At 44.7% G+C, this 144179-nt stretch overlaps 1 protein-coding gene across 1 annotated transcript; it reads right to left on the bottom strand.

Annotated features, from left to right (window-relative positions):
* Positions 1-47080: 47080 nt before the first annotated feature.
* On the bottom strand, positions 47081-139821 carry ISL2 (ISL LIM homeobox 2). Its single transcript, XM_078684646.1, has 6 exons — positions 138970-139821; positions 137161-137350; positions 129896-130164; positions 114528-114811; positions 67467-67634; positions 47081-47912 (listed from the first exon to the last, which is right to left on the bottom strand). Exons 1-6 carry the CDS (start codon positions 139025-139027, stop codon positions 47796-47798), a joined length of 1086 nt encoding a protein of 361 aa, XP_078540772.1. The 5' UTR covers positions 139028-139821; the 3' UTR covers positions 47081-47795.
* Positions 139822-144179: the final 4358 nt, after the last annotated feature.

The raw sequence follows: 144179 nt of genomic DNA, 5'->3' as shown, positions 1-144179 counted from the left end.
ATATGTAGTCCAAATGATATTTGTCATGTAAATAATATAGACTGTGGTTTACAAATTGACAAAGTACTATATTTCATTAACGTGTACTAAAAATGTGTAAATGGTGAACTCTCACTCTATGGAGTTTACCTCTAATCATTCTTTAGTATCATTTATATGTGTGTATAACTAATGAGAAGTAATCAAATATTAAGATTTAACCTAATTATGATGGTGAATTTTACTGAAATTGATCTTTGTGTGTGCACCAAAATGACAAAAGAAAATAGATGTTATACATTCCTAATTAATGATGCATCCCTGAAACTTTCAGAGATTGTATTTCACACATATACTAAAACAAATTTCTACATTTATCGTTTGAAATATATTTGCATGTTAGTGCATTCGAAACATATGTTATTTGTAATCGTACTAAGTGATTTCAAGTGCATCAGAGTTATACTAGAATCATGACATCTTTATATTCCCTATGAATGTATGTTTAATGATCATATATATATTAATTTATATAACCTCAAATAATGTGGGCCTGACTGTATACGTGAAGTCTCTTGACCGGCTGAATCTACTGCTTGTGAGAGAATTTCTCAATATAACCAATAACGTGAAACAGTGTTATCTTTTCTAAGTTCTCATGTACTGTACAAGACACCTTGCTATATTTTTTTACAGTCCAGAACAGCTGCCAGGGAAACTGTCCTCTTGAACTCACTTTGGTTTTCTTGCTAAAGGGGCATTGTCCCGACATTTCACATACTGGATTGCTTAAGGACTGTGTAATTGTCCTACCTATTTAGCTACATTTTGGGCCTCCTTTATGTCACCTTACACTCATCTTATACAAAGTGACCAATGAACTGAGTGGTCTGATCAGATGAGGTGACTCCAGGAGGTGTCATCTCTTAACTTTAAGAATATAATATTGCCTGCTCATGTTGAAAAGTGATCTGTAATGTCAATTTCTTTAACAATAAAAAAAGATTTAAAAAAAAAAAAGAATATAATATTGCCCGATTGGACTGACAGAAAGCGAGCTGATGGTGACGGATGGATGCTAGCTATTCTCTTACTTTCTGAGCTCTACTGAGGCAAACGAATCCTGTGGTGGAGACTTGCTGAACTTTCCTGGCACTCTTGACTTGCCCGATGCAGACTCATTGAAAGACTGTTTATATCAGACCCCGCTCGGCACAAAACGAGGTCCATCAGAGGACCAAGAAAGTGGTACAAAATATAAGGTAGAAGAAAAAAAAGAAATTCATGGGTCAAGAAACACTACAACAAAAACATACAGATCCTTCCTCTCCTGAAGAGTAGGAGGCAGTTCCAGCATCAATGAAGCAGTACACAATATCTGTAGAGTCCAAACACAAGATTATTGAGAATGCTGTATAGGCTGCAATAAAAGCCTGAAATGAGATCCTTCTCCAAAAATGCCAGAGTATCTATGGACAGTATTATGAATACTCTGGATGCTATTGTAGAAGAAGACATCAAAGGACATTAAGTGCAAAGTCAGGGTTTCTCAGAATTGTTCCGCATTTATGAGACAATCTAGCCTTACCGGAGGTCAAAGAGGATTCCAATGCAGAAGCTATCTTCAGTACGCAACCTATACAATTTAATCTTTGTTTAGAGAGTTTCAATGTTTAACAGAACAGAATCAGAATGGCTCAGATCTAACACCTACTATACTCGTCATCATGAAACAACAGGTGCATTTTCTCCCGGATGTTTCTTATGATCTACTGGGAGTTGCTGCTTCATTCCCTAGAGATGTAATAGCAGCCAGAAGGGACCTATTGATGCGTTCAAGTAAAACAGATGCATCCCAGAAGGAGTAATTGATTCATCTTCCCTTCACTAAAGCCAGGCTTTTTGGTCCACAACCTGAGGAACTCCTCAAGAAGTCAGTAAAAGAGCAGACGTTGCAGCCAGTGTATTCATCCTTTAAAAGAAGCAGAACACCATACAATAGAGTGTTTGCACCTGGTTCATCATCTAGAGGAACCATTCAAGGAAGAGGTTGTGGCTGGGGGACCTCTGTCTCAGACAAATCCGAGTCCCAGTTGACCCAACCAGCTTCTTCAATAGTCCCTGCAAAGTTCTGACTATGCCGAGAGAATCAAGAGACCAGTGGAGGTCAAAGTGTTTTCAAGACAACTGGGAAAAAGGACCCTGGAAATTTTCTCTTCAGGGTTATCAGGTGAAATTTGCACAGGACCCTCAAAAGGTTTTTCTTCTTACCCCATTGCCTCCAGACTGAGAATGACAAGCAGCAGTACTAGAAGGAGATCAGTCTCTTTTGAACAAGGCAGCCATAGTACTAGTACCAGAAGATCAGAGAGGTAGTCAATCATTTTGCTGGTACGGAAGTTATCAGGAGGGTTCAGACCAGCTCTAGACTTAAAGAATGTCAATACATTCATTCCACACCAGCCATTCAAGATGAGAACTTTGGCAAGTATTGTTCCCTTCGTGAAGCAAGGGCACTTCGTGGATTCAGTAGATTTGTTAGATGCCTATTTGAACAAGCCATTGGACAAATCATCTCGGAGATTACTAAGATTATGAGTGCAGGAACATCATTATAAGTTTCAGGTCCTGGCATTTGGTTTGGCAACAGCATCAAGAGTGTTCACAAAGCTATTGGCCCCAGTGGTAGGTAGACTACATTCTTTTGGAATCTCGCTCTTCACTTACTTGGATGACTGGTTGATTGTGTCTCCTTTTTCTAAGGTTTCAGAGGATGTAGCAATAGTGTCCAAGGTCCTGAAGAGAACGGCGTTCTGATAAACCACTCCACATCGCATCTCATACCAATGTAATCAATACAATTTACGGGAGCCCTGTTCAATTTGAAGGTGACAAGAGCATTTTTGCCGGAATTCAGAAGGGTGAAACTCATATCCCATCTAGAGGACCTCCTCTCCAAGCAAAGGGCAATAGCAAGGGAGTGGTTATCTGTACAAGGGGTATAATTTCCACCGTGTCTTTGGTCCCATGGACTCTTTTACGCATGTACGCTTTAGTAAGGCATCTACTAGAGCATTAGAATCCAGCATCACAAAATTGATGAAGCTCATGATTTAGATAACTCCTCAAATCATAGTCATGCTACAATGGTGGCTCAGTGTGCACAATCTAACCAGGGGTTATCCTTTTCAGCTTTGCTTGCCAAGATAATCAACACATGCCATTGGGCAGGTTGGGGAGCATCTCTGGAGTCACTGCAAATTCAGGGGAAGTGGGGTCCTCAGAAACTTTACATGTCATCAAATTGAAAGAGTGTAAGGCAGTCACGCTAGCATTAACTAATTTCTCTGAAATTCTAGATGGGGAACATGCAGTCAGAATCAGGATAGAAAACATGGTGACTGATCCTTAGTAAACCACCAAGGGGAAACAGGCTCCTTAGAGTTATTTCATGTTGCACAGGAGATAGGGATTTAGGCACAGAACAATCTAACCAATCTCAGTGCAGTCTACCTCCCGGGAAACAAAATGTTCGAGCAGACCATATGAGTCAGTCATTTCCAATTTCGTATTTTTGGTGCCTTCTCCAAAGGTGTTCGAGACACTAACTCAGAAGTTCAGAATCCCTGGATTGCATCTGTGTGTGCAAGAAAAGAATGCTCTTCTTGTTAGAAATGGGCGTCTCTAGTTGGCAAGGGTTTCCACCTTTGTCCAAATAGGGACCCTTCTTCCTAGTCAGGATAAGGGAGTTACATTCCTAAATTAACCATTGCTCACCCCTTTGGTAGCTTGGCACAAGCAGTCAGGCATATCTTAGATGCAGTGTGTAAAGCATTTGCACATAACCAACAGTAATACAGTGTAAGCACCACAAAAGGACAGCACACAAGTTTAGAAAAATATCCAATATTTTTATATACTTAAGACAAGACCAAAAACAATACAAATCCACAATACAGTACTTAGAAATCTTCAGTTATCAAAATATGCTTGAAAAACAGTTCCTTGATGTTGATAGCTCTGTCCGGGACTATGACAGCATCGTGAACAAACAAATCCAAAAAGTTCTGACCGACCGCGGCGTCGCGGGTCAGTTACGGTGTCGGGAAGATCCGCAAACAGTACCTTTAGAGATGCAGGGCATCAGCAACCTCTCGTTGAGCTTCCGAAAGCACGGCATCAGCAGGAGTCGGTTCCGGAGGTCCGTGCAGGAGTCATCGGGCCCTCGAGCGTTGCAGATCGAACTTCTCTTTGTTGAAGTCAGGAGCACTGGCGTCTGCAGGCATCGGGTGCTGCGGAGTGAAGTGCAGTGGTGCGGCGTGTGGTGCCCTCAGGTCACGGTGCGAGCAGCGGCTCGGTGGTGGCGTCAGATGGCGCCGTTGGTGAGACCAGGGTCACGGTGCGAGGTGAATGCGGTGCTCGTTGCGGTGCTTTCAGGTCGCGGTGCAAGCAACGTCGTCGTCGTTGCTGAAGCGCGGTCGTCGGCTGACGAACTGTAGTCAATGGTGCTGGCGTCGGTAGGTCAAGGCTGCGGTGCGGGATGAGGGTGGTGTGTCGTGTTATGTTATGTTATGTTATGTTATTTTGTGGCTTTTATAGCGCACGGCTACACAGAGAGTCCCGGCGCTTTATTAACATCCTGAAAGCAAACATAACACACAAAGAATAAAGAAGGGAACAGAAGAAAATTTAAAATCTACGAGGCAAACAGCCAGGTTTTTAGGCCCTTTCTAAAGGATAGCATGTTGGAGTTGCTTCGTAACGCGAAGGGCAAAGAGTTCCAAAGCTGAGGAGCCCGAAGCATAAAGGAGCTGCCTCCCAGTCGGGCCCTCCTCACACGAGGAACAATGGCGAGAATCTGCGATTCTGATCTCAAAGATCGCGACGGACAGTATTGCTTAAACCTCCTCTGCAGATATTTAGCCCCGGTGGAATAAAAGGCCTTATGGGCAAGAGTCAAGGTTTTAAAAACTATCCGCTGTCGGATAGGCAGCCAGTGAAGTGCCTGTAACAGGCCAGACACATGCGCTCGCCTGTGCAGACCAAAAATGGCGCGGGCCGCCGCATTTTGGACCGCCACATTTTGGACCACCTGCATCCGCTGCAGGAGGTATTCGGGCAGGCCAAGATATAAGATGTTAGCATAGTCCAATCTTGACCCAATCAAGGCCTGCACCGTGATCCTCCTGTGATCCTCTGAAAGCAGCGGAAAAAACTTCCGCAGCATGCGGAGAAGTCCAAAGCATGTGCCTGTAAGGGTGAGAATCTGAGATCTGAGGGTCAGGCCGTTGTCAATTTTGACCCCCAGATTCTTCGCAACCTGCGAAGATTGGCTCGGGGGAGACATGTCCGCCGTCCACCACATCTGCCAGTCCGGGTCGGATTGACAGCCGAAGAAGAGTATCTCCGACTTATCAGAGTTGCACTTGAGGCTGTTCAGTTGGAGCCATTTAAAAACAGCCCCAAAGGCACTCACGGATATTCTCTCCGTCAAAATCCTCCCCTTTCCGGCAGGTGAAGAGCAGCTGGGTGTCATCCGCGTAGGATACGATCTGGGCACCATAGGACTCCGCCAGAGCCGCCAAAGGGGTCATAAAGATGTTAAACAGAGTCGGGCTCAATACCGAGCCCTGCGGGACTCCGACTCCCAGTGGCGGCATCTCGGCGGAAGCCGAGGAAACCCAGACCAACTGTCGGCGACCAGCTAGAAAAGATGCAAACCATCTAAACACCGTCCCCCTCAGACCGATCTCATGAAGTCTGATGAGGAGACCCTCATGGGGGACGGTGTCGAAGGCCGCCGACAGATCGAGCATGATCAACATCGCTCTACCACCCAGATCTAGCATCTCCTTGATGGCCTCAGAAACCTCCAGCAACGCCGTCTCCGTACTCAGATTAGGGCGAAAGCCCGACTGAGTGGAGTGAAGCAGGTCGTTGGATTCCAAAAAGTTGGAAAGCACTCTGTGAACATCCTTCTCCAGGGTCTTGGCTAAAGCCGGAAGAAGAGAAATCGGCCCATAATTAGCCAAGACCTCAGGAGCTAGACCGGGCTTCTTAATCAAAGGGATGACCATGGCCCGCTTCCATGCCGGAGGGACCTCACCTAGGCTAAGGGAACGATTCAGGAGAGGGTTGACCAGCGGGTTAACTACCTCCGCCATCCTCGCCAAAAATTTGGCCGGGCATGGATCGAGCGGTGACCCAGATTTGAGATTGGCCAGCAGAGCCAAAGAAGAGGCCATGGATAAAGGCGGGAAGTCTGACAGGACAGGTCCCGAAGAAATCGAAGGAACAGAGCCAACAACGGGGCCAGGCAGGACAGCCGCCGGCCGCGGTGGAAACGACTCCTGTATCGTCTTGATCTTCGCGGTAAAGAAACAAGCCAGATCCGAGGCCCACTTCTGAATGGGAACGGACTGGGCCACGTTCGACCGTGGGGTGATGTATTCCCTAACGATCGAGAAGATCTCTTTACAGGAGTTCGAGGCATCCTCGATCCTCCTGGCAAAATAGTTTTTCTTCTCGACCAGAATCGCTCGATGGTAAGCTTTGACCATAGTTCTATATTCGAGCTTGGCTTCTGGATTGTACTGGGCTCGCCAAGTCCTTTCAGCCACCTTGCACTGCCTGCGAGAAGCAAGCAGTGCACCCGTAAACCACGGGGCAGAAACCCGCTTAGATAATAATCGAGGAGGCCTAACCGGGGCCAGGTCATTTAGCCTCTCCTCAAGCCAGTCCTGCAAGGATTCCAGGTCACTATCCAGATCTCCCATCAGCGGGCACGGATGGTCATGCAGTGCTTTAGACAACAGTTCAGGAGTCACCTGGTGCAGCGCCCTTGTCTCTGAACCAAGCTGCTTAGGGGCATTGCTCCGGGGTCTCTCATTAACCGGTATATAGAACTGTACCAGGCGATGGTCAGTCCAGAGCACCGGCAGAAATGCTGTCACCTCTATGGGGGAAGAGGAAAAGACCTGGTCCAAGATATGGCCTTTGTCGTGCGTAGGTTCAAAAAGAAAAGGGGCTAAGCCCAAGGGGGTCGTGATATCCGCTAGTTTAATCACGTCTGAGTCCTGGGCATCATCCATGTAAAAGTTAAAGTCGCCAGCCAGAATGCAATGGTCAGCTCTCATGGCCATCGATGCCATAGCAGACTGAAGTTCATCAAAGAACGAGCCTGCTGGACCCGGGGGTCTATAGACTAACAAACCTTTCACTGACTGATGCGGCGCCAAAGCTAAAGAGAAGGCAAGGGACTCACACCCTTTAATGACCTCAGTGGGAATAATAGAGCACGCAACAGAGTTATTCACCACGATGGCAACACCCCCCCCCTTCCTACCTGCCGGTCCTGCCTATAGATGCTATAATCTGACGGGATAGCCGAGGCAATATCCGGGTTGGAGGAAGCTCCCAGCCAGGTCTCTGTGAGCATCAGACACATCGGTTTTTCCAGGGTCAGGAGGTCTGAGAGCTCCTGAGCGTGCCTACGCACAGATCTGGTGTTCAATAGCATACACAGATGCTTCACCGAAACCACCTTCCGATGGGGAGGTGGCCGTGGACCAGCGTCTTTCGACCAACCACACCCAGGGCATATGCTCTTACCTCTATAACGCCCGGGGAAAACCTTAAAACAGCCATCAGTCACCGTATTAAGCGACCGAAGTTGCGCAGAGGTATAACTCACCATAGTTGTAACGATGTAAACCCGTCGCCCCTAGTCCAGATCGACCGCCTCCCGGACCGCCTCCGGGATGCTGACGGGTGCAGACGGGCAGGACTCTGGCACGACTCAGGCGCAGGGAAGGCGCGACCGCTACGCGTCACCGCTATGCGGGGAAGCGAGCTTTAAATAGTAGTCCCTGTGGACATCCGGAGCACTACACTGCTCACTAATGCACTTCGTGGCATTCACCCCACTCCAAGATGGCGGCCGTTCCTAGCCCACCACCCAGAACCGGGAACCGGACCCGCCAAATGCGGTGAAAAACTATTAAAGTGCAGGTAAGGGGCCCTAGAAGCTGTCCAGTAAAAGCAGGGTTTAAGAAACCTAAAATAAATTAAATCGAAAAACGGGAGGCTTTAAAAAGAGGAGCGCGATCAAACAGCGCCCAGCGTGATTGCAGTCTTCAGGTGTCTTCAGGTGTTATCAAAAGGAATAATCCCTCAAGTGCTCACCTTAAATAGTAGTCCCTGTGGACATCCGGAGCACTACACTGCTCACTAATGCACTTCGTGGCATTCACCCCACTCCAAGATGGCGGCCGTTCCTAGCCCACCACCCAGAACCGGGAACCGGACCCGCCAAATGCGGTGAAAAACTATTAAAGTGCAGGTAAGGGGCCCTAGAAGCTGTCCAGTAAAAGCAGGGTTTAAGAAACCTAAAATAAATTAAATCGAAAAACGGGAGGCTTTAAAAAGAGGAGCGCGATCAAACAGCGTCCAGCGTGATTGCAGTCTTCAGGTGTCTTCAGGTGTTATCAAAAGGGATAATCCCTCGAGTGCTCACCTTAAATAGTAGTCCCTGTGGAAATCCGGAGCACTACACTGCTCACTAATGCACTTCGTGGCATTCACCCCACTCCAAGATGGCGGCCGTTCCTAGCCCACCACCCAGAACCGGGAACCGGACCCGCCAAATGCGGTGAAAAACTATTAAAGTGCAGGTAAGGGGCCCTAGAAGCTGTCCAGTAAAAGCAGGGTTTAAGAAACCTAAAATAAATTAAATCGAAAAACGGGAGGCTTTAAAAAGAGGAGCGCGATCAAACAGCGCCCAGCGTGATTGCAGTCTTCAGGTGTCTTCAGGTCTTATCAAAAAGTCTAACTTTACGAGCGGTGCCCTCAAACCACGGTGCAAGCAGCAGCGTAGATTTCATGATGGAGCATCGTCGTCGTGAAGCGAGGTGGTGCAGAGTGCGGTGTCCACAGGTCGAGGTGCGAGCAGCGGTTTGGTGGTAGCGTCAGCAGGCGTCGGTGAGACCATGTTCGCGGTGCAGCGTTGCGGCGGTGCCCTCTGCGGTGCCGTCAGGACACGGAGTTGGCAGCGTCGTCGTCTATGTTGTGGGTTGCTTTTTCTTCTGTTGCAGCACAAAACACACAGTTCCCAGTGCTAAGGGCAGAAGAGCTTGTAGTCTTTGCTGTTCCTGAGACTTCTTGAGCAGGGGGCAAGCTCTACCCTTAAGCCCTTGGAGAAACTCACAAAAGTAGATAGCAGACAGTTCAGTCCAGTCCTTTCACTGCCCAAGACATAAGCAACCACTGCAGGCCACAGCAAAGTGGTAGTTCCTCCTCACAACTTCTCCAACTCTTCCTCTTGGCAGTTTTCTTGGTCCAGAAGAGTTCTAAGGTTCAGGGGTTTGGGCCTCAATATTCATACCACAAAATCCTTTGATCTCTGAAGGCAGAGAGTGTCTGTATTTGGCCAAAACCAGTTCTGCCCTCTCTGGTGTGGCTTCCTAGCAGGAGGTGGAGCCAGAATTGTCAGAGGCAGAATAGGCCCATTCAGGTGCAAGGGAATCTCCTCCTCTACTCTAAATGCAGCCCAGGTCTATTCAGCACTTTCCTGACCCACCTACACTATCCGGAGCCACTCCTACTCCCCAGGCCCTGTCATCAAAACCCATACAGTCAATCCACAAACCCAGCAGAGGCACACTGGATGGTTAGGTAAGAAAATACCTACTTTCTAAAAGTGGTATTTTCAAACACAGAATGTAAAAATCACTTTTACTAAAAGATGCATCTTTAGATTCTGAGTCCAGGAATACTAAACTTGGTTTTCCTACCTAGTTCCCAGGGCCAGTTATGTTTATAAGATGTTATAAACAAACTTCCCATTCTGTTCTATGGGGAACAGGTAGACTTGCAATAATGAAAAACTAAATAGGCTGTAATTCACTATCAGGACATGCACACACACCAGGGCATGTCCTACCTTTCACATACACTGCACCCTGCCCACAGGGGTACCTTGGGCCAACCTTAGGGGTGACTGACATGTAAGAAAAGGGAAGGTTAGGACCTGGCAAGTGTGTGCACTTGCCAAGTCGACATGGCAGTCCCAGACTGCACACAGGCTCTGCAATGGAGGACCTGAGTTACATTTACGGGCTGTTTGTGTGGGTGGCACAATCCAGTGCTGCAACCCACTAACAGCGTTTGATTTACAGGCCCTGGCACACTCAGTACACTTTACTAGGGACAGCCTCATAGATCAAAACAGGCCAATCATGGAACCACCGATCCATAACACATTTTACCACAGAGGCACTTGCATTTTACCACCGGTCAGCAGTGAGAAAAGTGCGTAGAAACACTACGCCAGCAAAAACAGATTCAAAACCGGGAGGTCAGAAAGCAAAAACTCAGGGGAAACATGCCAAAAGATGCCAAGTCTAACACTTCTGCACTTTTGCTCTCTAGAACAGTCCGATCAGGCTTGGGCATTGGATGCTCTATCAATAGAATGGCCTCAGGGACCTCTGTATGCTTTCCCTCCGATTCCTCTCCTCAGGGTTATCCAGAAGATTTGTGAGGATCATGCCTGAATATTGTTGGTAGCCCTGTTGGCCTTGCAGAAATTGCTTTACCTATCTCCACAGGCTACAAATCTCCCCTCCTTGGTTATTTCCAATTGAGCCATCTCCATTGAGAAGCTCAATGCTAGATCAAGCAACATTGTGAGGCCACACCTGGGGGTATGACACTTTAGAGGTTAACTGTCATGTCTCAGGGTTGATCTGTGGATGTAGCAGTAAACAGTCAGCAGTCTAGACGTCCAGCAACATTAAAAATGTATAGCCAGCATTGAGATTCTTTCTTCAAATGGTGCAAGGTAAAAGGTTTTGGTCTGGCTTCATGGAATCCGGCAAGAGTGCTGGACTTTTGAGAGATGGATTCCTCCTTGGTCTAGCAGTTGTCACTATTAAAAGTCAGTGGGCTCAGACTGTTCAGCCATAATCAATCTGGTAGGTAGGCCCCTAAGGAGTTTCTCACTTGAAAGAACAATATTACACTCCAAATACCCTTTTGGCATCCACCCTTAGTGTTAAAAGCTCTTCAGTCTCCATCTTTCAAACCTCTAGAAATAGTGGATCTCAAGTTGTTGCCATCCAAAACACTGTTGTTGGTGGTATGGGGACTTTGTGTTGCGTTGTTCATGCTGACGAACGTTTGTAGGTTGGGAAATGCTTGTCAATAGGTTGGAAAGGAGAGCATGGATATGTGGGCACCGCCGTAAAAACAAATGAAAGTGAGAATAACTGCCTGGCAAACACTGGCGTCGAGAGTGAGCTGGTGTTAGCCACGTGGTGTCATGTCCACAGATCGGTTTCGGTATCTATCTGTTCTGGGTGCAGGATTTGTAAGTTAGGTGCTTTGTTGAGATCTGAATCTTTTTTGTGCTTTTTTGCAAAGTGATTTTAAGACAAGACCCATCCTTCCTAACTAAGGTCCAGCTACAATTCATGTTTCTCAAGATCTAGTGCTCGCTTCTTTTCACTCCTATCCAAACTCCTCAGGAGAATTGAAGTTGCATACACTCACCATTTAAATCAGAAGAACAGCTTCATTCAAGAAAGTGGACTCATTGTTTAAAACCATCTTCCACCACACTGAGTAGGCGGCTGAAGGCAACCATTATCAGTACTTATGAAACAGAGGGGGAAGTCCTGTCAGAGACGTATCGGGGAGATCCACGTGAGGAGTATCTACGTCATGTTTTTTTGTACAGTAGCGTCAATGAAGGACATTTGTGTAGCAGCCACATTGTCTACCCCTCACACATTCATGACTAGCTATATACTGCAGTTGGGGATAAGTCAGACTTTGGGTGAAGGTACTAGGATCATCTTTTTAATACTACAAATGCTTAAGCAATAAATGTTTAGAATTAATTCATTATGGAGTGATGCAGGGAAGACAGGGGAGGAGGTAATGAGCTGGTTACTTATCGGTAATCCTCATTACTCCGACTCCTGATCTTCCTCACCACAGTAGGGGTACAAACAGCAAGTAATGTTCTAGGCTTGATTAGTCACAGGGCAACCCACTATTATATTTCACAGCAGTATATAGTGTGCAGCCATTTTTTTAGTTCGTTTTGCTTACAAAGATCGGAAAACGGGAGTTAACTGCAACAGTAAGGACTGTTGTTAGGGGGAACTGGAGTCGGAGAAACGAAGGTTACTGGTAAGTAACTGAGTAATTAGCTTCAATCACTTTAGTATTTAATGTTTTCTAAATGTTGGACAAGCAATTGATTCCTCAAGTTGTAAGATGTTTATCTCCAAACTAGACATAGTCAGATGAGAGATAATAAGGTGGGAAAGATCATCAGCTCCTTTTGCTACAGCCTTCCAAAGTACATTAGAAAATTCCAAAGTGTCATTAAAACCTCTTAAGGAATCCATAAATAATCATTTAAATTTAATTTATTGTATTCACTTAAATTGAATATTTATTTAAAAATGAAGTTAAAAGTGCTGTTGCTTTTTTTATTTAGTTCTACATATAAAAGAAATATATAAAGATACTTTACATTAATATCTATCATAAATATATTTTAATTACTTTTTTTAGTGTAACTTTCTACATTTTCCTTGTATTTTACCATGTCGCGATCTCTGTCCCGACTTTGGAGTCTCCCTATAGTACAGTATAGGGGAGATTATATTTTGTTATTAAACTAAAAAATAAGATTGCAAATATGTTTGTGATAAGTATTAATGTAAATTAATTTTATAAATGTGTTTTAAATATAGGGTTAAATAAAAAAGGGTACAGAACTATTACGTTAATTTTGAAATAAATATTGAATATAAATATAATACATTTAATTTAAATTATTTTTCAGAAGTTGAATTTCAGAAGTTGAAATTAAAAAATACACTTCCACTGAAAGTAAAACAAAAAAATATTATGTATTAATAATTATTAAAAGTGTTGTGTAGGCCTTACTAAAAGAAATTTAATTATATTTGAATAAAACGTATTATGTTAATTTTCACATGCAAAAAGGTTAGTAAAACATTTTAGAAGTGAAGTAAAATCATTTAACATTAAACTATATTTATTTTTTATTTTTTACGTTTTTAAATAATTAAATTTCATTCATGGGGTTTTATTTTAAGTCTCTAACACCATTATTTTCTATGAGAGGGGTTGCAATATCAGTGTTTGTCCATGATTGATGCTAGACTTACTCCAGCTCTGAGCTGGTATTTTATTACTGTTCTGTGTACCATTTTACCTGTAGTAACTATAGAACTGCAGTTTGTGAACAGCTATGGGATTGTGAGTGAGTTGACATCCATCTATTAACAGCTCCCGTGCTTCCTTGAACCCCAACTTACTCCTCCTCTAAACCCTACTCTTCATTTCCCATTTTTCAGCCACTCCTTTGTGTCCCTCCCACATTTACTACAAAAACATAAATATATATATATATATATATATCCAACCAAACGAGTCGCTGTAGAACCCTGCCGCTCTTCAAAGGCGGGCCTCGGATGGGATAGCGAGTCCCAATGTACACAACCAAAAACCTTCTCCAGTTTGAGAAAAGAAATCCGGGCCACTTAGAAATGCAAGCGTATTTATTTAATGGCTTTCTCGACGCGTTTCGCAGGTGAAACCTGCTTTTTCACGAGACAGAAACCAAACACGAAGTGCTCATTATATACAGTCACATGTTGTTCAATTCACATACATGGAAGACAGACTAGTCGGTATATCTGCGGGCTGAGTTCGCTACTGACAGACCTCATCAGGCAACAAAATTAAAAGCTGCAAAAAACGTTAAGTTAACACGCAAGATGCAATATAAATTAAATCGTTCAACCTGAAAGAATGAATAATTAACATTACAGGGAATATGTAGATTATCAACAAAAGTTTGTACTTTAGATTGAGGTATATGTGGTACATGGCTAATTCTAAGTATATTACTACCCAATACAGCCCCAGTGGGCTTATCTTTCAAGGTTTGTACAGTACCACATCAAACTGTCCCATTAATCGGTCAGCTTTTCTTTCAGTCAAGCCCAAGTGGGCATAAATTGCTCATATTCCCAATTCAAGTAGTCCATTCAGACAGTCTTATGTGATCAGGTGCTCCCAAAGGTCGAACAGATTCCCAAATATGATCACCAACAGACTCTGTAAACCAGAAATTAAAGAAACATGAGATCAGTGACTGTTTTAAATGTGATAAAATGATAAAATAAGTGCTTAGTTAAAAAACAGCAGGTATATATACACAGTCAAACTCGCAAGCTAACCCAGATGCACACTAAGTTCTTCATGCAGATTATGACCCTTCGGTTGGGTCGTCCTGTATTTAATAATCAATCTTGATTCGAGTCTCCTCATCTCCTTAATACGATCTCCCCCTCTTTCCCTCATGGGAACAGTCTCAAGTACACAGAAGGACAGCATATTTGCATTGCCTTTATGGTATATCGCAAAGTGTCTTGCGATAGGATATTGTTTATCTCCATTTGTTATCGCCCGCATGTGCTCAAGCACTCTTTTCTTGGCCTGGTGCTTGGAACTGCCAATGTAAGTTAACTGGCAGGGGCATTGGAGGGCATATACAACATGGTCAGTCAGGCATGTTACGTGTTTGGTGATTTTGAATTTGTTAGTGTCTTTGGACAGCTGTATTTCTTTTATGTTTTTACTGTTGCGACAGGCTTTACACCTGCCACAAATATAAAAACCTTGCACTGGATTTCTCTGCTTCACAGTCTTGGGTAAAAGAGTGCAGCATATATATATCAAAGTCAAAGTCAAATGATCTTTATTCGGATTGTAAAACATCCATAAAAGTACACATAAAATCCAGCAAAGATAAAAACACAGATAGCATCCCACTTGATTACAAATTCATAACGATATACAATTTTATCATATGCAAAAATACAATCATTAGTGCAAAATATGCAATGTGCAATAGGCAATGTGCAAAATATGCATAGTGCAAGTGTATATATACACACAGAGACTTAGCAGTCAGGGCAGATATCTCAACACATATATGTATAAGAGAAGCAGTGGTGTAAACTCCGTACCTAAGTTTATGAATAGCATTTTGTAGTACTAAAAAACATGCCACAAAATGCAGTTTGTGAATAGCCCCCTTAGTCTTCGAGATTGTACCTGGGAGGGGAAATGGCCTTTAAAATGCGGGCTGAGCCACACATGCCATATCCCTGCAAGCGCCACCACGCTTGCCTTACCCACGCTTATGCCTTAAGCACGCATACTCGTGTTTAAAGGCATATGCAGTCTAGATGCTGGAATTGGCAGGCCCAGGAACAGGAAGGATCGGAGGAAGATTTGGTGAGGAAAGTGGGGCTGGGGCCATACTTTAGGGGTATGGGTGGTAATTTGTTAAGGGTTGGGGGTCAGGTTGCTTTCAGGGCTTGGGGGTTGGGGATATTTTTAGGGCTCAAGTAGTATTTAGGGCTATGGGAGGGTCATTGTAGTTTTTAGGACTTGGGGGTCGATTGTTTTTTAGGTCTCAAAGGGGGGTTATTTTTCAGGGCCCAGGGAAGTTTTTAGGACTCAGGGGGTCGGGTAGTTTTTAGGACTCGGTAGGGGTGGTTTTTAGAGCTCACTGGGTCAGGTTCGATTTTACATCTCGTGGGGGCAGGGTAGTTGTTAGGGCTCAGGTGGGATGGGGTAGTTTTTAGGGCTATGGGGGAAGGATCGGGTGTGAATTTTACCACACACATCCCTTTACCAGTCATACCTTTACCACAAGATTGTGTGGTAAAGGAATGCATTGTTCAGATGCATTCGTGGTTAGGGCGGCGCTTTAGAGGCACGCATGATATAGTCATGCGTGCCTCTATCATACAACCACTTGGGAGGTCAGATAAAAATAGATTAAATAATAATGGAAAAAGGACCTACCCCTGCTTCAGACCATTCTCAACCAGAATCTTCTTCGTGAGATCCTGGTCCTATTAACATCTGCCGGGACACAATTATTGCTATGAAAAACCTGCAAGATACTGAGAAAGTCAGAGGGAACTTTAAGGTTGAATAGCTTTCTCCATTGCACATTTCCATCTACTCAGTCGAAAGTGGCTCTGAAGCCAACAAAGCAGCGAAAATGTTTACCTGCTACTGCTATGGACCTTAGCCAACACCCAGAGAGAAAAGAATGATCTATAGTTGCATGGATTTCCACAAGCCCACCCTGCTGTCTGGGAATAATCCCCTCACATGTTGACCAGCTTTCAAGATATTTCAATACCATTCTGAAGATATTAGCAATGGTATCTAATACATATATCAATTTATAACTGGCCTGATCATTACCTTCTTTGTTTTAACCCGGTTTAATAACAGTCTTTCTTCATGAGTCTAGTATCTCAGCACTCAATGGAAGAAAGGACTAACCCCCAGATGCATCAAGCACCCATTCTGCGAATTCTAATTTGCCAAAAATACCGAATCGCAAATAGGAATTCGCAGAATGGGATGCATTAAAAATTGCGATAAAAAAATGCGATTCGCAATCGGCCGCAATCGCCATATGCGAATTTCCTAAAATCGCAGAAAAATCACAGAATCTCCTTTCTTCCTACCCGAAATTGCGATTTCGCAATTACCGAAATCGCAAATTGCGAGATCGCAAAAACGGGAAGTCGCATTTTGAGCACAATGATGACATCACAACCAGGAAGTAGCCAGTTCCCTCACTCATTCTGAACACAGAGCTGGAGAGAGGAAGAGGCACAGCAGTGAGCTCCATCAGACTGACCCTGCAGCCCCACTACAGGACATACATCAAACTCCAGAATGTCCCAGGATGCAGCAGGAGCCAGTGCAACTGGCAGGAAGCGAAAAATAAAATTTTCAGAACAGGAGCTGGAGTTCCTGATCCAGGGAGTCAGCAGGGACCATGATCGCCTCTTTGGGAAGGAATCCAGGAAGGTGCCTGAAGCAGACAAGAGGCGCATTTGGCAGCGCATCAGGGCGAAGGTGAACTCTGTGGGAGTGAACCAGCGCTCAATTGATGAACTAAAGAAGAGGTGGTATGACCTCAGAGGCCGTGCAAAAGAACGCATAGCAGAGAGGGTGGGGGAGCAACTTGCCACAGGAGGAGAGCCCACAGTTGCGGCCAACACTCCACTTGAGGACCTTATGGAGGATACCATAAACACAGCAGCCTGCCTGGGGGTCACTCGGCTGGACACCTCCCGACCCACACAACAATCCCAAGGTAAGAGCCATGCAACTGCGACCCCGTCCCCTAACAAAGCCCATGCCCCCAGAGCTAGACATTTGATAACCCCAGTAATGCAAGCCATGCACATCAGAAACGCCATAATGCATTGTGGGACCTGTAGTGTGACAATAGTTCCCTGATAGCCACACACAGCCAGACCTGTCAAGTGAAATATATCCCTAAAGCCAGTCAGGAAATGCAAGCCTGCATGCATGTTGCAACATCCCATGTGCAAGATACATATCATTAATCATGCACCCATTTACATCACAGGTGCTACAGAACAACCCAGCACAGACAGCGAGGCACTCTAAATTGAGGAGTACCGTGAGGACACCGAGGGAGAGAGCCATCCTGCCCCACGACCTGGACCATCACAACCACCAGCACCAGTACCACCACTTCCCCATGCTGACAGGGTCACCCCTGCAGCCACAGGAGGACAGCAACCACCCCATGTGACACCCATGGCAGTGTTACAGGCCACACCACCACCCAGGAGGCAGACACGGCGCACAGCCACTGTGCGTTCGCAGTCCAGCGGACTGATGAGGCAGCAGCGCAACGTGGCAACACGCGCTGGCAGGGGGGAACATGTCCAAGATCCATGGCTGGGTATAGAACGCCGGATGCTAGCTGTCCACCAAAAGCAGGCACGGCACATGGCAGCCATGCAGCTGCAGCTTTATAAGACTGCGCGCAACGTGAGCCAGCTCATGGAAAGCGTGCAGGTGCTGATGGCTGCAGTCAGGGAGAACAGCCAAATCATGGTGTCACAGCAGGACATCACATGCCGCTGCCACCGCCAGCTGCTGACCCGGCTGTCAGCATATACCAGATCAAACCACCTGATCGGTAATGCGACCTCCCAACTTTCACGCCGTTCCCTGGCGATGCAAATTCAGATGGTGCAATGCTGCCAGGATGTTGCTAGGGTGTTGGAACAGGTCACAACCGCGGTCCAGAATCAGCAGGCATGTGGCCATGGCCATGCAAGGGGGGGATGATGCCAGTGAGGGCACATCCAGTCTGAGCAGCCTGTCCGTGCCGGTGGTTACCGAACGCAGCCGCAGCACCATGCCCAGTGCAGCATCACGGGCCAATACTGGCGAGGAGAATGTGGAGAGGCGACTGGGTGCGTCCGGCCGGAGGCGCCAGTGATTGCATATACTCTAGCAGCAGTGCCATGCTGACATGACAAGCACGCCTGCTTCGCTATCATGGGGCTGTATGAGGAAACACAGTTTTCATGTATTGTGAAAAAAAAATTTCAAGAAATATTTTAATCCAAAAAATAATAAGAATTTATTTCAAACGTAAATCCGACTCATGTCATTATTTCATTTGGCATGCATGAGTGCAGTGTTGTGTGAGGGGTATTGGTGCCCTAGAAATAGTTCATTCTGATGTTGTTGCGGCGCCTGTGTCCTTCTGCAGGATTCTCCCCGCGTGCATGATGCACATGTGCAGGTGGGCGGTTGTCCCCCTCCGACTCACTGCCAGAGATCTCCACAGGTATCCTCCGCTTGGTAGCAATATTGTGGAGTATGGCACACAGTGCCACGATGCGGCAGCAGACCTCATGCTGGTATTTGAGGGCCCCACCAGTCTTATGTAGGATGCGGAATCGGCTCTTTAACAGCCCAAATGTCCGTTCAATGCAATTTCTAGTGCGAATGTGTGCAGCATTGTAACGCCGTTCCTGTGGTGTGGCAGGGTTGAGGTATGGGGTGAGGAGGTACTCACAGAGGCCGGAGGCGCTGTCACCTGAATGAAAGGAGCAGAGGGTCAGTGCCTGTTATGCGCAGCTACATGGTCTCGACGTACTGTATGTGGGCATGTGTACTTACCTAGGAGGTGTCCTTCGCCAAAGTCACCCCTGGCCAAGGCGGATGTGTATGCCACTGTGCCGGAAGATGAAGGAATCAAGCGTGCTCCCCGGGTATTGGCCCACTATGTCAGTGATGATTGTCTTTGCATTGCAGACCATCTGGATGTTCAGTGAGTGGGAGGACTTGCGGTTCAGGTACATGTACTCTGTCTCAGCGGGTGGGCAGTTGTGGATGTGGGTACAGTCAATGCATCCAATTACATGGGGAAATTGTGCAATGTTGTAGAAGGCAAGCTTTGTTTTATTTAAGTCCTGTTGGGTGGTTGGGAAGGTTATAAAGTGGTGTATCCGGGTCAGCATGGCGTCCAGGAAACATCGTAGGCAGCGTGACATGGTGCTCTGGGAGATCCCCCCTGCATATGCAACTATCCCCTGGAAGCTTCCGGAGGCCAGGAGGTGCAGGCAGCACAGGACCTGGACATGGGTGGGCACGGCATTGGACCTCCATGTTGGGTGCTGCATGAGGGGGTCAAGGTCTCTGATGAGCTTGTGAATCATTGCCCCATTTAGCCTGTATTTGGAGTATATTTCCTCTTCAGTTTGGCCCAGGAGTGTTATCCGCAGCCGGAAGATGCGCTCCTGAATCCTGTGTTGGTTCCGGGCTGCACCCTGGAGCCTCAGCCGCCTTGCCACGATGTATAGACCTGGCATTGTGAATGTACTCATGCTACTACTGTGTCTCCCGAAGTGTGTTTGTTTTGCTCCGCCCATTGTTCCTGTTTGATTATTTATTTAGTTTTTCCCAATTGAACTTCATGGTTACCACCTGGTTTGACTTCTCCTTAAATTGCGACTCGCATTAAGCGATTTTGTTTTTTTTTCCGCTATTTGCGGTTTGATGAATTGTATTTGCGACTTATTTGCGAATTCGCAAATTAATTCGCAGAATTAGTGGAAAATCGCTTTTACAGATTCGCTAAGGGGGGGCCACATTGATTCTGCGAATTTATGTTTGCGAATTTGCAATTTGGTTGGTTTTTGCTTCATGAATTGCGGAAGCAGAAATTGCGATCGCAATTGCTGTTTCACAGCTATTGCGATCACAATTTCGGTTGATGAATCTATGCCTAAGAGTAGAAGCCCACCAAAGGCGGATTAGTACCAAAAATTGTCGCCAGTAGATTATCTAGGCCTCACTCCTGAGACATTTTTATGGACCTAATTATGTGTGATCCTTTTTTCATAAAGAGAATGACATAAAACCATTTATCTTGTGGGACCACATATTGCAAAGAGGCAGGAGTTTGCCTATTGAATAACTAACAAAATTGTATAGTTACCTAGCTAATTGCCTTAAGCATTTTAGATCTATTAAACAGGAAGTAATTGTGTTTTTTAGTTTTGAATACGAGCCATGTACCTTCTTTTATCTTCTAAATAGGTGCTGCGAACATGAATAGATCCCTTTTGAGATAGATGTTGACGCATAGCGTTATGTTTCCGGCTACTAATGAAGCACGCAGCATTGAACCAGCCTGGAACTATTTTGATAATTTATTATATTTTTAGCTGTTAAAATCCTTTTTCAGACTAGTTAGATTTGAGGCATTTTACTAACTTCTTGATTGGAAAGTCATACCACCACATCAAAGATCAGTGCAGAACTAGGCCAATCTTTATCGACCTTAATCTTGAATTTTGCTAAGATGTTCTTCTTAGAAATAGAGGGCCCGATACACAGAACTAACTTGAGACAAAATCCTAAACTTACCACCATTTAGGTATTCACAGAAGGCACTTACTCCTTTTGGTATTCACAGAAGGCACTTACTCACTTCGGCATTCACAGAAGTTAGTAGTCCTAACTTTAGGACTCCTAAATGCCTTCTGTGAATACCGAAAGTCTGAAAGTTAGGATTTTTCTCAGTTTAGGAGTAGTAAAGTTAGGACTCCTAACTTTAGGACACCTAAATACCTTCAGTGAATACCGAAAGTCTTAAAATTGGGATTTTTTTCAGTTTAGTAAAGTTAGGACTCCTAACTTTAGGACTCCTAAATGCCTTCTGTGAATACCGAAAGTCTTAAAATTGGGATTTTTCTCAGTTTAGGAGTAGTAAAGTTAGGACTCCTAACTTTAGGACTCCTAAATGCCTTCTGTGAATACCGAAAGTCTTAAAATTGGAATTTTTCTCAGTTTAGGAGTAGTAAAGTTAGGACTCCTAACTTTACTACTACTAAACTGAGAAAAATGATGAAGCATGTCATCAACTATGTTGATGAGTGAGGGTTTTATTTTCAAACAATGAATGTTTTCTTTCACATTTTTTATGTCATTCCTGTGTTAAAAGCAGCATCATACGAAACAATGTGCTGATGTTCTGTCCAGGAATTGTTACCTAGGACATTGTGAATTTCTTACATATCACTCCTTTGTTGTTTTTGAGTATATTGATTGGGGAATAGGAGTGTCCTGTATCCCTACCTATCTTGTTGTTATTGATGTATTAGGCAGCGCACAGCTGTGAGGGTTTTGTTTGATATCCCTAGTGATTGCCTTTATTTTCTATTTTAACATGGAGGACTTTGAACAATCTTATACTAGAGAAGAGGTAGATGCTTTATTATCTGATCCAGCATTGTTTGCTGATCCAATTGTGGCCCAGACTATCTCATTAACAACTGAATGGGAAAAACTGGGCGAACAGAAGAGAAGTCGCATTCGTGCGATTTTACATGGGACTATTCTTAAAGAATATCTCAATAATAATACAGCGCCAAAAGGGTTATTAGTAACTAATGCCCCTAGAATTTTCTTAGAAGATGCCCAATTCAGAAAAGAATGGGCCCAAATTGCTTGGCACTGTACCCGTGATTGGGCAGTGCTAATTATGAAAACAGCATTACGACTTTCTGAGGCCCTTCTTATTGAGATACAGCAAACAGAGACACATTTTAAAGCCACCCTGACGGGTCATAAGAAAAAATTGGATGAGCTGAACAAGGAAGTCAATGAATATAAAGATAATCTGGCGCAATCCAAAGCGCAAAAATTACAAAAAGACCTTAAGTGCTGGTCCTATGCCAAAATATACCCATATTCAAGTCTGGATTTTGTACCTCCAAATAAAGCGGAACAATATTAGGCGAATGAGGGTGACAGTGACTCTTCTTTTTCTAGTACTTCCAGTAAAGATAGCTCAGGAAGTAAAAAGAGGGGCAGATGGAGTGGCAGGAATAACTATAAGAACACACCAATGTGGTACCCTTATCAACAAACGGGAGGCAATTTCCACCCAAGCACCTTTCAGCATCCGCCGTTTCCTCCCATGATGGGGTGGAATCCACCATTTGTACGCCAACCCCAATATCCCCCAAACATGTTCCCACAACCTTTTTTAGGCAGGGGCCGGAGGGGGAGGGGCCAGAGAAGAGGAGGAAACCAGGTACACTGGGACCAATCAGAGGCAGTGGGGGACAACACCCGGAACAAAATCCAGGAAGCTCGAGCCGGTCCGAGCAACCTACGAGCTTGATCACCAACTTATCCTCAGTAGTTTTGAATAGTGATGAGGCATCGGTACTAGAAAAGGGCCTAGGCTTTGCATCCACTGCTCGTCTGGACCGTTTTAAACTTCATTGTGAGTTGGCTGACTTTTTTCGAAAGCTGAGATTGAAGAGCTTTTTTGCGAGAAGGGGAAGACACACAATTACCATCCAGTGACACAGGTTACAGGTTAAAATCGACCTTTACACCGACATCCCAGATGGTCCCAGCAGGGATTCTAGCCTTTGAACAAGCTGTCTATAATGAGGTGGATGCTATAGCTGAACCCAGCCTCTTTAAAAACATGACGGCCAATGAATTTAAGGCAGTTGAATCGCTACGAAACAACACCCAGATTATCATTAAGAGTGCTGGCAAAGGGGGAGGGATTGTTATCCAGGATGAAACAGCATATGATGCGGAATGTAGACGGCTTCTTAGCAATATCACCAACTACATTCGCCTTAACGAGGATCCAACGCAAGCACTCCGGGATGACATCCTAGAGCTGGTAAATACTGCTGAAAGGGATGGTTTCATCTCAAAACAAGAGGCAGATTTTCTGACCACAAATGAGGGCAAAAGCCGGGCCGAAGAGGCTGAAATGCCAGAAACCGGTCCCCGGTAGCTTGTCTCCTTTCTGGTGAAGAATTGGCTTTGTAGTTTGGTCTGCCCTGTTCCCATGATGCACTGGGCCAGGGACAGACTAATTTGCATATAGCCAGGTTCTGAGCTGGGATGGGGCAGTGAGATAAATAACGGTGATGGATCAAGCCCTGATCTTTGGACTGGGTAAGAGTGGTCTGCTTAATTCAGACACTCTGTTCATCACCACCCCCTTTTCTGTATCGTTTTTGGCCACTATAGGTGTGGCAGGGTATACTCAGACATGAGTCCCTTTCTCACTGCTCCATCAGGATTCAAGCAAGCCGGGCCGAAGAGGCTGAAATGCCAGAAACCGGTCCCCGGTAGCTTGTCTCCTTTCTGGTGAAGAATTGGCTTGGTAGTTTGGTCTGCCCTGTTCCCATGATGCACTGGGCCAGGGACAGACTAATTTGCATATAGCCAGGTTCTGAGCTGGGATGGGGCAGTGAGATAAATAACGGTGATGGATCAAGCCCTGATCTTTGGACTGGGTAAGAGTGGTCTGCTTAATTCAGACACTCTGTTCATCACCACCCCCCCCCTTTTCTGTATCGTTTTAGTAACATTAGACATTGAAAGTCTATACACCTGCATACCGCAGGAGGCCACTATCAAAGTATTAGAAGAAACCTTGGCACGAACAAATTGGGATTACACCACCTCCCAGTCTTTTGTGATTGACTGCGCCACACTGGCCTTACAACGCATTTTTTTTAATATCAGGGCGAAATCTACCTCCAGGCCACAGGAACATCGATGGGTAGTACCTTTGCCCCTAGTGTGGCGGGGTTATATGTGTACGATTTTGAGTGTAAATACATCCTGGCAACGTCAAATGCATTTGTGTCAAATGTGACCATGTGGCAGAGGTACATCGACGATGTGCTGGTCATTTGGCATGGTACAGAAACTCCATTAATTGCGTTCCTGGATTAGATCAATACATGTGACCCACATCTTAAGTTTACTCATGAATATGACAAAGAAAAAATAATCCTCCTGGATGTTACCATTTCAAGAGTAGACAACGGATTAAAAACCAAAATGTATCACAAGCCCACAGCCAAAAATAACCTGCTTCGGTTTTCCAGTTTCCATCCACACCCATTGAGGGAAAATGTACCCTTTGGGCAGTATTTACGTCTTCGACGTGATTGTAGTGAATTGACCGACTACAAGGATCAAGCGAAGGAACTGACGAACAAATTACATCATAGAGGCTACCCAAAGAACTTGTTAAGAAAAAGTGACAAAAGAGCTAAAAATCAAAACAGGGAAGCCCTTTTGGAAGATAATGCAAAAGAACCAACAAATGAAGTACCACTAACGTGTGTTACCACTTACAACCCGATTTCTATTCTTGTTAGTAAGTGTATTAACAAACATTGGAAAATTTTGACCAGCACGCAACATGCCTGGGAGAAATCCTTGTTTTCTTACAAGAGAGCGAAAAGTCTCAAGGACTCCTTTGTGCACACTCGACCAAGAACTCAGGCTTTCGAATACACCCGGACAGTACTGAATACTTGGGGACTTCGCCTGGTCGTGGGTCATTTCCCATGTGGTGGGTGTAGTGTTTGCCACCTGACTACTAACACCAAGTACCTCAATCTGGAACCAGGAAAACAGTGGCAGCAGCAGAGTCACACCAATTGCAACTCCAGCATTGTCGTGTATTTAATCATCTGCCCTTGTGAATTGAAATATGTCGGCATGACTACTAGGCATGTCAAACAGCGCATATGCAAACACCGAAGTAATGTAAGCTGTAGAAAGAACACAACAAAGCTGCCATCTCATTTTTTACAACCTAATCATACACCGAATGATATGAGGTGGACGATTATAGAACAGTTAAACGGGCACAATGGTTCACAGAATGCATTGTTTGAGAAGGAACAACAATGGATATATTGCCTTGCATCACATCGCTCAGGATTGAATGATGATATCCCTTGGGGCTCAATAATGAATAAATAAGAATGCTAAGAACACAAAGTTTCGTTATAACCCTTCGGATAAAATTCATTTGCAAATGCAAATCTCTGTAGTCATTAGTAAGAGAAGTTGGTAGTGAAAATTATCACAGTTTTTCCAGTTTTTCTAGTCTTGAATGCTCAGGCTACCCCCCTTTTTTATGCATACATTTATGCTCCCCAGGTACACTTTTTCCATTTTTATTATCTATTGATTACTATATACCATTTGTTAATAGGGTAATATTGGGCTCTATTTTGTTCCAATCACGATCAGAGTGGCTTTAACAATGATGTTCTATATCCAAAAGAATATGCCTGAGAAAGAATAGTGTATGCTTTAATCTGTTTGCATGTTAAGCTTACCGGATCAAGGCTAAACAGTAAGGGTTCTGAAATCGGTACGTATTAATATAAGTTGCTAATTTACAACCTAAATATAAATAATATCACGGGTAAAGAAAATTAACATCATCCCCTTATTTTTGTATTTGTTGTTTCACTGTCTGTGAACACTGAAACATCTGTCTAAAAACCCATATGCGCAACTATGTTTCTAGATAGTGTGCGCATGACTTCTGAATAAAGTTTTAGTATTCAATGGGGTAGAAAGGTATTTTCCCTTTCTCAGTGTCGTTGGTTTGGCTATGATTTACAACAAGGGGTGGTGATGGACAGAGTCTCTGAATTAAGCAGAGTACTTTCACCCAGTCAAGAGATCAGGGCTAGATCCAACACCGTTTTTTAGCTCATTGCACCATCCCAGTTTCAGAACCTGGCTGTATGCAAATTAGTCTGTCCCTGGCCCAGTGCATCATGGGAACAGGGCAGACCAGACTACAAAAGCCAATTCTTACACTGGGAAGGAAACAAGCTTCCGGGGACCGGTTTCTGGCATTACAGCCGTCTTCGGCCCGGCTTGCTTGAATCCTGATGGTGCAATGAGCAAGGGACTCACATCTGAGTATACCCTTCCACGCTTAGGGTGGACAAAATTATTTACAACAAGGGGTGGTGATGGACAGAGTCTCTGAATTAAGCAGAGTACTTTCACCCAGTCAAGAGATCAGGGCTAGATCCAACACCGTTTTTTAGCTCATTGCACCATCCCAGTTTCAGAACCTGGCTGTATGCAAATTAGTCTGTCCCTGGCCCAGTGCATCATGGGAACAGGGCAGACCAGACTACAAAAGCCAATTCTTACACTGGGAAGGAAACAAGCTTCCGGGGACCGGTTTCTGGCATTACAGCCGTCTTCGGCCCGGCTTGCTTGAATCCTGATGGTGCAATGAGCAAGGGACTCACATCTGAATATACCCTTCCACGCTTAGGGTGGACAAAATTATTTACAACAAGGGGTGGTGATGGACAGAGTCTCTGAATTAAGCAGAGTACTTTCACCCAGTCAAGAGATCAGGGCTAGATCCAACACCGTTTTTTAGCTCATTGCACCATCCCAGTTTCAGAACCTGGCTGTATGCAAATTAGTCTGTCCCTGGCCCAGTGCATCATGGGAACAGGGCAGACCAGACTACAAGAGCCAATTCTTACACTGGGAAGGAAACAAGCTTCCGGGGACCGGTTTCTGGCATTACAGCCGTCTTCGGCCCGGCTTGCTTGAATCCTGATGGTGCAATGAGCAAGGGACTCACATCTGAGTATACCCTTCCACGCTTAGGGTGGACAAAATTATTTACAACAAGGGGTGGTGATGGACAGAGTCTCTGAATTAAGCAGAGTACTTTCACCCAGTCAAGAGATCAGGGCTAGATCCAACACCGTTTTTTAGCTCATTGCACCATCCCAGTTTCAGAACCTGGCTGTATGCAAATTAGTCTGTCCCTGGCCCAGTGCATCATGGGAACAGGGCAGACCAGACTACAAGAGCCAATTCTTACACTGGGAAGGAAACAAGCTTCCGGGGACCGGTTTCTGGCATTACAGCCGTCTTCGGCCCGGCTTGCTTGAATCCTGATGGTGCAATGAGCAAGGGACTCACATCTGAGTATACCCTTCCACGCTTAGGGTGGACAAAATTATTTACAACAAGGGGTGGTGATGGACAGAGTCTCTGAATTAAGCAGAGTACTTTCACCCAGTCAAGAGATCAGGGCTAGATCCAACACCGTTTTTTAGCTCATTGCACCATCCCAGTTTCAGAACCTGGCTGTATGCAAATTAGTCTGTCCCTGGCCCAGTGCATCATGGGAACAGGGCAGACCAGACTACAAAAGCCAATTCTTACACTAGGAAGGAATCGGTACGTATTAATATAAGTTGCTAATTTACAACCTAAATATAAATAATATCACGGGTAAAGAAAATTAACATCATCCCCTTATTTTTGTATTTGTTGTTTCACTGTCTGTGAACACTGAAACATCTGTCTAAAAACCCATATGCGCAACTATGTTTCTAGATAGTGTGCGCATGACTTCTGAATAAAGTTTTAGTATTCAATGGGGTAGAAAGGTATTTTCCCTTTCTCAGTGTCGTTGGTTTGGCTATGGGCGTGTATTGGGACATTACGCACGCCATCACGCCACACGTGACAACGATCACGTGACACAACCGCCAGGCTTTTTTGCTTCCGCGTCCGTAATGGTGTTTACCTTTCGGACTGCGGATGTGAGCAAAATAGGTTCTAAGTGGGGTGCCGGCAAGGAAGAAGTAAGTACCCACTCTGCAGCAACCTTCCATTTTTAGTTATCGCTGCCGGCAACTCAGTTTAGTGTGGGTGGAGATTAAATGATTCGTGCCAGAACCCCGTCCTTTTGGGACTTTAAGGGTTTCTTTTGGTTTAAGACTATGGCGCTATGAATAAATAGATTGTAGTACATCTGGTGACAACCATTGACAGAGCCTGAGCCTGGGCCTCATTCGAAAATGGTCAAAAGCTTAAAAAGTTTAAAGTATGTGTTTTAAAATAAACGTGGGCTAGCATTTCCTCATTATTGCTAGCATGGACCGTAGTTCAAAATTTGATCGTGTGAGTCTAAGAGGGGGGTGTTCTATATTTCTCACAGAATATCCTTTCCGTGAAGAATACCCCTGCTGCAAAGTCCAGGGTGCAATTTCCCTGTTTTACAAAAGTAAGTTACCTCTCGTGTTAATTTTAGTCCTATTTTCAGAAAGTCCTCCATTTTCAAATCAAATGTTAAAAGGAAATATCATTAAAAAGGGTCATTTTTCTCCCCACCCGTAAACCCCACCCTCCCTTGTTCATGCAGACAATGTTTAGGCTACAGAATTGGGGACTGAGCACTATATCTTATCTCTTGGTGGGAGGTAAAAGATAGAGGTGGAGTTGAATTTATTTAGAGATTACTTTACAAAATACAAGATATCAGAATATGTCTTAAATTTGACTATAGAAGTTGTAGATTGGACTGAGTCTGATTAAACATTTTGTGGCAATTTACACTTAACGAAGGTTTGTTTAAACGACACAGGAATTTCAGTAATTTGGGTGAGAATACAACTGTGGTATATTATGTTTGAAGTTCATGTATACCTGTTGATTCAGATCTGTTTGATTGTGAATTTTTTCTTAAAAATTGGTAGGGTCTGGGAGTTCCAAGACTATACTACAACCAGGTAAAACCGTGAGTTTAACACCACTACACAGACATTCCCAAGGTTAGGGTGCGTATACCGCCTGGGAATTTCATAATCACTTTTGGTCCTGATGAAAGCTTGGCTAAAGTAGCAATCCAAAGCAGAAACATGTCGACCTTTTAATTCACAAAGGACATATTTGACTCAAATTGATGGTCAATGATGTCCGATTCATTATTTTTAACAATGAGGTTCTGACTCTTTATTAAAATTCTTTTTGGAGGACAGTCCGTCATTTTTTAAATCACACACTTCTAATCACTTCACCTGTATGTTTGAAATCTGCTCCGCTGTAACACAGACGTGGTAGCATACCAAGGAGATACTTGGTCTCCTTGGTATAAACCCCTATGATGAAGCATGTCATCAACTATGTTGATGAGTGAGGGTTTGAATGTTTTCTTTCACATTTTTTATGTCATTCCTGTGTTAAAAGCAGCATCATACGAAACAATGTGCTGATGTTCTGTCCAGGAATTGTTACCTAGGACATTGTGAATTTCTTATATATCACTCCTTTGTTGTTTTTGAGTATATTGATTGGGGAATAGGAGTGTAATGTATCCCTACCTCTCTTGTTGTTATTGATGAAACGCATAACAACCCATGACTTGAATAAAGAGATCTGAGCAGGCAAATGTACAAGGGCTAATGAGTAATCGTTAACTGTGTCTACAGTAAAGTCTTGCCTGCTCAGAGACAAAACACGCAAAATAACCTCAGACAGCATGGCATGAAGAGGATCAAGGAGTCTGTCCTCATACTGAGCTGCAAACCTACACCAAAGGCCAGAGTAGGTAAACTTTGAGGATGGGCAGTGAGCAGACAAAATCATATCCACCATCTCTTTCTGAAGGTCAAAGTCAGTTGATTCTCAATCCTGAGGCATGGAGGTGTAGATTGTGGTGGTTTGGGTTCCGAACTATGGGCCATATTATCAAGAAAGGGCTATACATTATCACTGCTTTTATCGGCAGGAAACTGCCGCTAAAGTGGCGATAATGGGCTTGATAATATGCCCTTGTGAATTTCCATAGAAGCCCAGGTTAACACCAGAACCTAGGCTTCTATGGGAATTCACAAGGGCATGTTATCAAGCCCATTATCACCGCTTTAGCGGCAGTTTCCTGCCGATAAAAGCAGTGATAATGCATCGCCCTTTCTTGATAATATGGCCCCATGTCCTCTTCTTGGGATAACAGGTTTTCCCGACAAGGCAGTTGAAGTGGAGGGCAGAGGCTTAGATCTAGTTGGTCAGGGTACCAGAATATATGTGTTACAATAGGGGTACAGCAAGATAAGCTGGGCTTCATCCCTGTTATTCTTCTTAATGACCCATCGAAAAGAGGCGGGGGTTCCACCAAGTGCAGAACATGTCTCCCAGATAGCCCTGAGGAGGGAACATCTCTTTGTGGTCACGACCTCTGTCACCACTTTTCCCTTTGGAGCCATGAAAAGGTGAAACAGGATGCTGGATAGACTGAGTGTTCCACTGTCAGTGGAGTAACCTTGGAACTTTCAGGACTGCTGGCGGAACTGGAGAGTGGAGGAAAGTAACTTCAGGGTGTGAGCCACAGCACTGCCATCTTTACAGAGCTCCAGAGCCAAATCCACTTTCCTGCCAAAGAGCCTGGCTCAATCGAATGGCATGTCCATTGATGATGCCTGAACTGACCAGGGATGAACTCGGTACCACACATCCAAACATGTCGTCTGGAATGATGCTTGATGCAACTGGAATGGCTGACATAGTCTGTAGTGTCTAGGGTAGCCCTCAGGGCGTACTTGGCTGTCATCTGGCTGTCATTGACTCTATAGACAAAGATAGTGAGCAATATCTCACTGGCCATATCTCAGAGCCCATGAGCGTAGTGATCCCAAGAGACACACAGCATTCAAGGACCAGAGAACCAAACCGGCAGAACAGAAAACTCTTTTACCTAAGGCAACAAACCTTTTGCACTCCCTATAAGCAGGAACAGTAGGGAAATAATTATGGTTCACCTTACTTGCCATTGCCTGCATGACAAGACTCTTTGAGTTGGATTTGCATCAGAAAGCGTGGATCACCAGGAGCAGCACTGCGGCGCCAAGCAATTGGTTGACTCACAGGTGGAACATAAAAATGTGTTGACCTCACTGCCACAAGAGCCTTGTAGAGGATGTGTTAAGTGGCAGTAAGGGCTCAGACGTTGATGGCCAAGGCTGCAAAATCACAATCAACAGGTTCCCCTTAGTCTCCACTTTTGGAAACTGTAAATTCAAGATCACCACAGCCTTGCATATGACCACAGTAAGGGATGCACTCTCTTCAGCAAGCGGGCCCAAGGGGGAATCCAGTTCTGTTTCATGTAAAGTGCCCAGCCCACTGTCATTCTGAAGGGTATGGTAGAGTCTAGCATCAGTATAAAAAGTAGGGAGTAAATTATCCACCTACTCATCGTCATCTTCATTGAGGGGAACATATCTGAGCCCCTGGACTGCACCGAAGTCAGTGCAAAAATGGTTTCCGATTCCGATTCCGATTTCCAAAGGTACTGGCTTTAAAGGGAACTGTAGCGGAATCCTCCCAAGCCATGGGCTGTTATAGGTATTTTGTCGTCAGATATGGGCCGAGATGTCACACTGGAGTCCGGAGGCACGAGAACCTATCGGAGGATTTTCTCCTGAAACCAGCATTCTTCCATAAGACTTACGATAGAGTGTTCACGGGAGCTGCACCAATTCGCTCCCACCGAACATCAGAAGAATCACCTATGCTCCACGATTCAAAAAAGAGACCAATTCCTTTCTGATGGGTAAATTTCTCCCATGACGAACAATGTGGTGAACATAACAATACTATAACCAGCTTGGATATAGAAGAACTCAGGAATGGTCTTATCTTAAATCTAATGTACGACACGACAATCTGACTGTAATCTATTGACTTATGTTACTCCTCATTGCAATTGTTTTATGTATGGATAAATATATGCCAATGTTAATGGAATACACAGACGTGCTCTGCCAATATAGAAGGTATTTGAAATGTAAAGTGCTCTGACACCCAAATCCTGGGTCTGGTTCAAACTATAGAAAACACTAAATAAATAAAATAGTCAGACTAGAGTCTGGAAAGGGTGCCTCTTAATGTGAGGCTGGTGCCGAGAAGGCTTTACTGGTGGAGCCTGTGGCAAAGCTGTCTAGGTGGAGTCTGGCTTCAGTGGGCCAGGCTGAAGCTGAACAGGGCCAGTTGACATCAGGGGGGCACCGGTGGGAGTGCAACTGGAGGCCCAGATGGTCCATGGACCTGAAGGTAAGCCAGAGGGACCTAGAACTGTCCACGCCAACTGCAGCATCTTCTCCTTTAACCCCTTGCATGCTTCGTGGGCTGTCCGACGTCACTATGGGCGTGTGCGGAGAACAAATCCAAATCCAAATCCCGCCCACTATTTAAATCGCCCGCACAGCCCGAAAATGTGCACAGCATGCAAGGGGTTAAGGCTTCAATGAGCCAGAATGCAGGAGTTATTGCTGAAAGTCTGGTGATTCAAGAGGTGAACAAAACACACATAGAAGAATCCAGCAAAATAATGGATTAGAGTACTTCTTCAGTACCATAGCAATGGTTTTGCTTGGAGGAAGTAGTTTGTTTTAATTGTAATCTTTCCTCCCTCGACTCATAAAGGTCATCACAGAGAGGGAGATGGGGGTTCCTTGAACAGCCTACTCGCTGCAGAATGCAGCTACAATTGAGGATCAATACAATACACTAGTCCAATCTTCTACACCCAGAGGGAACAACTGGACCGTTGCAAAGCAGAAAGGAGCAGAGGAATTAAATGGATGAACTCTTGAGACAGCTGGTGTAGCTGGCGAGGAAGCAGCCGTTGCATCTGCAGATAGGCGCTATTGCATGTGCTTTGGATTGGGGAATTGTATTCAACAGATTGTGTACATATAAACACCATCAGCTTCTTTATCACAATACTAGCCAGAGAACAACCAAAAAATCCCCGAGTCCGAAGATTATCCTAAAATGTAACCTTAGCTTACAGGGAGGTGAACGTTCTGCTTATGAATTAACGTGTAACAAGCACTTACTAATTCATTAGGTTTCGCATTGCCCAACTCTCTCCCCAAAATCCAGGTAATGGCAAATACATTTGTTTTGAGTTTTGGAAAGGTTAAGTGTGTAACACACTTGTTACATACGTTCACTTGTGCTTGTTCTTCTCTCCTCTGAGTCTCCTTAAACTTTATTTTATTCAAAATAATTAACACAAGTGCCTTGACAACACCATACCATGATTGCCCACAATATGCCAGGGATTACCACTATTGTGCCAGGGCCAGCGTGTTACCAGGAATTACCCTGTTAGGCCAAGGCCAGCATGTTGCCAGAGATTACCACCATTACTACAGGGGCAGTATTTGACCGTAAATCATCACCTTTGTGACAGTCAGCCTGATGCAAGGGATCGCTGTCCCAGGGCCAACAGTTTACCAGAAACTACCACCATTGTCCCAGGGCCAGCATTTTACCAAACTACTGTGCCAGTGCCAACATGCTGACAGGGATTACCAACACAGTGCTAGGGCCAGATTTTACTTGAAATTACCACCATAGTGCCAGGAGCCGCATGTTGTGAGAGATAACCTCCATTGTACTATGGCTGGCATGCTGCCAGGGATTTCCAGCATTTGGCCAGGTCAGCATGCTGCCAGAAATTATCATTGTGCCAGGGCTTGCCACCATTACGCCAGGGCCAGCGTGTTGCCAGAGAATATCATCAATGTGTCACAACCAGCAATTTACCCAAAATTGCCACCATTATGCCAGGATCACAACGTTGTCAGGGAGTACCTCCTTTGTGCCAGTTCCCAGGGATTATCACCACAGAACGCAGGCCAGCATGTTGAGAGGAATTATCATCCTGGTGCAGTGGCTAGCATGTGTAATCTCACTATAGGAGTTCTATAAGAAGGAATTATTACCATCCGCAGTACCACTCCATATAATCAGAACTCACAAAAAGGTAGCCGGATGGTGTATCTACACTACTCAACAGATATATCTGTTATATTCTCCCTGTCCTCAGCTTATGTCTCGTGCTGAGCTCGTGCTACCCGATCTTATGACATAGCCAGTGTTCGATCCTAACGGTGTTTGTTGCCCGTTTGGTCCCGATCTTGCTGGTTGGGTTTTCCACGCTTCCTCCTGAATAAATACATAACCAACGTGACATCGCTGTGCAGCCTCATCATCATTTACAACATTTTGGCAACATCGTATCACAGACGAAGGCGAAAGCGACATCGTGTCACAGACGAAGGCGAAAGCGGAAATTGTCGAATGACAGCGTGAAGCGTGAAAAGAAGAAAATTCGACCACAGGAAAGCACCTGCGATCTCATGGGAAGGATCGCTTTTGAAAAGAAAAGTACCGTAAGCCTCATCGGAAGGTATGCTTTAAAATAACTCACCGGGAAACCAAGTAACAGTCTGGGAAGCGTGACGGAGCCATAACTGTAGACCCCCAGCCCGTCAACGCAAGCAACAGCGCCCCGGCGTCATTACGTTTCAAGGGGGAATTGTTTTTTAAACGGAAAGGCAACATCGGTGAGCCCCACCATTGGGTGGAAAAGTTCAAAGGGAAATGCACTCGAGGAAGTGAAGTGCACTTAACACTATTACCAGCATCGTTTAAAACGGCTGACTTTCGAAACGCAGACTGCAGTGACACACTCACTTTAAAATAGCTTCGCTACACGGTGTGTCACACAACAGACTATCTGACAACAGTAACACACACACTTTTATTGGCGCACTATGAACATTATCGTCCTACAACAGTGATACACTCTTTTGTAAAGAAGTTCACATTCTGATTTATGTTTTCTTTTGATCCTCTTTACTAAACTGTTCATATTGTTGTTAGATTAAGCTAAGGTATTCACAATGAATATCAGCAATACTATCCAAGCCCCTGTCCCTTTCCTAAGTGCCCCGGATGAGCCGTCCATGGAATGGGATGATTGGTGTGAGGCATTCGAGAACTACATTATAGCTTTGGATGGCACAAAGTTTTCTGCCATTAGGAAAAAGGCTTTACTACTGGGTGCTTTAGGAAAGGAGGGGCAGAGAATTTTTAAGTATTTACCGAGCCCGCCCTTAGACATTGATGATGTTTATAAAGATGCTTTGTTCAGGTTGTATACAAGATTTGCTAAGCAGGAAAATGTAGTAATGCGCAGACATAAATTTTACACTGCTCCTCAAAGAGAAAATGAAACAATTGATGAATTCGTCTCTAGGCTAAGGGAACTTTCTATGAAGTGTCAATTTGGCAATATACAGGATGAAATGATCCGTGATCAGTTAATTGTACAATGCCTTAGCAAGAAAACACAAAAAAATTGTGGGCAGCCAAAAACCCCACTCTCACAGAGGCGATTACAATTGCTAAGGTTGCCGAAGAAAGTGACAGATGTATGAAAGAGCTTAAGAGAATACAACATGGGCACACCAATAGTCAGGAAATTGCAACTTTGCAAACAGATGTTTCAGAAGGCATTGGTTTAATACAAGGCAGACAGACAAATAAAGGGGGGAGGGCCACAACCTCGATTAATAAAAGTGGGCAAGTAAACAGATTTAGACAGACCACACGTTCATGTAACAGATGTGGTAGCCCTTTTCACCTAGCTGATTCAAAGAATTGTACAGCTTTGTCTAGGGATTGCTTGAAATGTGGGAAAAAAAGGACACTACGCACGTATGTGTAGAACCAATAATTCCAAAAAGATTGCTATGGTTGAGAGTGAAACCACAGATGATGAGGCGGAGGTAATGATGATTACATCTGCTGGGAGCCAAGAGATAACAGAAGGGATTGTTTTGTCTCGGCCCAAAGCAGATTTTGAATTGAATGGGAGTGTAGTAAACCTAATGGTAGATACTGGGTCACTATACACAATTATTCCAAAGAGTTTGTATGATTCTTCGTGCACTAAATCTAATCTAATCAAATCTGACATCACACTGAGAGGCTATCAAGGGGTGAGCATTGGTGTTCTTGGGTTCTTCGAGGCCAATATTAAGTTTAAAGGGAGAACTACTCAAGGGAAGGTTTACGTATCCCCACACGGCCCTGCAATATTGGGATGGCTACATCAGTACGAGTTAAACATAAGAGTAAACCCGAGAGCAGATCCACCTGTGATGTGTGTAGATGGTGAAAACGAATGCAATGGTGTTCATGGAAATTTAGAGACCATTCTCAAAAGGCATGAGAACATCTTCAGTGAGAAACTAGGGGAAGCTGTTGGTTACCAACATATTATAAAAACTAAGAGGAGTGTTGCACCTGTAAAACACACCGCGAGAAATATACCTTTGTCCGCCAGAGATGAAGTCAGAAAGATTATCAAACAAATGTTGGATGATGACATAATTGAACCCGTAGAGGCCACGCAGTGGTTGAGTCCAGTAGTTATCACACAGAAACCGGACAAGTCTTTGCGTTTCTGTGTGGACATGAGAAGTCTGAATAAAGCTGTGATAATGGATAATTTCCCACTTCCCAATATAAACGAAATTGTTCTGGGTTTGGGTGGAGGAAAAGTTTTTTCTAAGTTGGATCTTCGCAGCGCATACCACCAGGTAAAGCTTCACCCGGACTCAAAGCAGTTCACGTCGTTCATCACTCCGGAAGGGACATACCAATTCAAAAGACTTCCTTTTGGTCTTTGCTCTGCAGCAAGTGCATTCCAGAGAATTATCACCGATGTCCTCAAAGACATTGAAAGAGTAGTATTTTTCCAAGACGATATCCTGATTCATGGTCTAAACATTGATGATCATAATGTTATTCTGGATAAGGTTCTTACCGCTCTTTCAAGGGCTGGATTGACGTTATGTAAGGGAAAATGTGTATTTGCTGTTAGGGAAGTAGATTATTTGGGGTATCACGTATCTGACCTTGGGATACAGCCTAAAAAAGATCTTGTAAGCGCAATATGTAATGTGACTGAACCTGATGATAAAGACAAGCTAAGGTCTTTTATGGGCATGGTGGAGTACTATGCAAAGTTCGTTAAAAATTTTGCAGAGAAAGTAGAACCTTTGCGCATCATCATGAGGAAAGGAAAAATGTTTACTTGGGGTGCAGAGCAGAGAAATGCTTTTTTAATAATCAAACAAAATATCTTGGATGCTAATATTCTCTCAAGTTTTAAACAGTCATTTCACACCATTTTCACTGTGGACGCCAGCTCTGTTGGGATCGGAGCGGTTCTGACACAAAAAGGTGGTGGTAAACAGAACACTGTTGCGTTTGCTTCGCGTTCCCTGACTGAGACTGAAAGGAATTACTCAGTCATAGAGCGTGAAGCATTGGCGGCTGCATGGGCAACTCGATATTTCCGTGTGTATTTATGGGGGATCACATTCACACTCAGAACTGACCACAAGCCACTGTTGAAGGTTCTAGCCCCCGGGGGTATTAGAAATTGCTCAGGGAGGTTAGCGAGACTAGCAGTCAGTGTCCAAGAGTTTACATGCAATGTGGAATATTTACCTGGTTGGTGCAACAGTGTTGCGGACTGCTTATCGAGGTTACCTGACACTAAAGTGCAGCCTAAAGAGATGGTGACCGAGAGTGTAGTCGCGTTTTTAGATGATCTAGAGAGTGATTTACCCTGTTCCATATCTAAGGAGTGGATGGAAGAGATGAAAAAAAGATCTAGGCATGGAAGGTCTGATTAAGATGTGCAAGGAAGGGGTGTCGAGGCAGAGTACAGTCTCATCTGCCCTTAGGCCTTATGTTCAATTACAGGATGAAATCTCTTTACAGGGGGAGTTCATTCTTGTGCGAGGTGAGAAATACATACCACCTGTGTCCCTTAGACCCCGTATCATTGCCTTGGCGCATGAGGGCTACCTAGGACAAACCCTTACTGGCAAACGCATCAAGGCTGACTTTTGGTGGCCGGGAGTAGATGCACAAGTCAAGAGTTGGGTTGAACAGTGTCAATCGTGCAAAGAGTCTGAGAAAAGGTTACAGGTTCGTGCAAGTAAGGATACTATGGGGCAGATCGTTTCTGATAATGGTACGTGGCAAAAGGTTTGTATTGATTTCATAGGTCCCTTTCACGACCTGTTGGATTCAGAGAAGTTTGCTTTGGTGTTAGTAGATTCGGCTTCAAGGTGGGTAGAGGTTGCCTTTATGAAAAGCATCACTGCTGAGTCCACTGTCAAAGTACTGGATGAGATTTTTAGACGTGAAGGGATTCCTTCCATAGTATTGACAGATAATGGCACACAACTCACCTCGGCCTTTATGAAGAATTATTTTGCGTTTTTGGGCTTAAAGCACTTGCGCACTTCGCTCTACAACCCGCAAGGGAATGGACTATGCGAGAGGGTGAACAGACTTGTTAAGGGTACTATGCAGCTAGCTTTAGCCTCAGGTCGTTCAGTACAGAAGGAAATTAAAGAAATGTTGTGGGCATACCGCACAACGGTTCACAGCAACATGTCTGTTACACCTTTTGAACTCATGAGGGGGAGGTCAGCGGGTACGAAGCTGATTCCTTCTTGGCTACATGAAAAAGTAGAGAAGGTTGGTCACAACACCCCCAAATATTGTGCTTCCACTAACATAGCTGAAGGGGACTTAGTAAAAGTGAAACCTGGCGGAAATCAGAGTATGTTCAACAAATTTAGAGGGCCTTACCAAGTGAAGTCGGCGGTTGGTAACTACGTAAAGTTACAGAATGGACAAACTTGGAATCTCCGCAGGGTAGCACTTTACCAGAAAAGGGTCAAGCCAACCACTCAAATGCCGGTCGCTAAAAAGGTTGTTCCTGAAGAGACCTGCAGACCTCTTCGCAAAAGGGTTGCTCCTGCCTATTTAAAAGATTTTGTGTAAAATTTTTGTAAGGAAGGGTGTAGGGTTACATGATCCTATGTAAAACTCTGTATTCAAAGCTATATCATTATTTATAAGTATTAGTATATATATATTCTTGCTTAATTTGTTTCAGTACACTTTCTTTGTCCATTGTTTAAGAAAAGGAGATGTGTTATATTCTCCCTGTCCTCAGCTTATGTCTCGTGCTGAGCTCGTGCTACCCGATCTTATGACATAGCCAGTGTTCGATCCTAACGGTGTTTGTTGCCCGTTTGGTCCCGATCTTGCTGGTTGGGTTTTCCACGCTTCCTCCTGAATAAATACATAACCAACGTGACATCGCTGTGCAGCCTCATCATCATTTACAACAATATCACGTGAGGGTAGAGGGACAGACTCACACACATGTTAAGAAGAGAACTCTCACTCACCCTGAGGTGACATGCTTCATCGTTGGGTTTCCTCTTGCACATTAGGACCGCAAGGTACCCAGTGTGGGCCACAACTCCCCCGCAGGAGAGGAGCTTGAGGTGTTTTTATGTCATCCAATTCAGGTTTTCAGCGAGGGGCAGAGTGCAAAAATCAAAATGTGAGTTTAAAACGATCTCCTGGTTGACAAAGTCAATCCTTTATTCGCGTCCCCAGTGGAACGGTTAAAAACAGCTAAGTGAGAATAGGGGTATGGATGTTCCCTATTAGGATCTGGTCAACTTGTTAGACCAAAAGGTTTGTGGCATTCCTCAGGAACATTCGCTTTGTCACTCTGCTAGAAAACTGTGAGTAAACAATAAAAATTAAGAAAATACCATACTTTACTGGTATGGCATTGATCTGCGGTACCGGTGGGTAGCCAGGTCCACAGTCAATTGGAGACTACTAGTCTACATCCACCATCATAAGTCCTTTAGTAGCTGGTCACAGAACTCTTATTCTCCTATTTCTACCTCAGATATAAAGGCTGAAGGGGCTTCCCCCTGCCAAGAACCTTTTGATCTAACAAGGCAGAAACATGTTGACCAGTTCTTAATAGGGAACATCCATATCCCTATTCTCACTTAGCTGTTATTAACCTATCCACTGGGGACGCGAATAAAGGATTGAGGGGCATATTACCAAGCAATAGAGATAATTTTTGTCTCTAACTTATTTAGAGACAAATATTATCGCCGCAAATCGGCGATTTTTATCGCAGATAAACCTTGCTATTAGCAAGGTTTATCACAAATGCGATAAGAAACGGCCGCAATGCATGAATATCGCTGAAAAGTCAGCGATATTCATGCATTATCGAGCAAATGCTCTTAGCCATGTTATCCACCTCCCATTGGATAACATGGCTAAGAACTGCTCAGGGCAGGTGTTAGCTTTTGGAGATATTCGCGCTTAGCGCGAATATCTCCAAAAGTTGGTAATAGGAGATAGCGATGTTAGCGACTGTTTCCAGTCGCTAACATCTTGGCACGCCCACTTTGCATGTCATTAGTGATAAATATCACTGACATGCAAAGCGGGGCCCAAGATGGTCGCTATCTCCTATTAGCTGTCGCTAACTGGTGTTAGCGACAGCTTGGTAATAGGGAGATAATTTTATCTCCGCTTTCTTGGCTTTTAAAGCCAAAAAAGCGGAGATAAACCCCCTTGATAATATGCCCCTGACTTTGTTAACCAGGAGATCGTTTTAAACTCACATTTTGATTTTTGCACTCTGCCCCTGGCTGAAAACCTGCATTGGATGACATAAAACACCTCACGCTCCTCTCCTGCGGGGGAGTTGTAGCCCACACTGGGTACCTTGCGGTCCCAATGTGCAAGAGGGAACCCAATGATGAAGAATGTCACCTCAGGGTGAGTGAGGGTTCTCGTCTTAACATGTGTGTGCGTCTGTCCCTCTACCCTCACAGGATATATCTGGTGAGTAGTGTAGATACACCTTCTGGTTACCTTTTTTGTGAGTTCTGTGGCTAGCATGAGGCCAGTGATTACACTGATGGTACCAGAGTCAGAATTCTACAACAAGTTATCATTATCATGCCTGTTGACAGGGATTTCTACCATTGGGCCAGTGCCAGCATTTTACCAGAAACCATCTCTATTGTGCCAGAACCAGCATATTGCCAGGGATTATCTCCATTGTGACAAGGCATGTTGTCAGGGACTACCATCCATGTATTAGGGCACCATGCTGTCCGAAGTACCACCATTGGGCCAGGCCAGCATGTTGCAAGAATATACAACCATTGAACCAGGGCAAGTATCTTATCAGGAACTATGAAATTAAATGAAATGAAAAAATAATTTATAAAGCGCGATGGCTACCCAGGGGCGTCCCAGCGCTACAGAGGTTGGGCTAAAGCGGAGTACGCTAGATTTAGACGGAGTTATTCAAGATGGTTTATTAAAAAGATGATTTATTAAAAAGCCAGGTTTTAAGGAGTTTTCAGAAGGTAAGTAGTTTAGGCTCAGATCTGATTGAGAGGGGGAGAGTCTTCCAGATTTTGGCTAGGTTGTAGGAGAACGACCGGCCTCCACACCTGGCTCTTTTTATTCGCGGCACTGTGGTAAGACAAGAGGTCCCAGATCTGAGGAGACGATTGGGATGATAGGCATTTACCAGGGGGAGGTTGATAGCAGGGCCTGTTCCCCAGTAAGAGCGGTGAGCAATACACATGGCCTTGAATTCAATCCTCGATTTCACAGGAAGCCAGTGGAGCTCTCTCAGTCGGGCTTTAACTGAGACTCGTCGTGGGATATCGAGGAGGGTCCTGGCGGCACAGTTTTGGATAATTTGGAGTCTATTGAGCGTGGACTGTGGGGCCCTAAGGTATAGGGCGTTTCCGCAGTCAAGGCGAGATAGAATCAATCCTTGGACCATGATCCGTCGTGAGTGGAACGGGAGAAGAGGGAGGATTTTGCGAAGTAGCCTCAGGAGTCCAAAGCATGTGGCAGCAAGCTTGGTTGCCTGGTGGTTAAAGTTGAGTGTTCTGTCTAGCCAGATGCCGAGACTTTTGATTTGTTCTTTGGGTTCTGGGGGACAGCCTAGGCAAAGGGGCCAGATGGAGTCGATGGATTTGGTGATGGTATTTCCCAAGAGCATAATCTCTGTTTTCTCCCCGTTTAGTTTTAAGCAGGAGGCCGACATCCAGGTGGCGACTGCTTCCAAACATTTGTATAGGCTGTGGTTGGAATTGAGAGGGGGGTCTAACGCCACCACCAGCTGTGTGTCGTCCGCATAGGTGATAATTTTCACTCCAAAGGGGCGGACGACATCAGCCAGATGGCTGAGGTAAACATTAAAAAGGGTGGGGCTCAGGGAGGAGCCCTGGGGCACTCCACAGTTCAGGGGTTTGCTGGAGGAGGTGAAATCTTTCTCAAATACCTGAAAAGATCGATCTGTAAGAAAGGATCTCAGCCAGGTGAGTGCCGTTCCCGAGATTCCTATACTACTGAGGCGGTGGAGAAGAATACTGTGGTTTACAGTGTCGAAGGCGGCACTAAGGTCGAGTAGAACGATGGCCGCTGACCCACCGCTGTCCAGGATGATTCTTGCATCCTCTGTCACTGCAACCAAGGCTGTTTCGGTTCCGTGAAGGGACCGAAAACCCGTCTGTGAGGAATCAAGTATGTCGTTTGATTCCAAGAATTGTGTCAGGACTGAATTGACATACTTCTCGAGTAGTTTGCTGAGCCAGGGTAGTAGGGAGATAGGTCTGTAGTTGGTGGGATTGTTTTGATCGAGGCTAGGTTTCTTTAATAAAGCCTTGACCATTGCTCTCTTCCATAAAGGCGGGACGATGCCGGCATGGAGAGAGGAGTTAAGCAGGTCCCGAATGGTGGGTGAGATCTGACTGGTGATCGGGGTGAGAACCCGCGGAGGGGCCGGATCAGTAGGTGATCCTGATTTGACTTGTTGCATGATGCTTTCTAAATGGGTGAGATCTAAGGGAGGGATACATGTGAGGGAGACTGGTAGTGCTGCCACAGAGCTGGATCTACAGGACCGCTGGGCGAAGGGGTATTTTGAGAGAAAGAGGAATTGATGATTTCTATTTTGCGGTAGAAAAAGTCAGCTAACTCGTCACACTGGACCTGGGTGTTGCTGTGCTCCTTTGGTGTCTCGGGTAGTTGCAAGAGGGATTTTGCTATCCGATAGATCTCCTTGGGCTTGGAGGCTGCCTTGTCAATCTCTTCTTCGAAATATTTGGCCTGCGCTAATTTAATGCTGGATTTGTAGCTTTTGATAGCTGCTTTGTAAGCTATTTTGTCCGCTGGTAAGTAATTGAGACGCCATTTTCTCTCGATTCTTTTGCAGGTGCGTTTGGCCTCTCGGAGATCAGTGGTGTACCATGGGGCGGTCGGGGTCCTTCGCTTAGGGTGGGTACGTTTAAGTGGAAGTACCAGATCTAGAGAGTTGGTGATCCAGCTGTTGTAGTTCTCGTTGCCCTCAATAGGATTGGAGGTTTTGGTGGGTATGGTTAGATCAAGGTTCTCCCGCCATTCTGGCTGGGGGATTTTGGACCAGTTACGTGACTGTTGGACAGTCATGGGTTTGGGTAGGGGGTGGTTGGGGAGGATCCATGTGAGAGGGATAAGGAAGTGATCAGTCCAGGGAAGGGGGGAAGGATTTCCAACGTGTAGGTTCGGGCAGTTGCTGAATATGGGGTCCAAAAGGTGGCCCTTTAGGTGGGTGGGGCCGAGGACTAGCTGCTGTAATTCGAGAGCACCTAGGCTGGAGGATAGTTCTCTGGCGTTTGAGTCGCTAGGGTCGTCAAGGTGGGTGTTGAGGTCACCCAGGAGTGTGAAGTTGGCGGAGCTAAGTGCGAGGTTTGCAGTCGTTGGGGCAAGGTTAGAGAGAAATTGTCCTTTCGACCCGGGTGGGCAGTAAATAAGCATACCTGAAAACGTATTGGTGGGGCTAAGTTTTATAGTGAAGGGGAGGCATTCACTATCTGGAACACGGACAGGAGTGCTAGTGACTTCGTAGCCTATCTTGTGGATCACTGCTAGCCCTCCACCGATTCCAGTTTTACGGTCAAGGCAGAATATTTGGTATCCGTGTGGAAGAGTTTGTACCAAATCAGGTTCCGAGTGTTCATGCAGCCAAGTCTCTGTGAGGAAGAGGATGTCCGGGTTTGCATCCTCTATCAGTAGAGAGATTTCCGTAGTATGCTTGGGAAGGGATCTGCAGTTGAGCAAGAGCATGGAGTATTGTGTGGGTTCCGTTTTTGCGTGGGGTGAGAAATGAAATCCACACTGGTTGCAAGCGAGATGCTGTGCGGATGGGTCCCACGCGTGTAGACAGGGAGGGGCAACTTCCTGCTTAAGTTGGAGGAGGGAGTGGGGACTGTAAATTCTGGCCCGGTAGGGTGACCGGGCAGGGGGGGTGGCCCCTAGCCCGGTCGGCCGCGGACGGGCGCAGACGGGCTTGCCTCTGGCGCGCCTTTGGCGCGCAGGCGGCGCGCCCGCTGCGTGTCCGGGAGAGGCACATTTTATATATGAGAGGGGGGCGTGGCCGCAGGGCCGTGGGCGTGGCCTGTGGGCTGAGGAGGAGGAATGGCGGCGAAGATCACTGTGCCGTGGCAGCCTTAATATCGGCTGCGCGGCGATTTCTGCGAGAGATTAGGGTGGGAGAGTGCCCTAGGTAAGTGCAGTGCAAGTAAAAACAAATTATTTTGTGACAGTTTCAATTTTTAAAATCGGGCGTGCTCCCGGCTTCCGCATCAGGAGTGCTATGCCTCTGGATGCAAGCTTTTCAGTCAGCGCGCTTTAAATAGCCGGTATGAGGGGGCGTGGCCTCAGGGCCGTGGGTGTGGCCTGTGGGCTGAGGAGGAGGAATGGCGGCAAAGATCACTGTGCCGTGGCAGCCTTAATATTAGCTGCGCTGCGATTTCTGCGAGAGATTAGGGTGGGAGAGTGCCCTAGGTAAGTGCAGTGCAAGTAAAAACAAATTATTTTGTGACAGTTTCAATTTTTAAAATCGGGCGTGCTCCCGGCTTCCGCCTCAGGAGTGCTATGCCTCATTGTGCATACTATCATCATTGTGCCAGGGCCAGAGTGTTGCCAGGGATTATCACCATTGTACCAGGGCAGCATTTTACCACTAATTACCACCTTTAGCCAGGGCAGCATTTAACCAGATATTACCAACACTGTGCCATGGCCAAAGTGTTGCCCGGAATTACCACCAATGTTCCAGGGTCTGCATGTTGCTAGGAATCAGCACCATTGTGCTAGGCCTAGCAGGTTGCCAGGGATTATCACCATTCTTCAGGAGTGGAAATTGGCTAGGAATAATCCCCATTGTTGCAGGCAGAGTATGTTGCCTTGTGCACAGAGCCAGATTTTGCCGAGGATTACCGTTGAGCTTTATGCCTAAAATTACCACTGTTGTGCCAGTCTTTTCAAGCTGCAAAGGAATGTCCACCATTGTGCCAGGTTAACATTTCATGGGTGGTGGCAGTTGCTAATAGGGAGGAGGGATGCACTTTTCCGCTCGCATAGCAACGGGTTGCAATGTGGTAGATGCCCCTATCTATCTTAACCCTAATAGGCTTCACCTCAGTGCTGTCGCCACATTGCAGCATTGAGGCAGACCAGGGTGGCTGGCTCTTTCCGAGTCTGACTACAGACATCCGTAGCTGCTCAGAAGACCTTATGCAGTCAATATTTCAAGAAAGTTCACTAGGAGGAAGGAGAGAGAGTGAGAGAGAGAGAGAGAGAGAGCGAGAGAGAGAGAGAGAGAGAGAGAGAGAGAGATTTGGTTCAGCCGCCCCCTCCATATGTTCATGTTTTCTCACGGTTTGTCATTGCTTTGGTAGAGTGCCCATCCAGGCCATGACAATTTGAGGATCGTTATATTGTCCCATATGGGTTTCCATTAGGTTTTGTTGTATGGATGTCAAGTAGTCCTTTTGGCACACTGTAGATGCAACAAGACTGTAGCTTGTAATTAAAAGCCAGTGCAGGTTCTTTATTCAATTTTCTGGCACAGCAATATTTTAAATGCTTATTTGCGGCTTTTAGTTTAGGGAGGGCTTCTGTTTGGGTGCCCTAGCCTTTCATAAAGAGGCAGTGTTCTATACCTTGTGCCCTTGCACGTGTATTTGTTTTACTATTTACTCATGATAACGCGTCGGATTTACTGGATTTTTTGTTGGTAAAAATGTGTGCACATAGGCTTTCTCCACGATGCAACAAATGCACTGACCCTTTTCCACAAGAATCAATTATGTACTATTTTGCAGGGTATGCCTACAACGTTCACCAATTACAACGTCAACCTCATCTTCTGGCACTCTTTCATTATACTCCTCTGTGAGGGTACAGCTGAACTCAGATGGCCTGTTCAGCAAAGGAATAGTACTCCCAGCTTCCACACTGTTGTAATCCATGGGGGTTTCTTTCTAGGACACCTCGGGCAATCCACAGCAAATCACCCTGCTGTTATCAAACACTTCCCATTACGTAGAGGGGGATCCTCTTAATGAGCATAAGGGTAGTTGACCTCCCGACAAAATGAGCCGTCACACATTGCAGCATTAATTATAATGATCCGTTCCTTCTGGAAAGGCAGCTGTACTGTACACGCAGTATTGTCAGGGGAGGAGGCGTGGCCCTGTCACAGTGCACCATGTGACATCATCCAGCCTCCTGTTGGTTGCTGTGAAGAGTGCATGTCCAATTGGCCGTTAGCTACAATGCGGCCAATCTGACATGCGCACATTTGCCCTCTGACTCGGCGCTGTATGAGAGAACTATGTACTGTACTCGGAGGGAGAGCTGGGTTGGCTCGCCCAGCCAATCCCGATGCTGCCTTTAAGCTTTGGGTGGAAATACAGAGCATGAAGGCAGCATTGTGATTGGCTATGTATTTGCCCGTCACAGCTCTTTGTCAGCAGTTGGCACCACACAGAAGGAGGCACAAACTGTACTCGAAAAAGGAGATCAGCGTTTTCAAACCCCCTTGAATTACAGTGGTCAAGTGGCAGGAAAAGTAAATTAATTTTGTAGGTCTATTTCCCCACCACTTTCATATTTTACCAGCCGCCGCTGCCGACTAAACACAGTCAGACTCATTAGCCTTGCTAATGTTTCTTAAGAGTGTCACCTACTTACTCTTAGTCAAAGCTCCACTCAAAAGGTATAATACATGTTTGAGAACACGGCCTGCTGTAGTCAGGTTTTCAGGCAGAAAGCATAGTGAAACAACATCGCTTTGGTTTCCTGTGTGACTGTAAGATGAACTTATTGGTATTTCAGTGTAAGCAGCAAGTAGTGATCAATGTTTTAGGGAAATAGGTCAAACAAGGCACCTCCTTTATCCAGCTCTGACAAGAGACACAGGCAGCATCTTCATTTTTTATTAAGATCAAATATTAATCCCACTGTGAAATGCTGCTCTGACAATAAATAGCAATAACTTACTTTTTGTTTGTTCTCTGAAGGCTCAACCACTCGCTCTTCCACGTACAAGATAATTTATGTAAAAAAACAAAAAACAACATCAATGTTTCCTCAAACAAACCCCTTGGTGTCCTTTTAAATTCCAGCATCATGCTCATCATATCACAGAAAGAGACAGGGACATACAAGATGGTCTGATGCAAAACATGTCACAAGCCAGATGGAGTGGCTGAAGGCAAGGCCTTGTGATGGAGGACAGGATGTTCGCACATTAGTCTGAGATGAGATAGTGATGCCCAGCCACATGTAGGAAGTCCCATGACCAGTCTATATTTTCTCTTTTAAAAAGTATGAACGATCATACTGAGGGATTTCTGGCGGAATGCAGAAAATCCACATTTGTCTTGAAACCATCCTGTCTACAGAGAGCGAGTCTTGATCTGTCCTCCTGTCCGGTAGAACGCACTTCAAATCCCAAGTGCATTTTTTGGCAGACGACACATTTTTTTAAATAAAAAAACACAAAAACTGGAGAGTTTGTAGAGTTGGAATGGCCTGAGGGCACCGGGCTGGGCCTGCTCATGCGGGGTAGACATGCTGATGAGTCCTGGGTCCAATGGAGGTGGAACCCCCCTCGGGTTTGGGCAGGACACCCCTCACGTCTCCACTGGACTGGGCACCATGCTGTTCGGTGTGTCGGGTAACTGGGAGGACAGGGAGGTGATATCACTGCCTGAAGAATTCCCCATGGAGCCGGATTCAGAGAAGGAAACCTATGGGCGAAAGAGGAGAGGCGCATGGTAAATGTACAGAAGGCCTACAGCTTGCATTACTCACATATAAAGCAATCCACTGCCATCTGCCTCCATAGGAAGCCAACCCAACATCAATCATGCCCCCAGACCTCATGCCAATCCCTCCAATACAAGCCACCGGTGTATTACAGATGGTCTGCATCCCTCCCCCTTACTGTATTTCTAACACACACACACACACCATGAGATACCCGTATATTAGCACTGGCTGACATCAGTCCAAATGAAGGCAAGGCCTCATTAAAAGAGTCCCTTCACCTTGCACAACAGAATCTGCAGTTCCATCCCAATCCATACTATCTACTAAAGGGCAGAGCTTCAGGAAGTCTAATCAGCAGCCACTTGCTAACAAAGTCTTCAGTGAATTTCAGCGTTTGGGTCTCCACCATCCAGCCACAGGAATGCAGGCAATAAATACACTTCCACTGTCTGGGGAAGCTGTACTCATCCGCCATCTTGTGCCATGTCAAACCAGAGGAGTCCAAAATGGATTTCGCTTTGCTTTTCGATTAATACTGTGAGCCAAACTTGAGAAGGCATCTGCTCCAGCATTTGAAGAACTTTCTTCCAAGGTTTATGTCCAGCCATTATTTTATGCCTCCAAACTTGGGGAGAGGATGTAGCCTTACGGCTAGAGTGGTCAAAGTCGAAGCTGGGTTCGAGTCTCGGCAAAGACGCTCAACATCCTGTGATTCTGGGCAAATCACTTAATCTCCCCGTGCCTAACAAAAATGAATGTGTCCTCGTGTAACAAAACTGGTGCTATGTAAAGCGCTCTGATACCCGATACCTTCGGGTCTAGTTAGCGCTATATAAAACTCTAAAAAAAAACTTGAGCTGATCAGCTGTGCCTGCTGAAGCAGTGGTCTATCAGCAGCCTAGGACGGCACAGACTGTTCGCCCGCTACTAGCGCCTATCAAAAATACCAAATATAGCACTACCTTCACATGCAAATAATGTAGCTTCTGCCTAGTTAGTGTCTTGCATCCTGTAACTGTGTACTTTGTCAAAACGACTCCTCTACAATCACAAAATCCTGCATGAAAGACGTATCCTAACTTAACATCTCTGATTGCCGCCTCTTCTATAACCTTTCAAAAGGCCCCTATGTCTCTTTTTCACCCTCTGCGTGTCTTTTCTTTCTGGGCGTAACTTTCTCTTAGTCATTTGCATGTGTGCTTTAATCTCTATGACTGTATTTCTCCAAATTGCGCACAACTCATTAAAAGATCACAAGCTCTCCTTTTTGGAAAGCCTTATACCCCTTCAGGCTAACAATACCTAACCCACCTATCAATATACCAGACATCTGCATGAACACACACACCGACCAGTGCAGCCCACCCTATAGAACAATGTTTAGTGCCAGTCTAAGAATGCATACCACCTATCGAACCACTCATTGCTGCCATTCTAAGAGTGCACCTCTAGAGTTGCAGCTTAGTGCCATTCTGAGAGTGCAGAGCACCTATGCAGCACCTATAGAACTGCTTCTCGGTGCGACCCTGCGGGTGCTGACCACATACATACATGCAGAGCACTGATGGGACTGCTGTGGAGCGTCACTCTTTGAGTGCAGGCCTGTTATAGGACGCATGCGTTCATGTGAGTGTAAGTGTACAAGTCACTTAGAGAACTGCTAGCAAGAGTTCAATGAACACAAGCATGGCTTCCCTGCTTAAAGTAATTCTGCAGGTTCCTGTTGCTGCCTGTAGGATTGACGTTTTGTGTTAATCTATGAAACATGTAATTGAAAGGTTTGCGGCTTCTACTGTCATCTTTGAGATTACTTTAAATTCTAAGCGCACAGGCCACTTGGAGATATGCTATCGATGGCTCTGAGAGGCCAGGGTGTATATACAACTGCTGCTGTCATGTCATTCTAAGCCCACGGGCTACCTATGTGACTGCACTTTTATTGCTGCTCTGAGTATATCTCAACTATAGAAATGCTGCTTTGATGCCATGCAAAGAGTATCTTGATCTATTGGAATACCATTCTACAGTACCCATGTGATGCATGCTTTAGTGTCCTTCTAACCATACTGGCCAGCAACAGGGCAGCCGCTTGCATTACATTCAATGGGTGCACACTGCTCCTGTAGGACAGCTGCTGTGACACCATGCCATTCTAAGAGGACAGACCACAGACACGGCTGTGCATTGCCACTCAGAATTCTAAGAGTATGTGTCAATCTATGACTATATACTACACATAGTAGCAAAGCTTTCAGGCCATACGAGGACCATGTGCAGGTACATTCTAAGGGTGCATGTCATTCTGAGACTACATGCCACCTATTGAACCGATGCTTTAATACCATTTTAAGAGTACGGACCAGATATAGGATTGCGGTTATGATATAATTCTAAGAGTGCAGGTCAGATGTAGCACAGCTGCTTTAATGCCATTCTAAGCGCCCAGAAAAGCTGGAGGACTGGTGTTTGATGTCAATTCAATTCTCAATTCAAGAAGTCTTTATTCGATTGATGCATCATAAAAGACATAAAATACAAAATTTACATAGTTAAAACATCTAAAACCATTATTAAATTTACTTATACAGGCTTCTATGAATGAATACAAAATTGACTATACAACAAGGATTACTAATAAGCATAAAATATAATGAACCAGTCATTAACAAGATGCGAGCATATGTTGTTAAGCCACAAGCTACTTGCACTTAATAAACCTTGTTCTAAGCAACCAAGCCCACCCTATATATTTAGCAACCCCCACGACAATTAATGGGGTGGGGTTAGTTTTTAAAATTCTGCTAGCATCAATGGCCGAGCGAGTACCTAAGGATTTACAAACCGGGCTTAACCATTTAGCTCTGGGGGCTATATACAAAGGACAAACAAACAAAAAATGGTTAACATTTTCTATTAGGCCATGACATTTTGGACAATGCCCTGACCCACCAGAACCCCACTTTTTAGTTACCTCCCCTAGCGGTAACGTGCCACATCTGAACTGGTGGAATAGTTTGCGATCCAGGGGCTTTGTTATTATATCCCAATATTGTTCTAGCTTGGATGTATCCTTAAAAACAATAAATTGACTTGTCAGATTGCTAGAACACAAACTCGAATGTCTGTTAGAAACCACCCAGTCCCAATAGTGCATTTTTAGATCTTTTTTGGAGGGAAAAATTGCTGTTTCAGGACCAGACCACAAATTACCCCAGGGCGGATAGGGTAGAGCTCAGATCCTTGAACCAGCCTATGTTTAAAGAACCAGAGCGATCTTTAACCTCCAAACAGGCCTTGGCATAAAAAAGGAGTTCCGGCGTTGTCCATAGACGTCGCCAGAATGCCAAAGGGCGGAATCTTGCTTGATCCTCCACCGGTTGGCACCCGAGATCGTATAAAAGCGGGATCCGCGGAGAGGACTGGGGTAGTCCTATTGCCATCCTGAGGAATTTGTTTTGGGCTATTTTCAAGGGATCCAGTTTACTAAAGCCCCATAGTTCCGCCCCATATAGAACTGAAGGTAAAACTTTTGAGCCATATATCTTAATTAGTGGAGAAATAGGCCGGGTAAAAGAACATTTATGCTCTTTAATCAACGCACCACTTATCTGCAAATGCTTAAGGGCCATTAGCTCAACCTGGTGGGACCAACTGAGGGTCTCACTAAAAGTAACACCCAGGTAAGTGAAAAACTTAGTTTGTTCCAATGGGATACCCCCCATGGTTACCCTTGCACTAATTTGATTGTGCCCTCTTAAAACCATAAATTTGGTCTTGGACACATTTATTTCCAGCTCATGTTCGCTGCAGAATAGCTCAAACCTCGACAGGGCTTGTTGAAGGCCCTGTCTGGTTTTTGAAATCAGGAGCGTATCGTCAGCGAACATGAGCAGGGGAATTTTCATTCCGGCAAGAGTGGGTGCATCCGTGGAATGGTTGTCGAAGAACTTGGTAACCTTGTTAATATATAAGGAAAAAAGGGTAGGGGCCAGCACGCACCCTTGCCTAACGCCTTTGGCCACAGGAAACCTATCAGTCACCTCCCCAGGTTGGCCCCAGCGAACCTGCGCATAGGTGTGTGTATGTAGGTTCACCAATAATCGGACAAGGGAGGGTGGCATGCCCTGATCTAATAGGCATTTCCACAACCCAGCCCTCGGGACGAGATCAAAAGCAGACCTCAAGTCCACGAATGCTGCGTATAAGTTGCCTTTACTCAAGACAACAATCTTCCAATAAAGAAGCATAAAGCGGAAGGCCTGGTCTAGAGTACTCACATGGGCTCTGAAGCCAGCTTGAAGAGGGGTTAAAACATTATGCTCCTCTATCCATTCCTGGATCCTGGTAAGAACAAGGCGGGCTGTGATTTTTTGCACCGCGTCAATAAGACTGATCGGCCGGTAGTTGGATGGGACCGACCGATCACCTTTTTTATAGATAGGCAGGATTTCTGCGCCTGCCCAGGATTCAGGAACCCTAGCACCTGTGGCCAAAGCATTTGCCAACTGGACTAAGTACGGAACACAGAGGTCGCGATCCTGTTGGAATAAATCTGCAGGTATGCAATCAGGGCCAGGTGCCTTTCCCCTTGGAATAGATTTCAAAACAGCTTCAACATCTCTGGCCGTAAACACTAAGGGGTCAGCCGACAATGGCCAGCTTATATTATCCTGCACATCACTGGGGCACCTAAATTGTTCCTCAAAGTAGCGAACCCATTGTTGTTGGTCCACCGAAGCTGGGCTCGGTGTTTGATGTCATTCTAACAGTATGTCCTTTTCAGACTATGCACGACCTAAAGAATTTATGTTTTAACATAATTCTAGGAGTATAGTTCAGATGTAGGACTGTTACTCTAAAGTCATTCTAAGAGCACATGAAACCTATAGGACTGATGTTTAATGTAATTCTTAGAGGGCGATGCTGCACTTTGATGGTTACGGCTCGCAGTAGAGGTATAACCCACAATGCAGATTCCTGCCCGGCGCAGCTCTTAGACACATAAGATTGGCAGTAGCAGCCTAACACTCTGCAGAGCCCTCCGCGATGCTGCTCTTGGATGGTTACAGCTCGTAGTAGACGTATAACCCACAATGCAGATTCCTGCCCAGTGCAGCTCCTAGACACAGAAGATTGGCAGTAGCAGTCTACCACACTGCAGAGCCCTCCGCGATACTGCTCTTGTATGGTTACAGCTCGCAGTAGAGGTATAACCCACAATGCAGATTCCTGCCCGGCGCAGCTCTTAGACACATAAGATTGGCAGTAGCAGTCTACCACACTGCAGAGCCCTCCGCGATACTGCTCTTGTATGGTTACAGCTCGCCGTAGCGGTATAACCCACAATGCAGATTCCTGCCCGGTGCAGCTCTTAGACACATAAGATTGGCAGTAGCAGTCTACCACATTGCAGAGCCCTCCGCGATGCTGCTCTTGGATGGTTACGGCTCACAGTAGAGGTATAACCAACAATGCAGATTCCTGCCCGGTGCAGCTCTTAGACACATAAGATTGGCAGTAGCAGCCTAACACTCTGCAGAGCCCTCCGCGATGCTGCTCTTGGATGGTTACAGCTCGTAGTAGACGTATAACCCACAATGCAGATTCCTGCCCAGTGCAGCTCCTAGACACAGAAGATTGGCAGTAGCAGTCTACCACACTGCAGAGCCCTCCGCGATGCTGCTCTTGGATGGTTACAGCTTGCAGTTGACGTATAACCCACAATGCAGATTCCTGCCCAGTGCAGTTCCTAGACACAGAAGATTGGCAGTAGCAGTCTACCACACTGCAGAGCCCTCCGCGATACTGCTCTTGTATGGTTACAGCTCGCCGTAGCGGTATAACCCACAATGCAGATTCCTGCCCGGTGCAGCTCTTAGACACATAAGATTGGCAGTAGCAGTCTATACACTGCCGAGCCCTCCGCGATGCTGCTCTTGGATGGTTACAGCTCGCAGTAGAGGTATAACCCACAATGCAGATTCCTGCCCGGTGCAGCTCTTAGACACATAAGATTGGCAGTAGCAGCCTAACACATTGCAGAGCCCTCCGCGATACTGCTCTTGTATGGTTACAGCTCGCCTTAGCTGTATAACCCACAATGCAGATTCCTGCCTGGTGCAGCTCTTAGACACATAAGATTGGCAGTAGCAGCCTAACACTCTGCAGAGCCCTCCGCGATGCTGCTCTTGGATGGTTACAGCTCGTAGTAGACGTATAACCCACAATGCAGATTCCTGCCCAGTGCAGCTCCTAGACACAGAAGATTGGCAGTAGCAGTCTACCACACTGCAGAGCCCTCCGCGATACTGCTCTTGTATGGTTACAGCTCGCCGTTTCGGTATAACCCACAATGCAGATTCCTGCCCGGTGCAGCTCTTAGACACATAAGATTGGCAGTAGCAGCCTAACACTCTGCAGAGCCCTCCGCGATGCTGCTCTTGGATGGTTACAGCTCGTAGTAGAGGTATAACCAACAATGCAGATTCCTGCCCGGTGCAGCTCTTAGACACATAAGATTGGCAGTAGCAGTTTACCACACTGCAGAGCCCTCCGCGATACTGCTCTTGTATGGTTACAGCTCGCAGTAGAGGTATAACCAACAATGCAGATTCCTGCCCGGTGCAGCTCTTAGACACATAAGATTGGCAGTAGCAGCCTAACACTCTGCAGAGCCCTCCGCGATGCTGCTCTTGGATGGTTACAGCTCGCCGTAGCGGTATAACCCACAATGCAGATTCCTGCCCGGTGCAGCTCTTGGACACATAAGATTGGCAGTAGCAGTCTATACACTGCCGAGCCCTCCGCGATGCTGCTCTTGGATGGTTAAAGCTCGCAGTAGAGGTATAACCCACAATGCAGATTCCAGCCCGGTGCAGCTCTTAGACACATAAGATTGGCAGTAGCAGCCTAACACACTGCAGAGCCCTCCGCGATACTGCTCTTGTATGGTTACAGCTCGCCTTAGCGGTATAACCCACAATGCAGATTCCTGCCCGGCGCAGCTCTTAGACACATAAGATTGGCAGTAGCAGCCTAACACTCTGCAGAGCCCTCCGCGATGCTGCTCTTGGATGGTTACAGCTCGTAGTAGAGGTATAACCCACAATGCAGATTCCTGCCCAGTGCAGCTCCTAGACACAGAAGATTGGCAGTAGCAGTCTACCACACTGCAGAGCCCTCCGCGATGCTGCTCTTGTATGGTTACAGCTCGCCGTTTCGGTATAACCCACAATGCAGATTCCTGCCCGGTGCAGCTCTTAGACACATAAGATTGGCAGTAGCAGCCTAACACTCTGCAGAGCCCTCCGCGATACTGCTCTTGTATGGTTACAGCTCGCCTTAGCGGTATAACCCACAATGCAGATTCCTGCCCGGCGCAGCTCTTAGACACATAAGATTGGCAGTAGCAGTCTACCACACTGCAGAGCCCTCCGCGATACTGCTCTTGTATGGTTACAGCTCGCCGTAGCGGTATAACCCACAATGCAGATTCCTGCCCGGTGCAGCTCTTAGACACATAAGATTGGCAGTAGCAGTCTACCACACTGCAGAGCCCTCCGCGATGCTGCTCTTGGATGGTTACAGCTCGTAGTAGAGGTATAACCAACAATGCAGATTCCTGCCCGGTGCAGCTCTTAGACACATAAGATTGGCAGTAGCAGTCTATACACTGCCGAGCCCTCCGCGATGCTGCTCTTGGATGGTTACAGCTCGTAGTAGAGGTATAACCAACAATGCAGATTCCTGCCCGGTGCAGCTCTTAGACACATAAGATTGGCAGTAGCAGTCTATACACTGCAGAGCCCTCCGCGATACTGCTCTTGTATGGTTACAGCTCGCAGTAGAGGTATAACCAACAATGCAGATTCCTGCCCGGTGCAGCTCTTAGACACATAAGATTGGCAGTAGCAGCCTAACACTCTGCAGAGCCCTCCGCGATACTGCTCTTGTATGGTTACAGCTCGTCTTAGCGGTATAACCCACAATGCAGATTCCTGCCCGGCGCAGCTCTTAGACACATAAGATTGGCAGTAGCAGTCTACCACACTGCAGAGCCCTCCGCGATACTGCTCTTGTATGGTTACAGCTCGCCGTAGCGGTATAACCCACAATGCAGATTCCTGCCCGGTGCAGCTCTTAGACACATAAGATTGGCAGTAGCAGTCTACCACACTGCAGAGCCCTCCGCGATGCTGCTCTTGGATGGTTACAGCTCGTAGTAGAGGTATAACCAACAATGCAGATTCCTGCCCGGTGCAGCTCTTAGACACATAAGATTGGCAGTAGCAGTCTATACACTGCCGAGCCCTCCGCGATGCTGCTCTTGGATGGTTACAGCTCGTAGTAGAGGTATAACCAACAATGCAGATTCCTGCCCGGTGCAGCTCTTAGACACATAAGATTGGCAGTAGCAGTCTATACACTGCAGAGCCCTCCGCGATACTGCTCTTGTATGGTTACAGCTCGCAGTAGAGGTATAACCAACAATGCAGATTCCTGCCCGGTGCAGCTCTTAGACACATAAGATTGGCAGTAGCAGCCTAACACTCTGCAGAGCCCTCCGCGATGCTGCTCTTGGATGGTTACAGCTCGTAGTAGAGGTATAACCCACAATGCAGATTCCTGCCCGGTGCAGCTCTTAGACACATAAGATTGGCAGTAGCAGTCTATACACTGCCGAGCCCTCCGCGATGCTGCTCTTGGATGGTTACAGCTCGCAGTAGAGGTATAACCCACAATGCAGATTCCTGCCCGGTGCAGCTTTTAGACACATAAGATTGGCAGTAGCAGTCTACCACTCTGCAGAGCCCTCCGCGATACTGCTCTTGTATGGTTACAGCTCGCCTTAGCGGTATAACCCACAATGCAGATTCCTGCCCGGCGCAGCTCTTAGACACATAAGATTGGCAGTAGCAGTCTACCACACTGCAGAGCCCTCCGCGATACTGCTCTTGTATGGTTACAGCTCGCAGTAGAGGTATAACCAACAATGCAGATTCCTGCCCGGTGCAGCTCTTGAATGCATAAGCCTGACTTGGCAGTAACTCCTGAATGTAATTCAGACCCCCCCAGTACTGAGCTGCCGTGCACACCCGAGGACCCAGCATCTCCCCCCCTACAGAACGTCATTTTCCTGAATCTCGGCAGCGATCCAGTTGCTATCGAGCGGCCAGAACACATATATATCACAGGATGATGTACTGGAGTCATACATCACAGCTGGGCTCTTACAATGAGCCTTTAATTATGCACACCGTACTCCTGTCTCCGCTACCAATTATATTAACTAAACATCACGCTGGATTTCTTTTTGATTATCCTCTAAAAGCCTCATAATTGCGGGAGTGCGGTATATTAAGCAGAGCCCAGGGCTCCATCCACCCTGTGTGGCCATAAGCATTACCAGAAGACTCTTGTTTATGGTGCCACGATGTGCGCTTTCATTCATAAGCGTAAAATACAAAAATAATCCCAACTTCTAACTATTGCTCTGGGCCTCGTGGCACCCTGCCAGCTCCTCACGGGGCAGACATTAGGTGAGAGCCCTGAGGGGCCGGGTGGGGGTGGCTTGCTGATGGAGTATCCCATTAATGCAGCGAAACGTATGCGAAAAGTGGGGGCCCTTGTTAGGATAAGACACTAACAAAATTTACCTGGAAATTTACAAATAAATGGGGGGATATTAAGATCCTTTTTATATATAATTATGTACAAATAATGTAGACGTAAAACCATATGTTAACTTTTTTTAAATAATCCATTATTGTGTTCCATTCACACCACTATAGACCACAATATTTTTCTTTGTCTGTTTCTCACTCTGAATGATTAATCATTTTTGCACCGTCTACTTTACAACATTGCTTTTTATGTCTATTTTTACGGTAATATTAGACAATAAATATTCTGGTGTTGAACTAGGTATCTGCTGCTCAAGACTGATTAATAGGTCAGTCCATGCCTTCCTTTCCACAAAATAGTCCTGGAAAAGATGTTTGTATGCCAGTCACACAATGAGTGTGGTGTATGTTATATATATACATATATATATATATATATATATGAACATTATTTGCAATAAGTGAGATTTACAATCTACATCTACACAACAATCTCTGAGATGATGCTTGTGATGTAGACCCAAAATGATGCAGACTGTGATACATGAAATGGCAGGAAAAACAACACAGAGTTCGAATTCTGTCAAACTTCATACTTCATGCTGTTGGGAAATGTTGGCTTGGGATTCAGTACTTATTGGCCTTTATTCAGCCTAAGTATATATTAGACTAGAGCTGTTGCTGTTTTAATAAAAGCGATCTTGCTCTGAGGGGGAATCCAGTGTCAATGAGATGTCGTCAAGCAGTATTTCATGCCCTTTTATTAAGATGTGAAACATAGAATTCTAAAGAAAAAACGATTGTTTTAAATTGTGTAAATTACTCTCTTGGCTATTTAGAATGTTTTTTTCTTGTCCCACATACCGAGCTAAAGAAAACTTCTCTTTATTACAAAGGTTTTTTTTTAAGATAATACAATAAAAGTCCTATTTCAAAGTGAGCAGAGTTGTCTTGTTAGGGGTTTTTAATGTTCTGGTCTGGGTATCACCTTAAAGTTGTGTTCCTCTGGCTTCAGCATTTTACACAAATATACCACGTTGGGGAAAATACAAATTCCTCACTACACTATGTTTCTGCAACAAGCTTTTGCATTTATTCTGCTCACTACTATTGTTCATAGTGACGTGAGTTACAAACTATTTTCACCATAAAACAATGTCATGTCACACTTTAATCACAGGATAGTAAATGGAAGCCTTTATGGTCCCTGGAAGGATGACAATTAACCGAGCAATTACATAGCTGAAATATTAAAGTATCTGCTGCCGTGTTTAATATCCATATTATCACTCATAATACTTAAGTAGAGCATTTTTTGAAAATCAGGTTTCGTATCCCAAATATATATATATATATTATACTATATATAGTATGTGCACATATATATATATATATATATATATATATATATATATATATATATATACATACACAATACATATCTGGAAATGTATACCATATAAACCTGACTGGAAAAGAAATGTAAATCGGATGCACACGCAAAAGCATTTGTATTTCTTAAATCATAACCCTGGACAGCTATTTTTTCTAACGCGACAGGGAACAACAACATTTTTTTTGTGTGCCGCAATTAAAAAGGGAGAATGATAAATTATATAATTTGTCAGCCAAGCCCTGTGTGCCTGAAAGGACGGTGAGGTTGGGACATAACAAGTCAACATATCAGGCGAGCCTTTCCAAGCTCCACGGAATTTCGGTACAACTGATCTGACGGTAGCACAAAAACACCTGGTGGATAACATTTCTGTGCCCTAAAAAAAACATTTTGATCTAAACGAAAATGTAAGCATTATAAGGGGTTCTAACTAAAGCACTTATTCAAGGGGTATCTCAAGGTGCCCAGAGCAGTCTAGTGGGCTTCAATGTATTTTTCTTGTTGGTGCCTGTGTGTGTATATCCGTACAACCACATTATAAAAGCCAGTAAGAAAGCACTGACCAACAGGGAGGCAGCTCTACCAGTGCTTGGTGACATCAACAAGTGCCCTGCTCTGATGAAATTTGACCTGAGACAGTTGAAGAAAAAAAAGAAAGAATTAAATGCGAACATTTTTTTAAATCAAATGTATGGGTAAGTCTCCCAAACAAATATGTGAATTACAGTAAACCAATCTGTGATTGACTTTGTAAATGTATTGGTACGTAACCAAGCAAACCTGTGTGCATCATTCTGAAGTCCAACGTGTTTGTGACCCTCACACAAACTAATCTGTTTGGAACTCCACACTGTATACAATAAACAACTAGTTTATCACTACCAAAAAACAGTGCTTGACATCAAGCCAAACCATCTCATAGTGCCACAATCTATGTCCTCGAAACCCAACCAGTGCATAGCACAACCAGGTGTAACTCATTATAGCCAGTGCCAGAATCCAAAACAACCAATATAATAAAACACCAATCAACCAATGTGGCTTGCTAGGCTGGGGCAGGCTAGCTAACTCTGATCACATGAAACATACCCTGCTCTGGCGACTGGTCAAAGGTCACAATGCCAATGCTGCAGGGTGTAAAGACCCAGACTGGTCGTGGCAGAGTTCACCCGAAAGTTTCGAGGAAGCAGTCTTAAAAAGTCTTACTAGACTGAGAAACACATTACAAACAGGTATAATCCTATTTGCATTAACTATGTTGTTCCTCATCCAATTAAAAAAAAATGCTTTTGAGTTTTTACTTAAGAAAGGAGCTCTGAGGGCTTGTGATATGTAGAGATTGTGTAATATGTAGAGTTTCGTACATACGCCTTGGCCTCAATCTTATAACAGTGCCTGAACATTACGCTGACCACTGCTAGGGCATCGACTGGCCCTTACTTCAACTGGACAGTATGTACTATTCAAAATACAGTTATTGCCAGATGGGTGCTAGAGCGAAGATAAGGTCATGGCAGGTCAAGGTACTGTCACCATCAATGGTTATGGTCGATGTAACAATGGGGGTGATGTAGTTCAAGTTCAAGTTCAGGAATTTGTATAGCGCACTACTCACCCAGAGGGTCTCATGGCGCTTGTGGGAGGGGGTGCATTATTTATCGAATAGCCAGGTTTTAAGTTCCTTTCTGAAGGAAAAGTGGTTCTGTGTGAGGCGGAGGTGAGTGGGGAGAGAATTCCAGGTCTTGGCCGCCAAGTAGGAGAAGGATCTCCCTCCCATGGTGGATCTGTGGATGCGCGGAACTGCGGCGAGAGCTTGATTGGAGGATCTTAGTTGGCGGGTGGGTGTGTAGAAGGACAGTCGTGTGTTGAGGCATTCGGGTCCTAGTTTGTAGAGGGCCTTGTGTGCGTGGGTGAGGAGACGGAACGTTATTCTCTTGTTGACGGGAAGCCAGTGAAGGTCTTTTAGGTGGCCGGTAATGTGAGCTTGGCGAGGGATGTCCAATATGAGTCTGGCTGATGCATTTTGGATGCGTTGGAGTTTTTTCTTAATTTGGCTGTGGTTCTGGCGTAAAGGGTGTTTCCATAGTCCAGTCGGCTAGTGACGAGTGCGTGGGTGATAGTCTTTCTTGTTTCGGTGGGGATCCAACTGAAGATTTTTTTGAGCATGCGAAGTACGTTAAAGCAAGGGGATGAGACGGCGTTGACTTGTCTGGTCATCGAGAGGGAGGAGTCTAGGATGAAGCCTAGGTTACGTGCGTGGTCTGTGGGTATGGGTGCTGTGCCCAGGGCCGATGGCCACCATGAGTCGTCCCAGGCAGAGGGGGATGACCCTAGGATGAGGACTTCCGTTTTGTCTGTGTTAAGTTTTAGGCGGCTGTTTTTCATCCATTCGGCTACTTCTTTCATGCCTTCATGAAGATTGGTTTTGGCGGTGTTGGGGTCTTTGGTGAGGGAAAGGATCAGCTGTGTGTCGTCAGCGTAGGAGATGATGTTGAGGTTGTGTTGTCGCGCGATGGAAGCGAGGGGACTCATGTAAACGTTGAAGAGGGTGGGACTGAGTGATGATCCTTGTGGTACTCCGCAGATGACTTCGGTGGCCTCTGATTTGAATGGGGGGAGTCGGACTCTCTGGGTTCTCCCGGCGAGGAACGAGATGATCCAGTCCAAGGCTTTTCCTTGTATTCCGACATTGCTGAGGCGTTGTATGAGGGTGCTATGACAGACTGTGTCGAAGGCGGCGGAGAAGTCGAGTAGGATGAGGGCAACTGTTTCTCCGTTGTCCAGTAGCGCTCGGATGTCGTCTGTCGCTGCAATGAGGGCGGTTTCGGTGCTGTGTTTGGCTCGGAAGCCAGACTGTGAGGGGTCGAGAAAGTTGTTGGATTCAAGGAAGGCGGCGAGTTGGCTATTGACGGCTTTCTCAATGACTTTGGCTGGGAATGGGAGGAGGGAAATGGGGCGGTAGTTCTTAAGTTCAGAGGGGTCTGCTGTGGGTTTCTTCAGGAGAGCGCTGAGTTCGGCGTGTTTCCAGCTTTCTGGGAAGGTAGCAGAGTTGAAGGAGCAGTTGATGACATCACGGAGATGGGGAGCGATGATGGAGTCTGCTTTGTTGAAGATGTGGTGGGGACAGGGGTCGGATGGCGAACCTGAATGGATGGAGTTCATTAGGCGGATGGTGTCTTCAGTGGTGATTGGGTGATGTAGTGGTCAATCGATGGAGGTAACGAGGGTGCAACTACACACTTGCACAATCATACACCACTCTTGACTTCCAATTTCATCCTTTTTTTTAAAAAAACCCCAAACGCTTGCAAAATCAAATAGTAAATAGCTCTCTGGCGAAATGTGGATCATTGTTACCCCCCTTTTTATTCGTTCAAATAAAATTAGCATTGCACTTCATTTTTTTTTTTAATGACAGATCCTGCATCCCACAAAACTCTTAAGGACTTATTTATGAGCCCCTAGCGCTATCGGTGCGTTATGTTGCATGACGCACCAGCGGCACAAGCTGCTGTATGAAATTTACCAGCACACGTAAAGCCACCCTGCCTGGCTTTCGTGTGCTTGTAAATATGTCCCCATTTCACATGTTGTGTGTTAGGGGCGTAACATGGGTGTTGCTGTGGGTGTTCCCACGCAAAAACCATGTCCACTGATGCATTTCCAGAGTTATGAGCAATCGTCAACCTGAAAATGCGTCAGAATGGTACGCCACCCCAGGCACAATGAGGATACGTTTTTTAATTTCTCCTTATTTTTTTCTCTTTCCATTCGTGCTGGATTCTACAGCACGCAGTGGAAGAGGAAATCACCTCAAGTTATTGTTTTTGTGCAGGAAGGTACCCCTTCCTGCACAAAAACAACCTCCCCATGAGGTGCATGGCAGTTTGTGCACCAGTGCAGGGAAAGCCAGAGATGCAACATGTTGCTGTGAATATGACACATTCCTGTGCGTCGAAACTAACGCAGCATGGTGCAGCAAATTAACTTGCGGCACCTCGCTGCGTTAGTTTCTCATAAATAATCCCCTCAGAAAGAGAGGGTCAGACTTGCTGGCTACACTCTCATGCAAAAGAGGCTCGTATTATTCCCTGAGTTGATTTTAGCTATCAGGCCAGCCCTGAAAGGAATGGGTACAGAGAAAGAAAGATCAGGGAGCCCCCCAAAGCTTGGGGTCAAAGAGAGAAAAGAATAAAACCAATAATGGGCCGGAATAGGGCACTTCAGAGCACAGATAATGGGACAGCTAAGGAAGGAAGAGTGACACTTGGATGTAAACCCATGTATAATATAGTTCAGTTGAGAATATAGTTCAGTTGAGATACCTAAATAAAGGTAGACTTGAGGTGCAGAAAGCAGTACATACAAAACAAAAAATTCCAAGCTAATGGTGGGAGTAGAAGGGAATTCTAAGGATTGAGAGAATAGAGGAATGGATAAGTTGTAGGTGGACGTTTAAGGAGAAGGTAAAAACTAGTACAGAATTGAGTTGTAGGAAGGAGTCAGGATGCAGGAACAGAAAACAGAAAGAATAGTGCAAAGGTTGTCTAGTCGGGAAAGGCAAAGGTTTTGGTGGCTTGCAAAGCCAGGAGGGACAAATCTTGCAATGATGTATGCTTGATATCCATGGGCACAAAAGACTGAGTAGAGGTGGACAGAGAAGATTAGGGAAGGACCAATGGGATGGGCAGATGAAGAAAGGGAAATTAAAGATAGGTGGAACAGAATTAAAGTTGGAGAGGGAAAGCGAGTTGGAAAGGGGCGGAAAGCGAGTTGGAAGAGGCAAGAAGCACAAGTATGCTGCTTTAAATCAGCTGGCACATCATGAAAGTAAATTATCCAGTACTATACCGCTGTCAAGCAATTAAAGAGGATCATGAGCAGGTGATAAGCAAAACATGAGAAGCAGAGAGAATCATCAGCATGCATGTGACAGGAAAGGTCAAACGGAGAAGGTTATCGAAGCAGTAGTAGTAGTAGTTTATAAAGAAATCAGGATAACCCAGAAAAGAGCTCTAAAGAACACCACACTTATGAGTGAAAGGGGAAGCCTCTTGACCGGCCCACCATGGAGAGTAGACGAACCTAGACAGTTTAGAGGCAATCCAGAATACGACATGCCCAATTATCTTGAACGATGCGGATATGTTAAGGCGAGCAGTAGGGACACATAAGGAATCAATCCATAAGGGTGCTCCTTTGCCCTGCTAGTGCATTGATGGTAAAATTGAGGACCGGAAAGCAGGGGAGGTGTTTCATGGCTTAGTACAAGCGCTGCAGAAAACCTCTTGTGACCACTGACCCAACCGAAAAATGTCCCGTTCCATTTTATGTGCTTGCAAGGCATTCAATTCAGCCATAAAGCGACAGATAAATGTGCAGGTCAGTCCAAATGCAGGCCTCTTTATGGAGGAGATGTGACCTTGTGGCCAAGGAGTCGACTGTGGAAGAAGGAGAACTGGGTTCTAATCCTGGCTTCTCTTTAGCACACTATGTAATTATAGGCAAATCATCTTGTGAAACAACAATTTTTCAACCATCAGGAATGCTATTTAACTGGGTAACCCCTAGTATACAGTGTTATATTTAAAACTGGGGGCCCTACCAACAAAGATAAATGTACATGTGGGGATATAATCATGTATAAATTTACTCTTGCATCCAGGTGTAAGTCTACACTTTTTTACTATTCATCATTTTCTACTGTATATTTACACCTACGTGGCAAAGGCCTCTGTCACCAGGGCGCAGGTCTCCCTATGTGAAAGTATTTGGAAAAATAATAAAGCTTAAACACTCTTAAAATATATATTTAACATATTTTAATGTAAAATAAAAATGTAAATTATTTCAACATCATTACTGCACATTAACTTATGAAAGTTTTTAAAATAAATAAATCTCAAATATATGAGTAATGTTTATAAAAAATGTTTTAATTTCACATTTTAAAAACCAACTCTCATTAGCATTTGAATATTAAACTTATTATGTAAAAAAACTTGGATGCACCGTCTTCAAGGCCCTTTCTGACTCAGCCCCTGCCTTCATTTCATCCTGCCTGACACGATACATCCCTCACAGAGCTCTCCGCTCCACCTCTCTCAATTACCTTGAGGTACCCAGATACAGACGGAAAAAGCATGGAGGACTGAGTTTCTCTCACTTGGCCTCCACCACTTGGAATACTCTCCCAATGGCCCTGCGTCTCTGCCCTGACTGTGCTTATTTTCGCACACTGCTAAAAACACTGCTATTTCAGTCAGCATTTGAGTAACCCTTCCTCCCTGGTAACCGTATTTTGTCAATGAGCGCCAAGAAACCGTTGGTGAATGTGCGCGGTACAAATATTTTTAACGTTTAACGTAACGTAACGTAACGTAATATTTATGTGTTTTGTATTAATTTAAAATACTATTACATTTTTATTAAATATTTATGTTTAATTTATATTCTTTTTTAAAGTTTATTAATGTTCTAAATTATACAATATTACATTTTTAATATTTAAACCGTTTCTTTTAATTTAAAAGTCAAAATAATGTAATGCATTTAATATTCTTTCCCTATGTGGTGTTAATTTAAGAATCTGCCTCCATTATTTTCTACTGGAGTGAGGTGTGGTACCTGTGAGTGGCCGTGCGTGGTGCTACATGTATTTCAAGGAAGGGCTGGCGTACTTTACTACTGTTTTGTGACCGTTTGGGCTGTAGAAGAGTAATTTATGAATAGTAAAGTTCTTACTCTTTTGTGGGTGGATGTTTGTATTAGGGTATTCCTCCTTATCCCTCCCTACACACCTCTTTCCTCTTCTTTAAACCCTTCCCATTTATCAGCAAGCATTCCCTTTTATTCTGCTACTTCCACTTGTCCCTCCCAAATTTACTAAAAACGTACACCTTCATGATTGGAGATCTGTGCCACATTGGTGAGGCAGTGAATAGCATTTTGTAGTATGTGAAATAGTACTACAGTAGTACTACAAAATGCAGTTTGTGAATAGGCCCTTGAGTATTTATATTTACCAAACATAGCCTCTGCCCGATCTTGAAGGCTTCCTAACAGCCTCTACAGGGAGATTATTTGTTCATTTATCGCAATGTATATTAATATAGAGTTATACTAAAAACAGGACAGATACTCAGTATTAATTATTGACATGTTTTCACTAAAGGCACTTTGGGAACTGTTCTTCCAAGCTGTGAATTGACCATCTCCTTTCTTTCCTAAGAGCAGTTCCTTCTCTGGGTGGGTACAATGAGTGTGTGACTATGAGAGATTCACTGAGTACGCACCCTCAAATATATTCATTTAAGTGTCTAGTGAACATTATCCTAAGTGATGTCCGAGTGCATTATATATGCTATTAGGGGAGAGGATGTGCATTGTGAAAAGGTTCCATACGTACTGTGAGACAGATTGATAACTTTGAAAAATGTAAAATAATATGTGCAATCAAAATGCAAGTATTACAGTCAAATACATACATACATCAAATATATAGTTGAGCAGTGCAGATGTTCCATACAGAAAACAACGAGAGAGAGAACGGATTATAGGTTTACAGACTGTATAGTTGAGTTACCTGTAGGCATAATGTACATACTAAGTTATGAGGGTATTTGAAAATCTGGGTGGCTGTCACAACAAAGTGGCGTTATCATTGGGATGGCCTTGGCGCAGACAGATCTCCGCGTGTCTGCTGCTGCGAGAGGTAACTACTCTGATAAATGAGTGAAAGTTTGTGCAGATCAAGTAACCTGGTGCTGGGTGTCGAAGAATGACGGGGTAGAAATGGGGAGTGAAAGGACAGTTTTGGGAACTGGCAGAACCTAGATAGGTGCTACAGAGTTGGGTGTTAGGTGTCTATAAATATAACTGTTAAGGTATGGAGATGTGTGTAAATTTAGGTGTTGAGTGTTCAGTCTGTCCCAGCAGGATGTGGAGGCTACCCCGAGGTTCCCTCCACGTTGGTGTTTGCCAGCTGCCAGCACCTAACAGGTATTAAAACTACTTGGGCCGTGGAAAAAGCTAAGAAATGGTGGTGGGTGGAGTCTACATCATAGTGACTGTAGGGACCTGCCTTATGTATCTGGCTGGCGTAAGAAGTGATTGCAGTCATAGTTGTGGGTTTCTTGGGAGGAAGTGGCTAAAACGTTGGCATGCAGGCAGGTATGTGTAGTATGATATTAGGGTGCAGTATTAGGATATCCAAAGGATATGATATGCAGACTATAAAAAAATGGGTTGTAGCAAGATGAAACGAGTGGCTAGGGTTATGATCTGCATTTTCGAATGGCAATGCGATTACCGGTTTGGTTAAGAATGAACTGAGGTTTGGGTGTATTGAGTGTTATGGAAACAAATAAGGATTTTTTTATAAGGTGTGTGTGTGCGTCCCACCTGCACATATGAGGGGTGTTTGGTTGGGGTGCTTCGGATATAAAGGTTGGGTCATGTAGGGGCTTGAGCATGTACAGTACATATTGTGGGGACACTATGTATGTATTTACCAGTTGCTGGAAGGCGGGCTGGTCCAGGTCGCTCTGCAGGGCGAACTCGCTGAGTGCTTTCCATGGGGGTTGGTAGGTCTGTACCTCTACTGCGTTGCCCTGCACTGCACTCTCATGGCGTATCGGACTCCCAGCCACCAGTGGCGTCCCCGTAAGTCCCTGTAGGCTCTGTTGACAGAAAGAAGGATCATATCAGTCACAATAATAGTGCAACAAGAAATACTCCATTGGTGCTTGAGAAGCATCTAGAAGAAGCTAACTTCTAATCATCTCTCACAGTGTGGTGGGTACAGCATCAACCTTCAAAGACAGATATTCCAAACACGTATGACACCACCTCCCCTCGTCCCACCTGAGGTCACGTGACTGAGACCTGGTTTCCACATACCCCTCTCCCGGGACCTACGTGGATCCTCGCACAGCCCTGTTGACCGTCCTTCACAAGAGATACAATGAACCTTAGAGACCAGCCTGAGAGGACTACCCAGACCATCTTCCCATTAGCATCTTTCAGTTTCGCAGTCACTGCGCGTAGTTCGCACTACAAGCAGAAATGTTGTGCATCCAACAGCGGACAATTGTTAAAAAGTGTTTGCTAGAACTATGCGGTTCATGTGCATGTAGAACGGCAGGGAAAGTACCCTTTATGAGGTGGTCCAAGTTGGAGGCAACGTGCATTGAGGTGTATGTGCCCTCCTACTCTGCTCGTTAATGGCTGGCCGTCTGCTGTGCTTGTTTATTCACCCTCAAGACCCTCTCCTGGGACCAAAGGAGATTCTGTCCTTCCACCACACCACTGCTCACTGGCTGAACTTACATTGCAGTCCGGTGACTGCAGCCTAGCTGACACTCCCTCCTCTTCCGAGAACATTTTCCAAGCATAACAGAAGAAAATTCAGCTGAACCACTGGAATCCTGGTAATTGTTGGTAAAGCAGCATCGCATGTCTCTGAAGTCACCTGCCTGCATAAGGCACAGAACAACCAAATAAAGGCTGCAATAGAACAACCCCATAGAAATCCTGTTAAAGATCCCAGTTTCAGCATCCGTCAAGCTACAATAGATGCAGACAACATCGAAACCTGGACTTTATTAATGGTTTCAGTCCCTGGTGGCATGCAAAGGATGAACAAAATCACTGATTATAATAACTCTCTAAACCTGTGTAAACATAAAGAAAAGACTGCAGGGTAACTAACCAGAGGGAGCACTCGTGTACTTGAGTGGAATGACCAACCCAGAAGAAAGGCAGTACAATTACATTAACCACAAAACCCACACTCAGAAATCTGTGTTACTGGCAAGATACAGATATCGAAGCAAAAAACTGAATTGAGTGACTGGCATAGAGTTTGAGTTTCAGAAAGGTCTGATATCAGCAAGCAAAAAAGCATCTCTTTAGTACTCCAGCATGGCACTGAAGTAAACAAGCACCGACACAGCCAGTAAGTCTAACTTCTTTTTAAACATGCAAATGTGTTTGCTTGCTTAGTGAGGACTTTGCATGGATGAGAGTGTTGGGGTGGAAGCGTGGTGGGTGTATGGGTATATGAGAATATGAAATGGATCACATAATGAGAGTGGATATAAGAAAAAGTAGGATGTCAGGTGAAATGATAGGATAAATACACAAGCGTTGGAGATCAGATAAGCAGTGTGGACAGGGCGTGGCTTCCATTGGTGCAGGAGGTGCAGATGTACGTGGCCCGCTGGACCACGATTATTGCTATATTTCACAGTGCAAACAGTGGCCAGGGGGGCCATTCCCTTCTCTGCACTAGGGGCCACTTTACACTACCTACGCCACTGAGTGGGATGAATGACAATGTGGAGCCAGGTGGTTTGATCAAAGAAGACTTTTTGGGTTGGTCAGCACCTTCATTTTTGTTTCAGAGTTATTTATTAAATTTAATAAGAGCATAACATAAGATAAACTAGAACAACTACATATTCAAAGGGGAATATTAAAAAAAAAAACTGAATTAATGAAAGAAGATTTAACAAAACTCGGGCCTGTCCGATTTAAAGTTTGGTGGACAGAGTACGGGTCTTCAGGGTGGCGGAGGACTTTGCCTCCACCACCCTGACGGACTACCGTCTGTCAAATTTAGAGACATCAACCGGCCCAGTAGTCATCTCGATACATTCAAAGGATATATAAAATATATAAATATATAAAAAGTTTGGTGGGTGGCCGTCATCAATTCTGACCCCAGTCCACCAAAATTGTAATACTAGCATTGAGCATTGCATACATCCAGAAGTCAACTAAGAGGGTGATTGCGCAGATGTGGTATCCCAAACAGACATACAGTGTTCCAGCCTACACAGCGAAGGTGTCGCAGCTCGGGTGGAGACACTGAAGTGCAAGCTTTCTTAGCCTTCATATTGGTGACTGATTTGATTAAGACACCTTTTCAACTTATAAGGGAACAAACCAGGTAAAAGATATCTGGTCAGCAGAATTTCTTTACAATCACACCTAACTCCTATTAACTTCACCCACCAGTAAAAACTGAAGGAAATGCTTCAAGCAGTATCTATAGAGCACCCGACTGACCCAATAACGAACAAATATACAATAACTAATAACCACCGATTTAACCTCTAATTTGAGCTTATGGAGAAGCATGCTACCCACCATAAGCAACAAATATACAACGACAAATAATAACCACTGGGTGCACCCTTTAATTTGGGTTATGGACCCATAATCAACAAATATACACTAACTTATAACCACTGGGTACACTAACTTTAGGTAATGGAATAGCGTGCTATGCACCATAACCAACAAATATACGACAATAACTAATAACCACTGGGTTAGCATGGTACCCACCATAAAGCACTTCAACGCCTTGTTAAGGGTACTAAGTGTCATATAAATGCAGTTACAAACCAATGCAACAAAAACTCACAGTTTAATCAAAAGTCGAAACTGGAACTAGTTCAAGGACTTCTAGTTTCCCCACTGACTCTAACCAAACCAGTACTACTGAAGTGAATAGTAACAAAGTGGCAGTGCTCTTGTGTCTTCCATCCAAGGGCGGTCCGCGCCAGAACCTCAAGAGTGAACCTGATTCAGAACCTCTTGAGTGGGTCACTGTGCATACAGAAAGCACAGGGAAAGGTGAAAGACAGAAAACTGAGGGGCGTTGAACCATCATAAACCACGGCTATCACCCCAATCCCCCAAAAGTGGAGGGGGTGTGTGTATGCCTAATAACACCATCCATAAAGAAAAGGGGGAAGTCGGGTACCTCTGTTGAACAAAAAAAAGGAAACAGACACAAACGCTTGCGTTAAACAACGCATATAGTACGTCTGAGCAAACACTTTTATAAAAATATTCATTATTCCCATCGGAATTAGAACTTACAACTATATCCACATGTTAAAAAAGATAAAGCTAAAAGAGCATTGTCAAGCTCACTACGCTAGCCTCCCCATGTTCTGAACTGCAAAGCTGGAAACCTTGAGATGGGCTGATATCTGTAAGGGATCACCATCTCCCCAAGATGAGATGGAAGCGAGAGAGGCCATGGCCATCTCAGCCGGGCTCTGCACACTGGAGAAGATGAAAACAGAGCAGAGTCTCATGTCGAGTTTGATGGAGCGGAAGCCCTGGAGTAAATCATTCAGGTTTTCACAGGTGGAGCTTCATCCGGCTCCACCAATGGAAACCCTTCGCCTACTGCGGCACAAGGTCGTAGTGATGCTTGCCCTGCAGGCGGGATCTTTGAATAGGGCATGTGGTCCTCGGACAAGGAAGCAAAGGCCATAGCAACGCTGAGCTGTTGCACAGAAAGGCTTCTAGCCAAGTCTAGGTGACGTCAAGAGTAAACTCCAAAACCATGTCATCTGCTGCATTGGCTGCTCAGCTCAGCCGTAGCTTCTGACATCCACTAACATAATAACCCCTGGATCCAACAACACAAAGCAATGGCTTTCAACACCCAGAGGAAGCTGTCGTGTTGGTTGGTCTTCAAAGCCATGATTTTCACATCTCGATACCCATCCACCATCGACTGCTGCTCAAAGCTTTGGCTTTGATCCTGAAAAACCCTGAAAAAAACATTTAACTTGAAATACAATGCTACGGCGTTACTGCCATGAAAATGTATCTTAGTATTGTCTATTGAGTACAACTTTGGCATTTGAAGTCCCTCTTTAAATAATGTGATGGTTTTGCTGTAAAAGGCCTACTGTGCTACCTTGATATCTAAGAGGCCCCGAACCATAGCCAAGGACAACCAGCGCGCTAGAAGCAATTAGTGCGCACACATTGGGAAGAGTAGACCTGGAATTCTAAACCTGCAGGCCAGCTCAGTCAACTAGACCCTCGAGGCTGGGATCTGCTGTGAGTTTGAACCCTTGCTTCACGGCCAGATGGAATGCTCTCTGAAGTTAGTGAGATGAGTACCATTAAACTGGACATAGGTGTCACCTTTTTGGTAGGAAAGAACAGACATCTGGTATGACAAACAAGTGTCAAAATCAAGTTAGAATTATACAATGCAAAATACTGATAGCCAGAAATACAAAACTGGCCAATAGACGAAACCCAACCAAGGACCCTACTTTGGAAACAACCTCCTCAGGAGACAAGACCCATATTGTGCTGCAAACCCTTGACTGCCGGGATTGCTGCTTCTGCAAATCCTGAGACGTGCAATCCAGCAAAGGCGAAGGTCTGCAATCACCCTCCCTCAGACACCCCCAAACCCTCACCATTACTGTGAAAAGTAAGCATCTGTAACTGAGAACATAAGCACCCGAGGCATGGACCCAAAGCACTAAGGGTTTAATCATGATGCGTGGGGTCGGGATGCGTGTGCATGAAAAACCATCTCAGCATTGGCTCCCATGGTAAGGCCGGGAACTGGTAGGGGTACAAATCCCTTCTAGGCAGAGTGTGATGAAGCCTACTGCCGCCAGCTGCTAGAGGGAATGCCCGGCTCCTAGGATATCAGTCTGCTCTAGTACGAAAACTCTACAATTTATAGTGACACCAATGCCGTCACAGGCTGTAGGACCACTGCAGGTTCATCACAAACATTTGTCAAAGGAAAGGTAGAGGAACCTGGCTAGACACGGAAGCAGCATCAGCTTTAGAGGGGTGCAAGAAACACAGGGACGCAGGAGGAAAGGAGAAGGTTCAGTCGCATCAATTAATGGAGGGAGTCACTCAATTCCAAACACTGACACGTTACACTTGCGAAAAGAACTGGTAAGATGGCATCTAAAGAAAATGTTGATAAACATTTTGTTAAAATTAAAGGATTGCCACCGTTGTCACTTCCATCTCTATAAGGGTAAGGTTGTCACGATGAACCAGCGCAAAGCGTTAAACTAGTCTTCAGTTTTTAGGTCTCGCCTGCAGAGAGCTTTTAGCTGTCTTTTGTGAAAGACCTACTGTGGACAGTACCAATACTTTGGTTAGCCCATTGCTTACCATTAGTTGACTTTCTTGTCGATCTCATTTGCTTGCATCTCATTAGATGGCTTTACGTCCTCTATTTGTTTTTTATCCTTTCCTTGAAACATAGCTTCTTTGCCATCCTTGTTGATTAGATGACTTGTATCCTTCCACAGCTCCATTTCAAGGAACTACTTTTTTTTCCCCTTCCAGCACTCCCGGCTTGTATTTTGTAGGTCTCTCTGACTGCTTATGATTTCTTGTGCTCTCCACCGTAGACAGCATTCCCCTCCCCCAAGCTTATTCATTGCGCCCCCTCCCAGTCCTCCTACTTGAGTCTTTTTTTTCTTTTGTTATTAAATTAAAAACACTCCCACCCACAGTGCTCCTCACTTATACCGCCTTACTGCTCCCGCCACTCACTGGCATTTACTTTCCTCCCAGCCCTGCTCCAACGTTGATCCACCCCAGTCAAATGAATTCTTTTGTTTTTATCTTTTCTTTCTTGCATGGCCTCACAGTGCCTTTGTAATTGCTCTTAAAATGACAATGTTTGTATTGCAAACTCCTTTGTTCAAATTTTGCAGGTGACTTGCCTGGCAGCTGCAATATGCTTCCGGGCCACACCTTGTGGAAAAAAAATGTGCTTTGGTGCAATTTCTATATTTGTTTAACTTGCTGCTTAAAGATTGGTGTCTCTCTACTTGGAATGGTGAATTTAAACAAAAACAAAGTAGCATCTGCATCATCACACATGCACATCACTGGGTCATCACTCTGTTACCACTGTGCCATTTTTTAATTGATGCTGTTCAACAATAACTATTTTTTTCATTTTGCAAATGACGAATGGCATAAGCAATAAGCACTGTCAATGCCCACATGCGTGAAGTGAAGGTGAGACCTATTGGCTTTGCCGATGCATGATTACTCGTTACCATGTTGGAAAGGGTACTGAATTGCCAACAATTATGTTATGTTATGAGGATTTGTATAGTGCATTTATCACTCCAGGGGTATTCAGGCGCTGGAGTAGGTGAGTAGGCCCATCGTCTTCTAGTCGAAAAGTCAGGTCTTCCATTTCTATTGGAATTTGAGAACAGATGGGGAAGTCCTGATGTGGACAGGAAGGTCATTCCAGGATTTGGCGTTGATTTAGGAAAAGAAGCCTCTTCCTGACTTGCTCCTGTGGATGCGGGGGTACTGGCGAGAGGAAGAGTGAAGCTGAGCGCAGTTGCCTAATGCAGTGGTTCCCAAACTTTTGACTCCTGAGGACCCCCATTGAGTCACCACTGGAAGCCGGGGACCCGCAAGCAATTTGCATGAGTTAAATTTCAAAATTAAAACAGTAATCAGAAAAAAATGCACACGTGCACACAAAAAAAATACTCAAAGTACTAAGGATTTTGGGGCCAGATGTATGACCATTTCATTTAGCGCCTCGCAATTGGCGACACATTGCGAGTCGCTAAATGAAATGTACAACAGTGTGTTTAACACTGTTTGGGATTCCCAATGGGGTCGCAGATTGCGAGGTTCATTAATATTAATGAGCCTCTCGCAATTTGCGAGCCCATTGGGAATGCCAGCCCTCCCAGGGATGGTGGCCTGCTGGGCTCTGCAGGCCACCATGTCTCGGACTGCTTTTAAATAAAGCAGTTTTAAAAAATAAAATGCGGCCTGTTTACCATGCATATAAAATAAAAAATAAAATGAAACGTTTTTGTTTCATTTTCTAAGGGCAGGCAGAGGTCCCTTTGACCACTGCCTGCCCTTAAAAAATAATTTTGCATGTATTTGCAAAGTGGGAGGGGTCCCCTGGGGACCCCTTCCCATTTGCGAATGCATTACCATCTACTTGAAGTAGGTGGTAATTGCGACTGTTTTGCGACCGCAAAACATTTGTACATGGTTTCGAGACTCCCTATTTGGAAGGGAATACCCCTTCCAAATAGCAAGTTGCAAAACCTATTTAGCGAGTCGCAAACAAACTGCGACTCGCGAAATCGGTATGTACATGGCTCAGTAGGTTTTTGCATGCATAAACGGGTTCGTGAACCCGTTCGCGCATATAAAAACAGATCGTGCATCTGGCACTTAGTATTTCATATTGAAGCAATAGCCCCTCTGTCACATGTATTTCATTTGTTTTATAGCATCTCTCATACCATTGTAGTATGTCAGAGCACTTTACATCACACACATATAGAGACATTGAATCATACATGTAAATCAGTGTGTATATAAAATGTTTAAAGAGTGCATGGTCTGGAAAAGCACAAACTCAGGATTCAGAACATAACACAGTGGCTAGCACTGACTTTAACAATAAAAATGCATTTCCACCCAAATAAATCTTTTTAGCAGCTTCAGGATAATGAATAACTGGGAAAAAATATAAGTTAATAACTGGTACCATGCAGTTTGCAAGCAGCTCTTTGATGACAGTTTATAGGTCCCTCTGCTAGATTACGATTGTCACTTATGAAGTGCACAGTAACAAAAGAATTTCTGTGACAAAAGCAGTAACTACGAACCTATGCACATAAAAATACTACTTTTTAAGATGCATGATACACGTTCTTTACAGTAGGCACATTAACCCTCTGTGCTACATTAGTTCGATCAAAGCTGCCACTGAACAAAACTCTCCTTGCTCTCCAGCAGGTACATTAATCACTGGCCTTCTCTTGACACTTTTATTTTTGCTGGAAGGCTGCTAATTATACAAGAAAGGTTTCTGTGCTATTAAAACTATTGCCTACGAACCCCCTGGGAATGTGTCACGGACCCCTGGGGGTCCGCGGACCACAGTTTGGGAAACACTGGCCTAATGGGTTGGAAGAAGATGAGGTGGTGGTTGAGGTAGACAGGTCCGACATTGCGGAGAGGTTTGTATGTATTGGTGAGCAGTTTGAATTGGCATGGCTTCTGGATTGTTAGCCAGTTTACCTCTCTGAGGTGGGGCATGATGTGTGCTTTGCGGGGATGTTGATGATGAGTCTGGCGGCGGCGTTCTGGGTGGTCTGGAGTCTATGGAGGAGTTGATCGGTGATGCAGGCAATGAGTGCATTGCCATTGTCCAGTTTGCTGGTGATGAGGGCCTACGTGACCGTGTGTCTGGTGTCCGTGGGGAGCCAGTGAAATATTCTGTGAAGCATGCATACGATGAAGAACCCGGATAAAATGACGGCGTTCACTGATATCAAGTTTTTTGGCGTGGTTGGTGGGGTGGACGTGGGACCCAGGTCTCGTGGGCACCGGGAGGAGTCCCATGCAGAGCTCTTGTTGTTAAAGTTCAAGACTTCCGTTTTATCAGTGTTGCACTTTAGGCAGCAGTTCCATTTCACCCAGTTAGCTACGTTGGACATGCAGGTGTTGAAGTTGGTTCTGGTGGTGGTGTTGTCATCCGTGAGGGAGAGGATGAGTGGGTGTAATTTGCGTAGGATACAATGTTGATTCTGTGGTATCTTATAACTTGGGCGAGTTGTGTCATAGTTCTAAAAACTTTAGAGACCTGGCAGCTAGGTAATTGAAAACCTACTAGCCTCATGTACACCTCATTATGAAAGGCTTCATGGCCGTTCGGGAAATTATAAATGGGGCAGACGGTGGGCACAATATCATAGTCTCAACCCCTGAAGCCTCCAAAGTAGTAACCCTTGTTTAAGGAGGAGTTGTGGCAGAAAACAACAGAATCTTAAACTTTCCCAAAAAACAATTAAAGTTGGAAGAGTCTTTGTGATCTAGAGCCAAAAGTATTCATCAAAAAATAGGATTGTGCTAAAATGTGATAATTTAACAATAAAATGAATGTTCCTTCCTTCCTCTAATCAAAATGTAGATATTTGTGGCTCAAGTTAAGAGGATAGCTGAAGTATCAGATCACAAGAACATCCACAATCACTCAGTCTCTTTCGGTGGACAAGGGAATGTTGCATTCTGGGACTTGTAGATTAGCTTTTGACATTATAAGATTGGGCTATTAAACACAGCATGCAAAGTATGCTCACTAAATGCCAGACTGGCTGAAGGGGCCAGACGCGGCCTGGGCACTTGGCTGATGCCAGCCTTGCCCCCAAGTTCCTTCATAAACCAAAAAGACTGAAAGGGCAATACTGCAAAGAATAAATGAAATCAATTCAGCTATTTCGTGGGCTCTTGAGTGCAATATGAAACAGAATAATAAGAAATGGATCCCTGTTAAAATATATAAATATATGTTTTTATAAATTAGGAGCTCTAGCACAAACCTTCTCAAGAAAGTGTTTCTTTCAAGCACAGCGCATGAATGCAAAGCTGCACCGAGACCGCGTGCGAGGACACACCATGGGGCTGGAGTGAACATTAAAAGACAGATGTTCAGGGCTGAACCTAAGAACTAAAAGCAGTCCTGCAAATGGTCTGATACCAGCCTCATGCTTCCCTGAGTGAACTCGGCCCTCGTCAATCCCGGTGGGAGATACTATCACCCCTTCAGTGCGGTTCCTAACAGAGGAATTTACTTGTTTTACCACACAACTTCCCCAATACATTGACTAAACAGCAACATTTTTTTGCAGGCAGTTCAGATGTGTAACTCATTTATTTTCTGCAAATCTCAATTAGGAAATCGCTATCCCTAATGTATAAAACTATTTTAGTTTCATTTAGCGATTCCTAGTGGGTTGCAAATCGACCTACCTCATGAATGTTAATGAGATAGGTCGCAGTTTGCAACCCATAGGAAAAGCAGTCATCACAGGAATAGTGGCCTGCTGGGGTCAGCAGACCACCATGTCTGTGATTGTATTTTAATAAAGCAATATTTTTTTTCAAATGCAGCTCGTTTTCTTTTGGACCACTGCCTGCTCTTAAAAAATATGAACCTTTAAATGGGGTACAATTAAACTGTGTAACAGTACACCTAATTTACAGTGGCTTAAAACTGCAGACACTGGTATAAAGTGGTGCAGGAAAAACAAGTTATTAATTTCATTATTGTTACAGCACAGGGTTTCACAGTAGTATGGCATAAGTTCCACAGTAACATGGAACAAGGTTTCACAGAAGCATGGTGTAGGATTCCACAGTAGCATGGCACAGGGTTCCACAGTAACATGGCTTGGGGTTTCACAGTAGCACAGTACCACAGTAGCACAGCACCGGGTTCCACAGTAACACAGCACAGGGTTCCACAGTAACATGGCATGAGGTACCACAGAAACACGGTGCCACAGTCGCACAGCACGGGGTTCCACAGTAGCACAGCACAGGGTTCCACAGTAGCACAGCACAGGGTTCCACAGTAGCACAGCACAGGGTTCCACGGTAACACACCACAGGGTTCCAAAGTAACACAGCACGGGATTCCACTATAACACAGGACAGGGTACCAAAGTAACATGGCACAGGGTACCACCATAGCTCGGCACGGGGTTTCACAGTAACACTGCACAGGGTACCACAGTAGCACACTACAGGGTTCCACAATAACAAGGCATGTAATTCCACAGTAGCACGGCACAGGGTTCCACAGTAACATGGTAGAGGGTAACACGGCACAGGGTACTACGGTTACGTGGTATCACGCCACAGGGTTCCACAGTAACACGTAATGGGGCTCCACTTTAACACAGCACAAGGTACCACAGTAGCCACGGCACAGGGTACCACAGTAACAAAGCACAGCGTTCCAGTTAAACGCCACAGGGTTCCACAGTAACACAGCACAGGATACCACTGTAGGGGTATGATACCACAGTAGCATGCCACGGGGTTCCACAGTAACACAGTACGGGGTTCCACAGTAGCACGCAGTGGTTGCAGTGGGTGGGATCTATTGGGAACTACTTTCACATTCTTTTTTAATTTTACACTAAGAGCTCCAAAACTTACTGATACCTGCCCCCCAATTCACTGACCCCGCTCCATTACACTCATCATAGTTGCAGGACTTTTTTATGTACTCCAGATTCTGGTAGCATGGAACACGGTTTCACAGAATCACAGCACAGAGTTCCACAGGAGCACAGCACAGGGTACCAAGGGAGCACAGCACAGGGTTCCATAGGAGCACAGCACAGGGTACCAAGGGAGCACTGCACATGGTACCACAGGAGCACAGCAGAGTTCCACGGGAGCACTGCACAGAGTTCCACTGGAACACGGCACAGTGTTCCACAGGAGCACAGCATAGGGTTTAACAGGAGCACAGCACAGGGTTCCACATGAGCACAGCAGAGGGTTCACTGGAGCACAGCACAGGGTTCCAAGGAGCGCAGCACAGCATTCACTGGAGAACAGCACAGGATTCCACAGGAGCACAGCACAGGGTTCCACAGGAGCACAGCACAGGGTACCAAGGGAGCACTGCACAAGGTACCACAGGAGCACAGCAGAGTTCCACAGGAGCACTGCACAGAGTTCCACTGGAACACGGCACAGGGTTCCACAGGAGCACAGCATAGGGCTTAACAGGAGAACAGCACAGGGTTCCACAGGAGCACAGCACAGGGTTCCACAGGAGCGCAGCACAGGGTTCACTGGAGCACAGCACAGGGTTCCACGGGAGCGCAGCACAGGGTTCCACAGGAGCATCATCATCAAATAAGCTTTATTAGATTTTTACATTAAAAATCATGAAAGCATCGACAATACAGAAATAATTAACAAAAAAAACATAAACATTTCATTTCATAAACACAGTAAAAAAGCATCATTCAACAATTATTGTGCAAGATTCAGTTACCATTAAAAAACTTAAGAGTTTGTCCTATGTAATGTGAGGGGAGCTCGGGTAAAAATCATACAGATCCCAAATGCGAATTGTGCCTTGTCTTTCATTGGGGGTACAAACTCGTAAAAAGGGGGCAACATTGGTGTTTTTAAATTTAATTAGTACCAGGTCCCCAGCAATGCGTTTGGGCAGCGTCCCTAACCATCCCACCCTCCTGACACTCAAGATACCCCCGTCAAGCCCCGGCGGCAACGGTCTATTCTTTTTTAGCCAATAGGTGGCCTTATTTAGCAAATCCTGCTGGGTTTCGCGTGTTCCCTGGGTGAGGGCAGGGACCCCAGAGAGGACAGACACATACGGGGCGGCCTCAGGGGGCAGGTTGATATGTGGCATTCTTGCCAAGGCGGATCTAGCCACTGTATGGGTTTTTGGTGCAGATTTGACAAAAACTTTGGGGCCTATTTGAGTAGGTGTGCGAGATGGCTGTATTTGGGTGGCCCCATTGCCAGATTTATACATTTCGGGGGCGGTGGTAGGGTTAGGACAGACGCATGTGGCCATAATAGTAGCTGGAAGCGAGTGCTTTCTTATTACTGACTCAATATTGGTCAGCCTTTCCCCTAAATCATTCATTTTTGTGACCAAGGGAGAGATGGTAGCAACCAGCAGTTGTTCAATTTTGGCCAATAAAGTCGTATTGAGAGACAAAAGAGGGTCCTCTGGTTTGTCCGCGGCCGGGTCCTCGATAAATGCTATTGGATTAGCAAGTGATGGTATAGCATTGGTGCACAATATTTGTGTACTTGTATTGTTCCCAAAGTTAGTTTCGATGTCATGCTTCCATCTATTGTAGGAACCCAGGGGCGCGGAATTTACTTGGTTATGAACTTTATCAGCGGGGCCATTTGCTTTAAGACAAAAAGAATCCACAGGTGGGGAGGTTATAAGATCAGGGGCGTACTTTGTACCACACAGGGCGTTGAGTTCCTCCCATATGGACATCGTGTTTGTAATACTTTAGAGAAATGATATTGAAGCACGATACCTCCCTCTGTGTTGGAGCAAAGTGGGGTGGCCCGTCCCGGCCTCCTCAGGCCTCGGAGGGCCACAGAGGGCCCGCCATTTGCCCGGGCTTAGCCCCGCGCTTCGTCCCGCGTGCGTCCCGCGGGACAGAAACAAGGAGTGTATTTATTAGGCAGGTAGGCGGGGCCGGCTGGGGAAGAGTACCAGCTGTTGATGGTCAGAGGGAATGCTGGTACTCGCAGTCCCCGGCCGCCGCACCCGCCGAATCCCCGGACACAACAAACGGGGGCAGACAGCAGCAAACAGTCCCCAGATGGACAAAAGGGCTCCTCCGGTCTCCCAAAGGGTCAGAGTCCCGACCCACCTCGAGCCGCGAGTCGCACCCGCGAAGCGGGGGCGGCAAGAGGTAGTAGCAGGCAGGCACAGGAGCACAGCACAGGGTTCCACTGGAGCACGGCACAGGGGACCACGGGAGCACTGCACGGAGTTAAACAAGAGCATGGCACAGGGTTGAACAGGAGCACTGCACAGGGTTCCATAGGGGCGCGGCACAGGGTTCCACAGGAGCACGGCACAGGGTTCCATAGGAGCACAGCACAGGGTTGCACAGGAGCACAGCACAGGGTACCAATGGAGCACTGTACAGGGTACCAATGGAGCACTGCACAGGGTACCATAGGAGCACAGCATAGGGTTTAACAGGAGAACAGCACAGGGTTCCACAAGAGCACAGCACAGGGTTCCACAGGAGCGCAGCACAGGGTTCACTAGAGCACAGCACAGAGTTCCACGGGAGCGCAGCACAGGGTTCCACAGGAGCACAGCACAGGGTTCCACTGGAGCACGGCACAGGGGACCACGGGAGCATTGCACAGAGTTACACAAGAGCACAGCACAGGGTACCACAGGAGCACTGCACAGGGTTCCACAGGAGCACGGCACAGGGTTCTGCCGGAGCACTGCATGGCGTTCCACCGGAACATGGCACAGGGTTCCACAGAAGCACGGCACAGGGTATCACGGGAGCACTGCATGCCGTTCCACCGGAACATGGCACAGGGTTCCACAGGAGCATGGCACAGGGTTCCACAGGAGCATGGCACAGGGTTCTACAGGAGCACGGCACAGAGTTCCACAGAAGCACAGCATAGGGTTCCACAGAAGCACAGCATAGGGTTCCACAGGAGCACAACACAGGGTTCCACAGGAGCACAGGGTACCACAGGAGCATGGCACAGGGTTACACAGCACGGAAGAGGGGTCTATAACCTGGAAACATGGTCTGAAGCACAGAACCAAAGTCTGCAGCACGACCCAGTGTTTATAGCTTGACAGAGGAACCACGTGAATGGGTCATACGCATGTCCTGGGGTCTATAGCATGCATATGGGTCTATAGTATGGCATATGTTCCTTATTGTTTCAAAGACTCTGAATCCTCTGACCAGCCCCACAATGACAGGAAGGGAAGACCCGCGTCCCTAGGGGTGGGCGTAGTTTGCGAAGTAGCGCTACGCGAAGCTACGCGAAGTGCACTTCGCACTACCCGAGCTGCGTAGTAGCATGTTCGCACTGTGCAAGATGCATTTTCAATTATTGCACACTGCGAACAAGCACCCGGCACTGTGCAATCATTGAAAACAGCATCTTGCACAGTGCAAGCTGTAGTTTTCTGCCGCTCGAGTAGATTTTTACTCGAGCGGCAGCTTTTTCAACGCGAACTGGTAGTTTCTCATCGCGAGCGGTCGCGAGCATGCACGCCCACTCGCAATGAGAAACCTGACCTCCCCGCATTGAGAGTCTCGCCGGGATGTCATTTTGCTTGCTTGCGGTCGCGAACATGACGTTTGAGGACCGTGAACAAGCAAAAAATGACCGCTGCACTACGCTACGCTGCGCTACGCGTGTTCGCACTGTGCTAGTTGCAGCTCGCTTAGTGCGTAGTTGCGCAAACTTCGCAAACTACGCGAGCGTAGCGTAGTGCTTCGCCCAGGGTTAGTCTAGAGGAGAAAATGAAGCTCCCCTAACTCGAAGATCCGAATTCAAATCCAGCTACTTCCCCTGCGCGCAAGGCCTGACCCACACACATCAGCACACTCCCACTGCATCTACTGGGCGAGCTGCTAAACTACTGCTGCTTCACAGAACATACTGGAGCTCCACATACAATACTGATGCTTCACAGAACATACTGGAGCTCCACATACAACACTGGTGCTTCACAGAACATACTGGTACTTCACATACAATACTGGTGCTTCACATGCAATACTGGAGCTTCACAGAACATACTGGTGCTTCACAGAACATACTGGAGCTCCACATACAATACTGGTGCTTCACGGAATATACTGCTGCTTCACAGAACATACTGGTGCTTCACAGAACATACTGGTACTTCACATAACATACTGGTACTTCACATAACATTCTGGTGCTTCACATAACATACTGGTACTTCACATACAATATTGGTGCTTCACATACAATACTGGTGCTTCACATAACATACTGGTGCTTCACATAACATACTGGTACTTCACATATCATACTGGTACATCACATAACATGCTGGTGCTTCACATAACATACTGGTGCTTCACATAACATAGTGGTACTTCACATAGCATACTGGTACTTCACATAACATACTGGTACTTCACATAACATTCTGGTGCTTCACATAACATACTGGTACTTCACATAACATACTGATGCTTCACATACAATACTGGTACTTCACATAACATACTGGTACTTCACATAACATACTGGTGTTTCACATAACATACTGGTGCTTCACATACAATACAGGTACTTCACATAACATACTGGTACTTCACATACAATGCTTGTACTTCACATTACATACTGGTACTTCACATACAATACTAGTACTTCACATAACATACCGGTGCTTCACATAACATACTGGTACTTCACATACAATACTAGTACTTCACATAACATACCAGTGCTTCACATAACATACTGGTGCTTCACATAACATAGTGGTACTTCACATATCATACTGGTACATCACATAAAATTCTGGTGCTTAACATAACATACTGGTGCTTCACATACAATACTGGTGCTTCACATAGCATACTGGTACTTCACATATCATACTGGTACTTCACATAACATTCTGGTTCTTCACATAACATACTGGTACTTCACATAACATACTGATGCTTCACATACAATACTGTTACTTCACATAACATACTGGTACTTCACATAACATACTGGTGCTTCGCATAACATAGTGGTACTTCACATATCATACTGGTACATCACATAACATTCTGGTGCTTAACATAACATACTGGTGCTTCACATACAATACTGGTGCTTAACATAACATACTGGTGCTTTACATAACATACTGGTGCTTCACATACAATATTGGTGCTTCACATAACATACTGGTACTTCACATAACATACTGGTCCTTCCCATACAATACTGGTACTTCACATAACATACTGGTGTTTCACATAACATACTGGTGCTTCACATACAATACAGGTACTTCACATAACATACTGGTACTTCACATACAATACTTGTACTTCACATTACATACTGGTACTTCACATACAATACTAGTACTTCACATAACATACCGGTGCTTCACATAACATACTGGTACTTCACATACAATACTAGTACTTCACATAACATACCAGTGCTTCACATAACATACTGGTACTTCACGTAAAATACTGGTACTTCACTTAACATACTGGTGCTTCACATACAATACTGGTACTTCACATAACATACTGGTACTTCACATACAATACTAGTACTTCACATAACATACTGGTGCTTCACATAAAATACTGGTACTTCACATAAAATACTGGTACTTCACATAACATACTGGTGCTTCACATACAATACTGGTGCTTCACATAAAATACTGGTACTTCACATACAATACTAGTACTTCACATAACATACCAGTGCTTCACATAACATACTGGTACTTCACGTAAAATACTGGTACTTCACTTAACATACTGGTGCTTCACATACAATACTGGTACTTCACATAACATACTGGTACTTCACATACAATACTAGTACTTCACATAACATACTGGTGCTTCACATAAAATACTGGTACTTCACATAACATACCAGTGCTTCACATAACATACTGGTGCTTCACATAACATAGTGGTACTTCACATATCATACTGGTACATCACATAACATTCTGGTGCTTAACATAACATACTGGTGCTTCACATACAATACTGGTGCTTAACATAACATACTGGTGCTTTACATAACATACTGGTGCTTCACATACAATATTGGTGCTTCACATAACATACTGGTACTTCACATAACATACTGGTCCTTCCCATACAATACTGGTACTTCACATAACATACTGGTGTTTCACATAACATACTGGTGCTTCACATACAATACAGGTACTTCACATAACATACTGGTACTTCACATACAATACTTGTACTTCACATTACATACTGGTACTTCACATACAATACTAGTACTTCACATAACATACCGGTGCTTCACATAACATACTGGTACTTCACATACAATACTAGTACTTCACATAACATACCAGTGCTTCACATAACATACTGGTACTTCACGTAAAATACTGGTACTTCACTTAACATACTGGTGCTTCACATACAATACTGGTACTTCACATAACATACTGGTACTTCACATACAATACTAGTACTTCACATAACATACTGGTGCTTCACATAAAATACTGGTACTTCACATAAAATACTGGTACTTCACATAACATACTGGTGCTTCACATACAATACTGGTACTTCACATAAAATACTGGTACTTCACATAAAATACTGGTACTTCACATAACATACTGGTACTTCACATAACATACTGGAACTTCACATAACATACTGGTACTTCACATAACATACTGGTACTTCACATAACATACTGGTACTTCACATAACATACTGGAGCTTCACATACAATACTGGTACTTCACATAACATACTGGTGCTTCACATACAATACTGGTACTTCACATACAATACTGGTACTTCACATAACATACTGGTACTTCATATAACATACTGGTACTTTACATAACATACTGCTGCTTCACATGACATCCTGGTGCTTCACATAACATACTGCTGCTTCACATAACATACTGGTGCTTCACAAAACATACTGATACTTCACATACAATACTGGTACTTCACATAACATACTGGTGCTTCACATAACATACTGGTACTGCACATACAATACTGGTACTTCACATAACATACTGGTGCTTCACATAACATACTGGTACTGCACATACAATACTGGTACTTCACATAACATACTGATACTTCACATAACATACTGGTACTTTACATAACATACTGCTGCTTCACAGAACATCCTGGTGCTTCACATACAATACTGGTGCTCCACATAACATACTGGTACTTCACAACAAATACTGGTGCTTCAAATAACATACTGGTGCTTCACATAACATGCTGGTACTTCACATAACATACTGGTACTTCACATAACATACTAGTGCTTCACATACAATATTGGTGCTTCAAATACAATATTGGTGCTTCACATAACATACTGTTACTTCACATCAAATAGTGGGACTTCACATAACATACTGGTACTTCACATACAATATTGGTGCTTCACATACAATACTGGTGCTTCACATACAAAACTGGTACTTCACAATACATACTGGTGCTTCACATACAATATTGGTGCTTCCCATAACATACTTGTACTTCACATACAATACTGGTACTTAACATAAAATACTGTTACTTCCCATATCATACTGGTACTTCACATACAATACTGGTACTCCACATACAAAACTGGTACTTCACATAACATACTGATGCCTCACATAACATACTGGTACTTTACATCAAATACTGGTAATTCACATAACATACTGGCACTTCACATAAAATACTGGCTCTTAACATAACATACTGGCACTTAACATACAATACTGGCACTTAACATACAATACTGGCTCTTCACATAACATACTGGTACTTCACATACAATACTGGTACTCCACATACAAAACTGGTACTTCACATACCATACTGATGCCTCACATAACATACTGGTACTTTACATCAAATACTGGTAATTCACATAACATACTGGCACTTCACATAACATACTGGCTCTTAACATAACATACTGGCACTTAACATACAATACTGGCACTTAACATACAATACTGGCTCTTCACATAACATACTGGCTCTTCACATAACATACTGGCACTTAACATACAATACTGGAACTTAACATACAATACTGGCACTTCACATAAAATACTGGCACTTCACATAACAAACTGGTTCTTCACATAACATACTGGTACTTCACATAAAATACTGTCACTTCACATAACGTACAGATACTTCACATAACATACTGATAATTCACATACATTACGGGTACTGCGCATAACACACTGATACTTCACATAACATACTGATACTTCACGTACAGTACGGGTACTTTGCATAACATACTGGTACTTCACATAAATTACTGGCATTTCACATACATATTGGCACTTCACATCAAATATTGGTATTCCACATAACATATAGCCACGTGACATCCAATACTGGTACTTCACATAAAATACTAGCACTACAGATAAAATACTGGTACCTCAGATACAATGCTGGTACTTCACATAAAAAACTGGTACTTCACATAACATATTGGTACTTTACATAATCTACTAGTACTTTAAATAACATACTGGTACTTTACATAACATATTGGTACTTTACATAATCTACTAGTACTTTAAATAACATACTGGTACTTTACATAACATATTGGTACTTTACATAATCTACTAGTACTTTAAATAACATACTGGTACTTTACATAACATATTGGTACTTTACATAATCTACTAGTACTTTAAATAGCATACTGGTACTTTACATAACATATTGGTACTTTACATAATCTACTAGTACTTTAAATAACATACTGGTACTTTACATAACATATTGGTACTTTACATAATCTACTAGTACTTTAAATAGCATACTGGTACTTTACATAACATTCTAGCACTTCACATAAAATACCGGTACTCAACATGAAACCCTGGCACTTCACATAACATAGTGGTACTGCAGATATACAGTCCATACAGATGGCTGCATTTAGAAAAAACAGAAATCTATACCTCATGCAAATAAAGCGCTCCCGTGAGGAATGAGACCAATAACATGCGAACAGGTTTTTAAAATAAGTTTAGCAAGTCTAATTAAAAAAACGGTTTTCTTTTGTGACCTAAGAAAAAAACGTATAACTCATGAAATCAATTGCCTTATCGGTAGGCTGGAATCGATAAAAAAGCTTCTTAAAGTAATAATGTTTTTGTAAATTATCGAAATAAGTTAATAAAGTTTGACTTTAGTAGATTTAAAAACACAACGTGCAACGGACTACAGGGCTTCGTTTTCCTACCTGTAGTTTGAATTATATGCATAATACGCTCCATTAAGATCACTTTTACCAAATGCTTTAAGTAAATACTTTTGCAAACGAATATGATGGCAGTTGTTCAGTAATTTGAATTATGTAAATAATATTGCAAAAAAAAATTACGTGCATCGGTAGATTTCTCTTTAAACAAACAATCCGTAAACAAATTATTTTCTCGGTTTGTGCTACATAAACAACACGGTATACAAATAAAATGTATCTTCTAATGTTTAATTTTTGCCGGTTTCTGGATACAAACAGTACGTTAACCAACATCTATTTCCCGGATTTAATAAGACAAAATAACCATAAACCGAAGAGATCGTTTAACTCTATAAAGAACACGATAAACAATAGTATTGCATTTCCCAAAGTTAAATGTACGCAGAGTTGTAAATAAATCTCGGTTTACATCTAAAACAACACTATAACAAAAACAATGTTTGCCCTGGAAGTTAACGCTATAACCAATCTGTAAACACTGCAGTTAAGAAGCAACCAAGGTTCCCCAGTGTGAAGAGCAGTGAACGGAAATAAACTGACCCAACTGTAGACGAAAATATGAGCAAAATAGTCCAATCAAATCCGCTTACTTTAAGAGCATAAATGACATCATAGAGCGAACTATACAACCTCTTAGAAATCAGCACAGTCAGCACAGTTTTCGTCGTGCGCCGTGTATCAAAGCTCCTTGACACTACCACGTGGCGATTTACAGCGCTTTAGAAAGCATTACAAAATAAATGTTTCAGCGTGTGAATGTGATTGTGTTATTGTGGATGGTAAAGGACAAAGATATATGTGTGTGTGTACATATACATGTGTGTGTGTGTGTGTGTGTGTGTGTGTGTATATATATATATATATATATATATATATATATATATATATATATATATATACATACATATATATAGTTCAACGTGAGACTAAGCACTGCAACGACTAATTTTATCATGTAGTGAGAACATCCGACAAAGGGGAAAAAAGAAGACAGAAGAAAGTGAAGGAGAAGAAGAGAGAATAAAGCTTTCTACAAGAGCATAAACCAAAATAGTAGTACTCAGCCCCGAGTCAAGGCTTATGCAGAAATTGTGAGTGAAAAAGATTTAATCAGTTAAGTCACATTTCGCTTCTAGAACCCTAGGCACAAGGTTAGACTGATGACCGCTCTGCCACACGCCCTTCAGAGGAGGGGATTCCCCCAGTCGTGGCCTTCGCAGCCCACGGATCACATGTATTCGACAGTCACAGGCGCGTGTGAACAATAGTGCAAACAAGTGAGTGAGGTTCACACGCGCGTGATCCGGAGCAGCACGTGGGAGTGCGTGAACGCCGAGTGAGGGTGGGAGGCAAAACGTATCAACGACCCAAGCAGCTGGAGGGACTTCACGACAGATGTCCTGTTAAGTATCAAAGTAGTGAAAACCTATCACAAGAATCACTTTAGCATCAAAAAGTGCACCAATAGCACCGTGACGTGGAAAAAGTGCAATATTCGTACAATGTCTCCGAAAATACGTACAAAGGTTGTGCTGTGGAATTAAATGAAGACGTAAATGAGGAAATAAAAGCCCCGTGGGAAGGAGTACAGCGTCCGGGAACAAGCGAGGATCACCGACCCAAGCGGGGGAAGCGAGAGGCTGCGGGAGGCAGAGACAGAGCAGAACAGACCGAGCAAGGGGCTCTGTCGTACTGTCGAGACAGCGGCACAGAGAGAAGAGGCAAACAGATCTTGCTAAAAGAAATCAAACTGTGTTAACTGTGAGACGCAAGCAGTGTCACGCTGTACTATTATTATCAGCGTTATTATTGTTATTAAGACTAATGATGGGAATAGTTAGCAGTTATAATTATAGATTGAAAGTATTCTCTCTCTGACTGCAGCGAGCCAGGAACATTGAAATCGCACTCACGGGGTGTACTCGGCGCCCGGGGCCGGCCGCACACGGAGCTCTTACACATCTCTTTATGGGAGGCTTGTTACTCATTTGACTGTTGAAATGGCGCTTCGAGGCAGCTCGGGCTCTCGCTTCGAACGCACGATACAGTGCCAGACTCGTGACTGGGTAGAGGCTGCGGACGCCGAGGCCGTGTCTGCTCTGCTGGGCCCCCGAGGTCGTGTCGGCTCTGCTGGGCCCCGAAGCCGGGCTCCTGTTCTTGTGAAAAGCTGCGCCGGGATCCGTGGACCTACTGGGCTGAGTGAGAGCGCCGAGGCAGCGCCAATCTGATCTAAATGGGGGTGGAGGTGGGCGATCGGGTCAGACAGCTCAGGGGTTAATGCACCTGCTGCAGAGCCTGGGTAACCTCCAGCTCAACAAGCTCCTGTCCCGACGGGGTCGACTCGGGCTGTCATCTTTCCAATGTCAATAAAACGAGCACCACTGGCTCTAAAAGAGCACGAGAACACTAAAAGCACTCGCTGTTTGAAGCATTAGAAACGGAAGCTGCAAACCATTTGCAACAAACGGCATGTCAAAGGTAAAACATAATTTCCATCCTATTTTACCATTATTGTAATGGCTGACATTAATGGTTTGTGTATTTTTTTGTGTTTATTGCTATCACCCATTGATAATATTAAAGTGTTTATTTTCCGTTGTCTGTTATGTTTATATCGCGCGCTTCGTTTTTATTGTCCTAGAATTGTCCATGCTTTTATTTGGGGTTTCTTTTTATATTCCAGTTATAGTAATATTGGTGCTAATATGATCATCACTATACTTTTATTTGATATGTTTCAGTAGCTTGTGTTGTTTCTGTATTTTAATGTGTTGTTATTTTTCCTATTTCTATTGTTATTATCTCGAGGCCTTTACGAGTGCGCCTTCGGCGTCTTTTCTGCTCTATTTCCAATATTTCCAATCTCCATGGGCCCCTCTGTGCAATCACTTAGCCTATAATTGGGAGTTCTTTATCCGATTTCCAGAACAGTTTATTTCGTCTCCTCTTTGAGATCTGAGAAGCAATCACGTCTAGTTTTAACCCCGTATTTGGCTTGCACGGGCACTCTGCACGTCCCTGTGCGCGTGGCACTGCTCGTGAGGGCACATTCTGGCTTTGCTTAGGGCGTCTTCTCACTTCTTAACTTCTGCTGGAGTTAAATGTGCACTTTGCACGATCCTGTTTTTTTCTCCTTAGAGGGGTTTCTGTTCGAAATATTTATTCGACAAGACACACGAGACGAGAGCGCACGTGGTGGATTCGAGCTGTCGACTTGGGAAATGGGGAAACCATGTTTGAGTCTCGGCAGGGACACTCAACATCCTGTAATTTTAGGCAAATCAGTTCATCCCCCCGTGCCTACAAAAGTGAAAGTGTCCTTGTGCACTGTTACTGGTGCTCATGCAAAGCGCTTCTTTACCTTCGGGTCAATTTCGCGCTATATAAAACTGCAAAACAAACATGAAAGGCGCTCCCTTCTGACAACATCTGTTCTCTTAGCACAGTAGTCAATCTGGTGAAATGAATAACTTTAGAAAACCAATGGTAACGCCTTTTACACACCTCGGCAAGGTAGTTCCTGGGCCTAAGCGCTTGCTGCGGAGACCTGCGCACCCGCAGTGACAGCTTCGTTTCAGCCCTTGGTCCTTCCGAGGTTTATATGAGTACCAGTGCCTGAGAAGTGATGGGTCCGGACTGGCCTCGCCCCCTTTTATTGCACGTCGCCGGGTCAACCACTGCACCACCAGCTCATTACAGCGGGGTCTCTGGCACGAAGCACTATAAAAAGAAGATATGTTGCTAACAATGCGCAATAGTGACGTAAATCGGACGAAGCACAACGTACGTTGTGTCCTAGCGTCCAAAGAATAGCTTCATTTGCCCGACAGAATAGCACTTATTGTACCCACTTTCCAAAGAACAAAGAGAGAACGTGCCCCGACGGAAGGTCTGGTCTTCACAGCTGTGCAGCTGGTGTTAAACCCGCTGAGCTAAGTCTGGACCATAAACCAGCGCGGGGGAAGAAGAGCGCAAACACATGTCCAAACCCAGGAATGAAACAGATTCGGATGCCCACGTGCGACGGCAGATGTAATTCCACCCACCCCTTGCCCACGGCCCCGCATACCCGCTGCTGGGAGGGGTCCAGTCCTCACCAGTGCTGGGGGGGGGGGGGAGGAAACACCCCGGGCCTCGAGGGCGTCTCCACTTAAAGTAGTCCCGGGGAGGGGCCTTCGAAGATTATCAACTGCCAGAACAACTGCCAATCAATGCTGGACAGCCATTAGGGGGGGCAGTCTGCTGGGCACAGGGCGGCCATATTGTACAGCCCCATCCACAGTGTAAACGCATAAACTAAAAATCTGTGCTTAGCATAGTGTGCTGCTTGACTGGCATTTTGCTGCTTCTGTCCTTGCATCCAGATATATAAAACACACAATACACCACTATCCCTAAATGTACCACCATTGTCTGCTCCCTTTTCCAAAGCACTCCTTCTCCCCTTGTTGGGGAGGGATCCAGCCTTTACACCCAGGAGTCTCAGAGACCCCCCTGAGAGTCCACAGCGTTGAGGGAGACACGCACAGCGGAGGTGTGGGAATGGCGCCCCTTACCAAAGCACTCCTTCTCCCCTTGTTGGGGAGGGATCCAGTATTTATGCCTTGGAGTTTCAGAGACCCCTCTGAGAGAGTGCACAGCGCAAAGGGAACCACACACAGCGGAAGTGTGGGAATGATACCTCTTCCTCTGGGATCTCAGCACACCGGACTTCGGACACTGTTTTTCCTCATCTCCCGGTTGCGTTTTCCTTCACCCTCCCCCTTTTCTTTCCCTCTCTCATTCTTGGTCTACCTCCCCTGCTCCTTTCCTCTCTCCCCTGAATCCCTCCCACTTGCCTGATTTTGTTCCTTACATCTATGTTTTAAACGCATGTAACTTCGCTCCAGTAACTCATGTAACTTATAACTATGGTCTGAAACAATGTTCGTCCTCATGTAAAGCGCTCTGATACCTCCGGGTCTAGTCAGCGCTAAATAAAACTTTTCAAATAAATAAATAAATATCTACAAAAAGCTAGACAAGTCTCTTTGAAGTTATCTCAAGTGAAGGGTGGTACTGCTGCAGAGGTAAGATTTTTTTTTCACCCCTAGGGTAAAAATGGAGAGCCCGATAAAGACCCGTATCGGCACCTACTTTTTTAGAACTGCCGGTGCTGAGGACCTGTGAGACCCGGCCCACTTAAAGCCCTGCTTGTACCCTCGGCAGATTACTACATCGCAGTGTATAGGAGGTATCCTTATCCTATGGAGGGCATATCTGCCTCGTACAGAGGGTCTTGGTACAGGGTGTTTCTATCCCATGCAGAGTATTTTTATCGGAAGCATCATACTTCTACTCAGAGTATTTCTATCCTGTGTGGAGTATTTCTCGCCAGTACACAGCGCTTCCGCTGTAATCAGGCGTTGTAGCACAGCTGGGTTGCAGTCGGCAACCCAGCTGGGACTCCAATGATGAAGCATGCCACCAACTAGGTTGGGAGGTGAGGGGTCTTTTTACAAATCCACTGGATGTCTGTACTCTGCTACTGGATATTGAGTCACCTGAAGTGGTAACAATTTTTGGTGGGTTCGTCCACGTTGTTTCTACTATAGTATTTTTCTCCCATGCAGGGCATGTTTCTCCTACTTTATACAGATATTTCTTGCTGGTGGGCGGTCTTTCTGTTGTGTGGAGAGTAGTTCTGACCCATGCAGGAGTTTTATTTCTTGCTTATGTTATTTATATCACATGAACAATATTTGTATCCAATGCAAGTATTTCTAGCTAAGGCAGAACATTCTACTCTTTGAAAAATGTCCTTATACTATGCAGAGATGTTTATTGCACTCACATTATTTCTATCCTATGGAGAGGGTAGACTTTTTATGCAGAGTATACTTGTACTGTGCAGAGCACTTATATTCTACATAGAGTATTCTTCTGATGTACAGAGTATTTCAACCCCCTGCAATGTCCATCTCATTCAATGCATGTATTCAATGCAGAGTATGTTTATTCTGTACCGAGCATGTCAATCCTGTACAGACTGCTTACATCCTAGGCTCAGTACTTGTATCCTATGAAGGGAATTCTTCTCCTGAGCAGAGTATTACTATCCCCTGCAAAGTATTTCTATCTCATGCAATGAATATATCCAGTGCAGAGTATTTTTATTCCTATTACGAGCATGTCAGTCCTGTACAGGGCGTTTACATCCTAGGCTTAGTTTTCGTAATCTATGAAGGGTATTCTTCTGTGCAGAGTATTTCCATCTTATGCAGAGTATTACTATCCCTTGCAATGAATGTATTTAGTGGAGTATTTTGTATTTTGTACCGAACATGTCAATCCTGTATACAGAGTGTTTACATCCTTGGCTTAGTATTTATATCATATGAAGGGTATTCTTCCCTTCTGCATAGTATTTCTAGTCCCCCGCAGAGTATTTTTTATCTCATGCAATTAATGTATCCAGTGCAGAGTATTTTCATTCTGTACCAAGTATTTCAATCCTGGACAGAGTGTTTACAACCTAGGCTCGGTTTTTTTATTCTATGAAGGGTAATCTCCCGTGCAGAGTATTTCTGTCTCATGCAGAGTATGTCTATCTCATGCAATTAATGTATTCAGAGCAGCGTATGTTCATTCTGTACAAAGCATACAGAGTGCTTACATGCTAGGCTCAGTATTTATATCATAAGAAGGGTATTCTTCTCCTGTGCAGAGTATTTCTATCTCATGCAGAGTATTTGTAACTCATGTAATGAATGTATTCAGTGCAGAGTATGTTTTACTCTGAACCAAGCATACAAAGTGCTTACATGCTAGGCTCAGTATTTATATCATAAGAAGGGTATTCTTCTCCTGTGCAGAGTATTTCTATCTGATGCAAAGTATTTGTAACTCATGTAATGAATGTATTCAGTGCAGAGTATGTTTTACTCTGAACCAAGCATACAAAGTGCTTACATGCTAGGCTCAGTATTTATATCATAAGAAGGGTATTCTTCTCCCGTGCAGAGTATTTCTATCTCATGCAGAGTATTTGTAACTCATGTAATGAATGTATTCAGTGCAGAGTATGTTTTACTCTGAACCAAGCATACAAAGTGCTTACATGCTAGGCTCAGTATTTATATCATAAGAAGGGTATTCTTCTCCCGTGCAGAGTATTTCTATCTCATGCAGAGTATTTGTAACTCATGTAATGAATGTATTCAGTGCAGAGTATATTTTACTCTGAACCAAGCATACAAAGTACTTACATGCTAAGTACAGTATTTATATCATAAGAAGGGTATTCTTCTCCCGTACAGAGTATTTCTATCTCATGCAGAGTATTTGTAACTCATGTAATGAATGTATTCAGTGCAGAGTATGTTTTACTCTGAACCAAGCATACAAAGCACTTACATGCTAAGTTCAGTATTTATATCATAAGAAGAGTATTCTTCTCCTGTGCAGAGTATTTCTATCTGATGCAGAGTATTTGTAACTCATGTAATGAATGTATTCAGTGCAGAGTATGTTTTACTCTGAACCAAGCATACAAAGTACTTACATGCTAAGTTCAGTATTTATATCATAAGAAGAGTATTCTTCTCCTGTGCAGAGTATTTCTATCTCATGCAGAGTATTTGTAACTCATGTAATGAATGTATTCAGTGCAGAGTATGTTTTACTCTGAACCAAGCATACAAAGTGCTTACATGCTAGGCTCAGTATTTATATCATAAGAAGGGTATTCTTCTCCCGTGCAGAGTATTTCTATCTCATGCAGAGTATTTGTAACTCATGTAATGAATGTATTCAGTGCAGAGTATGTTTTACTCTGAACCAAGCATACAAAGTGCTTACATGCTAGGCTCAGTATTTATATCATAAGAAGGGTATTCTTCTCCCGTGCAGAGTATTTCTATCTCATGCAGAGTATTTGTAACTCATGTAATGAATGTATTCAGTGCAGAGTATGTTTTACTCTGAACCAAGCATACAAAGTGCTTACATGCTAGGCTCAGTATTTATATCATAAGAAGGGTATTCTTCTCCCGTGCAGAGTATTTCTATCTCATGCAGAGTATTTGTAACTCATGTAATGAATGTATTCAGTGCAGAGTATGTTTTACTCTGAACCAAGCATACAAAGTGCTTACATGCTAGGCTCAGTATTTATATCATAAGAAGGATATTCTTCTCCCGTGCAGAGTATTTCTATCTCATGCAGAGTATTTGTAACTCATGTAATGAATGTATTCAGTGCAGAGTATGTTTTACTCTGAACCAAGCATACAAAGTACTTACATGCTAAGTTCAGTATTTATATCATAAGAAGAGTATTCTTCTCCTGTGCAGAGTATTTCTATCTCATGCAGAGTATTTGTAACTCATGTAATGAATGTATTCAGTGCAGAGTATGTTTTACTCTGAACCAAGCATACAAAGTGCTTACATGCTAGGCTCAGTATTTATATCATAAGAAGGATATTCTTCTCCTGTGCAGAGTATTTCTATCTCATGCAGAGTATTTGTAACTCATGTAATGAATGTATTCAGTGCAGAGTATGTTTTACTCTGAACCAAGCATACAAAGTACTTACATGCTAAGTTCAGTATTTATATCATAAGAAGAGTATTCTTCTCCTGTGCAGAGTATTTCTATCTCATGCAGAGTATTTGTAACTCATGTAATGAATGTATTCAGTGCAGAGTATGTTTTACTCTGAACCAAGCATACAAAGTACTTACATGCTAAGTTCAGCATTTATATCATAAGAAGAGTATTCTTCTCCTGTGCAGAGTATTTCTATCTCATGCAGAGTATTTGTAACTCATGTAATGAATGTATTCAGTGCAGAGTATGTTTTACTCTGAACCAAGCATACAAAGTGCTTACATGCTAGGCTCAGTATTTATATCATAAGAAGGATATTCTTCTCCTGTGCAGAGTATTTCTATCTCATGCAGAGTATTTGTAACTCATGTAATGAATGTATTCAGTGCAGAGTATGTTTTACTCTGAACCAAGCATACAAAGTACTTACATGCTAAGTTCAGTATTTATATCATAAGAAGAGTATTCTTCTCCTGTGCAGAGTATTTCTATCTCATGCAGAGTATTTGTAACTCATGTAATGAATGTATTCAGTGCAGAGTATGTTTTACTCTGAACCAAGCATACAAAGTGCTTACATGCTAGGCTCAGTATTTATATCATAAGAAGGGTATTCTTCTCCCGAGCAGAGTATTTCTATCTCATGCAGAGTATTTGCAACTCATGTAATGAATGTATTCAGTGCAGAGTATGTTTTACTCTGAACCAAGCATACAAAGTGCTTACATGCTATGCTCAGTATTTATATCATAAGAAGGGTATTCTTCTCCTGTGCAGAGTATTTCTATCTCATGCAGAGTATTTGTAACTCAAGTAATGAATGTATTCAGTGCAGAGTATGTTTTACTCTGAACCAAGCATACAAAGTGCTTACATGCTAGGCTCAGTATTTATATCATAAGAAGAGTATTCTTCTCCTGTGCAGAGTATTTCTATCTCATGCAGAGTATTTGTAACTCAAGTAATGAATGTATTCAGTGCAGAGTATGTTTTACTCTGAACCGAGCATGTCTATCGTGTACAATGCGTTCATATCATCCCAGACTCAGTATTCTTATCCTATGCATGCATCTCAATCCTGCACAGAGTGTTTATATGCTAGGCTCATTATTACTATCCTATGAAAGGAATGAATGAATGAAAATGTATTGCTCAATTAATAAAAACCTACAATATAACACATTTCATACATATTAACATTATTAAACAATTTTTAATAAAGAGACGATTAAAATAAGAGTTAGTTCCGCAATAAGAACACTCAATTCATCACATTAAAACGTGTAAAAACCTACAGGTAAACTCTATGTACTGATGACACAATTCGCCTACTATTTCCTCTTCGCTACAGTACTCCGTTTATTCTGTTCGATACTAACTTGCTACACACTATGACTAGATGTAATCATTCATAACGTGTGGCGTCCAGACGGTCCTAGTCAGTTTATTATTGACACCTAGCGTTACCCAGCGAACCTACCACAAGCAAAGCTTTAAGGTACAATGTGCCTATTATAAACTTCCTTGCAAGGCTTGCCAATGCTAAGCCCTAATTATGTAATGGTATTCCAATTACTCGTGTATTGAGAACATCGCTTCGCTCCTTTAAGATTTACCTACCCTTCAAGGTAATTTATTTATCTGGTAATCTTTGTAGCTGGTGGGTGTTACCAGGGTTCACACACAATTTGTCAGCACTCAATTTGGGGCTGTGGAACATACCAAAACGGTGGTTTCACCCAGAGGCCACCCTTTCAAAGGTAAGTATTCATGTGTGTGATTGGTTTGTGCTCTTATTTGATCATACAGATTTATAGGGCGAAGACATCCTCAAATTTTTTATTGGATGTCGTTTATATACAGAAAGTTGAGTACTCGGTTATGGTAGTCTTTTCTTCTTTATTTGAAGACAGGTGCAAAAGCAAGGCACAACCGACACGTGTTTCGCCCATCGGCCAGCAGGCTAGGTCTTTCTCAAGGCAGAAAATCCTCTGTTCTTTGGTTGAATTTCACCGTAAGCTCAGAAGATGTTTTTTAAGGTAGATTGGCTCTACCTAATTGAAATACAACTGATTAACAGAGGATTTTCTGCCTTGAGAAAGCCCTGGCCTGCAGGCCCCTGGGCGAAACATGTGCCGGATGTTCCTTATTTTTGCAAATATCTTCAAATAAAGAAGAAAAGACTACCATAACCGAGTACTCAACTTTCTATATATACGACGTCCAATACAAAATTTGGGGATGTATCCACCCTATAAATCTATATGATCAAAAAAGAGCACAAACCAATCACACACGTGAATTTATTTATCTGCCCTTCTAGGTATTTTTTTTATGAATTAATAAAATAATAACGATAAGAGCCCTTTATTGTACACTATTAACCAAGTAGTCTTCTGTGTAGAATAGTTCTTGCCCTGGCAGAGCATTTCTATCCCATGTAGAGTATTTGTAACCTATGCAGATTCAAACATTTCTGCCAACTGCAGAGTATTCTTGCCTTGTGCAGAATATGTCTACCCTATCCAGAGTACTCTTATCCTGTGTGTAGTATTTCCATGACCTTTACTAGCCATCGTGCCACATGCCCCTTTCCCTGGTGGTCAGCAGGCTCGGAAGCTACTTTCAGAGGATGGGTTGCCATGACCAGACCTTATGGTCCTATTTCAGTCGTGCCCTCCTGCGGTGTGGGTCTGGTTTGAACGTTTTTATCATGGTTGATTTTATTTCGATTCCGGTTCCAGTATTCCTGTCATTTGCAAGGTATATTTAGCTCACAAACAGTATTTTTATCCACCACAGTCTGTGTTCTTTGCAGTGAATATGCATCTGTTGTAGGGTATTTCTAGTATGCAGAGTATTTCTACAACGCAGAGAACTTTCCAATTTTCTAGCTTTCTAACTTGTCTGTAGTAATTCTCTTCCACACAGGCTAGCTTTTATTCTATGCAGAGTATTTCTGCCCCCAGATATTCATAAATATCCCTCACCGAGCCAGAAAGCAGTGCCTCTATTTAGAAAAGTTGCAAAAATATATAAGACACTCTTTATAAAATGCAGAGTATAATTTGTCTATGCTACCTTAAACTATGCAAAATCCAGAGGAATAATTACTGAAATTAGAAATCAAGCAAAGATGATTGAACTACATAAATAACAGCATAGCGTGCGAAAGAATACGCAAAGCAGCACTACACACACAGGCACCGGCGAGGGGAAAAAAGAGACTACAAAACAACAATAATGAGAAATACCAATGAAGGTCAATTCCTAATAAATAGCAATAATGAATGTAATGATAAAATAATACCTGATAATAACAGCACTGTAATATGAACACAAGTGCTACTAATCATGTGACAACAGAAATAATACTAATATGGTCAAACCTGTGATCATGTGAAATTAGTAGTTTTAAATACCAGCATTAACACTACCACCACAAACATCAATAACAATACGACTACTATTGATAATAATAATGATACATTGAGGTAAAACGTAATAATTTGAGAGTAGAAGTATAAATAATGCCACCATCCTCACTATAACCACAACCACCACCAACAGTACTACCGTGGAAGTGCAGCAGTCTACGTGCACTTTACTAGAACAGACTATTACTACTACTGTTAGTAGTAATAATAATAATGGTCATACATGTGATCAGTTGAAACTAGTGTTATAAACACAACCACCACCCTCCATCGATACCACCAATACTAATACTAGTATTGGAAATACAAATAATGGTGAAGATTGTTAGCACTTGTAAATAGTACTATAAATAACACTACCACACTCACTACTACCACCACCAACAATACTACTGCTAATAATAGTACTACTACTAATAATGATAATTGTCAACGTTGTGATCATTTGAAACTATTTTTTTTAAATAACAGCACAACGTTCCACCATCACCACCAACAATAATACTACTACTATTACTACTACAAGTAAAAATAATAATCGTTAAACTTGTGATCATTTGAAAATAGTATTAGAAATAACACCACCACACCCACTACCTCCACTACCAATATTAAAACTACTACAACTACTACCATTACTATGACTACTAATACTAATAGTGGTCAAATGTGATTACTTCAAACTAGTAGTATAAATACACCACCACCTTCACTACCACCTAACAATACTAGTAGCACTATTTTTAATAGTCAAAAGATGTAAAACTATTATTACTAATAGCACCACCACCAACAACAACCACAAGAATAGAACAACAACAATGATGTACTGGCGGCCTTTATAGAAGGGGCAGCGAGTCTGGACCAATGTTAAAAGGCTGAGAGTGCGAGGTCTGCTCAAACACAGGAGGAGCACAGTTTTTCCGCACAGCTGTGACCTGTCAAGATTATTGAGCCCAGGGCTTTAAGTGGGCCGGGTCTCACCGGGTCTGAGCACCGGCAGTTTTTTAAAGGGGGCCTCGAAACGGGTCTCTATCGGGCTCTGTTTTGTGCCCTGGAACAGGTGGTCTGTTTTTGTCCCAGACTGCATTGATAGCAGGCACATCGATGTGCGCGTGCTCACACTGCTCACTTCTCATTAGTGGAGAAGCAACGGCCTGGAGAAGTTACAGCATGATATCATGGCAGGTGAGAGTTGTCGGGGGAAGGGAACTCCTTTAACGAAAGTCGTTTTCTCTCTAGATTTCCCTTCTCTTTTTGAAACTCAGGAGCAGCAACATTGTCGTGGTGTCAGCAGGGCTTTAAGTGGAAGCTTTTTCAATATTATATACAAGCCATAGTTGCTGCTTATTTATCTTATGCAACTAACAACCATTGACAAAGCCAATAGTCCTGACTTGTTGTAGGTATGATGTTACTTGTTGTGACATACATCTGGATGCAATGACAGAAACAGCATAATACAAGTCCAGCGGCATGCTATGCTGAGCACAGGTTTTTAGCTATGTTTTTTTAAGCCACACCCTTAATTACATTGGCCACGCCCCTTGAGTGACCACAGTTTGTTCATCCCACTTAAAGCCCTGATTGAGTCCATAAGGACAAATGCAAAAACAACAGTTGATGGACAACACGCAGAAGAATGTCATACATTCACCCCAGTATAGAGATCTAGGCCTAAATCCGTCGTTTTTCTGCTCATCATGCCATTCCAGTTTGAACCCAGTCATATGCAAATCAGGCTTGACCCTGTGCCTCATGGAAACAGTCCAGCCCGAACTGCCAAGCCAGTTCCTCCCTGGACTGGAAATAAGCATCCTAGGACCGGTTTCGGGGTTTCACCGCTCTTCAGCCAGGATAGCTTGCCTCCAGTGGCATGGAGAGCACGGGACCCATGTCTGGGCATACCCGCCCCACTCGGGTGACAAATGCAAAAACAACAGTTGATGGACAGAATGCAGAACAATGTCATGCATTCACCCCAGTACAGAGATCTGGGCCTAAATCCATCGGTTTTCTGCTCACCATGCCATTCCAGTTTGAATCCAGCCATATGCAAGTCAGTCTTGACCCTGTGCCTCATGGGGACAGTCCAGCCCGAACTGCCAAGCCAGGTCCTCACTGGACTGGAAACAAGCATCCTAGGACCGGTTTTGGGGTTTCACCCCTCTTCAGCCAGGATAGCTTGACTCCACTCGGGTGGCATGGTGAGCAAAAGAATTATGGATCTAACCCAGATCTTTTGACTGGGGGTGAATGTTTTGATTTGTTCTGCATTTCGTCCATCAATTGTGTGTCTTTTGCTTTTGAGCCCATAAGGAAGTAGCCAATACCAGCAACTGCTTTCTGTAAAAACACGGTTTTTGGTTAAACTGAGGCAAAAATAATTAGCTAATTCGGCCATATTCGTATATGCTTGCTCAAATATCGCTCAAATAGGTAAAAGTGATGATTGCGAAAAGCCGATTGAGTGTTTTTAAGAACAGTGTTATTTCATAAGTGTGCTTTTTACACAATGATGAACAAAAATGGGCTAATTAAATATAGCAGAACAAAATAGCGGCCAGGTGGCACACTTTGGGGGTGAATACAGCATGGAGGGGAGAACAGGAGGCAAGTAGGGAAATAAGCAGTGAGAAAATGTAAGAGACTTGTGGAGAGAGCAAGCGAGAAGCGGGAGTAAGAGTGGCAGAACTAGCGAGAGAAGGTTAGAAGCTTGGTAAAGATGAGAGGCGAGTGGAGAGGACACGTGGATGTAAAAACACAGAACCAGAAAGTGACAGGAAGAGCATGGTCATAGGGAAAAGGGCAGTGGCAGTGTTTTAAATGGACCAGCACTCACAGGTACTGAGTACCAGCACTTCATATTTTTATCACTATAAGTACTACACTTCTCTACTGTGAGGAGAGAAAGGTAGGCATATCTTGCCCTTAGCCCCGCCCTAGCTCGCCCACGTGCCACACCTGTATTTTAATGAGTACCTGCACTTAGTTTTTCCCATTTAAAGCACTGTCTACAACACTCTCAACCTCCCCAGCCCACCTCACCATCTCTGATCCGTGCCAGTCACCACTGGGCTCTGGTTCCAGGCTACGCTGATAGTGATGGAAAGCCCACGTGTGACAGACACCACCTCATAGCCAGCCCTAATTGGAATCTCAGACCCTATTACCAATATTCAATTGTAGCTGGTGGTTACAGGTAGCGCCACCAGCGCTCATTTTTTTGGGAATGGGCACTTATTTCCTCATTAGCCTTTGACCCAGAGCAAGAGAAAGAAAACACAACGTGGACTAGAGAAAGACGGAAAAAGGTAACAAAGGGAGAAAGCAGAAACCTGCAAGACTGGCTTAAAGGTGAAGCAAGAGTCTAGTGAGAGATTAAGGCCTAAGGTAGACTCAAGACTATGCAGCCCTGGTATTTGACATCTCATCATTCAGTGGTGCAGGGCACGGGCTTATGAGCAAACATTAATCAGTCCTTTACAGCCGATTCACCTACAAATGTAGAGTGCCTCACTCAGTGTCTCTAATAGAGGGCGCATCCCTCACTACCAGTCCAGCTTAGCAACAGAGGGAGCCTCCCTGACTGCCTGTCCAGCCTAGCAACAGAGGGAGCCTCCTTCACTACCTGTCCAGCCTAGCAACAGAGGGAGCCTCCCTGACTGCCTGTCCAGCATAGCAACAGAGGGAGCCTCCCTCACTACCTGTCCAGCTTAGCAACAGAGGGAGCCTCCCTGACTGCCTGTCCAGCCTAGCAAAAGAGGGAGCCTCCTTCCTTACCAGCCCAGCCTAGCAACAGAGGGAGCCTCCCTGACTGCCTGTCCAGCCTAGCAACAGAGGGAACCTCCCTCACTACCTGTCCAGCCTAGCAAAATAGGGAGCCTCCTTCCTTACCAGCCCAGCCTAGCAACAGAGGGAGCCTCCCTGACTGCCTGTCCAGCCTAGCAACAGAGGGAGCCTCCCTCACTGCTAGCAACAAAAGGGAGCCTCCCTCACTGCTAGTCCACGCTAGCACAGTGGTAGCCTCTCTCGCTATCAGTGCAGCCTAACAACAGAGGGAGCATCCCTAACTATCAGTACAGCCTAACAACAGAGGGAGCCTTCCTCACTACCTGTCCAGCCTAGCAAAAGAGGGAGCCTCCTTCCTTACCAGCCCAGCCTAGCAACAGAGGGAGCCTCCCTGACTGCCTGTCCAGCCTAGCAACAAAGGGAGCCTCCCTCACTGCTAGCAACAAAAGGGAGCCTCCCTCACTGCTAGTCCACGCTAGCACAGTGGTAGCCTCTCTCGCTATCAGTACAGCCTAACAACAGAGGGAGCATCCCTAACTATCAGTACAGCCTAACAACAGAGGGAGCATCCCTAACTATCAGAACAGCCTTGTAACAGAGAGAGCCTTCCTCACTACCTGTCCAGCCTAGCAACAGAGGGAGGCTCCCTCACTGCTACAGCCTACCAGAAGAGGCAGCCTTCCTCTCTGCCACTCCAGCTTAAGAACAGAGAGCGCCTCCCTCACTGCCTGTCCAGCCTAGCAACGGAGAGCGCCTCCCTCACTGCCTGTCCAGCCTAGCAACGGAGAGCGCCTCCCTCACTGCCTGTCCAGCCTAGCAACGGAGAGCGCCTCCCTCGCTGCCCGTTCAGCCTAACAACAGAGAGCACCTCCCTCACTGCCCGTCCTGCCTAGCAACAGAGAGCGCCTCCCTCACTGCCCGTCCTGCCTACCAACGGAGAGCGCCTCCCTCGCTGCCCGTCCAGCCTAACAACAGAGAGCCTCCCTCCCTGCCCGTCCTGCCTAGCAACAGAGAGCGCCTCCCTCCCTGCCCGTCCAGCCTAGCAACGGAGAGCGCCTCCCTCCCTGCCTGTCCAGCTTAGCAATGGAGAGCGCCTCCCTCGCTGCCCGTCCAGCCTAATAGGAAGTCTCCCTTGATACCCGAGCAGCCTAGCAACAGAGGCCGCCTCCCTCACTGCCACTCCCTTGATACCCGAGCAGCCTAGCAGCAGAGGCAGCCTCCCTCACTGCCACTCCCTTGATACCCGAGCAGCCTAGCAGCAGAGGCAGCCTCCCTCACTGCCACTCCCTTGATACCCGAGCAGCCTAGCAGCAGAGGCAGCCTCCCTCACTGCCACTCCCTTGATACCCGAGCAGCCTAGCAGCAGAGGCAGCCTCCCTCACTGCCACTCCCTTGATACCCGAGCAGCCTACCAACAGAGGCAGCCTCCCTCACTGCCACTCCCTTGATACCAGAGCAGCCTAGCAGCAGAGGCAGCCTCCCTCACTGCCACTCCCTTGATACCCGAGCAGCCTAGCAGCAGAGGCAGCCTCCCTCACTGCCACTCCCTTGATACCCGAGCAGCCTACCAACAGAGGCAGCCTCCCTCACTGCCACTCCCTTGATACCCGAGCAGCCTAGCAGCAGAGGCAGCCTCCCTCACTGCCACTCCCTTGATACCCGAGCAGCCTAGCAGCAGAGGCAGCCTCCCTCACTGCCACTCCCTTGATACCCGAGCAGCCTAGCAGCAGAGGCAGCCTCCCTCACTGTCTCTCTCACTATCAGTCCTACCTGGGCCAGAGGCAGCCTCCCTCACTGGCAGTCCTACCTAGTAACATACAGAGCCAGGGCCTAATTTGAGCCAGTGGTTGCAGGCGTGCCCCACTAACACTTATTTATGGGGACCAGCACTTATTCTTACTCATCAGACTTTTACCTAGAGCAACAGAGAGAAAAATAAAAGGGGAGAAACAAACTGAAAAACAGTGACAAAAGAACAAGCAGGGGAGAAAACTAACCTGCGAAAGTGTGATAAAGGACCAGGGGGTGTCTGGTGGTGGATGAAAGAAGCAGGAGGTGGGATCAAGATTAGGCAGCCTTGGTGTTCAGCACCAACTATATTTGTAGAACAAGCGGTGGCCTTCTGACCAACCCTTGGGCCCTGGCACTTATTGTTTTACAAATTAAGCACTGGTTTACATAGCCTCCCTTACTGGCAGTCTAACTTTTAACAACAGAGAGTGCCTCCCCCATTGTAGGTCTGGCCGAAGAGAATCCTGCCTCTGAACCTCAAACCTGGCTTGGAGAGCTGCATCACATGATCTTTGCTGGTTTAGGACTTCCTTTCTTTTGTCACCAGACCTTTTACCCTTTATTATTTAATATTTAATTCGAATTGGAGCTACGTTTGAGTGTTTTTCCCATTACTGAGCTAAAGGCAAAGCAACTTGTATTTTTAACCCAAAGTATTCGTGCTATTTAATAACCCTCCTCCCCCGCCCCCCATTTAGGAAATCTTGCATTCTTCTTTAGGAGAGATGTTTTCATGTTCAAATCTGCCCATTTTCTGCTATGCTTATCGTGCTTGAATGTGGTCATTGCTTAAGTGCATTCATACATGATGGTGCAATAATTGTTTTGTTTAGCCAGCTGAAGGCCTCATAACATTCCTTCTCCAAGATGTCACCGAGGCATATCTAATTCTATGATGGTATTGTCGTTTCCAGGATGTTATAATGGCCCTTCACTTTCATGATGTCACATGCGTCCTTCCACCTCCATGATGACTTGGAATCTAATGTCTCTTTTTTCATGTCACGTCATCCCTTCTCCTTCAATGTCATGACAGTTCATCCATTGATAGGAGGCAGTTACCACCCGTCCGTTTCCACAATGCCCTGGCTGCCATCGAATTTCCACAAAATCACGATAGAGCATTGGCTTCAATGATGTAATTGTGGCACCTATGTTTTCATGGATTTATGAGAGCCCATTTAATTCTCCTTGCATTCCTTTGGTATTACGACGGCCCATCATTTTTCACGATGTCACAGTGGTCTTCCCATATCCATGATGTCACTATGGTGATTTCCTTCCGTGATGTCACTATGGACCTTTCTCTTTTATTTGTTCTTCCTCTTTCATTTGTCAGGGTAACCCTTTCATTTCTATTATGTCAAGGTGGCTCTTCCCTCTGATGCTGTGATGGCCTGTCTATTACATACACCCCAGTGCTCCTTCCGTGATGCCATGGTGGCCTTCCAATCCATGACGTTACAGTGATCCTCACATCAACATTTTTAATGGGGGCCCTTCCATTTTTGAGATGTCACAACTATCCTTCCATTTTCATTGTGACCCTTCTATTTTCATGATGTCACAATGATCTTTCTATATCCAAGCTACCACAGTGGCGCTTTCATTTACATGACGCCATGCAAGTGTATTCATGGTGTCATGGCGGTCCTTCCATTCATATGTTATGGGTTCGGAGTGGTCCTTCCATTTCAAGATGTCACAGTGGCCCTAGTGTCGCAGTGTTCCTTCCATTCCCATTGTATACTGGGAGTCCTTTCATCTCTATGAAGTCACAGTGGTCCTTCTCTTTCCTGGAGTCACAATGGTCCTTCCATTTTCATTGGACCAGGTTAGTCCTTCAATCTTCATGGTGTTCCAGATTTTGACTGTGTCTGTGACGTCACAATGGCCTTTCCTTGCTGATGATGTTATGGTGATCTGTCCTTACCTGTGATTTCACACTGGATCCTTTCATTTCCAAGCCTCAAGGCCCCTTCCTTTCCACTGTGTTATGGAGGGCCTTCCATCTTCATGATGTCACAGTGATCCTCCCATAATCATGCTTCAACTTCTGTGATGTCATATATGTCTATTCATGATGTCATAGCGTCCTTCCTGTTACATAGTGTCATGGTGGTCACAACGGCCTTCCATGTACGTTGGGTGACAAAAGTCCTTCCACTTCCCTGATATCACAGCGATCTCGTTCTCATGGTGATGTATGCTCAAGCCAATATCATATGGTATGATACGGTGCTCCCATAGAGACTGATTTTCCTTTGTGCCAGGGTACTCCTGTTTACTTGGTAGCCGTGGACCCATCATGATGATGTTTCCTTGGTATTTCTGGTTTCTTGTCGTAGTGGCGGCCCTGCTTCCATGGTGATCCTATTTCCATGGTGTCAGAGAGGCAATGTTTTGTTGGTGGTTGGGTTTCCCTGGTAGGAAGGTTGTGAAGTTTCCATGGTGTTATGCTGGTAGTTGTAATGGGTTATGATGGTCCAGAGTGAAACTATGCACAACTGATCATAATTGCAACATCACATCTAGTGACTGTGCTCTCGGTGGCCAAACACTCAAACAGAGTAATGTAACTGTCCAAAAGAGTCCGTCATCATAAGGCTGAGCAGCATGAAGCGGGGACCAATAGACAGGCACAATTTGGAGGTTCTGAATATCATATAATATGTCCTTGTCACATGCATCAACTTGGGTTCTGGATGAAGTACTTCATTTGACCCTGACACATTGAGACCAGGATGTTTTTCATCTGAAATTACTAATATATCCATCATGTTAATGGCTTATTCTCTGAAATCACATGTTCGGCTCAAGATAAAACTGAGGCCTAGATTAACTGACTCTTGCTGAGCCTAAAGTTGAGTGAAAATCAACCATGCTACACTGCACGAATGAGAAAAGATTGATCTGCTCCAAACTTAACAAGAGTCGTGTGGCAGAGATAGCATTGATCCCGCTGGTCTATCGTGATGCGGTACATTGTGCTATGGTGAAAAGGGAACCCTGCAGTGCCTTACATGACATCTGTAGTTGAGATACTCTCTCCAGAAGAAATTTCAACAGAAAGACAACCGCCCAATGGTAAGCCACGTGAAATGTGTCATTTCAAGTCAGGATATGGCTTGCTCTTTGCTTGATCCTGGTTTCATTTCTCATTAGGGATTCACGCAAAGCCAGGTCACACTACTTTAGTATATATATATGTATGTGTCATGAAACTAACTGGGTATTTGCACTGTCCGGGCCCCAGTATGCCCTATTTGTATAGATAAGAGCTCGACTTGTGCGTCACAGCGCAAACCGATTTTGGTTTATTCTGGTAAATGTTCGGTGCAAATTATTTTTTTCACCTGTTGGTTAGTTGGTGCTGCTGTTTGTGCCGCTTTGTAGTGCCGTGAATAGGTGCAAATATATTGCAAATATGAGTTCCATTTAAAAATAGAAGGGGGAGGGGTGGTGGGGTTAAAAATACATCTACAATGGGAGACACTTGGATCCGATTAAATGGAAGATTAAGTGCTGAAACAAAGGTGTCCCCATGGGCACGGATGTTGTGCCAGTTAATTCCCTGATTGGCGAATTTGCTTACAGACTCTCAATTCACCATGGCATTGGGTCGCTACTGTGGTATACACCTGCACAGAAATTGTGTGTTCTGGTGGAAGAATTCTAGTCTTATGGTTGTGACACGTTCTACTCCATGTTCAACACTGCAAATCAGGGATAAAAATATCGTCTACTACAGTCTTTATTCTCCCCAACAGGGTTGACGCCTAAATATATCTTTAGAAATATGACATCACGCAAGAACCACTTGCCTATAAGCAATATGGTCAAATCTGCTACTTCTCAGTCGATCGAGCGTGCCCTAAAGTAGACAAGCATTATAATTTTTTTTATTTTCAATGGTTGATACACTAGAAAATCTGCTGTCTTGTTCTAGCATTGGAGACAGATTTAAAAAACAAATTCATCTTAAGAGGCTGCACTGGTAATAAAAACTACGTCTGGCTCTGACATGTTATAAATTCATGTACCACATTAAATGACATCTATCTCCATATGCTGTCCAGGAAATCTCCTTTTTCCCCTGAGCTGCCTACATATTTCACTGATCCATCCTGGAATTCTTAATTCAATCACCCACACAATTTGCATGAAAGAGTGCGTGCATTTAGAAAACAAAATCATAAGTCACGGTTCAACATGTGTCAACACAGTGCAATTTTATGAGCGCAAACAGTTTCTGTTCCGTGACTCAATGAACGCCTAGCAACTCCAAGTGACCTCGTACTTGCCCGATCAACAAAGTCCTGTACTTCCTTCTGCCTACCTCGGATTAGTGACCATTACTTTGCTACCAATGAATGAATCAATGTATGCTCAATATTATCACATAGCTAAGGGATACGTCTCTCAGATCAACCCTAAACATTCAATGTATAGAATTTATGCAAACCAACAAAAGACTAAAGAAAGCAACAGCAGCAATTTACAAGTTCAGGGGCAATTTTAATTCATTGCTTTTACCACTATCCATGTGGAGTAGTGTGGCTCACTGGTTAGAGGCGGCAGGCCTGAGAGCAGAAGTCAGCCTGGGACCAGGGTTCAATTCCCGACGCGGCAGGGTCGTGGACCTTGGTCAGCGGACTCGATAATTCTCGCTTCGGTGCTTACTCTAATCAGGGGTTCCACTCGGCAACTCTGGGCATTAGCTTGCCTAATCTCCACAACGGCCCCACCAATTCCGGAGATGCCTGGCTCCACCTTGGGGACTCCCAGCAAGGGACCATCCCACAGGGAAAGCCAGGACGGGTTCCCCAGAGTTATACAGCGCCGGGACGCCCCGTTGCTGGGGCAGCTGTGCGCTTTACAAGTATACTACATTTACATTTACATTATATCAAAAGTTTATAGGTTGCCCAAAGAAGGCGTGCTAGAAATAAAGAATTATCAAGTGCTCAATAAAAAGAAATAGAGAAAGACATAGAGATATTCACAATCTTATATACAATAGATCGGTCATACAGTTCACCGTCTAATAATTAACCTGGCCTATAATATAAATTTGTACACATTTTTCATTGAATGGAGACATAGCTTCCAAAAACTTATTGCACCAGAAAATGTGTTTTAGAATCCAGGTATTGAAATAAGGGGGGATGATGTTGATGTTTCGACTCGTCTTAGGGCTTAAAGGTGAGTTAAACCGTAGCCATGCAAGTCTTCATCAGGACTATTGCATCGGGCAACCCAAGAGGTAGTGTTGGCCCCTATAGTTGGAGTGGATCAAGTGGGATAGCTTCACCCTTGGTCCCAAGGTTAGTGTTAATTCCTTATCCGCGGTACGTAAATAATGTAATTGGTTCTCTCGATGTCGCAGGCTTGTGTCTCTGCTTATTCAATAATCCATTCTATTTACAGGAAAACCCAAGTTTCATATAACTCATTTTCCGAAATCGTTTGTACTCGGACCCTTGGTTCCTCGGCAAATATGGAAATGAATCCACGCAATCAGTCTTCCTTGCTCAAAACAATTCAGCATACGGAGCCGGCCCCTGTTCCAACGCCAAGTTACAAGGCGTTGGAACAGGGGCCGGCTCCGTATGCTGAAACTCGGGTTTTCCTGTAAATAGAATGGATTATTGAATAATCAGAGACACAAGCCTGCGACATCGAGAGAACCAATTACATTATCAACTTACCGCGGATAAGGAATTAACACTAACCTTGGGACCAAGGGTGAAGATATCCCACTTGATCCACTCCAACTATAGGGACCAACACTACCTCTTGGGTTGCCCGATGCAATAGTCCTGATGAAGACTCGCATGGCTACGGTTTAACTCACCTTTAAGCCCTAAGACGAGTCGAAACGTCGACATCATCCCCTCTTATTTCAATACCTGGATTTTAAAACACATTTTCTGGTGCAATAAGTTTTTGGAAGCTATGTCTCCATTCAATGAAAAATGTGTACAAATTTATATTATAGGCCAGGTTAATTATTAGACGGTGAACTGTACGACCGATCTATTGTATATAAGATTGTGAATATCTCTATGTCTTTCTCTATTTCTTTTTATTGAGCACTTGATAATTCTTTATTTCTTGCACGCCTTCTTTGGGCAACCTATAAACTTTTGATATAAGGATAGTGGTAAAAGCAATGAATTAAAATTGCCACTGAACTTGTAAATTGCTGCTGTTGCTTTCTTTAGTCTTTTGTTGGTTTGCATAAATTCTATACATTGAATGTTTAGGGTTGATCTGAGAGACGTATCCTTAACTATGTGATAATATTGAGCATACATTGATTAATTCATTGGTAGCAAAGTAATGGTCAAAGATCATTGTATTTCAATTGTATATAATACCCAGGTCTTTGACATTTTGGGTTACCCCATTTTTGATTAATGGTTACCTCGGATTAGTGACGCACATCTTGCCCCCAAAACCAGATTGACCAATGGCTGACTGACACAAATGGCTCTCAATCACCTCCAGAAGACCTCAAGCCTACCTAATTAACAATCCCTTTCATCTGACGTTGACACTGTATGACTCTGAGTGCACTGTCTTCAAAAGACAATGTACCTGACACTAAATGCCATAAACTCCCTGTGTATGATGGAGGCCTGCCTGACACTAACAGCCTCGATGTTACCAAGGTACTGATTCTCATCAGCCACTAACTGCTCTCAATCATCTCCATGAACTAAACTTAAAAGCGCCTGATACTAAATGCTCCCAATCATCTCCATGAACTCAAACCTACCTGATGCTAAGTGGTCCCAATCATCTCCATGAACAAAGGCCTACTTGCCTGATGCTAACTGCTCCTAATCATCTCCATGAACTCAAACATGCCTGATGCTAACTGCTCCCAATCATCTTCATGAACAAAACCCTACCAGCCTGATGATGACTGCTCCCTATCATCTCCATGAACAAAGCCCTCCCTGCAGGATGCTCACTGCTCCCAATCATCTCCATGAACTCAAAGCTACCTGATGCTAAGTGCTCCCTATCATCTCCATGAAAGAAGCCCTACCAGCCTGATGCTAAGTGGTCCCAATCATCTACATGAACTCAAACTTGCCTGATGCTAAGTGGTCCCAATCATCTCGATGAATAAAGCCCTACTTGCCTGATGCTAACTGCTCCTAATCATCTCCATGAACTCAACCATGCCTGATGCTAACTGCTCCCAATCATCTTCATGAACAAAACCCTACCAGCCTGATGCTAACTGCTCCCAATCATCTTCATGAACAAAACCCTACCAGCCTGATGCTAACTGCTCCCAATCATCTCCCAGAACAAACCCCTACCAGCCTGATGCTAACTGCTCCCAATCATCTCCCTGAACAAACCCCTACCTGCCTGATGCTAAGTGCTCACAAACATCTCCATGAACTCAAACCTACCTGATGCTCACTGCTCCCAATCATCTCCATGAACTCAAAGCTACCTGATGCTAAGTGCTCCCTATCATCTCCATGAAAGAAGCCCTACCAGCCTGATGCTAAGTGGTCCCAATCATCTACATGAACTCAAACTTGCCTGATGCTAGGTGGTCCCAATCATCTCGATGAATAAAGCCCTACTTGCCTGATGCTAACTGCTCCTAATCATCTCCATGAACTCAACCATGCCTGATGCTAACTGCTCCCAATCATCTTCATGAACAAAACCCTACCAGCCTGATGCTAACTGCTCCCAATCATCTCCCAGAACAAACCCCTACCAGCCTGATGCTAAGTGCTCCCAATCATCTCCATGAACTCAAACCTACCTGATGCTAAGTGCTCCCTATCATATCCATGAAAGAAGCCCTACCAGCCTGATGCTAAGTGTTCCCAATCATCTCCCTGAACAAACCCCTACCTGTCTGACGCTTACTGCTCACAAACATTTCTAAGGCCTCAAACCTGTGGTCAAGGAGATGATTGGGAACTTCTCTGAATGTCCTCCATGATCTCAATCTTAGTTGACACTAGCCTCTCACAATCATCCCCATGAACTAAAACCTGCCTGATTCCACTGCCTCAATGTTCTCCAAGACCTCAATTGTACCTAATATTAGTTATTCTCAATTGTCTCCAAGCCCTCAAACATGTGTAAAGCTAACGGTCCTCAAGGTTCTCCATGAGCTCAATCTTAGTTGATACTGGCCACTCCCAGTCATCTCCATGACCTCAACCCTGCCTCATTCGCGCTGCCCTCAATGTTCACCACACTCAAACCCTGCCTGACATTCACTTTGCTCAATCTTCTCTATGTAAACTCAATCCTACCTCTACTATCTTGATATCCATTAGTACCTTCAAATGTTTGGTGCTCAGTATTCTTTGAACGGCCTCCACCTTGTCAAGTAATGTTTGCCTCCAGCCTGACCTTGGCCCCGTCCAGCGCATCTTGCTTCAGCTGTTTTTAGATTACCTTACTTCTATCAAATATTACTGTTTTCAATGATCTCTACATGATCTTGGTGACTGTCGGAAGCTCTTGCCATCAATCACCTCAATGTGAATTCAGTTTGGCCCAGTACATTTGGCCCTTAATTACCTCCATGAGACCTAAGACATGAACAGTATTTCTTACCCTCAATCATTTCCAAACACATTCTCCACTGTGTACTTGCACTCAGTCGGCTCCACAGGAGACCAATATTGGGTGGTTGCCCCATGCACCAATGTCGGCCTTGAGGCCCAGCTTACCGTCTTGTCGCTGTGCTGCTGCTGCTGGAGCTGCTTCATGAGGATGGTCTTCTTCTTGTCCTTGCAGCGCTTGTTCTGGAACCAGACACGGATGACCCGCGGGCTGAGACCGGTCATCTCCACCAGCTGCTCCTTCATTAGTGCATCAGGCCGAGGGTTGGCTGCGTAGCAGGTGCGTAACGTGTGTAGCTGCTTCTCGTTCAGCACTGTCCGCACCCGCGTGGTCTTCTCTGCCTGCTTGTGGACGTGCGGCCGTAAGGAGGGCTGTCGACCTGACACTGAGTCTACAATTGTCCATAGAGAGGCAAGACAAAAAGAAGAGCAAGAGGAGGATTCAGAAGAAAACACTAATACAGTAAGCGATCCTAATGTTATCCCCCTATGAGTTGCGCAAAATAAGTTTCTTCCAATTTAAGATATTTATTTAAATATATATATATAGTTTTGTAAAGACGCAAAACAGCCACTTCTGACACAGGAGGATTGTATTTATTTGTAGGATCAGGACACAGGCCTTTATATATCAGTAATGTAATTTTCATCTCTCTCAACATATTTGTGGGATACAGTGCATACCCTAAAAAATATAAGATCTTGATTTACACGAGCACAAGAATGTTTTAAACAATATGATTAATAATTATACACGCTGACACTCTAGTCAGTGTGTAGACGTGTAAACATAAAGGTTTAATTTAGCAAAAACATGTTTTTTTTGTTATTTCAAATTGATAATCTGGGTCTAGTGCTAGGTAGAGGGAGGTTTGGGGGTTGCCATGCCATTGCAGCCACAGTGACATTTTTCCAAGGGGCACTCTGGGAAAAATGTGGCTGCTTAGATGGGGTACAGATGGCGCTGATGCTCATTCACGAGGCTGCAGCATAGATTTTCATTGCTATAGAACTGACCAAGGCTTCAACCGACGAAGAACTTGAGACAAGTCTGTGGGTTTTCTGGGATTCCAGGTACACAATGCTTTTACTTGCTAGTGTAAAAATGCCACCTCAGATAATGATTTTATTTTTGGGAACATTGCTCAGAAAACTGAAAAGGTAGGCAGGATTCGTTGACAATGTCACCTGCTTCTGAGGGTCACCCTGAGAGGGATACTGAAAGCCTGCTTTGGCATCTCAGCTCATTCTGTGAAATCAACTTCCACCTTTTAAGGCAGATATTTGTAAATGTATTGACATTAAATCTACTTTGGATTGGTTCTCTGAGCACCCTGATAACCAACATTTCACCAATATTCAAAAAGTCCTCTATGAGCAAACAAACAAGGAAAACTACTAGAGAAATGATGCCTTACGAAAAAAATCTATACATTCCACAGCCCTGCGATCCTTCGTCAAGGGAGCACATCCCAGAATATGCGCACAGGCATTGAGTGTGGGGGTGGAAATGCTTCTTGAGGAACCTCAACTTTGAAGCACCAACCAATCCAAGTGGAAACTCAGCTAGCGGGATAAAGCTTGTAATGAAACCGCCTGTCCACCAGTCACTGATTTCCGAAACACAGCTGGTAGCTTTTGCCCACGGACACCTGATCTTTTGACAAATTAGTTCAGATCAACTGCAATCCTGCACACGCTCTCACTCCATCTTTTCTCATTTAATAGTAGCCTTTTTGTTTTTGGCCTAACGGTCGCTATGACCTCACTTCCTCCTTCACATGGCTGGGTAACAACATCTTGAAATTGTTAGTCATCAAAATATGTTTTACTGAAGAAGAAAGAGGATTGCCAGCACTGTGGTATGTGGTGTCTATTTATATTCTTGCCTACAACTGGACAGTGCAATAAGCAACGTTAATATTTTGATAGGTTACATATTTGTTGACTAAGCATTTCACATATTTTACTAACTTAAACCCTGTTTGTAGTGGGCTGTAGGGCTTGAGCTTCTTAAATCACTGCTGTATCACAATGAGTTTGAATGAGTAACACGTTTGGTTCCAAATGCCATCTGTTGAGTGAACACTTGGGAGGTCTGCCTGAGTTCTTAAGCCTACAGCTGAAAAGAGCAAGTCCATAGTTTGGAAACAATCAATTATAGCATGTATGACTCTCTATCCTGGAACTGTGAGTGGAAATATGCAGCATGGTCCTGCGGTGTTTGAATCGTACTTGACCAACCAATCCCAGCAAATACAACTGACTATATCCATTTGACCTTTTCCCCAGTCAAATCACCAAGGAGTCCCTCGAGGACCTATTCTGTCCCCAGCGCTCTGTACATGGTGCCCTCCTGCTCCCTCCTGAAGCATTCAAACCTCTTCTTTCACCTCTAAGCTGAGGACAAGCTGCTTTACCCGAGAGGCACTTCTCCAGAGGACATTGTGGACTCTGCGTCATCCACTCCTGGATGTCACCTCATCACCTGAAACTGTAGTCCCTGAGTACTACCTGCCTCATTTCTCCCCTGAAATCTTGGGTGGGTGCAACAAACATGCTGGACTGCAAGCCTTCTGTTGTTGAAACTGCTAAATCATTAGGCCTCAAGATAAAAAAAAACACAGAATGACTGCCCACATTAAGGCCCAGGCTAAAAACGCCTGGCTCTACCAATGCCATTTCCAACTGGGATTGTATGAAAGCTAATGTGTCCACACCTTGAGTGCTGACAAAATAACTAAAGGTTTCTCTAACAGAGAATTGTTTATTTTATATAGAGGTACTTTAATGATGTAAACTCTGTATTGACACTTGGCTCTCCTGTTTCAAATCTTAAGGAAACCATTCTCCTGGCCACTTGGAATGTGGAACCTGGGGTTTAGAGAAACTTTTGACCTCTATAGCTTTCTAAGGAGATATGTCTTCTTAGTTGCTGACTTTGACATTCTAATTCATACTCTTGTTTATACTTTTGCTAACTGTAAAATTCTTTGCTGCTCTAATAGGTGTCGTTAGCATGATAAATAAATAAATTAACAATGCTAAGCCAAATTATGGGTCCCATCTTTTTCAAATGTGACCACAAGAAATGTAGGAAATCTAGTTGTTGCAATTTTCACATTTACAGGTGTAAATTCATCCGAATTCAGTGAAAGCACGGCAACCCCCAGCCAGATCACAGCTCATCTAACTACTAGACGCCAGAATAATCACTACTCTAACATTCCATATTACATAAGTAGGAAACATTCCTACACAGCTCCCCCCCTACAAAATGTGGAAAAGTAAAACATGTATACGTACATATTCTAAAGCATAAGTGTATTGGATCACTTCTTCCAATTAGGGAATATACCCAACAAGTTCACAATACAAATGTGAAAAGATAAAATATATACATAAATATTCTAAAACATCATTTCTTTCCCCCTTAGTTCCTCAGGCCCAACCACTTTGCTTAGACTTCCAAAACACCATTCCTACACAAGTCTATAGGGAAATACATTTTTTCCGATCGTCACAGGGCCCTTTGATAGATTATTGGCGATGGGACAAATGAGATGCATACCAGGCCAGCCAGAGCCTTGCATGCAGCTGACTGTCCCAGCCCCACCAGCCTTACACAGGACCTGGCGTTTTATTATACCTCCCTATTTCTCCACAGGCGAGTTTACTAGCAAGTACGGACATATTATATTCTAGGATCATTTTGTTACTAAGATTTCTATATTCAATGTTCATCTTCTAAAGGTGAATGTTCTTTTTGTTTCTTTTTATTTTAGCATCTGTTGAATATCCCACTTTGTTTTCAGATCTATAATGCCTTATATTTCCCAAGGCTTCCCACACAGAGAGAACCAGCCTTTACCGGCGTGGGGACTACTGTCAGCTGCCCAAAAAGATCTGATGAAAGCATGAAACCAGTGTTCTAGGGGAGCGAATCGTCCCTCTCCCCCGAGTATAAAGCACTTTCTTTTTAAAGCAAAATTATTTAATATCCAATCCAGAGGCCTTGCAAATTATACTGCAAACGTCCCATGCAGCTCGTTTCGATCACCAGTCAACTGGAAGCATTTCTCACGAGGACGTATGTCATGACTAATGTCTTAGTGTCAGACGTCTGTGATGTCATCAGTAATAACATATTGTCATAGAGTAATGTATAATAGTAGCAGTAATAGTAGCAATAAAAGTCCCCTTATGTCAATTGTAAAATCACGTGGGATGTCATCAATAATGAGTAATGAACCTCCCAACTCAATAATAGCTTTAAAAACATTTTGAAAGCACAGCTATTTTTGCCAAAAATCAGCTTATGAGTTCTGAAAATAGACACATGTTCATCTTGAGTACATGCTTTTAAATGTTAGCATATATATCTGTAATAACTCAACCAAGCAAAAGCTTCTATATCAGTTGGCCGGGCTGAACACAGGAGAGCGACTGGCAGCTCACAAGCTACTCGTTGGAGACACCTAGTATAATGTGATGTGTGATGACTTCAGCTATCGAGGCCTTATGATACAATGGTATGTCATTGAGATTGTAATGTTGTAGCAAAAATAGTGTCAAATATGAAGCCATCAGTAATGCCATAGTGCCATGTCATCACTTGTACAGTCAATGCGCTACCAAGATATCGTTTATCAATATATGATGATGTTTGAAATGTTAGTCCTGAAGTCATGGAAGGTCAGTCACTGTGTTGTGTCATCAGCATTATCATAAATAATATCATGCATGATACGCCACTCTTAGTGTCATGATGCCCGTAACCATGTAGGTGTGATATAATCAGTGATATCAGTCAGTAATGTGATGTCACTCATAGTGTCATGTGCAATATCGCTCATAGTGTCATGTGTGATGTCACTCATCTTGTCATGTCCAAGGTCACCAATTATGTTTATGAACAGTGTGCATCATATTAAATGGCTATTTATTGTTTTAATGCTGGTCTGGATTATAAAGTGCACTTGTACCCATTTGACTGGGGATTGGAGACGTAAAATAAAAATGAACACTGAAATGTATGGTGATATAACCGGTAAAGGCGAAAGGATGGGAGGTCAGGACTGCGCCATTGATTTTTGATCTCTAATAACTTGAATGAATATTTGTGATTAGTTAACTGTGTTTTTAATGGCCAACCGTAAACTGCAGTAAACATTTGTAATAATCACATTTTATGCAAGCGGTGAAGGCACCATGGGTTTGTCACACAGGTTGTGGAGAGGTCGAAAGTGGGGGTAAGCAACCAAGCGGGTATATAAAAATGTGACTCACTCACACATGAATGAAATACACCACAGCTGAAACATTCACATGTAACACCTCTGACTATTACAGGGCAATACTTACTTTATGTGTAACTTGCTGTGGGTGCTGTCTTTGCTAGCCCTGGCCTGTACCCACGGGCTTGTTACATTTCTTGTTAAATGTGTTAGAAATGTGACCTTATGATCCCAAAACACCAAGGGCCACATGTATCGAGTCTTTGCGTGCTCTGTCTCAAAAAGCGACGCATACCAAAGTAGCTCTAAAATTGCACAAAATTGTGTTTTGTGGTTCTCTGCATCACAGGAGCAGCCTATGTGTGGTACATGTACATGGGCGTTCTCGTGCAACTGGTTTTGAGATTTTGTTCCAATCTCTATCTTCAAGAAAAGGTAAATAGAGTTTTGCGCCAAAATTGTATGTCTTCGAGAGGAAAGCCTTAGCTTTGCGAAAAGTTTTCTTTTCTCACAACTTTTCTAACTTTGCATGTGCACTGTTCTGCGTCTCAGCCGCCCACGGATAAGGCGCTGTGGTTTGTTGTGCACGAACTGTTGTTAAATAAAATAAATGGTTGTCTCCTGCATTTAAAAAGCAGATTACGCTTGTGGGATAATTTGTCAGGTGCTGAGTATTAGCAGGCGGTTCAAAAGAAACCTGCACAAATATAAACACCCTTTTGGAACAGCTTTGCCAATAATTTCCCTTAAAGAGACAGTGGCAGCCAGCAGGAGGCAAGAGGAGGTCTCCTCTCTTTGGGCGGGTGGTACACCCAAGGGAGCACTGTGGGGGCACTGGTAGGTCAGAGGAGGGATGGGTTTAGTTAGGGGTACCCCTGGAGCTGCGAGGGGAGAAGGCCTGGTTCCTGGCACCCACCCCTAATTATGGGCCACAGGAGTAAAGAAAAGTATGGGACTCGGGAAAGAGATTCAAGGGGAAGCTATTTAAAGGGACTCTGACATGACTGTGGGACAATTTATAGGACTTAAACCTGACTCGCTTATGTGTGTTTGGGTGGGAACGTTTTGCTCGCAGGGAGATTTAAGGATCAGCATTTTTGTCTAACTCAAAATGCGATTTCAGCTTGCGTTTGTGACTTTTTAAACACTTCATGTACGGTTGTTATGAATTTATTGCTAAAATCTTATATTGCCTGACTCTGTCTCCACACTATGTTTATTCTACCAGGTCCACTTTCCTTTTGTTTTTGTAATATCTGCATGGTATTATAAATCTAGCCCATTAATGGTGATTAATAAATATATATAATCAGAGAGAGAGAGCTAGATAGATATATTTATATGCACACATACAATCACATTCACACACTCAAACACATACACAAAGAGATCTGTGTATATACATAAATATATTATTATTATTATTATTATTATTATTATTATTAGCTTGTTCCCTAAAGCAGAACGTGAGAAGTCACCACACCAGGAAAAGATATTCTTTAAACCATTATAAATGTATGTAATAAAACAGAACATAGTCGACTATATCATTCAATGAATCAACTCGGATTTGTAGAGCGCGGATAATTACCCGTGAGGGTATCCAGGCACTGGGTTCTTGCTGGGATCAGTCGGAGAATAGAAGGAAAAAACAAGGCACAGTGAGGAGAAAGCAGTGGAAAACCAAAGAGAAGGAACTCAAACAAAAAACAGGGGAAAAGCATGGAGAAAGCTGTGAAAACGAGGGAAAAGCAAGGAGAAGGCAGTGAAAATGAGGGGAATGCAAAGACAAAGCAGAACAGGGAAAAAGCACAGAGAAGGCAGCAGGGTGAGAGCTGGGCCTGGGACCTTCTGACTATAGCAACTTTGTACAGTTATTATCTCAGAAGTTGGATAGCATATGACCTTTTTCACTATAATGTTTAATTGACGAATTTGCACATATTTGGGAAACTATGTTACTTTATTTCAAATGTGCTGCAGATTGGCTACCTGGAAGATGCAACGTTATTTACAGAGAACCAAACGTAGCATCTGCTGTAGGGATTTTTGCTGTGCTCCACGACAAAAACTGATACATGAATTATGCTGAACGTGGCGTAGAGTTAGAACTCTACTCACAACAGGTTTAAAAAAAAAAAAACCTCTGGCCTACAGACAGCTTTAGCTACCTTGCTTGTAATGAAACAATTCATAAACATAAAATATAACCATCTATACTTATATAAAGGGATTTTGGGAAACCATTTCCAACTATTTGTCTGTTCAGTTGTAATTCACATTTTACATTTTCATACCACAGCATGCAGCATGCAGCATGCGGCAATGGGCAATACCCTTTCAGCCATTGGCTCCCTCGCACTGTGAGTGACAGATTTAATGAGCACATCCATTTCAGTGCCAGGACTGGTGGCCCAAAACCTGTCTTTGGCTGTGCTTTTTTTGTTTCTATTCATTATCCTTTTTTAATAATAATTCAGATACATTTTCTTTGTGCCAATGAGAATTCTATTCGTTGGATGTGCATTAAAACTAGAAAGCTTTTCTATAACACCTACTGTTTTATATAAAATGTATGAGTCTGTAGGCCCTTGATTAGCTACTGTGACTCAAACATTTTCGTTGTAGCCAGCTTTTCTCAATCAATGGCTTGTGAATGGGCCCCAAATTCTGTGATGGGGAAAAAATATGGGGGCCGCTCCTATATTCAAGGAGGTTGAGGGGCTACTCAGAGGGGTGCTGCATTGGAGGAAAAGATGCATGCTAGGATCAACTTTGTTTAGCAAGTGTATCGCTTACTTTACTACTGTGCGTTGATTGTTCGTATATCTTATACTGAATAGTACATAAAAAAAATCATCCTATATTCTGGTCACTTTACAACCCACGAAAGAAAAGTAAAACTCCAATCAAAACCTCCAAACTGAAAAATGCAAAAGATGGGCCTTGGAGGTAAACAAGAAAGTGAAGTAACCAAATCACTAGATTCCAGAAAACCACAGGGACACGTTAAAATTCTTTCTTAACATGCAGAGAACAGGCACATAAAAACGTTTACCTTGGACGAAAAATAAAATTAACTGAATCTTTTCAACAGGCAGTTAACTACAGAAACAAAAAAACATCCAATGTAGTCACAGTTGCTTAGTGTGAAGGGCAGGCCCTCACAGTCAATAGGTATTGTCTTGATAAGCAACTGAATGGCTATTTGCTTTTTAGTTGTTAAGTATTTGTAAGCCAGAAAAATAAAACGATGGGGAAAAAAGAAAGCATGCTGCCTAAATGTGGCGGGCATATGTTTGCAATATGATTTTTAAATAAAAAAATAACCCTTGAATAGAATTTTAATAGTACAGTGCTGGTGTTTCCTAGGAAGAACGTGTACCTGGGACAGATCTAAAAAACCCTTTTAAGTTGTAATGCTCATCAAAGGAAAGTACGATTTTTTGCCATTCAAACAAAGGGTACTATTGGCTTTAAATTTCTGTAATCTGAAGACATAGTTTAAACAACAAAGATGACTAAAAGAATTAAAAATGACAAAGCATGCACAAGAGAAATCAATGGCAAAGTATTGACCCACCAGCCATGGCTTTGAAGTGCAGTTTTTTTTAAAGCAGAAGAGTATAGTGAAAATCCATCAATCATAGTGCAAGAGAGCCAATGTCAGAAGTGGCCTGGCCCACTGCATCACATTGTATGCTGTGGTGGGTCGAAGCAAAATGTGAATGACAGTCGTACAGACCATTGGATGAAGGTTGGTGACTGAAAACCCCTCTACGTATACCTATATATATTTTTTATTTATACATTATTTTGATTACACGAGGCTGGCAAGTTAGCGAAATTTCTCTGTAGCCAGACCAAAAAAGAAGTATGGAGAATGGGACAAAACTTCTACACAAGCCGGGAAGCTCGAGTTCTGCACACATAACCGTCCAGGTCAAGGTGCATGCGAGAATACCTGGGACACCGGTGGCATTTCAAAGTCCAGGTGCCACATCAAGGAAAGTGGCGCAAATACTGTATTCCCACAGGAGCTGAAACACCAAACAAGTAACTCTGGCAAAGAGATCGGAACTAACTCATATAAGGGCAATCTTGTTCCGAGGTACCCTTAAAACCCAACAAGAGGAGAAGGGGTGGCTAACCTATTAAGAAAAAACCTTGAAGAAGAAGCACCCAGTGTGCTGGCATACGCCCTTAGTACAGTACAACAAACTAGACTGTTATATTACTTTGACTAAACTTAGCTTGTAGAATATCTCAGTGTGATCAAATACCAAAATCACAGGCAAACGCTGACCAAAAGCAAACTGGGTGGCACAGATGGAAACAGAGACTGGGCAACAAAATTCATACCACAAACCTCAAAATTACAGAAACCGTCATTAGCTTGTCCCAGGGGAGGTAAAAAAACGCCTGAGAGACAGTTTCTCCACCACTGCCCCACCTAAAAAGACATTCTTCATATACTGCAGGGAAAGGAATACTTCTTTTCCAGTAAAACTCAATAAGAAAGCCGCCTGTGTCTCCCCCAGGAGATCTGCCAGCAACAGCAGAGAGGAAAACAAAATATGCCCGTGCATGCCACCGAGCAAGAAAGACCGGGCATACAAACAACATGGACTTTAGAGAATGTAATAGTTTGTGCATTCTTGCCATTTACTTAGGTAACCCTTGTGTACCATGTATGCCACTCACAGGGACCACTGTATTGATTAGTGTACTGAATGTATTTGAGGCTCCTTGGTTTGGGTGAGGAGGAGTACAGGGCTAGCTGGGTGGAAGTACTGCTCCCATTCTCCCCCTCTGCACGTGCCCAGCAGGCCCTGCTTCAGAGGCCACACTTAAGACATCTGCATCTTCAGCAAAATGAGAATGAACTTTTTAGGGTTGTCAGCAAATTGTGGGGAGGGGTGTCAGGATACAGGGACTGAGAACTAAACCTGCACAGTGGGGCTTTGGAGAAATGTACTTAATGTTCTTAAAATGACCAGAAATACTAAGAACACAGACTATTTGCATACTCGGTCTAATCAATAACTGGGCAGATGTGCCTACAGATGCTGTGCAGCTGTAGAGGAACGGAGAGAGCTAGTATTGTGGTTTCTGGAGTCCAGTGTTGGGAGCCAGCAGGACATGTCTCCTCTTGTCAGGGCGAGTGTTGCGTGGACAGTGTCAGGATGTTGGCAGTATGATATGAAGAGACTGAGGTGGCTAGTTTTTTAAGGCTCTGGAGACTGGTTCTGTAGGGCTCAGGGGCTGGAATGAGACCTAGTTGTGTTGGGCTCTGACCTCAAGTGATGTGGTTTCACTGAGTTCTACTGTTGTGCGATGGGGTGTTGCTGGGCCATGAGCGATAGTGTTGTGGGCAGTGAGGGGGATTTTGAGGGGCTGCGTGGCTAGTGTGAGACTTGAGTAGGTAGGGTTGTGGGCAATACGGGGCTAGTTTTGGGCAAATGTGGGTATTGGTGTTGTGGGGCTGAAGGACTCGTTTTGAGGCCCTGTGAGGCTAATGTTCTTGGTCTATGAGGGCTGGTGGTGGGGACTTATGGGGTAATATGGTGTCAGCGAGGGCTCACCGGGTTAAACCTTCCCTTTAACACATGACACCTTAGGGAGCGTCAGTAAACTATCGTCCCTGTCACGGAGAACTCACCATCACAATATCCTTTGTAAATTTCGACCGCAATAGCAATGAATATTTAACATTTGTTGTGAACATCGTGTCATGTTCTGAACGAGGGATAAAAAGTGAAATTGCAATATGGAGAGTGAGAGATAGATTACTGGTGCAGTTAAATATGTAGATGCAATTACAATACAATTCAAATGTTGTATGTATTGCTGTAGATATTAATAAAATTTCTGTATATGTGCTTTTATAGTGTCTGTCTTTATATATAGATTAATACTATAAATGCACCTCTCCGTATAGTCATTACAGTACATTGCACATAGAAACATACTTGTGTGTTAACAGCACATATACGTTTACACTATCAAAATTTAAACTTGTGTATATTTCTACTTTCTGTGTGTTTTTGTGTTAAAAAATTTTTTTTTTAATTATGCTGTGTGTGTGGCACATATCTATGTGCCTAAAGTACTTGTACATATAAGTACTGATATCTACTTATCTATAGTAAAAGTATATGTATTAATAGTACATAGATGTGTACGTTTGTAATAATGGTCTGGGTTACATATCGCCTAGTATTGTGGTCTACTATCTCAATGGTACTTAATTTACAGACCGCAGAAGCAGTGAGAGGCAGAGTTGGCCAAGCCTTAGCTCCAACTTGTGAGCAGCGAGCATTTAAATCACCGAGCCACCTTGACAGTTAATTTAATACTAGGGTAATTATATGTGTGTGTGTGAATTAAAAGTTTATGTATATGTCTTTGGATATTGAGTGTGCATGCGTCAACTGTTTGTCCCAGCAGCGACTCCCACGCATGGACAGCATATCACTGTAAAGCAATAACTACTTTTATTACAGATAGGTCACTTTTATAGTAAAAACCTACAGCTTGAGGTGAAACACGCCTTACATGTTGCTTTTGGCGTGATGCATCCAGTATGTGCCTTATATTTTTGGTGCACGCTAACAAAACACGTTGAAAGCATGGGTCTATACACAATCCCTGTGGCAGAGTGGGGCAGTGTGATGTAGTGTTGTGTGAGAGCAGGACAGAGGGATTGGGGTGCATCAAACACAGAAACCCTAGGCTACTGAATGGGAGGCTGCAGGTGTAGGGGTACTGTAGGAACTGTCCACGGACATGGTAAATCGCCCAGGCACACTCACAGGCCACCAAGGAGAAGCTGGACTAGGCCACAAACACCCCATCAGAAGCACACAGAATAGTCACTGGTGAATAGCGCTGAGGTGCAACAGGACCACTATAGTTGAGTTAACTTCGCAAATGCCAGGGGGAATTCGACATCTAACGTCTGGTGTAACTTTTGAAATACTTTGCCAAACTTCACCCAATTTTAAATCACCTCCAAAAAAGTATGTCTGCTTAAATATCCTGACGTTTATTCAACACTAGTCAACGATTTCATAATGTACAACAAATGTGTAAAGTACTGTAATAGTGTGTGCGTGTGTGTGTACACATTTTAGCCCACTAGTATTGACTATCTACTTTCCTGTCTGTTGTTTAAATGCTGCTAATAACATTCGGGCAATGCTTTTTGGGGCTGCCATGCAGGATAATTTATGCTTTTGTTCAACTCGTTTGTAAGTAAATATATATGTTTTGATAGAATATTTACTTATATGGTGACTACTGGCAACATGCATGTTAATATTACAAATAAACAAAATAACCATGTAAGAAATAACTATAAATAGCTTCATACAATCAGTTGCCGGTATCATATGCTAGACCAGCGGTTCTTAACCTTCTGGTTTCTGTGAACCCCACTAAATCACATCTGGAAGCCGGCAACTCTGCCTAAGCAACCTCTATGATTTAAAAGTTAAAAAATTACAGCAACAAGTATACACCATTACACAAATTCCAACATATTTTTTTAAATCTCAAACACAAAATATACAAAAAAACAAAAGTTTAATTTTAGTGAGAAAGTTGTAACATTCAATATTTTATTTCACTTCTTAAATTACGAAGTGCTATGTTATACTCTAGCCTATTAATTTCGATTTTTTTACTCCTAATGCACGCTCTCTTTTTGTCAGTGCTTGCCAGACTTCATTTGAAGTTACCAATCGTTCATCCTAGCTTCTGTTTGCTGTACTCACACTGCTCCCACGAAACAAGCTGAGGATATTAGCGTTATTGTTTAGCCTCTGATTTCCAATACCTTCACGTTTACTGATCGTTTATATTTTTCCCTTTTTCATTTTACTTTGTTGTGTGTACATACTATTAATTTGCAAAATATATTTAATGTTGTAAACAGATGCGGACTTTCAGGGGTCCACGGGCCACCAGTTAAGAACCTCTGAGCTAAGCTATTTTTTTCACGTATAGAATAACAAAGTTATTAAACCGAACTGCAGCACAGAGGTTATATAAAATGTCCTTAAGAGTAGGCACCCAGTTGCCTCCCTCTGCAAAGTCATTGTAACTTGGAATAAACCTGGCAATAAGCAACTATTCTATTTCTAAAGTCATTTAGGGTGTACTATGTAATAACTCAGAATGTAACTTTTGCACTACAATAATACATATGTGATTATGTGCTTATCAATACCCTTAATCCAAATAACAGGCGTTATTGGGCTACATTTATTTTCTATGATTTTAAGAATATATATATATATATATATATATATATATATATATATATATATATATATATATATATATATATATATATATATATATATATACAGCTATATAGATGTAAATAAAGGGAAATAGATATAGTTACAGATATAGATATACCTATGTTTAAATATCTTACTAAATCAATACATATAAATGCCACATCTACATACATAATATGTAGTAAAACATGCTTCTTTATAAAACATAAAAATCCATATCTCTTTCAACATGTAAATGTATGTGTACATGCGTGCTTTAGATGCATGTTTAGATAAAATTACATTGATTACACTGTTTTATAATTATGCTAAATGTGTATTGATATTTACATCAATGAGCATCAAATTTAAGTGCAGCGCTTATTGATTTAATTCGTGAAGTGAGTATACCTCAAGCACATTTTAAAGATGTAAAAATAGCCATAGTCCGTATCTAAAATACATTTAAAACAATATATTTATAGGCTTCAAAGTTGTCGTGCTGTGATTAAAACTCAGGGAGCACTTGCTGTAGAACGCAAGAACACAAACCTTTGCAACCATCCGTGCGCGCCACCCTGGGGTGGAATGGGGCAACTCAAAAAGGGCACCAGTTACAGTATATGTGTGACTATTCTTACATCAGTGGTTTCAAAACCCGCTCTTCATGAGAACGATGTCACGAACATAAATCTTTTACAATATGTTTTGTAAAAGATGGGATTCCAATGACTTGTGGAATTAAAGTATTCCGAACCCTAAACATATTTTCCTCCCCAAAATAATAATGTCTAGTTACTTTTACAAAGCACTCGACCCTCGGCTTCAAAGGTCATCGGAACCCCAAGCTGACGTTTCAGGGCTATAGACGGCGGCTGCTTTCTGTGCGTTTTGTAGCCGATACGAGACAAACGTGTATTTGAGTGTCGATGCAGTGATGCTGTCCCAGCTGCGTGCGGTGCGTGGATCGGTGCATGCAATGAGAGGTGTTGTGCACAGAGTGCACTTAAAGGTGTTGTTGACTGTACTTTCTGTCGTAGAGATGCAAGGCCCTTGGCCTGGATTAGTGCACGCATTGAACATTATATTAATGGTGCAGTGCGTGACTGCAGTACAGTGTGCTGTGAATGTAGTGCAGTGTGTGTATAATGTAGGGGGCTGTGCAATGCAGACAGAGGGCCCGTCGCAGACACTCAGCATGGTGTGTATGCAGCAGTGAGAGGTGCTGTTTTTTGTGGTGCAGGGCAGGATATGCAAGTTGTACCAGGTACGGTGCAGACCAGGTAGGGTACTTTGCAGAGGTTTAGGTAGCTTTGTATGAAGCAGTGCAGGGCAACTTGCATATTTTACAATGCATTATGCTGTTCATCTGTGGGTTGTCTCGGGAAGTGTTGAAGTGCATTGTGCATGCTATGTGTGGTGCATGGTGCTGCCCAGTGCCCTGCGCATGCTGTGTGTTGTGCACTGTGCAGTCCAGTGTCCTGTGCATGCTGTGTGTGGTGTATGGTGCTGTTCAGTGTCCTGTGCATGCTGTGTGTGGTGCATGGTGCTGTTCAGTGTCCTGTGCATGCTGTGTGTTGTGCATGGTGCTGTTCAGTGTCCTGTGCATGCTGTGTGTGGTGCATGGTGCTGTTCAGTGTCCTGTGCATGCTGTGTGTTGTGCATGGTGCTGTTCAGTTTCCTGTGCATGCTGTGTGTGGTGCATGGTGCTGTCCTGTGCATGCTGTGTTGTGCACGGTGCAGTCCAGTGTCCTGTGCATGCTGTGTGTTGTGCACGGTGCTGTTCAGTGTCCTGTGCATGATGTGTGTTGTGCACGTGCACGGTGCTGTTCAGTGTCCTGTGCATGCGGTCGGCGGTGCATGGCGCCCTCGTGTGATGGTGCTGGCAGCCCAGCGGTCGGGCTGGGTACATTGCAGGCAGTGCAGGCTCGCTGGCAGCGCGCGGCCTTACCTGTGAGGTGCAGGGCCCTGCCGCCCTGCAGGGGCCCCGGGCTGGCGGGGCTGGGCGGGCTCTCGGCCGGCCCCCGCTCCAGGAGGCCGTGCTCGGCCCGGCACAGCAGCTCGTGCTCCCGCAGGCAGAACTCGTCGCCGGGGAGCAGCTGGCGGCTGCAGAGCGAGCACCGGAAGCACTCCATGTGGTAGACGCGCTCGCGCGCCCGCATCACCAGGTCACTGCTGGAGAATCCCAGGCCGCACTGCGCGCACTTCACCCCGAAGAGCCTGGGGGAGAGAGGGGAAAAGAGAAGGGATGAGTGTGAGGGCCAGAGGGGCGAGTGAACACCTCATGAACCACAGCGCACAGACCACAGCACACACACCACAGCGCACACCTCACACACCACAACGCACACCTCACACACCACAGCACACACCCAACATACAACAGCGCCCTAACTGCAAGAAACAGGCCTCACTCAGAGTGCACCTCACCCCAAGAGCCTGGGGGAGAGAGGGGAGAGGGATGAGTGTCAGGGGTCAGAGGGGCGAGTACACACCTCACGCACCACAGCGCATACCTCACACACCACAGCAACCTCACTGCTAGCAACACATCACCCCGAAGAGCCTGGGGGGGGAGAGGGGAAAGGGATGAGTGTCGGGGCGAGTACACACCGCATGCACAACAGCGCACACCTCACGCACCACAGCGCATACCTCACACACCACAGCAACCTCACTGCTAGCAACACATCACCCCGAAGAGCCTGGGGGGGGGAGAGGGGAAAGGGATGAGTGTCCGGGGCGAGTACACACCGCATGCACAACAGCGCACACCTCACGCACCACAGCGCCCTCAACTCAAGTAACAAACCGCGGGGAGTGCACCTCATACCGAAGAGCCTGGGGGGGGGACGGAGAAGGAATGAGTGTCGGGCAGAAGGGCAAGTACACACCTCATGCACCACAGCGCCCTCACTGCTAGTAACAGGCCTCACTCAGGGAGTGCACCTCACCCCGAGGAGCCTTGGGGGGAGTGAGTGTCTGAGGCAGAGGGACAGCCACGCACCTCACACAGCACAGCGCCCTCACTGCAAGTAGCAAGCCCCCCTCAGGAGGCTGGGAGGAGGGAGGGGAGAATAAGTGAGTGTGCGGGGCCAGACGGACAGGCACTCACAGCACAGCGCCCCCCCCTGCAAGTAGCAAGCCCCCCTCAGGAGGCTGGGAGGAGGGAGGGGAGAATAAGTGAGTGTGCGGGGCCAGACGGACAGGCACTCACAGCACAGCGCCCCCCCCTGCAAGTAGCAAGCCCCCCTCAGGAGGCTGGGAGGAGGGAGGGGAGAATAAGTGAGTGTCTGGCCAGAAGGACAGGCACTCACAGCACAGCGCCCTCCCTGCGAGTACCAGGCCTCACCCAGGGAGTGCACCTCACCCCGAGGAGCCTGGGAGGGGAGGGAGGATGAGTGAGTGTGCGGGGACAGAAGGACAGGCACTCACAGCACAGCGCCCTCCCTGCAAACAGCAGGCCCCAGGGATGAGTGTCAGCGGCCAGGGTGACGACAGCATCCCACGCAGCGCCGCCTCCCTGCAGGATCATGTCTGTCAGTCAGCGCAGTGTGCACTTGACCCCTAGGAGCCAGCGAGAGGGGGCGAGGGATGAGCGTCAGAGGTCAGGTGGCACACACCGCCATCTGTGCAGGGGAAGCCCAGGCGACACTACGAGTACGCCGAAGATCAGAGAGAGGGGGTCAGGACAGAGTGACAAAACAACTCACACCAGTACACCAACCTCCCTGCCACTGCTGGGGCACACCAGGCCACTCTGCGCTCATTTCGCCTTGGACAGCCCGGGAGGTAGAGGGAGTCAGGAGTGGATGTCAGCGTCCTGGGCCCCGTGGTGAAACTTACATATCACTACTACTACAATCTGGTGCACCCCAGGTCGCAGTGAGTGCACCTCACCCCACGTTGCCTGGGAGAGGGTGAGTCAGGGCTGAGTGTCAGGGGCCTGGGACAGTGTGGCAGAGCTCCTCACACTGCGACTGCTGGCTGAACAGATCTAGTTGTGTGTCCTTGCACTGTCCAGTATACCTTGAGGACAGACAGCGTCTCTTTACGCCCTCACGCCCCAGACAGTGCACCTCCTGCTCGGGATTGGCACTGAATATTGCCCACCTAGGAGCAGCGGTCCCAGCAATGCCCAGGCACCATTACGCGCACGGTGGCAAGCTGCACACAAAGCAACACAGTGACAGGTGTCGGGGTGACTGGGGTAGGGGGGAGGGGCTCACAGTGCCCACCGTGTGTTCCATCTTCTCATCGAACCAACACAAAACCAACCGCGCGCGTCCCCAGAGAATACCACACTGTTAGCTACACTGCACGATTCCACGGAGACTGCACTCTCGCATACACGTCCACAACACAGACAGGAACTCGAAAAATACTGCTCGGAAGTTGGAACTCGAAAAATACTGCTCGGATTGTTACAGAAGTACTGCACTGTTTGCGTGAACTCGCAAAACAGAGAGGGATTCTACAGGCATACTGCACACCTAGCCAAACTCTCAAAACATTGAGAGGCCCTCTGCAAAAAAAGTTACTGCACTATAAGGACACACAACAGCACAACACAAGAGGAACTCAGCAAAAAGATCACACCGTTATCCGCGAAATGGCAATCTAGACAGCAACGTTGAATAATACTGGACTGTGAGATACGACACTCAATATGCATGGATTCTGCAAAAGTACTGGCATGTTAGGCACACAATGAACACAAACAGCAACTACAGAAATAACGCACTGGTCGATACGCACAACACACAGAGCAACTACAAATATACTGCACTGCTGTTGAAAACAAACTCGCAACACAAGCGGGATCTCTGCAAAAATACTACACAATTAGCCACACACTGACAACACAAAGTAAATGTGCAAAAATACTACAGTGACCCCCACTCGCATCACAGGACGACCACAAAAATATTTGGTTAGTCACAAACTGAACAGAAAGGAGCGCTGCAAAACACTGCAGTTAGACATAATCTCACAAAACGGAGCAGAAATATATGAATATATTGCGTTGTTTGCGACACGCTCAGCGAGGAGAACTCCCTAAAAACTGCACCGTAAATAACAGTCCACTTTTCTCTACCTTTAATGTACCTACAAACTCATCAAGCATTTATATCGGTTGTACCAAGGCAATTCGACCCAATAAACTATGCGGTTTAATTGTCCTATTTAGAACCCGGTTTCTTATTTTTGTATTAAGTGTGTCCAAAGAACACACGGAAATACTGCGGGTAAAGTTTTTAGAATTATAGTATAAACTGGTTAAAAAAGCAGTGTGTGCGCGTCCCTTTCCGAAAAGGCAAACAATGCATTAATATTCACAGCAGTTCTTCATTCAATGGGCACGTTAATTTTAATAGCGAGAATCTAACTTGAGTCTTTAGCGAGAATCTAACTTGAGTCTTTATACACCGCGTACTTTCTATTCCTGTATATTGCCAAGCCGACAGGACATGCGAATACAATGTATTGTGACCTCGACGGTAGGGATGCAGCACACCAACGCCTTTCATTTTCATGTGCTCGTGACTGGTCTCATACTGTTTTACGGAAAATAGACAGTGAAAAACCATAAGTGCCATTTGAACGACGACTCTTTGAAAACACTCATATTTTTTCTTTACGGCCGCGTGGTTTGCTTAATGTGTATTTTTATCTATCCTATACGGCATCATTCTAATGCGCAATTTTATTTTTAAAGACTGCATATGGAATGCAGTAGTGCAAAGCTCAGCATTTCAACTTTGATTGTGTTGAACCCACGCAGTTGAGCATTTTTTTAATTTAGGAAAAAAAATGGGCTTATGCTTTAGTGCAGTATTTTAATGTGATATTAGAAGTGAGGGATGCCTCACACACACAGACACACGAGTATTTGTACATAAACGACGATCTCCTAATCTGAAGGCTACGCACAAGCACACACTGCACAGAAACTACTACAACCTACATTTAATTTTACGAATATAATGTTGTTCTGCGGCGATATATAGAATTAGGGTATTACGACTTCCAAAAAATTGAACCAACTGAGGTTTAATCTGAGTAGCATCAAACACAAAAAATCTAATAACACTTTATAACAAAATTGCAATGTTAATGGTACTGAAAGTGCAACACCACAATGTGGAGATCGGCTCTTCTGCCCACAGCATCAGTGTCAGGCTGCTTGTGTCGGCCTCTCACAGGTTTCAAACTGGTCGAGTTTAAAGTTAATTTTATGTGACCGATGCGGCTCTCAAACCTCCCTTGTTTTAAAGTAAGTCGCCCCCGCCTCACTCCAGACCCTCGGGAGAGTCGTTCAGTACTAAATATACACCCTGGAGATACTTATCTCTCCCGGCACATTATGCATCACTGTGGCGTAAAATAGCCACGCTGGCTTTGCTTAAAATGAATACCACACTTCTTGAATTGCACGTTCGATGTGCAAACTAATCGGGGAGACCGGAGGGGGCCTGGCGCTAGCGATGAGGGGGTTTCCACAGCTCGTCCCGAATGCGGGTACATGTACACAAACCAAACGCGTGTGCCCGCAGGCGCGCGGACAAACCATCGCACCTCAAATAATACAACACCGTGCGCGCGACATATTCATGCAGCCAACCTGACTGCAGATGAAAGTGCACAGATTCATTGATGCAATTATAAACTGGACTCTCAAAAATACTAATTATATAATGATGACCAATTATAATAGGTGCATGTCATTTTTATGACCGGGCAATACTAACATCTGCAGTTTACAGCGCTCAAAAACGAGAGAAGTGCGTTCTGAAGCGCTATATCGGTAAATATTGTTATTAACAACAAAGAAGCTTGGGTGACTAATATGGAGTGCAGTTTTCTTTCGAAGCTAATGTGTGGGAGTCTGGAATGAGCAATAACGCATGGACTGCGCAGATAAAGCGCATCAGACTGTGACAGCCGGAGAAGCAGTCACCGCTTTTAACATGGTATATTGTTTACCTAATAAACAAAACACTTTCATTTGTCCTGCTAGGGTGTCCCACTTCCTACTATGGGAAAACAGTAGCTTTTAAAAAACGGACCCTCTTTTAGACATTAGCCTCAAACGTGGCGCTACAATAAAGCCCCTTACTTGGCGATAGTTTTAAACATAAATATGGAAAGCTTTTATTTCAATCTTACTTTGGTGCTAAACAAAAAAGAAAAGATTTTAACAGCGTCAGTTTGATTGTTTTACAACTGCGCACTATGCCTAGGCTACCCTTTGCATTTTAAAGCAAATAAAAACAATATGTAGATTGGATGAATTAATTACCCGTGAGTCTTACTGCTGGGTGCAGGCTGCTTGCTCCAGAGGGCTCGCGCTGAATTTTGGTGTTGTCATGCTAATATGGCCCTGCAGGAAATGGCCGCGTATCTCATATATTTTTAACTGTACATTACAGGTGGCCAACCAAACATTTTAGACCCGGCCGGGACTCCGCTGTTGAGGTTGAATAAGAAGGTGCAGCAGTGACACACGGCATGCAGACCACGGCACACCGGTACGATACGCAGGCCTATCCACACACCACAGACACGCGGGCCGGACACGCACTACAGGACATGCGGGCAGGACACGCAACACAGGACACACGGGTGGGACACCCACCACAGGACACGCAGGCCGGACACATAACACAGGACACACGGGCCGAACCACACACCACAGGTCACGCAGGTCGATCCACGCACCATAGGGCACGCGGGACGATCCACACACCACTGGGCACGCGGGCCGGACACGCACCACACGGCACGCAGGCTGATCTACACACCAAAGGACACACAGAACTATCTACACACCAAAGGACACGCAGACCGATCTACACACAACAGGGCACACATGCCGGACACGCAGGCCTATCCACACACCGCAAGAAAACAGTCCCAAACCAACGGACGCGCATACCAAACCCTCTACAACAGGACACGGAGACCAATACACACATCACAGGAGTCACGGACCAATCTACACATCCCAGGCCTCACCGACCACTGCACTCATCACAGGACATATATATACGCCATTGCACAGACCACAAGACGGACATACCAAAGGCACACTGGAGAAAGATGTTCACGTGTGTTATCTAAACGATTAGACACCAGAAGTGTGACAGACATCCTGGCGGAGAGGGGGTTTGCAGAGAGGGGTTTGAGAGGAGGTTGTGCAGAGGCGGCTGGGCTCGTCGGTGTCTGCCACAGGGCGTGCAAGAGGCCGAGCCTGTTGTCTATGCAGGGGGCTGTGAGGGTAGCAGCAGGGGGGGGCCTGGCGAGGGGGTATGTGGGGATCTCACATCGGGAGCTGTGCTGGTGGGTCTGTGACCCTGTGTGCTGTGTGTGGAAGGAGGGCCCTGTGAGCGCCCTGAGTAAGCCCTGAGTAAGGAGGTTTGCAGACAGGTGTGTGTATTTGTAGAAGGGGTTGTGTACAGGAGACTGCAGTGGGGGTTCATGCCGGGGTGCCATTGTGACGCTGTGCACTGTGTTGTGCAGAAGGCTCTGTGCAGGCAGAGGTCTGTGGGGCGGGGGGTGCAGAGAGCACTACAGGGGGCCGTGTCCGGCGCTGTTTAGGGCGCGCGGAGTGTGGGAGACTTGAGACACAGCCTTGTGAAGTCTCAGTGCATGGGGGTGTGCGGCAGGGGTCTGTGGAGCGGTGTGGGGGGGGGGGGGGGGGTGTACAGGTGGAGCCCCGTAGAAGCCCCGTAGAAGGTGTGTGTGTCTGGGATTGTGCAGAAGTTGTGTTGATGTGGCTGTGTGGGGAACTGTATGTACAGACGACCACGCGCAGCGCAGGGGCTGTGGACAAGGCCATGAGGGGGTTATCTTGAAGGGGTGTGCAGAGGGGCTCGCGCATTCTGCGCAGCGGGGCTTGCTCTAAAAGACCCGCGCAGCGAGTGTGCTGTGGAGGGGGCCGCGCGTGTGCTGTGGAGGGTCCCGCGCAGGGCAGGTGTTGTGGAGGGGCCCGCGCATCGCATGTGCTGTGGAAGGTCCCGCGTAGCGCGCGTGCCGCTGCAGGGGGCGCGAGGTTGCATGACAGACCCAGGCAGCGCATGTACTCTGGAGAGTGGCCCGCGCAGCGCGTGTGCTGTGGAGGGGCCCGCGCAGAGCGCGTGCCGCTGCAGGGGCGCGAGGTTGCATGACAGAGCCACGCAGCGCGGAGCAGCTCGCGCGGGAGCGGCGCTTCACCTGATGTAGTCCCTCTTACAGTAGGTCTTCCCGTCCCGCACGAAGCACGTGCACGTCTCGTCCAGGTACTGGCTGCACTCGGCGCACTTGAGGCAGGCGGCGTGCCACTCCAGGTCCGGGGACACGCGCATGATGAACGGGTCGTGGATCTGACTGCCGCAGCCGACGCACAGGGCCAGGGCGGGCTTCTCTAGGGGGAAGGAACAGAGAGGTCAGACCCCGGCCGCTAGAGGGGCTCCCCCGTCCCCCGGCACACCTACAGCCGGAGAGTCTGGCCCGGGCTCCCCCTACCCTCCATGCACACGTGCGGACACCCTCAACTACAGACACCCCAGAGCCAGTGAGGGTCCGCAGACAACACACACTAGAGGTAGAGGGGTCTGACCCGGCCCACCCATATCTGGATCAGAAGTGGGGAGACCTCCAAGCAACTGCAATCCACACACAACTCACCCTCCCTAAGACTGGCCGGACCACACACAACTCCAGCCCTGCTCGGGCCAGCCACTCTCTTCAGCACGACAGGCCAGACACCGGTCAGCCCCCTTCCCCCGACCCCTCCACGTCTGCAGACAGACGGGCAAAGCCGAGGGAAGCCCCGCGACACTCACATCCAGAGACCGGGTGGGTATGTCCTGGCAGGCCCCGAGCTCGTCACACAACGAAATCACAGGGTCAGACGCCAGACATACCGGACACACACACCTGCACCTTGTGGGGTAACCCCCTCTTTCTCAACGATACTGACCAGCCTCACACATCTGAAGTTATGGAGTTCAGCCGCCTGGAAACCCCAACTCAAACCGGTCTCTCCATCTGTGAGACGGGTCATACCCCAGCCATCATACCAGAAGCCCCCCTCTCGCCCCCGCAAACCTCTGCTTCTTCAGTAATCCACAACCGGCCCCAGCCTACCGCCCTCGCCTCCACCCCCCACTGGTGAGACTCCTTGGACCCAAACTCAGGTCAGACCCCGGACAACCCTTTTACAACTTCAGCAAGAAGGTCAGACACCGGGCAAAGCTATCACCTCGTCAGAACGGGTCACCGTCTACCCCGCCCCATCCCACGCCACCCACGTGTGTGTGTGTGTACGCCACTACTCCAACATCTTCAATAAACCCGAACAGGTCCCAGGTACACCCCAAAGCAGCCCTCGTCCCATGATCAGATTGCAAAGAAAGCACGCGAGCTTCATCCTTGCAACCAGGCTACAGACACCCCAAAGAACAACATACACACTTCCTGAATGCACCCCTAGTGGTGCCTGTTGGCCCCCTCCTTTCGCACAGACATGGAAGCCCTCCGAAGGCCCCCCAAAGCAGGTAGTCACCCGGGGGCGCGTGACATGAGCCGGGAGCAGGAAACCGCTGTTAGACCCCACCGGCTCAGATGCCCCAAGGCATGATTCGAGGGCCCCCTATGCCCTGTGCCCAGTAAATCACGACAGCGCTAAGAAGCTCTTTGCGTAGAAAGGGGAGACGGGGCCGCTGTGGTATACACAACCGACCCCGCACATTTGGAAACAAGGGGGCGATTTCGTTCTGCTTGCTGCACACCAATAAGTGCCAAGAGAAGTGCAAACAACAAAAACGGCAGAAAATAATAAGCGGAGAGCGCACCTTGGCCCTAAAAAAATGCACAAAAGCTCTTTTTTTTAAAGGGATGTTTGAAATGAAAAAAAATACGACCATGAGCTGTACAGCGGGGAGGCAGTTCTTGAATAAAGAAAAAATCGGCAAAACGAGTTTAACTCGCCCAGGAAACAATAACAGCAGCTAAAGGCGGGAGGGCGAGTCGGGCACTTACTCTTGGGGTGCTCTCCCATCGCCCCCAGGACAGGACACTGAAAGCTGAGCTCCAGCATCGGGCAGACGGGCAGTCTGCGCAGAGGGCACAGCCCGGGCTGTGCAGGCTGAGCTGAGCAGGAGAGATGAGGGTCGGTGTGCAGCGGTGCCTGCAGGAAAGATGCTTCACTGTGGCCTGGGCAGGGCCGCTGCGGGCAGTTTAACCGTATGCAGTGATTGCAGGCAGAGCTGGAAACTGGGTAAAGATGCTGCAGGCAGAACTGTACAGACGGAGTTAGGTTGCTTGCGGAGGCGCGAAAGCTCGTGGAGTGCAGGTAAAGTTGTAGTTGGTGCACCGATGCTCCGTCGAGAGCTGTGCTGGTAACGCTGGAGCATGTGCAGTTCTGTTGCAGCTTGAGATGTACAGGCACGTTTTAATCTGAGGCAGAGTCAGACGCTGCAGCTTCAGCTGTGCAGGTACCGTCCAATGTTATTTATGCAGGATGCTGCAGGCACGGTTAAATATAATGCAGGACGGTTGCAGGTTGGTCTTTGCAGGCACTACCGGAGCTTACGTAGAGATGCTGCAGGGAGTTGACTATTACGCAGGGACGGAGAGGTTCATGCGATGCAGGCAATGTTCAAGCTTGTTCGGGAGTGCTGCATCTTGTTCCCAGCTCTCCAAGCGATGTTGACTTTTTATGAAAAGTTGTTACAATGAAATGTGACGCTTGAATAAGGACAATGCACGACAAGATGCGATGGTTTTAAAGGAATGCCAGAAAGCAGCAGTTTGCGGCGTGCAGGCAGAAGTCTTGCAGGGATGCTGCAGCCTTAAGAGTGAAGTAGTTGCAGTCTGTGCTGGGAGCGCTGCAGTAGAGGCAGGAGCAGCTGCAGCCGGGCAGGGGGAGCTGCAGGTCCAGCCCTGCAGTCTGCTCACCACACTCTCAAGCAGGACTTGGTGCTGCAAGTCCAGCCCTGTCCCAGACAGAGCGTGACGTCAGCACGCACGCCCAGCCGGGCCCTGCTGGAAGCCGGTCCTCCCCGCGTGACGTCAGAATGGGTGTGTCAGGAGAGATGATTGGACGAAGACGGCAGAAGGCGTTACTTTACTGGCGCAGGCCACACCCCCTAGCATCAACATTCCCTCAAAAGTCAGCGGCTGTACCATTCCGGAGGGTATGCTCTTTGTAGACGGGCGCAGGGGAGAGAGAGTGGGGGCAAAAGTTACCCACATATGGGCAAAGGTGGCACTGCGTATTTATTTATTCTTATTTCTGCGTAGTAAGCCACAGAAGACGTGCCTTAACAGGAGCAGCGCCGCAACACAGGCCTCTGCTGCGTCTGTGGTGAAGGGAGAATCCACCCCTTGGTAGAGGTCGTTGAGCTAACAAATTAACATATTCCTTTAACAGGCTGAAGTATTTCACCCAAGTGCATCAGATTGTATCTCTGCATCTAGAACAATTTATGTTAAGTGATAGTTTTAAAACAGAAACTGAGCAACATTCCAGCCCCTCTGCACTGGCAATGCTGCTAGTGACCAAGAGATAAGTCATTTGTTATGTATACCGTATACTTGGTCTGTATTCTTATTACACACAGCTCAACGTTACGATTTATTAAATCAAGCACATTTTATTAAATCAAACACCCAATATGTCTCTGGAATCACACTATTAGGTCAAGCAGGGAAGCTGCACTTTATTCCAGATCTTTCAGTTTTAATCTGCAATTCAGTCACTGGATGGGTACCCCTTGTTGACACCCGCCTTGTCTTTAATTCTTGGAAGAGGGGATTAGTGCGTGGGTGACAGGCAGAATGTACATTTTATTTTCGGCAATTTCACATAGTGCTAACCTTTCCCACGGGCATGCTAGTGTGTCACAACTGACAGACTACTTCACAGTGTTTTTTTATTACACAGGGAGATTTGTTGGACTTACAGAATGCAGAGCTGAGGTCGGAATTTGTACCTAGTTCCCATGTTACATGATTGGCATTTGTAACCACTAAGCTACATGGCCTTCCGTAAATTCTCGGCTTGTAGTCTTCGACGTTCCAAAAGGACCTCGAGTTGAGCCATATGCATGCATCTCGATTTAGCCTGGATCGAGCATGACTTGAGCTTTCAGTGGCTCACCCACCTCTACCCCTCAGTGTACCCTGCACTGCCTTCGGTGCCATTTTAAAGGCCACTAACTGGTTTTTATTCTCCATGGTGCATTTATGTTTATGTTATGTTAATTGTAAATGGGCAGATGAATAGCCAAAAGAAGGGGCATAAGCGCCATATACACCAGCAGTTTATATATGGGATATAGTACCCCCTTTATACACTAAAATGATATTGTAAATCACCAGAGGAGTTCTGAGGAACAAGGGCCAGATGTACGACATGATTTTGCATGCGCAAACGGGGTTGCAAACCCGTCTGCACATGCACACTCACTGTTGGCCATTGTTATGAATGAGGCACTCCAAAGAAGATTCCAGAGAAAGCTTTATTAGCAGATAGGTGAAACAGGCGAGAGCCAGATAGCATGGCTTCCACTCCAATACATCCGTAGTAACTGATGCCCTGGACTGGAACCCACAGTAGAACACAGCATGCATTCCATGCCACGCTCTACGCCACGCTCCACAACATAATACAATACACAACACATCCCCTCCCCTTACAACACAATAAATAAACAACAACAATAAGAGAAATTATAAATGACGAAATGAATAGCACATAAAGATCATGAGAAAATTAGAAATCACATTACATATTCTTTCAGCCATCCCGGAAGAACCCTTCCACAGTTAAACCAACCTCTTTTAACACATCCAAAACATCATACAAAATGCGATCATGTTCTTCCTTGCACCTGGCTGAGACTAAAATGTCATCCTGAAAGCAACTTACACCACTCATTTTATCAAACAGCCTATGCATCAACCGCTGAAATACCGCAGCCGCTAAATCAAGGCCGAGAGGTATCCGCCTGAATTGGTAACACCAACACGGTGTTATAAAAGCTGTGAGTTTCCTTGACTCGGTGTTAGTATCACTTGATGGTATGCCGCCGATAAGTCAATGGCGGAAATCCATGTTGCTCCCTTAAGAGATGACAACATTTCATTGATTTTAGGCAAAGCAAAATTTTCAATGACGATATCATTATTTTGGTGGCGCAAATCAAAGCACAAACAGATTTTTCCATTGCTTTTGTGTGCTATCACCACTGGAGAAATCCATTCAGAACTCTCCACCTCTTCAATCACGTCCTTTTCAACTAAGCCTTCTAACTCTTTAGCCACTTCGTCTCTTATTAATCTAGGAATCGCCCTTACTTTGTGAACTTTAGGTTCTGCATCCTTTCTAAGTACAATAGTATGTTCATGCACTTTAAGAGCTCCCAATTTTTTGAAAATAAATCCATCCAACCAAGAACTGATGGACCTGATTTAGCCACACAAAGTTTCCTTCTTGCTGACCTTCCTTTAAATAGAAATGTCAGCCTTCTGAAACCTAATATATTAATTTTCTCACCAGTAAAACTTATGGGGTTGACATCAGTGGAAAACACCTGGTGTCCAATTTTATTTACACATTTTTATTTCCAGAACTCTTCACTTATGATAGTAGAAGCAAAACTGAGTTTGCAAACATCTTAAACCGGGGGTCTAGAGGCCACTAATATAGCTGGCTGGCTTCAACTCCTCACTGAGTGAGTCGGAACACAAGTTACATAAAAGCCCACAAGGACAGGAAAAACAAATAAAAGAGAGCAAAAGATAAGTGATTACCAGTGAGATCAACAACAACTAAATGGATTCCCATCAATATATCGCAATGATCAATCTTCTCATTTGGTCATCCATCTATCGGGATGGTATGTCTCTTGATCATAGAGACTTATTGCAATAACCACGATAATAGGCTGGATTGGATCAGACCCACAATCACTTTAGACCATAAGTAGTAGATCTCAAGAGAATTCAGTGCAGTGCAAAACACAAAAGAGTGGTGAATAAAATAGGGTGATTAGGCGAAAGGAAGGGAACTTTTTATTAGGATATCGACTCACCCCCTGATTAAAAACAGAACAGTGCAAAAAGCAGTTTCAACATATAACTGCAAACGGGCCAACATGTTTCAGCCAATAGGAAAACAAATACCTCTGCTTTCTTCAGGGCCTCTGCTCTAAACCTTTGCTAATGCGAAATGGAGTGATAACTAACAAAAAATGAAAACTAATGTGTAAACGAGACTTTGGTGGAAATATAAATAAAAATAAGAGGTTGGAACAATTACAACCTACTTGTACTATCCTCCGCGTCAAGGAATGTGAATAGCATCAAAAAAACAATAAAGTTATATAGTTAGTTGCTACAAATTCGCTCTCTTGTATGTTTTATTCCTATTAATTCATGCAAATTCAAAAAGATTATGTGTGCTCACCCACCTTGATCGGGACTGGACCTCACCTCACCTAGACCAAGCTTCGGAAATGGAGGCCCCGGTCTGTGAAGGTAAAGCAAGGGGCAGCATAGAGTGAAGCAAGGAACACTGAAGCTTCTTTTCCTTTGCATACTTGATCTGCAGCCCCTTCTATCGTCTATCCTTCTCAGACGAATATATGACAAAATATCGAAACAAATAAAATCGACATACAAAATTATCGTGTAGTAAATTTCGATGACAAATAAATCGACTCTCTATATTTATATAGGAAACAACATAAATATTGAGTAAACAATATCTTAAAACAAAAACATCGACCACACAAAAAATTGTAAGCACACATATCGAAATCAAAAATATCGACAATCTTAAATAAACATAGCACATATCAAAAATATCGTAAACAAAATATAGACATCAATATTATCGACAATACCTAAATATCGACAACTCAAAAATAAAAATAAATGAATAGTTTACACACTAAAATTTAAATATTTAAAATATACACTCATAAAACATTTAATATACATAACAAACACAGCTAAAACGATACATTCTAAATGAAATTAATTAACCACACTAAATAAACGAAAACATTTTAAACAAACACACTTAATATATAAAAAAAATTAAAAACAATATTATACCTTTTAGAATACAATATACCTTCAAAATACCCTTCATAAAATAAGAAAAACACAGCAAAGGTCGACATTAGAATTTCATAACTAACTTAAGAAAATTCAAACTAACCAACAGAAACACATTTAAA

This window comes from Lissotriton helveticus, chromosome 3_2 (assembly GCF_964261635.1).
Source record: "Lissotriton helveticus chromosome 3_2, aLisHel1.1, whole genome shotgun sequence".
Taxonomy (NCBI): domain Eukaryota; kingdom Metazoa; phylum Chordata; class Amphibia; order Caudata; family Salamandridae; genus Lissotriton; species Lissotriton helveticus.
This window is presented reverse-complemented; position numbering and strand designations above follow the sequence as displayed.

Excerpts from the sequence above, each read along its gene's own strand:
- ISL2 (XM_078684646.1), bottom strand. The coding sequence starts at position 139,027 with ATGCTGGAGCTCAGCTTTCAGTGTCCTGTCCTGGGGGCGATGGGAGAG. Across the intron at positions 130,165-137,160 it reads TGTAAGAGGGACTACATCAG|GCTCTTCGGGGTGAAGTGCG; the intron begins GTGAAGCGCCGC and ends TCTCTCCCCCAG. Across the intron at positions 47,913-67,466 it reads AGCCCGCCTTCCAGCAACTG|GTTTCCTTCTCTGAATCCGG; the intron begins GTAAATACATAC and ends TTTCGCCCATAG.